Source organism: Gobio gobio, assembly GCF_949357685.1.
Source record: "Gobio gobio genome assembly, chromosome: 6".
Lineage (NCBI taxonomy): Eukaryota > Metazoa > Chordata > Actinopteri > Cypriniformes > Gobionidae > Gobio > Gobio gobio.
This window is the reverse complement of record NC_137102.1, coordinates 35196418-35340596: the sequence shown is the minus strand read 5'-3', so window position 1 is coordinate 35340596 and position 144179 is coordinate 35196418. Positions and strand designations below refer to the sequence as shown.

The 144179-nt window shown below is 40.0% G+C and overlaps 4 protein-coding genes across 10 annotated transcripts; 2 read left to right on the top strand and 2 right to left on the bottom strand.

The window, feature by feature from the left end:
• Positions 1-48423: 48423 nt before the first annotated feature.
• On the bottom strand, positions 48424-85294 carry LOC307127978 (uncharacterized protein). 7 transcript variants are annotated; one of them, XM_079819479.1, is made up of 3 exons: positions 85191-85294; positions 84763-84902; positions 48424-50339 (listed from the first exon to the last, which is right to left on the bottom strand). In XM_079819479.1, the coding sequence occupies exons 2-3, from the start codon at positions 84845-84847 to the stop codon at positions 48700-48702; spliced, it is 1725 nt and encodes a 574-aa protein (XP_079675605.1). In that variant the 5' UTR covers positions 84848-84902; positions 85191-85294; the 3' UTR covers positions 48424-48699. The 7 variants fall into 7 exon arrangements, 2 of the variants coding, with proteins under 2 accessions (XP_079675605.1, XP_079675606.1); XM_079819480.1 differs by having other exon boundaries at positions 85204-85264; XR_013816705.1 differs by lacking the exon at positions 48424-50339 and adding an exon at positions 59858-61749 and having other exon boundaries at positions 85204-85264.
• A 9963-nt stretch (positions 85295-95257) lies between these two features.
• On the bottom strand, positions 95258-109500 carry LOC307127975 (uncharacterized protein). Its single transcript, XM_079819475.1, has 4 exons — positions 109056-109500; positions 108212-108360; positions 98010-100983; positions 95258-96342 (listed from the first exon to the last, which is right to left on the bottom strand). Exons 2-3 carry the CDS (start codon positions 108297-108299, stop codon positions 99179-99181), a joined length of 1893 nt encoding a protein of 630 aa, XP_079675601.1. The 5' UTR covers positions 108300-108360; positions 109056-109500; the 3' UTR covers positions 95258-96342; positions 98010-99178.
• sharpin (SHANK-associated RH domain interacting protein) lies at positions 109057-130107 on the top strand. The gene is made up of 9 exons (XM_079819486.1): positions 109057-109322; positions 110186-110360; positions 110747-110833; positions 111993-112134; positions 114955-115045; positions 115148-115457; positions 125536-125636; positions 127538-127648; positions 127738-130107. Exons 1-9 carry the CDS (start codon positions 109152-109154, stop codon positions 127762-127764), a joined length of 1215 nt encoding a protein of 404 aa, XP_079675612.1. The 5' UTR covers positions 109057-109151; the 3' UTR covers positions 127765-130107.
• A 652-nt stretch (positions 130108-130759) lies between these two features.
• Positions 130760-141176, top strand: LOC307128231 (alanine aminotransferase 2; the record flags this gene model as incomplete). The annotated part of the gene is made up of 11 exons (XM_079819933.1): positions 130760-130864; positions 131191-131280; positions 131397-131505; positions 132659-132792; positions 132943-133186; positions 133294-133373; positions 134525-134661; positions 134834-135008; positions 137545-137700; positions 140713-140825; positions 141086-141176. 11 exons carry the CDS (start codon positions 130760-130762, stop codon positions 141174-141176), a joined length of 1434 nt encoding a protein of 477 aa, XP_079676059.1.
• Positions 141177-144179: the final 3003 nt, after the last annotated feature.

Sequence of the window (144179 nt, the reverse complement as noted above, 5' to 3'; positions counted from 1 at the left end):
CATGGCGAAACATCCAAATTTGTGAGGCCGCCACGGACACGCCCTTCAGCGAAAACCCAAGATCTTCGCAATTTAACTTTGCAAAGGCCTTTGGATTAGCCTGTGCAAATGTGACGTTGATCTGATTAAATCTCTAGGAGGAATTTGTTAAAGTACAATGTCTGACAATGGCAAAAAACTGCACCAATTTAGGAAAGAAAATTCAAAATATCTCACTTCCTGTTGGTTTTTCAGATTTGACGCCCAGGGACTTTTTTGTAGGTTTCGGGCTGTTGAATGCGTCTATCGAATTTTCATACTCATATATGAAACGTAGCATGAATGGCGCTTAGTTGAAATTTTGTAGGTGGCGCTATAGAGCCATTTTGCCACACCTAATTCTGAAACCCATATCAGATGTTTTTTGTAAATTTTCACCACTTCTGATGTGTGTGCAAAGTTTCATGGGTTTTCGAGCATGTTTAGGCCCTCAAAAATGCAATTCACTTGGGATAAGAAGAATGATGGGCTGAGCAATTACAATACGGTCCTCACACCTCAGGCCCTAAATATCTGATTTCCTGTTGTTCGGAGCTAATGACTGTAAATTAGAAAGTTGTTCAGCGCAAAGAGAACAATATATATACCAAATTTGGTGACTGTAGGTACAACTAACACCCCCCCCCCCCTTTTTGTCAAAAGATTGCGCTACTTTTATCTAAAGATGGTGCTACTGAGCCCCTGAACCACGCCCGTTTTTAAGTCTTTGCCCATATCTACTGGATAGCATGTCTGATGTGTGTGTCATGTAAGCATTGTAAGAGTCTCAAAAGCATCGAAAAAAGAAAATTATAGGATGATGTTTTGCCATGGCAACAATATTTAGATTATCAAGAAGTGCTTACCAGGTTTACATCTGCTATGTTTTGACATCATACTGATGAAGTTTGAAGTAAATTGGGTAAAAATAAGATGATGATTATAAAGCATTTTGAAAATGACACACTTTCTGCTGCCAGTTGGTGGCGCTATAACTTTGACTCACAATAGTGAGACCCATGTGATCGGCCTCTTAAAACGAACACACAGCTGAAGTTTCATTCAAATCAGTCAAAATGTAAAGATGTAGTCAACAAAAAGTAATAATATCAGTTGTACATGTGAATATTAACATTTGCACACAAAAAAATTGAGAAGGGGGACTGTGTACAGAGGGCCTATAAGGGTCTTCCCTAAGGGTCCTGGTCCTGGAATTTGATCCGTCACCCTGGAATTCGCAAAACTGCAATGACCATTAAAGGGAGCCCAGTTTACCTCGAAACACCATTCATTGTCAATAATACAGTGGATAATCAGTGATTGCATCTGTTAGGTCCCAGTACTTTTCACAGTTAATTGTTAATAATCAAAGTTGTCCCAGATAATTGTTTCAAGTCATTAACAGACTGCTTAAAGGTAACTGTTTCTCCAATAAACCCATTGCAGCTAATCTCTGTGATGGGTTTCTTGACTTTTTCAGCTCTAAGATTGTTAAGGCACGTAGTTGTATTAGTGTCTCTACCATCCCAGCTCACTTTTCCCACCTCTAATTTCTCCACACTTGATTTGATCTCTATGAGCAAAGAAGTCTCTCTAATGAAGGCTACCACCTCCTTAGTTGATCCGATACCTACTGGTTTGTTTAAATCATGCTTTGCCTCTGTTAGCTCTGCTGTTTTGAGTATTTTAAATGATTCGCTTTGCTCTGGTGTGGTGCCAGCAGCTTTTAAAATTGCTGCTGTTACACCTGTACCTAAAAAGACCAATGTGGATTTGGACAATTTCAATAATTACCGTCCAATCTCTAATCTCCCCTTCTTAGCCAAAATTCTTGGGCGAACTGTCACATCGCAGTTGGTTTCTCATTTTACAATTAACAATCGGTTTGAGCCCCTTCAGTCTGGCTTTCGCAAATATCACAGCACCGAAACAGCATTAGTGAAGGTTACTAATGATCTGTTAATTGCTGCAGACTCTGGTTGTCTATCAATTTTGATTCTTCTTGACCTCAGTGCTGCTTTTGACACCGTTGATCATTCACTGTTACTTGCTCGTATGGAATCTGTGTTTGGCATCACGGAGACTGCATTAAACTGGTTTAAATCTTACCTATCAGATCGTAGGCAGTTCGTTGGCATGGGTGGACACAAGTCCAAAATTGGCTCAGTCCGATTTGGCGTTCCCCAGGGATCTACTCTTAGTCCCTTACTCTTTAGTATGTATATTTCCCCCCTTGGTCAACTTCTGAGAACTCTTGGACTCAAGTTTAATTTGTATGCAGACGACACCCAGATCTACATTCACTTAAAACCCGGTGATCATGCGGCTGTTGCTTTTCTCTAACACTGCATTTCTGAGATAAAAACATGGATGTCTCACATTTCCTACAGCGATAAGACAGAGGTTATGCTCATTGGTTCAACCCATCAGGTGCGTAAAGCCAGATCCTTAACACTTAATGTAGATGGCGCTGTCTTGGAGTTCCAAACTAAAGTTAAAAACTTGGGGGTGATTTTTGATGCTCACTTAACATTTGACCCTTATGTTCAGAACACGGTTAAAACATAATTTTTTCATCTCAGAAATATTGCAAGACTGTGCCCCATGTTGTCATTTTCTGTGGCAGAAAAACTGATCAATACTTTTGTCTTCTCTTTTATTGATTACTGCAATGCTTTGCAAGCAGGGGTATCGAAAACTACCCGAAATAAATTGCAGTTTGTCCAAAATTCACCAGCTAGAATCTTGACTGGGACCAGGTCGAGAGAGCACATCACACCTATTTTGGAATCTCTACACTGGCTTCCTGTCAGGTTTCGTATAGATTTTAAAATTTGAATGCTTACTTATAAGGCTTTGCATGGTCTGGCACCAGATTATTTATCAGAACTTTTAATTGTTTACAGTCCAATGCGTGATCTCTGTTCCTCTGACTCTGGCCTTCTAACTGTTGCCTCAACTCGCTTGAGGTCTATGGGTGACCAGGCTTTTTTTCTTTCCTTGCTCCAAAACTCTGGAACTCTCTTCCGTATGAGATTAGACATGGGGAATCTGTTAGTGTTTTTAAATCTCAGTCTTAAAACTCACTTTTTTACACTTGCTTATATGTGATTTCATAGTTTTTTATTAGTATATTGTATTTTTGTACATCTGGTTTATGTTTGTAGTATGTTTAAGTATTTTGTCTTTTACACTGTGTCCATTTTGTAAAGCGCTTTGAGAAGTTGCATTTAAAGGCGCTATATAAAATAATTTAAAGTTTATTATTATTATTATTATCCTTTTTTATACACTAAACAGGCAACGTGTAGGCTACTGAGAGATACATACTTTTCAAAATGTGGTAAATAACAGCATATAACTTTAATTTTCTTTTTCAACATCTTAAAACAATGTTCACAATTAATATTAGCAGTTGTTTTCATAAAAAGATTAATATATATTTACTTATCACAAAATCTGAATGTCCTGCACCAATTGCGCCCATGTTGGATTTAGGACAGGCTGACGAATTGATCACAGAACACTTGAAACAAATCATGTGACCAGCACACTCAAGACAGACCAGGTTATGATAAATGATAAAAGGATTTGATGAAAAAAATCTTTCTTATAAGACACTAAAGAGTATGTAACTTGTGGTAAACTGTTTTGGGGTTAACAGCATAAAACAAAACTGCTTAATGTTACTGAATAAAACCCAGGATGAGCTACAGGATTGTGCAAGATGAACTTGACTACGTTGATGAACTCAATCTACTCCATCTGTTTTGATCATCGTTCTGAATCTGATCTGGATGTAGTCTTTGACAAAAACATGATTTCCTCAGCTTTTTTCTCAAAATGTTGCTTTTTTATGAAACTTACCCACATTCAAGTATTGATAAAAAAGAATGCATGAAGCTAGAATAAAATGTTTTGTTGTTTTTGTTTAAAAGTAGAGGGGCTGTTCTGTCTTTTGATATATTGCATGTTCAGATATTCATACAACAACATTTTCTGGGGGCATGACATTTTGTGAAAATGGTAAAAAATGCTGGCAGCTGCTGGCAACTGTTTTAATGGTGAAGAAGTTACAAATAATGAATGATAATCATTAAAGTATGCTTTCTTTGGAAGTATAAGTGAGTAGGTTCACCTTTATTCATTTCTGTGGGTGGGAAAATTACAATGTTGTAGCAGCAAAACAACTCACAAAAAGAAGACGTCAAACATGTTTTGCTAGCCTGACGTCGTCATACTCAATTCTAGTCAGAATATGAGCCTGAAACTGCTCCGTTGCACAGACGAATATATATATATATATATACACCCTTACGAAACAAAAATATATTGCAATATACTAGAATTTATATTGCAATACATTAGAAAATATATTTCAATGTAACAGAAACTTCCTCATATATTTGAAAATATATAGCAATATATGGATGGACAACCTATTGCTATGTATTGATTTTAGTTAGGCAAGCTCATGCATAGGTTTACAGAGAGGTTGATTTACAATAGTCCAAATCAAATTTTGCATGACATTCATTATATTTTACATTATATTGCCATATGGATGGACCATATATGGCTATGTATTGATTCATATATTGTAAAATGGAGATGAGAGTATTATAAATTAAATTATCATTAACAGCAGCAATTACATTTTTTTTTTAGTCCACTTTTTATTCCCCCACATGACATTTCATCCTCTACATTTTATTCCTCCACGTGACATTTCATCATCAACATGACATTTCAGTCCTCCACACTGTTCTCAGGTCACTGTCCCTTCAGTGTCACGGTTCATGAATACATCGTCTCACCTTCTGTGTGGTTGTGTTGGAGGTGTGGTTTCTGATTGCTGAACACTTTGATCCCTTCCACCTGCTGCACTCATCACCTGGGCTATTTATACGTGGGTCTCACTTAGCCTTGTTGTCAGATTGTTGCAGTTTGTCTGGAGGTTCTTGTCTGTTTCATGTGTTCCTGGTCGTCGTCGTCGTCGTCGTCGTCGTCGTCGTCGTTGTTCAGCCTGCCTTTGCCTGCTTCAGTCCTGCTTCAGTCCTGCTTCATTCGTCTGTGCTTTGTCCAGCGATCTGTCCTAACTCTACTGTGAACCTGAGTATAATAAATACCTGTTGTTGAACTCGCTATTGGATCTTCTGCCTTTTTCCTGTCACCAGACGTAACATTCAGCTGCTGCTTTTGAAATAAACCTCATTCAGTAACTGTGAACTATATTGTTGTCTTATTCAATCTATTATTTTAAAAATATATGACAGACATTGTACATTAGATTATTTCATATTTACCATGTATACAATATGTAATATGATAATTATATATAATATATTATGTAATATAAATCAATATATTAAAGACATATGTTCCCATATAAATCTGATTATATTATCTTGTACATTGAGGTATATATTATCACATATAATTTTACATATATATTTACAAATATATACAATGGCTCTTCCAATATATAATTTCATATAATGAGGGATATATTTCAATATACATAATATATTAAATAGTATAATAATATGTATTTATTCAATATATGAAAATGGCAATAATTGCAGTATTGTCCCATATATTGCAATATATAACTTACATATATAATATATTATATAATTTATCATATATTATTGTCCAATATATTGCAATATATAACTTACATATATAATATATTATTATATAATATATCATATGATATTTTACTATGTAAATCTCACAATATATGGAGACACATGAAATATATTGTTACGTAATATATTGAGAAATATATTTTTGTTGTGTAAGGGTATATATATATATATATATATATTTTAGTACAGTTATATAAATTATCATTATTTACTGCCAATTAGTAGTCAACTAATTTTTTTTCCCGTCATGCATTCAATACTAATTGGCTATGAGTAATTAATTACATTTGTAATTCCATGCAAAAGTTGGATGTTATTGAAGAAATTTAATCTGCTATGCTTTAAGCTATTTACCGCATTCAAAGCCATTTCCTTAATGTTTCAAAACTTGCTTGGCATCCTGTTTGCATGTCCCTGCAAATGTTGCTCAGCTCAGTCTTGTCTGAGCCAAACAGTCTACAGAAACAAGTGCTATATATATACTTGCTCTCTTGGCCATTTCTCTTACAGGACATGTTATATGTGTCTGTGTGATGTAAGTGGTTCAGAGGGTGGGGTCAATCCTTGTTCAATTATGGTAAATAATCCTATAGAAAAATATAAGGAAAACATGTTTGAAAATCACCCGCTATTCTGTTGTCAATGTCAACGATGGTTACAACCCTGTCTGAAACTAAATTTAATAAAAAAATGTAGTAACTTTTTTCTTTATCTGAGACAAAAAAAGTGGAGAAATATACAAGACATTTTCAAGGTGTAAGATGTTTGAAAAGGAGAGTAGTGTGAATGACATAGTAGAGTACATTCAGGCCTGAAGTTCAATGCTCACAGTCTACTGTAATGAACTGTGTATGAAAGTACTGTCAGTAATTTGGTAAAACATATTCGAGAAGTATGCAGTCAGGCAGCTTGGCTTCATAGACTAATAACATTTAAAATGCGTTAAGATGAGAGGTTGACAGCTTTACACCTGGTGTGTTTTTTACTGCAATGGAATTGCTCTCATTGTGTAAATAGTCTGAGTTCAGCAGCTCATCAAGAATTCTCTACAGCAATAATTGATAGCCACAAACCTGCCAACAACTATCAAGCTTCTCACAGCCCTAAATACCTTCAGGGGATATAGTATTTAGCTCAGAAATAAACAGCTAAAGCAGAACATGATTTAGGCATATACTGTGTTTTGAGTTCTAAAATATACGTTACTTTTTTTTTTTTTTTCAAAAAAAATGCACTAAATGTTTTAACATGATAAATGTCAAAACTCATGGAACCGCACTCACTTAGAGTTTATAAATATAAATAATTTTGCTTTGTTATTTCAATTTTTTTAATCAAAGTTAACATTTTAAATGATCATCCACAAACTGAATAATTGCATAAGGTTGCAGTAGAAAGAACAATCTTTTCAATCTACATTTTCTTTAAGCCTTAAAGGTTTGATTATTTTGTTTATCATGTTTGAATGAAAAGGGTTTAAAAAAATTTTATCAACACAGTCATCAAGACATCCAGAGTTTGCTTTATTGGTTGCGTCCCATACATTTCCTGAATTATGATACTTGGGTGCAATGACCCCAATCAAATGACTCCTGTCCTGACATGTGAAAAGCGTCTGAACCGGACACCCACATTCCCCTATCTTGTTTCAGCTGTCAAAGCTACATTTATTTCTGACCATGCCAACTGCTAACATGGACCATAAGAAGTTTAAACAAACTAATTACGTGGCATAATTCAGTTAATTGCAGTCCTGAGCTTTGCATATTAAATAATGTATTTAAAATAACATGTGTTATGACAAATTAGGTCTGAGGCCCTTCACAAATTAAATTTCTTGATAACCAACCTAAAGGTAACGTGTAGTTTAATTTAATGGTAGCTTCTTTTTGTGTGTATTGAACTAATCAGAATAATTTGTTGCAGAATTGCTTTAGAGTAAACCTCTCCAGTGGAGGAGTTCAAAGATGACTCTTCTCATAGTTTCTAGACTGCTGCAGTGTAAAAGAGATTCACTTATAATGACTCATTGATCATTTGATATTTTATAGTTTGGTAATTTAATTGTGTATGAATTCATAACAAATGTCAGTCTATATTTTAGACTATTAATGAATATTTTATTTTAAATATTCTATATTTTGAATGTAATAATTTTTATTTGATCACTTTAACATTAAAATTAAAGTTTAATGTTATCACAAGCACGCCAGGCTCCACCCTCTCCCAGACACAACGTTCACCTTCACCAGAATACTGATTACACGCACCTGCACGTCATCATCACAGCAATCACCTTAAGCCCCACGCATTCACTCAGTCACTGTCCGGTCTCGTTTGGACATGCTCATGCTATTAATTGCTTCTACGGACTCACATGTGTTTACCTACCTGTTCTCCCTGTTTCCTGAGTGTCTCATCTCCTGGCTCCTGGTCTCCATCGCTCCATCGTCCTGTTCACCCAGTCACCTGAAATCAGACGTACAGTTTTACCCATTGACTTTACCATTCCGCTGGACTACCTCTTCTGTTACTCACCTCATCTGCTCACATCTTGGTTCTGTTAATAAACTCTGTTTATCCCTGCCATCAGTTCTCCGTGTCACCTTTAACAGAAGACCAGACCAACACCGCACAGCACCAGGATGAGCACCCCGGATCCCTTCAAGGAGCTCGTCGACGCTGTTCAGCGAGCTCTTCCCTCCAGCACACCTGCACCTTCACCAGCGAACACTTCCGGAAACAACACCACCACTTCTTCGCCCCCCGAGTGCACCAGTCCCATGGCCAGACCGGCGCCCTTCTCTGGTTCGGTGGAGGATTGCAACGGATTTCTGCTTCAATGTTCACTGGTCCTGGAGATGCAGCCGCACCTGTACCCACACGAGGATTGCAACGGATTTCTGCTTCAATGTTCACTGGTCCTGGAGATGCAGCCGCACCTGTACCCACACGATCGTGCCAAGGTGGCGTTCATCACTTCGCAGCTATCTGGTAAAGGGCTCCGTTGGGTGGAATCTCTGTGGTCCAATGACAGTCCTGTGATTCAGACACTCTCCGGTTTCATCGCACACTTCAAAGAAGTTTTTCGTCGATCGGTGAGCAACTCTATCACTTGAAACAAGGTTCACTGTCTGTAAATGAGTATGCCCTCCAGTTTCGAACCCTCGCTGCTGCCAGTGGTTGGAACGAGCAATCCCTGATAACGACTTACCGACAGGGTCTGGATCCTCGGGTGCGGCTGCATCTTGCTTCATACGAGGATACCATTGGACTTGAACGATTCATCCAACTCTCCATCCGCTTCGCCACTCGTATGCAGTCGTGTATCGAAGAACACAGGGCCAGCCGTCATTCTCTCCCTTCCTCCGCCGACCAGATGGTGTCAGCCCTCCAGAACCAGCCCACGAGGCTATGCAGCTGGAGAATTCCCGACTGACAGCGGCTGAGCGGCAGAGGCAGCTGACCCAGAGTCTGTGTTCATATTGTGGTCTCCCCGGGCATTACATCTCCGAATGCCCCGTCCGTCCTCCACGTCCCATGGTGAGTGCTATCATTCCTTAAGTAAAATGCAACCACTTACCACTACTGTAAACCTTACTGCTGGCGGTATCTCCCTTCCAGTTACTGCCCTCCTTGACTCTGGGTCAGCCGGCAACTTCATCTCGGGCACCCTCTGCCGCCAGCTCAAGCTCCACATGACTGCTACTCCGACCATCTACCAGATACAATCGATAACTGGAAAGCCCCTCAGTGAGAAACGGGTCAGACGCTCCGTGGGCCCCATCGGCATTCAAGTGGGAATCCTCCATATGGAACGTCAACATCTGCTCGTTCTGGAGGAATCCACCGCTGACATCATCTTAGGGCGCCCATGGTTAGAGCAGCACAACCCAGTCATCTCCTGGAAGACAGAAGAAGTCCTGAAGTGGGGCGACAGCTGTTTCCCGGACTGCTTCCCATCTCCACCGGTTCTCCTCGTCCCCAAGATCTCCCAGTCTGCGCCACGTCCATCGAGAGTCCAGTAGAGAGACGTTTGGTGGATGTCCCTTCCTGCTACGCCCACTTCAGCGACGTCTTCTGTCCCCAACGGGCTTCAAAGCTGCCTCGCCATCGGCCATGGGACTGTGCCATTGATCTGCTGCCAGGTGAGCCAGTGCCCAGAGGAAAAATATACCGCCTCTCACTCCCGGAGGAGAAGGCCATGGAGGACTACATCAAGGAAGCGCTGGAGCAAGGTTACATCCATCCATCCACTTCCCCTGCTGCTTCAAGTTTTTTCTTTGTGGCAAAGAAGGATGGAGGCTTGCGGCCCTGTATAGATTACAGAGCACTCAACAATATAACCGCCAAGTTCCGTTATCCCCTTCCTCTCGTCCCAGCTGCCCTGGAACATCTCCACTGTGTTCACGAAGTTGGACCTCCGCAGCGCGTACAACCTCATCCGAATACGTGAGGGGGACGAGTGGAAGACCGTCTTCGTCACGCCCAACGGCCACTACGAGTACCTTGTGATGCCTTATGGACTCCGTATTCCAGGATTTCATCCATGAGGTGCTCCGAGAGTGTCTCCACAAGTTCGTACTGGTCTATATCGACGATATCCTGATTTACTCCCGGAGCCTGGCCGAACATCGCCACCACGTTGCGGAGGTCCTCCAACACCTGAGGAGCTTCCAGCTATTCCTCAAAGCCGAAAAATGCTTGTTCCATCAGCCCTCACTGCAGTTCCTCTATGTTACAACATCGACCGCAGTGGCATCCGGATGGACGAGGGGAAGGTGGAAGCCATCCGGTCCTGGCCAACCTCCTCCACAGTCAAAGAACTCCAGAGATTCCTCGGTTTCGCCAATTTCTATCGTCGTTTCATCCAACACGACAGTTCCATCTCCAGTCCACTCACCAGTCTTCTACGAAACAAGCCCAAGTCTCTGTCCTGGACCCCATCTGCCACTGAAGCCTTCCAGACCCTCAAGACCGCCTTCACCACCACTACCCTCCTCGTCCACCCCGATCCAGAGCTGCCCTTCGTCGTGGAGGTGGACGCCTTGACCACCGGAGTGGGACCCTTTCTCAGCAGCAGGGGAACCCCAGTCGTCTCCACCCATGTGCCTTCTTCTCCCGCAAACTCAACCCGGCGGAGATCAACTACGACATCAGCAACCGCAAACTCCTCGCCATCAAACTAGCGCTGGAGGAGTGGAGGCACTGGCTAGAGGGCGCTAAACACCCCTTCCTTGTACTAACCGACCATAAGAACCTGGGTTACCTTCGAGAGGCCAAACGCCTAAACCCCCGCCAAGCTAGATGGGCTTTATTCTTCACACGATTCCATTTCAACATCTCCTATCGACCTGACGCCAAGAACATCCGCCTTCTCCCACTACGAGGATTATCCACTGCCGTGGAAACTGCAGAGTTAATGTTCAATCACATCTTCTGCTACTATGGTATCCCTGAAGACATCGTATCGGACAGGGGTCCCCAGTTCATATCCAGGGTATGGAAGGCCTTTTTCTCCCTCCTAGGTGTGACCGTCAGTCTCTCGTCAGGATACCATCCTCAAATGAATGGGCAGATGGAACACAAGATTCAGGAGATTGGCCGTTTCCTCTGTACATTCTGTCACGGCCACCAGGACTCCTGGAACCAGTTCCTTGGATGGGCCGAGTACGCACATAATTCACTCCGCCAGCCTACCACCAGGACACGCACCTGCACGTCATCATCACAGCAATCACCACCTGCACTTAAGCCCAACGCATTCACTCAGTCACTGTCCGGTCTCGTTTGCACATGCTCACGCTATTGCTTGCTTCTACGGACTCACCTGTGTTTACCTACCTGTTCTCCCTGTTTCCTGAGTATCTCCTCGTCTCATCTCCTGGTCTCCATCGCTCCATCGTTCTGTTCACCCAGTCACCTGAAATCAGATGTACAGTATTACCTATTGACTTTACCATTCCGCTGGACTACCTCTTCTGCTACTCACCTCATCTGCTCACATCCTGGTTCTGTTAATAAACTCTGTTTATCCCTGCCATCAGTTCTCCGTGTCACCTCTGTTGTAACAAATGTAGGCTCCAAGGGGAAACAAAAAACAGCCATCCTGTTGACTGATACATTTAAACCACATTTTAGAATAATAGTAAAGACAAAAAAGAAGAATGGATATTATGAAGTGTATTAAAACCACAAAACTAGTTTCTTTAAAGTGATGGGTTCGTTATAATTTAATTATAATTTGTTACATTTATATAGCGCTTTTCTAGGCACTCAAAGCGCTTTACATATAGAAGGGGGATTCTCCTCAACCACCACCAATGTGCAGCATCCACCTGGATGATGTGACGGCAGCCATATTACGCCAGAACGCCCACCACACACCAGCTGATTGGTGGAGAGGAGAGAGAGTGATGAAGCCAATCTGTATATGGGGATGATTAGGAGGCCATGATGGAGAGGGGCCAATGGGCAAATTTGGCCAGGATGCCAGGGTTAAACCCCTACTCTTTATCGAAGGACATCCTGGGATTTTTAATGACCACAGAGAGTCAGAACCTCGGTTTAACGTCTCATCCGAAGGACAAAGGTTTCCTTCACTCTTGTACAATTAATTATTTAATAATTTCTAAAATTATTAAATTAATTTTATATTTGTAATACGTGTAAATAAATACATTCAGTCAAGTGTATCAGAACTTTTGGCTGGAACTGTAAAAAGAAATCCAAATATAACATTTTGTTATTTAGAAATCGTCTCGGTTACGCATGTAACCCTCATTCCCTGAAGGAGGGAACGGAGACGTACGTCAGAATGTGAACCGACGAATTGGGATATTGCATGAGAGTCCCTCCAGACATAGGAGGGAGACAACATCTGTCAGGGACAACAGAGCAAACCCTGTCCAGGGAAAGATACAGGCTCACCGAGGGGAGCCTTACCGTGGGAGAATACACAAATGAGGCTGCCGTAGGGGCCGCAACATATGGCACCCAGCCAACACAGCAATATTTAGTGCTGGCCTAGCGACAGACACTCCGCAATGTCTGAAGTTGCAGGAGGTGGTGGAGGAGCTTAACAGAGTTCACCAGTAGGGAACTTACTGAAGCAAAATAGCGCACTTATTCACTCCGAAGAGGGGAATGGTGCAGCAAGCCGACACAAGAAACGGGGCTCCAGAAACAGAAACAAAAGAGAACACAAGATTCTCCACCCGGCCTTCACCGTCTCCCAAAGAGCAGTGTGGAGGGAATAGGGGCCCACAGAGGTTGGCTCGGCGGGGAAGCCCTAAACGTGATCTTCAGGTCCGCCGGTCTATTGGCGAAGTAGCACTCTCCCGGTTTCCACTGGAGGGAGCGTTAGATTGGGGCATATGAGAACCAACGTAAACAAGCCTGGACCGTAACACTGCGATAGTCATGTTCCCGCAGTGAGAACATGAACTATCCACAAACGCTGTTTTAGCACGCTGAACGCCCAAACACGTGACGCAGCGATTGTGACCATCAGCCGGCGATAGGGAACGACCGCATCCAGAAACGCACAGGCGGAATGACATCTTGTTGTGAAAGCAATAAGATAGAGAAAACATTTAAAATGAAACAATTTAATGAATATTGTATTCTTTGATATTGAAAAGGCTTATGACTCCATGTGGAGGGAAGGTTGGATCAGAAGTGTCTGAGGAATTTGAAATTATTACTAATGGAATTCCACAAGTAAGCGTTATAAGTTCAGTTTTATTTAATGTTATGATTAATTATATTTTTATGAATCTGTACAGAAGGATTCAGTCAGCTCTGTATGCAGATGATGGTGCCATCCATAGGTGTGATAAGTAAAATCAAGGAAGCAATACGAAAAGTAAAACAATGGTCATACAATTGGGGCTTTAAGCTTTCTCCAAGTAAATCTTGTCACAGGAAGAAAGGGATAGACAAACAGAACTTGAAATTATATGGCCACAATTTGGAAACATTAATTTTAAAGGTGCCCTGCCACACAAAACCGTTTTTACTTGTATTTTTTAAAATATGTTTACATTTACATTTAGTCATTTAGCAGACACTTTTATCCAAAGCGACTTACAAATGAGGGCAATAGAAGCAACTAGAACAGTCAAGGGCAACAATATGCAAGTGCTGTAACAAGGATGCCAGGGTTAAACCCCTACTCTTTATCGAAGGACATCCTGGGATTTTTAATGACCACAGAGAGTCAGAACCTCGGTTTAACGTCTCATCCGAAGGACAAAGGTTTCCTTCACTCTTGTACAATTAATTATTTAATAATTTCTAAAATTATTAAATTAATTTTATATTTGTAATACGTGTAAATAAATACATTCAGTCAAGTGTATCAGAACTTTTGGCTGGAACTGTAAAAAGAAATCCAAATATAACATTTTGTTATTTAGAAATCGTCTCGGTTACGCATGTAACCCTCATTCCCTGAAGGAGGGAACGGAGACGTACGTCAGAATGTGAACCGACGAATTGGGATATCGCATGAGAGTCCCTCCAGACATAGGAGGGAGACAACATCTGTCAGGGACAACAGAGCAAACCCTGTCCAGGGAAAGATACAGGCTCACCGAGGGGAGCCTTACCGTGGGAGAATACACAAATGAGGCTGCCGTAGGGGCCGCAACATATGGCACCCAGCCAACACAGCAATATTTAGTGCTGGCCTAGCGACAGACACTCCGCAATGTCTGAAGTTGCAGGAGGTGGTGGAGGAGCTTAACAGAGTTCACCAGTAGGGAACTTACTGAAGCAAAATAGCGCACTTATCCACTCCGAAGAGGGGAATGGTGCAGCAAGCCGACACAAGAAACGGGGCTCCAGAAACAGAAACAAAAGAGAACACAAGATTCTCCACCCGGCCTTCACCGTCTCCCAAAGAGCAGTTCTCCGATCCTCCGGGTCGCCCGTTAGCATCCGGCTTCCTGCTGTCTGCTGGGTGGAGGCTGCTGCTTTGCAGACTTGGCAGGGGCGGAGGACGAGGTGGGCGAGCGGGCACCCTCGATGACCAGCAGGCGGAGGAGTTGCGACCGGCGGCTGGGTGGGGGCAGCAGCAGACCGCCAGGGCAGGATGTGCCAGAATGCCTCCGTCTGCTTGTGTGCAGCCAAAAAGTCCAGGGGGAGTCCAGGAACCAATGCTTGTCAGTTACCCTCATGTTGACCAGGTTGAGCCATAGGTGGCGCTCCTGGACCACAAGTGTGGCCATCGCCTGACCAACCGCTGTCACCTTGGTCAGTGGCGGTACGCAGCTCATCCATGAGTGGTTGGTCAGGACCACCCTGGGCCATGTCCATGAGTGCCTTGGCCTGGTAGATCTGCAGCAACACCATGGCATGGAGAGTGGAGGCGGCCTGTACACAGGCTCTGTAAGCCTTGTCCGTTAAGTTGAACTTACACAATTAATCGGGGAAATGCCTGAGTACCCCTTGGCCTCCCCGCCATCCAGGGTGGTGAAGGCAAAGGAGGGACCGCGGTTACCAAATCATGCACCTCTGGGAAGAAAGGAACCGGGACGGAACGCTGAGAACCCGGGGAAAGCATAGCTGCCAATTCGGGATCTGGCTCGGGCAACGCCACTCTCCCAGGAGGCGGCAGCGCATTCGATTCATCATCTCCCGATGACAGCTCACCTTCCGATGCCGCGATATCGACATCTTCTGACATCACCACAGGGTGCAGTGTGGAGGGAATAGGGGCCCACAGAGGTTGGCTCGGCGGGGAAGCCCTAAACGTGATCTTCAGGTCCGCCGGTCTATTGGCGAAGTAGCACTCTCCCGGTTTCCACTGGAGGGAGCGTTAGATTGGGGCATATGAGAACCAACGTAAACAAGCCTGGACCGTAACACTGCGATAGTCATGTTCCCGCAGTGAGAACATGAACTATCCACAAACGCTGTTTTAGCACGCTGAACGCCCAAACACGTGACGCAGCGATTGTGACCATCAGCCGGCGATAGGGAACGACCGCATCCAGAAACGCACAGGCGGAATGACATCTTGTTGTGAAAGCAATAAGATAGAGAAAACATTTAAAATGAAACAATTTAATGAATATTGTATTCTTTGATATTGAAAAGGCTTATGACTCCATGTGGAGGGAAGGTTGGATCAGAAGTGTCTGAGGAATTTGAAATTATTACTAATGGAATTCCACAAGTAAGCGTTATAAGTTCAGTTTTATTTAATGTTATGATTAATTATATTTTTATGAATCTGTACAGAAGGATTCAGTCAGCTCTGTATGCAGATGATGGTGCCATCCATAAGTGTGATAAGTAAAATCAAGGAAGCAATACGAAAAGTAAAACAATGGTCATACAATTGGGGCTTTAAGCTTTCTCCAAGTAAATCTTGTCACAGGAAGAAAGGGATAGACAAACAGAACTTGAAATTATATGGCCACAATTTGGAAACATTAATTTTAAAGGTGCCCTGCCACACAAAACCGTTTTTACTTGTATTTTTTAAAATATGTTTACATTTACATTTACATTTAGTCATTTAGCAGACACTTTTATCCAAAGCGACTTACAAATGAGGGCAATAGAAGCAACTAGAACAGTCAAGGGCAACAATATGCAAGTGCTGTAACAAGTCTCAGTTAAAGCTACACTGTGTAACTTTTTTAGTTTATTCTTGGCTAAAAACACTTAGTTCTTTCAAAAATATATGTGCTCATTAATGTATATTTACTTCTTTCAAGTAATAAAGTATTCTCGTAAGTTTATAATATGCCATTTAAAATACATACGGGTAAGGGGTTCGAATGCAGGTCGCCATGTTGCCCCTCCATCTTAAGTACATTAGCCAAAGAGGGACATACCCGTAAATTCAAGCTTCGCCTTTCGCGTTTTAACACTCGATGGCACTGTACAAAATTCCCTGCCTCACGCATGTGCGCGTCAACTTGTTCAGAATTGTCTGGTGCATGCGCAGAGAGTTTTCATCTCAGCAGTGTCCAGAGTTATACGGAGTTTTCCTGGCTTGTTTATTCCTCAAAAGTCTGTTTTTCCTTGTGTGGTATTTCTGTGCATTTATAACTCCGTAAGTAATAATAGTTATTGTCATTGTAGATGTGTTTCAGAGTGTGTCATCGCGTAATTCAGTTGATGTCACCTCAGAAGTATTTTTGTGTCAATATACAATAGCGTAATGCTCACCTATTTGAATAATCATTCAGTTATTTTGTTATCAACAATGTTTATTTGTTTATAGAAATATTTGCTTGTAATGTATGTTGATGGAAATATGTATCAGGTCTGATCGGCATATTAACAATTGTTATACAGAGCGCACTGCAGTGCTAAAGCTGGGCACACACTTTTGTAATCCGACACCGCTTGTTAGCAGCAGCAGCAGCGGCAGCTCCGCTCCTTTTAATGCAGCTGCATTTAGCGCCAATATATGGTACAATAAGCTCTGGCTTGCGGTTACATTATACAAATGAGGGCTTGAGACGAAGAACCATATAAGTCCATATTTGCAAATTTTGAATAATAAATTTTTTTTATTTGGATTCTGAATATTATATGTATTTTTTTTTTTTTTTACTTGAAGATAGACAACAAAAGCTTCCCAATTCTAATGAGATAATATTTTTTAGTATCAATATTAAAAATAAAAAGTTAGAGTAATTTACATTTCTGGAATGTGGAAGAACAGTATATGTCCAGTTAATGTGGAATAACAGTATAAGTCCAATTCATCCTATCATTTTAAGCCACTGGAGATTTGATTGCTTTATCTTAGTTTTAATACAGTAACAGAACCTTAAAGAAAATATTAAGCATTTCTTTCTTTCAATTTCTTTTATTTTTTTGCCAACGTAAATCACAGAACAAAAACACGGACAATACGGTACGAACAATGAACAATACATAGGCCTACTTATAGTACAAAAAATAAACATCAGTACAAACAATAAACCGTACATACAATAAACAATACATACAAACAATAAACAACAGTAATAACAGTAAACAATACATATTTACAATACATACATCATCATCATTCCATGCTATAGTTCCATATGCTAGTTATCATATACATCTTCTTTTTTGTTCCTTTAACTTTTATTATACATTTCATAAATAATCACCCCATTCATTCATTTACTAAATAAATAAATACCTATATATTCCTATTATACAACATAAGATAAGGCATACAAGATAAGCTACAACTACTTTTATGATTACTTTTACACAATATACACAATATACCCCACCTTACCCTGCACATGACCTACCAGGCTACTCTTCACATTCTAATGTCCCATAAAATGCTTGGGCCTCCGCTGGCATGTAGGCTAGCATTTTCATAAGGTCACGGTGCTTCTCCTTCTTGACGGGCAGAGGGTCCTCGTAAGCACGAGCATACGTGGTGGAGAACAAGGGAGCTGGAGGTGGTTGATTCTTCCTCTGTTTGGTGATCAGCCAGGTCTTCCATCCCTCGTAAAGGCTGTGGCTCCCTTTTGTGTGGACACACCATGGATCAGCAGCTGAAATCATGATTCAACAAGAAATTCAATAAAGATTCTTCCTTCACGCACATATCCCTAACACTGTTAATCTCAGAAAACCAGTTTAGTTTTAGTTTAGTTCTTCGGTTTTTTACCTGTCACTTTCAACCACATCATGGATGTGATTAGGAGGCCAGGTGGACACTTTAATGTTGCATCAGGAAGCTGCCTGAAGTCCGCACATTTCATCTCAGTTACTTTAAATGGATGCTGCTGCCTGGCTCCACGGATCATCTCGGCAACATCGCTGGGGGTGTGGAGTGTGGACACCTTACGCCTCTTGTCCAGCGTGGCAAATGAACGGTCACAGTGAAGGAAGGAGTGACCAGACACCATGAACTTCTGCTCTATCTGACTGAAGTACCTTCTAGATACGAGCAGGGCCATGAGGTTTAGGACTCGCCAGTTGTTGTTCTGCCCACAGCATCGGTCACTATAGATGATGAGCTTCCGTTCCTTTGCCTGGACTAGGGGAGCGAAAGATGTTTCTGCCCACTTCAAAAGACAGCTTGCCACCTCGATGGAACCTCTGTGAGCGATGCCCTCATGCCAGAGGCACATTGTAGGAGGATCGTCAGTGCCCATCTCCTGGATACAGAGGTTGTAGTTGGCCAGCTGCCGTTGATAGTACACGTTGGAGTGTGTCAGGTTTGGCGTGAACACTACCCCCTGCATGTCGATACAAATGACATGGCAGTCATCATTGGCTTTGGCCCAATCTGTGTCAGCCTGCAACTGGGTGTACGCTTTTTCAGCTTTCCGGTGGTGAAGCTCACTCTCGGCTGCGATCTTCAACCTTTCTCCATCTGTTGTAGCAGCTGTTAATTTTGAGAACAGGGCGTCACATTTCGCACAAGTGTCACTTCTTGGCTGCCCAAAACTGAGGTTCTGCTGCTTGAAGATGTCCCTATAGAGCCAGAACTTTGCAGTGGATGCTGGATTGTTTTCCTTGTACAGGCGGAACATGCGGAGCAGGTTTAAATCAGGGCTCAGGTACTCCCTCTCCACATCTCCCTTCAACCGTGAGTAGTGGTTCGGTTGGCGTGGGAAGCTCAGGATATGCTCTCTTATCCCCTCTCTCACTGCAGGATGAATGCTATGAGGCCTAAAAAATAAACAACACAACTCATGAACACGGGAAATATAATAAACTATGCTGGTCTGTTTTGCAAAATTGCATTGTTTCTTTGACATTAAATTATAGGATTTTGTTTTTCACATACAGTCATTAAAGGGATACTTCAGGATTTAGCATTAAGCTTTGTATCAGTAGAAAACCTGTAGTATTTTCGAATTACCGTGCTTTCCTCCCTCATGTCCCCCTGAGACGAGACATTTATGTATTTTTTGTCTGGAAAAAATCCTGCGATGACGCAAAAATCGTCATTGTTTACATGCACATCTTTTGTTCAAATCTAACTGAATTTATTACGATTTGTGAATCTGAATGTAGTGTTTACATGAACGCTAACCAAGTGATCAGTTGATGTGCATTCTCCTCCGTGAGAGATAGCCTACGAGACCAGTGCGTCTCTGTGTCCCAGTGCATTCTGGGAGTTGTTGTCTTTCATCCCCATAAATCAAAAATTAATTTTCTGACTTTTCTCAGTCTAGAAGGCTCCAAATTAAAAAATAATTTTACATTTCTACTACATAAATGACCCATTTTAAATACACATTAATCTTTCCTGAGGTGAAGTTTTTGTTGTTTTTTTTTACTTACCTGTTCTTATTTTTTCCTCTGAAGTCCTCTAATGGAGACCTGACTTTAGCTACCTGCTCTGTTCCCTCAGACTGACTGCCTAACTTTTCTTGAATAACCTTTTCAAAGATATGTAACTTTAAATAAATATGTTATGGACAATGTATCTAATTAAAATCATGCATGTAATGAAAAGTTAAACGGAAAACGCTAGGCTATAGAAAACTTGCCTGTAGGCGACTGTTGGTCAGTTGAAAGACGGACATAAATGTAAGCTTACAAACAGCAAGTCTTTGGCCTCCTTGTTGCACATTGTACTTGAAGGTGTACTTCCTCTTAGTATTCTCAGTGTCAGGCCCACGTGGTCGTCTGCGACTCACCTTGTGCTAGAAGTAAAAAGAAAAAAAAATACATTTACCATAGCGTAGCAGGCTAGCCGTCGTATGCTGTCAAGTTAAGGTCATTAAGTATGTGAGTAGGCTTTGGTTAGGAGAATGAATAAGCCATGTGTGTGCCTTTTAGGGCATCAAAGCGCTGTGGTCTTTAATGCACTTGGTGGCCTACTTGATGCTGGTCATCCTTCATCCATCCTCACAAAATGTAACATTTACAGTGATCAAGCACATGTGCAGTCTTAGTGAATTGAAGGCATACAGTAGTATTCAATTCACTGGTTATTTCATGGGCCTACATTGTAATGCATTGCATACTGTTGACATGATATGGTCATGAATTGCTTAAGTTAGCCTACCTGCTCCAAACCAGAGAGAATGATAGCCTGCTGCCTCTCATAAGAGACAGCATAAAACTCTGTGAAGAGCTGGAGTTTTCGTTCATCTGTTAGGCTTGAACACTGCCTGGGACACGTCTCCTTGCACACCTTGCCCTTAACAGAAACAAAGTCACATTAGCGTTTTTTTTTTTTTTTTTTAGCTATAAAAACTAGAGCTATTAGCAGCTATTAAGGTTACTTGCTAGAATATCAGCTTACAAAATCAATGCATTTTTTTATTATTATTACCTTTTTTTAATTAATTTTTATTATTTATTAAATAACAAGTAACAAACATAACATAGCATACAATATTACAAAACAACGTGTTGCATTAAATGGTAACGTTAACGGGATACAAAAATTAGCCTATATCAAAATATTTTAAACACGTCAATGACTTTTTATTTTATTTTTTTTACCAATTTCAGTGAAGACATAAAGCAATCAAATTCTACTCTAAACATCTTAAAGATTGGGGATGAATTTACATAATAATATTTACATATTATGTTTGTTTATGTATACAATTCTGCCAGCAGTAACGTTACGTATAACACAATCTATGAATGACGCAGCTGAGCTGGTGTTAGAGACGCACCTAAAGCGTTTCGATTCATTTCTTCGTGGTTATAAGGAGTACAGACATGTTTAAAACGTCGCCTGAATCCTAATTTTCTCAGCTTTCATTTCGACCCATTCATGAAATGATCCTTTAAACAGAGTGAGCTATATGAACTGTAGTAGACAGAGCCTACACGCCCCTCTGACTGTAACCGCTAACTTTAGGTAACGTTAGATACTTTGTATACGGGTTTTCACTCACCTCTTTTGGTGGACTTTTTCCTTGTTTTTGCTCTCCTCTCCGGTTCACATAGGGTTTCCCAGCATTCCTCAAATACTTCCTTGCTCTGTCCTTCCATTCATTCACGTTCGCTCTCCTTTTTTTGCCGAGGTTTTGCCTATTAATGTCCGCAGCGGACATGAAAGCAGCCGGCGTCTCCATTTTTCGTTAGTGGACATAAACGGTTTTTCCGTGTGAGACTATTTTAAATTTTAAAATACAGAGTTTTGGTCGCGCGAACACCCCCCAGAGTGATTCTGTATACAAAGTGGCACACATACATTCAAGTCACATGGTTATCTCAATTTTTGTTTTTTTGGACTAATACGGTTGTTCGTCGCATGAACACAATTCGTGAATACTCTGATTCAGAATCAGACCAGGGGCTAATCGCTGCTGTGGATCTCAGGCAAGGTCGACTTGAAACCCCACTGACTTTACAGCCAAACGTTTCCATCAGTCATGACAACCTCATGTCAAGACAGACCATCCCGGATGTCTGCACCCTAGTCAACGAACAGGGAACGGTGATACCAGCATACACCAAAGGGGTCACTGTTCGGCTCAACATGCGATGTGGCCAAAAACTTAAACCACACGCTGGGTTTCTTCAAACCCTCACCTGAATGTGTGGAACTCTGACTCACACTTGAAGCCACACCCCTCACTGAAGTGTCATCTCGTGTAGTCTACATCCTCTTCAACAACTGCACAGCAACTGACATCAACATTCCCAAGGCCTACCGGCTGGGATGGCTAGTGAGCCATGACTTTCATGACTTTGAAGTTGTACTACCCATCATTGGGCCCATTCCACCTGCACTGATACCCGAAGGGAGTACAGATAACACGCTGTTCACTGCACCCTTCAAATTCATTGCCATCACGTCTGTCATGCCGATGACCAAAGACCAGGTGTGCCGAACGGAGCTGACTGAGGACAGTCACCTCGCAGTATACACAGTCTCCCACCAGCCTGTCGGTGAGACTGATGAACCTGCTACACCTCTCAAGACCAACCTGATCTATGTAGACGACGTTCTCATGAAGAGCATAACGGTGGCTGACCACCTGAAAGAAAGAGACTATGTTTTGAACCAACTCTCCGCAGCCGGTGCCAAGATTGCCCTCCACAAAGGACAGTGGTGCCAGACCAAGGTCAACTACGTGGGCCTGCTAATCGGATCCCAAGGCATTGAACCTCAGTCAAACCGTATTCATGCCATTCAAAACATCAAGCCTCCTACTAACGTCTCTGACCTGCGCAGTTTTCTAGGGGTATGCAATTACTCCTGACAGTTCATTGAAAACTACTCAGACATGGCCAGACCTCTAACAGCCCTGCTGCTCAAGAACACCCCATGACGGCACTAAAAAGACATTTATGCACAGCTCCATGCCTTGCTTACCCCGATCCACAGAAGGAATTCTACCTGGAAGCCGGGTTTTCCGACCAATGTCTCAGCGCTGGCCTATATCAACGACATGACCAAGACAAGAAGGTGGTCATATATGCCAGCAAGACGCTTCTCCCACCAGAGTGCAAGTTCTCAGACTGTGAAAAAGCTCTGTTCTGCACGGTGTGGGCCATTCAGCGATTCTCCAACTACATTGGGGCACAGAAAGTTATCATTGAGACTTGCCACCATCCCGTAATGTTCCTCAACAGCCAAAGCATCCGAGATGGCGTTGTCACTAATTCACGTTCAGCCACGTGGTTAATGGCCCTCCAGGGACGCAACGTTGAGGCATGATATGCACAGAATCACAAGTCTGCACTGGGCAATGGCCTGGCTGCATGACAAAACTGCTCTGATAACACGCCTGCTGCTGCAGCGGATGCACAAGAACCCCAACAACAACAACAACAACTGACCTGTCACAGATACTTTTAACCGAATGCGTGCCAGGGCATGCCCACGGCCTACGTCGATGGGTGCTCCTACAACCACGACGGCATCCTCAAGGCAGGTGCATGAGTGCTGTGGGTGAACGATCAGCCATGCCCACCACAACACTTCAAGTTGGGTCCTCAGTCATCGCAATATGCAGAGATAGCAGCTATTCTCAAAGCCCTACAGATTGCATCATCTGCTCAGACTCTAACTATGCCAGACTCAGTTTCATGTGCCACCTTCCAAGCTGGAAACAGAATGGTTTCAAGACCGCTAACAACAAGCCAGTCAAACACCAACACCTGTTCCAGGAATGTGACAACATCACAAGAACACATGACCTGACAGTGTACTGGAAGAAGGTAAAAGCACACTCAAAGCTACCAGGTCTCGACAAAGACTTAAACGACCAAACCGACGCCCTCGCCAAGACGGGCGCACTACAGGGCGACATGTGGGTACCCCCAAACCCCACATCCAGCCCCAACGTTGCAGTGCTAACCCGCAGCAAGCGACCGGCCCCGGCTACAATGCCCGCCTTGCAGCCGCTATCGCTAACTCCGGAGATGTCCAACAACGACATTGCGGATATGCAAGCCTCTGACACTGCAATAAAGACAATTCTTGACCACCTCTCTGACCCCTCCAGCCACCCTATCACTGACTCTGAGCTCACTGATGACTCAGGCCTCAGACACCTACATAACTCCAGACACATGTTGCGTATACAGGACAACATTCTGTGGTTTGCGCCCGATGACAGCACAGCGCCAAGGCTTGTGGTGCCACGGTCGCAAAGGGGGGTGATGCTAATGTATGTCCACGACACACCATGTGTTGGACACCACGGCACCAGGGCCACGTATGACACACTGAAACTGAGACTCTCACACTGAGACTCTCTCCTCCATGCAGAGGCCGGTGTCAAGCACATGCTCAACCAACTGGAGAAGATGACAGTCCCCCAAGCGGAGATAGGTGGACACAACCGCCGCTCCAAACGGTTCCTGGGAGCGTTGCTCGGAGCCGCCGCCGCCGTTGGAACTCTGTTTAACATTGGCATGTCCAGTGTCAACGCCGTAAACATAGCCACGATAAGACGGCATGTGGCTGAAATTCAGACTGAACTTCCACAGCTAAAAGAGCAACTCATCACACAGAGTGCAGCTTTACAAACTGTCGGCAAAACATTGAGAGGAACGGTGGTAATTCTAAACAGCCACAGTGTCCTGTTGAACCAGACCGTGAACTCCATGAAACAGCTGTTTACAGTCTTCCAGAATGACTTTGCTCAAACGCAGCTGGTCACAGCCTTAATGACTGACATGCTACGGGAAGTAAGCTCCTCCATCGACGGCTTAGCCATGGGTAGAATCCCACCATACCTTATACCCTTAAGCCTGGGGCAAAGTGTGCTGGCGTCCGCTATCAACACACCCACCGACCCTCTGCAAGTACACCTTGCCTACTCTCTGGGTAGCGCCATTCACCTTTATGTGGACCCCGAGCAGAAGGAGATGGGCTTCCTTCTTAACTTACCCATCATCGAGTCGAGCTGAATCTACCGACTCAAAGACATTATCAATGTGGGCTTTTGGAAGGGTAACACACACCTTGAGGTCCGCACTTCCGAGGTGGTCGCCTACCACGACAGCGATACACAGCTGTACTTAGCCCCGAACCTGCACATGTGTACCCTGACTAAAGACATTCACTACCTCTGCCCTAGCAAGCCCTTCCTCAGAGACAACACCGAAGGAATCTGCAGACTGCAACCGATGATCAGCGACACCCGCTGCCCTACCGACGCCATGCCTCGTACCCAAGTCACCGAGACGCAGGCAGAGATCGTAGGTGACAGGTGGCTCATCAACACTCCGGTGCGTACCGCTACGCTGATCTACGACCAGCATGACACCACCACCCGTATCAACTTGCTTGACCAGAGCATGTGGATCCAAGTACCGTGAGGGGCCATCCTCCACCTGGACGATTTGGCTTTGTACCATCTTCCGAGTGAAGAATATCAGTCAGAGCTAGAAATCCCAGCCTTTTTTAAGGACCACAACTTCACCCTAGATCCAGAACTAGAACGGTGGATTGAAAAAGGGGGGCCTCAGCTCATTGACATTGCTCCCCTCGACCCAGCCCTCCAAGCAGTGTCCCCATTGCCTATCCTGAATACCTCGCATGTTGTCCAAACCTGGACCGCAGCTGACACTGCGCTATGTATCTCCATGATGGTCGGCAATACCCTAACCCTGGGCATAGCCTCCATTCTGTACAGGAAATTCAACGAGATGAGAACCTCTACAGCCAAACTCACGACAGCTGTGGCTGGAGGTCTCCGATGGAAACCCCGGAGGGAGGGTACCACGCCAGAAGCAGATGCGAACCTCATCGAGCTGGCTCCTCAGCCATAACGAACACCTGCTATCCAACAGTCCCGATTCACCTGCCATCCGACTGTAGCAATAATGCTCTGATTCAATCAGTCATGTGGCAGGATGGTCAAAGTCTGAACTCCTCACAGCCCTTGTGACTTTTCTAATCAAATCATACTTAAACAAAGGGCCTGTGTGTTGATGTAATCATCTACGCTGATTAGATCCGAGGCGTCATCGTGTAGCCACAAGAGATTGGAGCGTTGAACTCTTTGGGCGTCGGCCATCCCCTCTATAAGAACAGGAACGACCATCAACTCTTTGCATTTTCGCCACCACAAGGAAAGGACCTCTTGGCATTTCACCATGGAGGGGAAGAGAAGGCATCCCCGCCACTGAGAGACAGACCGGCAGCTTCCGCTGATCCTTAGCGAACTCGGATCAAGGTCTTATTAGGCATACTAGAAACTTCCAGACAGGTGTTGAGGCAAGTATAGAGCAAAACTCTGCAGGACAGTGGCCCTCCAGGACCGAGTTTGGACACCTAGCCTATCCAGCTCCTCTTTTATTAATTTAGCTACTTGATTATTAATTTACTTGTTTCACTTCCACACTTTATTTGTTTATTTACTATTAAATACAGTATTAATATTAGATAAAACCAGATAGATATTTGAAGATATTTTCACCTTGCTTTTTCATTCATTCCTCCTGTGTGTCTGCAGGTGCTTTAAAGGGGAAAGTCAAATTCATGAAATAGTCTTGAATTTAAATTCAGCGTGTTTTAACTGGAATGTAGAGATCACATTTCAAGTTTCACTTCATTTTGTAGTACATTTGTGATGTATAATCAGAGCCGATCAGCCCTATACGTTCACTACGCAAGCTGCGTAGGCCCCGCAAATTACTCAAGGCCCCGCCTCCTCCCGTGTCATAGCGCGTCACGTCACCGTCAATTAATGTTTACAACATCCATGATAAAATGAAGCGAAACTATCCTTCTGGTCATGAAAAGAGGAAAAAAAAAACCCATGAAAGTGAACTGCGGGAACAACAATCAGGTATACTTGTCTTCTCTCTAAGTTTGATGTCAGCAAAGTAAAGTTTATGTGCATTTCTGTTGTGTTTTTTCGGTCTTGCTAACCTAGCTGTACAGGCAGGCAGTGCATCTCTTGCATCACTTTGTGCCTGACAAAAGTGAGAGTAAAATACAATTATTTATTACGTTTGTTTTTGATAAACGACAAAGTGCAACGGTGTTTGTTTACTGCAGCTCGGAAAAGATAACCGCGTCGCGTGTGTTATCATGCGTTCATTCATATGCACGAAATGAAATGCACATTTTTCAAGCAGAAATATATGTGGAGACCAGACAGACTGTACAATATATGGGCGTGAATGATAGCACTCCTCATCAAAAGTGCACATTATACATACATACTTTTAAAACAAGACACTGATTATCTAGTCTCAGTCAATGTGTAGTTAAAAACTCTATACAACTGCACTGCACTAATTATGCAAGATGGAAAGCAATGTATTGATAATTTGACAGTGATTGACTTGATTTATAGGCTATATTGAATTTAAAATGTTGATTAGCTGGACATACTGGTCAATGTGTGGATGCACATCCCTCAGTTAATAATAACCATAAATCAAGAATTGCTTCACCATATGTATTACAAAAATTTAAAAAAAAACTTTAACATGCTATGGCAAGCCATTTTAGCTTTTATTCATTCACAGTTTATGCATTTTTGATATCAAGCATTACATTTTTTTACTATTTGCAATGTGAATTCTTGATTATTTTTACTAATAGTTAGTCAATAATAGCTAATACTAATAATATTAAATAAAATAGACTGGTGTTGCCCATACTGATGCCGAAAATGCCCAGGCTGTAGAGAGAACCTAAGTTAATCCCAAAAGCCAAAGCTTAGAGTTATAATTTATTATTTTCTTCTTATTTATGTTTACGTTAATATTCACTTACTTAATAATATTCACTTGTTATCTTAATATTCTATAGGAAATACTCTATTCAATAAATATTGTTTGTTTGAACCTCATTCTGTATTGCGACTGTTTTGTTTAAAGGAGGGAGGATTGTATTGGGATCACTGAAGTGTCAGGTGTGACTGTGTGGCAATGGCAAATGGTTTACATAGCTCACGGCGTCACGGGTCAGTTAGAGGGCCCCTTAGCAGAATTTTGCTTAGGGCCCCAGGGAGGTCAGGATCGGCACTGTGTATAATTAGTCACATTTCCAAATATTTACTAACATCTTGTTGTTTTAGGTGCATTACAGGTGAATGCTGATAAAAAGGAGGCATCAGAGTTCATCTTTGCTGGGATGGTGTAAAAATGGCTCCGTTACGCCCCTGAAAGGCTTGGGGGCACTGCTCGTGGTGGAAACCCCTGAGTTTAGAGTATTCAGAGTATTTAATTCTTTCTTCTACCTTTTTTCTTTCAGTACTACTGTCCCATTTCTGTCTTTATTGGCGAGTTTCCATTTGTATTTACTTCCATTTTGCAGGTGCAGGTTGTCATGTTTTTCACTTGTGTTATAAATTCTGATGTAAGTCAATGTGAGATTTCCTGTTGAAACTGTGGGGGCTTAAATAAATACATTTGCATGTAAACTGAAGGATGTTGTTTACTTTGAGTGACACTTTGATACAAAATCATATAAATTGCAGCCTAACATAAAAATTAACTGGCATAGAATCCTGCTGTACATAAAGCAAGATTGGTGTGATCTATGTTGTTTCAGTGTTAAATAAGTGATTTAATTAAAGTTGAAAAAATATAGATTTTATGGCCATCTTGATCTATTTTTCATCGTTGAAATAACATTATTTCAAGGTGCAAACCTGATGAAAAATCAATGTTAAATTTCAACATTGTTTCAATGATAATTTGATTAATGCATTAACATTGATTCAACGATGATTCAGTGTTGGCCTGCTATCTGGGATCGGTAGAGAATATAAAAACAAACCAAAGGCAGAAATAAACGTGCAGGTAAAGTTCCCGGTGAACATGGTAAAAGAGTTTAGACAGAGGGTAAGTTAGTAGCTAAAACTAACTTAGTTCTAAAAAAAGTTCCTGGATGCGGTGTATTAGCTTTTACACATGCATTTTGTTATCTAAAGTAAAATTTTGCGAAATTCAACACGACAGCAATCAACTTGAGCTAAGCATATTGAGTATTTATCATCTCTACTAATGGCTCGCTAAGTGTATAACATTGTAACTTTATGCTAAGTAATGTTATGTTAGCTATATTAGGCAGCTAATTTACGTGTGCTAGTGATACATGCTTCATGAAAACAAACCAAAAAAATGTATAATCAAAATGAAAGATTACCTGTCCAGCAGAAATACAGCCATCAAGGAGTCGCTTTTCAGCCCCTTGAGATCCCTCAGTTCTCACCATCGTTGGAAAGCCACACCGATATTTACTCGCGTTTGGTTTTTTTGTTTATCCAAAGACTTTTTGTGCATTGCCTTTCCTTGTACCGTCTTCCTTTTTTTGCATTGTTTGCCTTCGCTAACTGCAAAACCCGGCACTGTGAATTTTGAATGATCTTTCTCTGACATTATTTTGCTCTTCCTAGGTTTCTTGAACTCCTCAAATCAAATGGGTGCGTGCATGTGGGCAGATCCTGTAGCAAAAGGGGTGCTAGCCATGGTAGCGAGAGAGAGTGACAGTCGCCCAAGCCAATCACTTGTTTCGTCCCGAACGAAAATAATATGCGGTGTTTATTGCAGATTAAAAAGTCTAGAGTCTCTCGATTTTTATACTCTCTTTTTCAGAGTACTTACATTTTAATTATGTATTGACATATAAAGAAAGTTTAAACAAATTTGGACAAAAGTGTTTTAGATCAATCTTACCTACCCTACCTTTTACTGTTCAAGAGGGAAATAGCCTGTGTGAAGAAACTGTTCCTGTGCATACATGAATACATGTCTTGCTAGATTGTTACCATCCATATTTAGGCATAGACAGCATTTCCAGGTGGACAGACACTCGGGGTATTATAATGAAACTACCAATAACGACCTCCAGCAAGTAGATGACACCAGGAAAACTGCCATCATCGACCGCGAGCTAGCCAAGCGGAAAATAGACATTGCCGCCCTCCAGGAGACACGCCTCGCTTCCAGTGGCAGTCTCAAGGAGAAGGACTACACGTTCTTCTGGCAAGGTCTGGAGTCAGACGAGCGCCGACTCTATGGGGTTGGCTTCGCAGTTCGCAACTCCCTCCTGTTATCAGTCGAACCTCCTTCACAGGGAACCGAGCGCATCCTCTCACTCCGCCTCACTACCTCCTCAGGGCCTACACACATCTTTAGTGTCTACGCCCCCACACTCTGCTCCACAGCCGAGGCCAAAGATGCATTCTACGAGGTGCTCGAGACAAGGATTAGAGAGATCCCAGCGAAGGAAAACCTGTTCCTGCTCGGAGACTTTAACGCCCTGGTAGGCGCAGCCCACACCTCTTGGCCACGTTGCATCGGACACTTCGGCGTTGGCAAGCTCAACGAGAACGGACAGCGGCTACTTGAGCTCTGCCTTCTATTCCACCAAGCCCCACCACAGAGTGTCTTGGCAACATCCCAGGTCGAAGCACTGGCACCAGCTGGACTTTGTCATCACTAGAAGACCCATGCTGAACCACGTGCTCCTCACGCGCAGTTACCACAGTGCCGACTGTGACACCGATCACTCCCTGGTCGGCAGCATGGTGCGTCTCCGACCCAAAAGGACCCACCAATCCAAGCAGAAGGGCCGGCCTCGCATCGACGCGGCCAGAACCTCAAAGCTTGAGCTGCGTGAACGCTTTGCCGAGGTCATTGATAAGACCCTGGAAGACTGCCCCACAGACAGCGCCACAGCACGCTGGGACTTTATCCGTGATGCCATATACCAGGCCGCCTCAGACACCTTCGGAAAGAGAGCCAGGAAGAACGAGGACTGGTTCGAGGCTGGGATAGAAGAGATGGAGCCTGCCTTAGCTGCCAAGGGTGCTGCACTTCTCAAGTACAAGAGGAAGCCCTGCGAGAAAACACTGGCTTCGGACCGATCAAGATCGCACCCCTTAAGTCCACCTCCGGCGACATCATCAAGGACCGTGGCGAGCAGATGAAGAGATGGGTTGAGCACTATGGGGAGCTGTACTCTAGAGAGAATGTCGTCACTGACATAGCCATGGAGAACACCACCCCACTGCCCACTATAGAAGAACTTGACTCGCCACCCACCATCGAGGAGCTCAGTAAGGCCATTGACTCGCTGTCCTGCGGGAAAGCACCAGGCAGTGACGAAATCCCACCAGAGATTGTGAAGGCCACAAAAGAGAGCTCCCTCCTTGGACATCTCTATGAGCTTTTGCTGCAGTGCTGGGAAGAGGGAATGATACCCCAAGACATGCGGGATGCGAAGATCGTCACGCTCTACAAGAACAAGGGCGACCGCAGCGACTGTAACAACTATCGTGGGATCTCTCTCCTCAGCATCGTGGGAAAGGCCTTCGCCAGGGTTGTCCTCAACCGCCTGCAGGTACTTGCTGACCGTGTGTATCCCGAGTCACAGTGTGGGTTCCGGGCCAAGCGATCAACCATCGACATGGTGTTCTCTCTCAGGCAGCTGCAGGAAAAGTGCCGCGAACAGCGACGTCCCCTGTACCTCGCCTTCATCGACCTGACCAAAGCGTTTGACTTGGTCAGTCGGTCTGGCCTCTTCGCCCTCCTCCACAAGATTGGATGCCCCCCCAAGCTTCTGAAGATTGTTGAGTCATTCCACGACAACATGTCTGGTATTGTTCAGTACGACGGAGCATCATCGGACCCTTTCCCAATCAAGAGCGGCGTGAAACAGGGGTGTGTCTTGGCCCCGACACTTTTCGGCATATTCTTCTCCCTGCTCCTGCGCCACGCATTCAGCGAGTCCGAAAATGGCATCTTCTTTCACACACGGAGCGACGGGAACCTATTCAACCTTGCCCGCCTCAGAGCGAAGACCAAGGTGCGCAAGGTCCTCATCCGGGAGATGCTCTTTGCCGATGACGCCGCCCTCACTGCTCACACGGAAGCCGACCTCCAGCGACTCATCACCCTCTTCGCGGAGGCATGCACAGAGTTTGGCCTCACCATCAGCCTTAAGAAGACCAACATCATGGGTCAAGATGTCAGCACCACTCCCATAATTACCATCGGAGATCACACCCTGGAGGTGGTGGATAAGTTCACATACCTCGGCTCTACAATCTCCAGCAACCTATCCCTGGATGCCGAGCTTAACGTGAGGATAGGCAAAGCAGCAACCGCCATGGCCCGCCTAGCGAAGCGTGTGTGGGACAACCCCATGCTGACCCTCAACACAAAGATGAAAGTGTACCAAGCGTGCGTGCTGAGCACCCTTCTGTACGGCAGTGAGGCTTGGACCCTATACACGCACCAAGAGCGAAGACTGAACGCCTTCCACATGCGCAACCTCAGACGGCTCCTCTGCATCACCTGGCAGGATCGTGTCTCCAACGCAGATGTTTTGGCCCAGGCAGGCTTGTTAAGCATTTTCGCCACCCTCTCTCAGAGGCGCCTGCGCTGGCTCGGACACGTATGCAGGATGGATGATGGCCGTATCCCGAAGGACATCCTCTATGGCGAGCTCGCCATCGGTACACGGCCAACCGGTCGACCAGCCCTGCGCTACAAGGATGTCTGCAAGAGGGATCTGAAGTCATGTAACATCAACCCAGCAGATCTCGAAACAGCAACTTCCGACCGCTCTAGCTGGCGTGCAAATGTCATAACCGGCGTCAAGCAGGCTGAGGAGAAGAGAGAGATCCAGCGCGAGGAAAGGAAGAGCCGCAAACAGCAGAGAACCCAGCCTACCACTGCTCCCCCCATAGTACCCACCACGGACTACACTTGCAGCAAGTGCGGCAGGAGCTGCAACTCCCGCATCGGCTTATTCAGCCACAACCGGCGCTGCTGCCCCACAATTAAATAAATACTCAGGTGCAGACTCCATTGTCTCTAGAGACAGAAGGATGCCATAATGATAATGAATGAATAAACCATAAGCTTAAACAATAACACTAGACAGCCTACAAGTAATCTTTAACATGAACTGAAGCGCACTGAAATGGCGCTTCGGTGATGACATCATCGTACGTCATCGTACAGGTTTGTCATCACAGGAGGCGTTACGACCAAATTAATGAAAATTTGGCAACATAAAATCAAGGGAGCCCAGAGTGGTTTGAGTTCAGATTGCGATCAGTGTTTGCTTTAGTCGTGTAGTTTTGACTCTTGACTGTTAATTTGCCTCTGCCTGCTGTAACTTTGTTTGTTATGGCAAGAACAGCGAGAGACAATGTGATCAGATTATGTTGGCTGCTTTTAAGCTGTTTAGCATGTGTAGGATGATGATGCATCAACGAATGTGTTATTAGATTAAATAATTAAGAACATTTGCTAATTTAGTTGTTATAGCACAAAATTTAAAATAAAAAAGGGTCAATCTTAAAGAATGTATAAATTACTATTGATATGATTCTATTAATATTTATGTACTTTTATGTCCTTTTTTGAGTGATAATAAATACTAAATGGACCTAATGATTGGGCACCGATTGTTAAACAAAGCGTCTACCACTGTGCACAATCTGGGAAAAGGAGCTATCGGTAGATCAAATTGATTGGGAGACTGTATGGCGTAATATATTCTGTGCATTAAATCTGAACCACAAATTAATTAATTTCAAATTGTGCCACAGGTTATACGGACACCAAAGAAGCATTTCCTCGTTAAAGTTAAGGTTTAAAGCAACACTGTATGTGCAGTGGATGGATGTCACTATATGAGACCCCATTGTGATAATCCCCTAGCATACATGAATAGGAAAGTTTTATTCTGTAAATTTAACTAGGTTTTGTGACAGTCAGTCAGTGACACTTCTGTCACATCAGAGGTTGATTGTGTTCTTGATGAAGATCCTCATTCCCTTGTTCCACAGGGAATGCACATAATTGGAGATTCTGACTACCCTCTGTTGCCTCAGCTTATGAGGCCTTATAGAGACAATGGCCACTTGTCTGCTAGGCAAAGACGCTTTAACAAAAAGCTTTAGGAGGCTCCAGTGCCTGCAAATGAGAAGCATTTTGAATATCAGTTCAGCAGTCTCAGCATGCTGCATTTGCATAATCTTGTTTGGAGGTACCTAGCACTGTAGTCCGGTACTAAAGGGTGGAGCTAGACTCACTGCAGAACATTGATTGGTTGACGCCATTTTTAAAACACAATACCTTTGCAACACAATGTTGGGGCGAGTTTGGGAAGAGAAGAAGGCATCAATACGGCCACCTATCTGCTAGAGTCGATGATGGAGTCTGGCAGTAAGTGAAATAAAGTATACAAAGATAACAGGAAAGCTCAGTTTCAATGTACATCTTTAGATCAATCCTGTTGATTTGTTTGTTGTTTGCTAGCTAATGAGGTAGCACCCAATTATTTGCAATGCCAGATGCTATTTTATTAGCCTGTGGTGGACGAAGTGCAAATCCAATACTTGAGAAAAATACAGATACCCTAATGAAATATTACTCCAGTAAAAATATCTTCCTATATTTTATATTTACATATAAAAATTATGAAATATCAGAGAGAGAGAGAGAGAGAGAGAGAGAGAGAGAGAGAGAGAGAGAGAGAGAGAGAGAGAGAATAGGGTTGCCAAAGGGTTGTATATATATATATATACACCAATCAGGCATAATTAACATTATGACCTAATATATCCTAATATTGTGTTGATCCCCCTTTTGCTGGAAAAACAGCCCTGACCCGGCGAGGCATGACTGGTATCTGGCACCAATATGTTACAGTCCTGTAAGTTGCGAGGTGGTGCCTCCATGGATCAGAATTGTTTGATTTGCACATCACACAGATGCTAGACTGGATTGAGATCTGGGGAATTTGGAGGCCATTTGGGGAATTTGGAGGCCTCAAACACGTTGTTGTGCTCCTCAAATCATTCCTGAACCATTTTTGCTTTGTGGCAGGCTGCATTATCCTGCTGAAAGAGGCCACAGCCACCAGGGAAAACCGTTTCCATGAAAGGGTGTACGTTGTGTAATGATGTTTGTTGTTATGGGAAGGAGGCGGGAACCAGCGAACATTCAAACAAGACTTTAAATAAATAAACAAACTGAAAGTAAAAGACATAACAAACATCACACACACATAACAAAACGTAAATAAAACACAACGTAAACTCCAGGCCTGGTCCTCTCTTGTCCTTCACTGTCATCGCTCCTCCTTTAATGCGTCCGAGCTCCTCCTTGAGAGATCCGAGACAGGTGTGACGCGCAGCTGGCGCTCATCATCCAATTACTCACCGGCCTCGCGTCGCTCTCTCATGGCTCTCGCTTGTCCTGCTCATCACACATTGTCTGCAACAATGCTTAGGTAGGTGGTACGTGTCAAAGTAACATCCACATGTATGGCAGCACCCAAGGTTTCCCAGAAGAACATTGCCCAAAGTATCACACTGCCTCCACCGGCTTGCCTTCTTCCCATAGTGCATCCTGGTGACATGTGTTCCCCAGGTAAGCAACGCACATACCTGGCCATCCACGTGATGTAAAAGAAAATGTGACTCATCAGACCAGGCCACCTTCTTCCATTGCTCCATGGTCCAGTTCTGATGCTCACGTGCCCACTGCTGCTGCTTTCAGCAATGGACAGGAGTCAGCATGGGCACCCTGACTGGTCTACAGCTATGCAGCCCCATACGCAACAAACTGTGATTCACTGTGTATCCTGAGACCTTTTTATTAGAATCAGCATTATCTTCTTGAGCAATTTGTGCTACAGTAGCTTGTCTTTTTGATTGGACCACACGGGCCAGCCTTCGCTCCACACATGCATCAATGTGCCCATGACCCTGTCGCCGGTTCACCACTGTTCTTTCCTTGGATCACTTTTGATAGATACTGACCACTGCAGACAGCGCCGCCGTTCCTACCACACGCTGCGTGTAGAGCACCAAGTGCTTAGGGGGCACCAAAAGAAGACCCATCCTCCCTTGTTCACTTGCTACCTAATATCAGATCAGATCAGTTTTCGGATCAGCAAAAAAAAGGGGAGCAGACAAATCTAATTTGCTTTCTATTTATTGCAAGAACAGTTAGCTACAGCAAGGAATTTTTGGTTTTAAGAAAAAATTACCAATGAAACCTATGGTTTTAACAAAAATAAAATAAAATAACCAGCAGAAAAAAATAAAATATTCAATACTCAGTTAAAGTGCAACTATTTTTTTTTAAAAAGATGATGAAAGAGAGAGAGTAGACCTTTTAGCAGTCGCTATGTCACCTGCTGTGGAGAACACCCTCTCACTAAGAATTTAAGTGACAGGCACAGCAAGGTAGCATCTTGCCATCTTTCTTTGCAATGTGAGGGTATTTATACTCATTACATTTCCACCATGCCAGTGGATCACCACCATCTATTGGCATACTGCTTGCTGCCCTGTAGCACGCCACCTCCTCTTTGATGGTGTTGGCAAAAGTCTTATCTGTGTCGGACTCCTTCAAAAAGGTATCCCCAAAAAGCTCCTCCAAGGCCAACTTCTTTTGTGGAGGAGATGCCTCTGGCTCTGTGTCTGCTACAGTGGGTGTTGGCTCTGTGGCTTGACCCTGCAGAATATTTATTTAACTATATTTCTTATTATATTTCATAGGCAATCAATGATATATACCAACATTCAAAATAAAAATAAATTATTTACACTATTCACTATTATAAGTATAAAGTAATTTTTTTTTTGTCATTATTATTATTATTACTACTACTACTGTTTTACCTCTTCGGTAGCCCCAATCTCAATGCTGAGATCACTGTATATCCTCTCGCGTAAAAAAAAAAGAAGTGATTTCTAAATTTACTTTGACTTGTATTGCATTGCAGACAATATGAACACATATTTCATGTTTTGTCTGGTCAACTTCATGTCATTTGAAAATATGCATCCTTTCCTGTCATTCAGACCTGCAACACATTTCAAAAAAAGTTGGGACAGTAAAGCATTTACCACTTTGTAATGTTGCCATTCCTTTTCACAACACTTAAAAGACGTTTAGGGACTGAAGACACCAAGTGATTAAGTGTTTCAGGTGTAATTTTGTCCCATTCTTCCTGCAAACAAGTCTTAAGGTGGGCAACAGTACGGGGTCTTCATTGTCGCATTTTGCGCTTCAAAATGCGCCACACATTCTCTATTGGAGACAGGTCGGTACTGCAGGCAGGCCAGTCAAGTACCCGTACCCTCTTCCTCCGCAGCCAGGACTTTGTAATGTGTGCAGAATGTGGTTTTGCATTGTCTTGTTGAAATATGCATGGACGTCCCTGGAAAAGATGTCTTCTTGAAGGCAGCATATTATGCTCCAAAATCTCTATGTACTTTTCAGCATTAATGGTGCCTTCACAGAAGTGCAAGTTACCTTTGCCAAGGGCACTGACACAACCCCATACCATGACAGACCCTGGCTTTTGGACTTGTTGCTGGTAACATTCTGGATGATCCTTTTCTTCTTTGGTCCAGAGCACACGGCGTCCATTCCTCCCAAAAAATACCTCAAATACTGATTAATCTGACCACAGTACACGTTTCCACTGTGTGATGGTCCATCCCAGATGCCTCCGAGCCCAGAGAAGTCGACGGCGCTTCTGGACACTGTTAACATAGGGCTTCCTTTTGGCACAGTACAGTTTTAACTGGCATTTGTGGATGTAACTACGTATTGTGGTACTTGACAAAGGTTTGCCAAAGTAGTCCTGAGCCCATGTGGTGATATCGCTTATAGATGAATGACGATTCTTGATGCAGTGCCGTCTGAGGGATCGGAGATCACGGTTGTTCAGCTTAGGCTTGCACCCTTGTCCTTTACGCACTGAAATTCCTCCAGATTCCTTGAATCTTTTAATTATGTTATGCACTGTTGAATGTGAAATATCCAAATCTCTTCCTATCTTTCTTTGAGGAACATTGTTTTTAAACATTTCAATAATTTTCTCACGTATTTGTTGGCAAACTGGCGATCCTCGGCCCATCTTTACTCCTAAAGGATTAGACCTTTCTTGGATGCTGCTTTTGTACCAAATCATAATACCAATCACCTGTTTACATCACCTGTTTCAAATCACATCATTATTTAACCATGTTACCTCATTACTAGCCCTAAATTGCTCCTGTCCCAACTTTTTTTTAAATGTGTTGCAGGTCTGAATGACAGGAAAGGATGCATATTTACAAATGACATGAAGTTGACCAGACAAAACATGAAATATTTTGTGTTTTTATTTGCGTTTTCCATACTGTCCCAACTTTTTCTGATTTGGGGTTGTAACTACACAATATATATTAAAGAATGACAGACCAATGGATATGTTTAAAGTGCTTTATTTATGAACACAAAGTAAACATTACTTACACATTTTCATTTGCTACAACGTGTTTTAGCTTAATGTTGGGGGACAGAGTGAAAGAAACACTCTGACTCACTCGCTAGCTGACCTAGCTGACTCACTCGCGCGCTTTTGTTTCAGTGATTTGTCGTGCTACGAAACGTCGTTTTTCACTCCATGACCAACACTGAAATTACAACGACAAATTTTGCAGAAGGCATAATTTGGACCTACATGGCTGCTTGTCAGTTAGTGAAAGGTGATCTCCCATTTAGCCAAATATCGGCATAATTTCCTCGGTTTTGTTTGGTGGTTAATTCTGTGATTTTTGGCCGTCGGCGTCCTGATCCATCATCGCACGTCACACTCATCTACTCTACTCTCCTTGAAGTTCACTTCCCGCTACTTTTTCCCTCTTCCTCCCGCCCGCCGCTGCAACTGTCTTCCTCTTCTTCGATAGTAGCCTAAGCTACTGTCTGTATACTGCCACCTGCTTGACTGGAGGTCTAGCAACCCAAGTGCAAGCCACTTCACAGACACAGATAGTTGCGTGTTCTGAGTTGACACAATCAGAGCGTAAAAATACGGGATATTTAATGGCAAAATACTAAAACGGGAAGACAGCGGGAAAAGAGCTCAAATACGACAGAAACCCGCAAAAAATGGGAGGGTTGACAGCTATGTACATGTCAGTCAAACGTCCTCTTGGGTGGTCCTTGACCAATGAAAGCTGCAAGAGATTCCAGACCTGCCGTCAGTCTGAAGGTCTGGTTACGCGAGAATACTCTGCTAGCAATGCTGACTGATTAACATGAAGAAATGACTGCTCTGTATAGTTTCACTGCAACTCACTATCGAGTTTTAAGAAACTAAATGACTTAAAAAACAATATTGTCTTTCACTCTGTGATCGTTAAACAATTACGATTAATCCGCAAGTTTAAAAAAATGCAGTTAATCCATGGGTCATGTGCGTGCCGAACTGGATAAGATACAATCCGTTGCACCCCTAGTGTGAATATATATGTGTATGGAAAATGGAATATGGAAAATGCTGCCTTCAGAAGAAACATTTCAAGGTAGGAAGGTATCAAGGCCCGTCCGAATCCAAAGTTAGCTTCACTTCCCGCCTCCTGAGATACCTTGATCAGGTCATTTTTGAAGGCAGCATACCAGCTGCATCCTTCACTGACTTTGATATCCCACAATCCTATGCGTTCAATTCGGAGACAGTTGAGCTAGAAAAAGAAAGATGTCGTCTGAAAGTCTCAATTGCTGGTCAGTTTGTGTGTAAATGTACTTTTTTGACCAACGTTTTCCATTTGTCATTTCTAGTGAGAAATTACTACTGTAGTAATTTAATATTTGTTTAGTTACCACCATTTGTTTAGTAATTTTTTTGCTTTGTAAAAGTTTTAGCTGGCACTGATCAGTGAATTGAGTATTGTGTATGACTATGAGTATTGAAGGAAGAACCCTAACAAGACAGAGTACGAATAAGCCCACTTGTTTTTACCCACAATACAAATACATACAATAACAAAAATTACACAATTACAGTTGTTGGCGGCATTATTGCGCCTGTGCCTATGACGTCACCTAAATATACCAACCGTGTTACAACGTCAACTACATATTTGATCAAACAAATACGTCATCACGCTACAGGCTGCAGTGAGGACAACTTGGACTTTCCAGAAAGGTTTGCAATAAGTGGTGCTCACTGCTGAGCCAAATGATGTCCAGCTCCACCTCTCTGAACATCATGGGTGAAGTTATGGGTAGGGTTATATATTCTAGCTACACCCATCACGGCCAAATTACATTCAGAGACTTCACACTCTGCTGCAGTGAGCAGTAGTGTGTCAAAAGTACCGACCGCAATACCAAGTTGATACTGGAATGTAAAAATGTGACGCTTTGAGCACTGTTGAGCTGGAATCATAAACACCTCTGACTGGCCATTGTGCTCAAGCGCTCATCGGATGTGTCTGTGATTGGCTACAATGATCACCGCACAGGAGCGTTTGAAAGCAGGCGTAAGTGTTTGAAAATGATTTGAAAGCGAGAGCGGGAGAGTTTGAAAGCACAAGCAGGCGTTGACCAGCGGACCGGTAGGCTGATAGGTGCCTGCATTCAAACGCTCCCGTGTGTATCTGTGCAAGTGCTCTGTGAAAAGCATCATTGATGAATATTTATAACATGTTTTGGAAGCGCTGGTCATTGTAGCCAATCACAGACATATTTGATGAGCATGTGAGCACAATGGGCAATCAACAGCACTCAAAGCGTCACATTTTTTACATTTCAGCAGCGACTTTGTTTTGCGGCCGGTACTTTTGACAAAACTAGTGAGCAGCCAATCACCGTTGTACTACCATTGGTCCATGCCGATTACATAATAGGTGGGTGTGTGCGGAGGCTCCGCCTTCTTTTACACTGAAATATTTTCCAGTTAATTTCTTCTGTTCAGTCGGTCCAGGTCAGACGTACAGTCTATAGCTGGTCACGTATTTCGAAATTCGTTTTAACCCTAAGTGAAGAACAAAAAACTTCACTGTGAGGATATTAGGGTCTTTAATATTATAGTCAATAAACTGTCTAGCAATAGGAGAAGTAACATCACGTCTATGAATGGCCAATTTATGTTCACTCACTCTAAAGGCCTGTTCACACCAAGAACGATAACTATAAAGATAACTATAACGATTAGCGTCCACATCAACGAACAAGAACTCGCACAACAACATTGTTACCTGCTAGGATTACTTTGTTCCCTCCCCATTTGTTATTGGTTGCTGTGTTTTCTCCCCTCTAATTTTGGTTTCTGCCCGTTTTCCTGCTCACTGCTATCTCTTAATGTGTAGGTTCTGTGATTGCTCGATCGACTGTGGTTCAGGATATAAGACACTCTGGAGAACAGCAGAGGTTTTCCCAACATGAATTAATGGTCATGGACATTGGAGTAAATAAATCACATTCTTGGTGGAACATTTTTTTTTTGTAGAGAAACATGACATTTTTTGCATCGTAATACAAAGGTACACAATGTACAGCTGCGACATGGAAAACACCCATGTACATGTTTTTTGTCACGCACATCTCGGCAACATATTCGTCAAATGTATATATCTCTTGTCAGGAGACAACAGGAGGAATTTTAAAAACGTATTTTAAAGCTACACTATGTAACTTTTCCGTCCACTAGAGGTCGCCTGTTCAAAACAAAGGCGTAGTTTGATGATGGCACGTTTGAGCGCAGAATCTCGGGACATGTGGTCTTCACCTCACAGCCAGTGGAAAACAGTCAGGATAGGACTCGGGCAGAAATCATGTTCATAGATGCTATTATTAACATTACTGTAGTGAAGCAGAGCAGGACCGAGTGTTGTGGAGCGGAGCAAGGCCGCAGGAGCGATTGAAGAGCGGGACTGTTATTATGGCATAGTCGCTGGCGGGACTTTTATTATGACACGGTTGCCGGCGCAACTTCCTCTTTTCCAGTCATGAGTTTGAGGTAACGCAACTCTGTTTATCGTATTAGATATATCTGAGTGTGTTGAAAAGGAAGTTATGACGTTCGCTCGGCGGCTGCTATGACACTTGTTCACAATGCAGTGAGAGTAAAGTGTTTCACTGAATAAAACCGGAGACAGAGGGTGACGCAGATATGACGCAATCGACAGGCGACTCCCTCACACGCATAGCTCACACGTCCCGGTTCCTTGGTTAAAATAGCAATTTTCTCACGATTTACAAATAGTTGAAAACATTTGGGATATTCTAAGTACTCAACTGAACAAAATATATAACACAGGCCTAGTGGTTTCTGGATATTTTACTGCAAAAATCCTACATAGTTCACCTTTAATGAAGGAACTGGTGCTAAAATAAACCAATATTTATTCACAGTATATTTGACCTGGCAACTGTTCTTAATATAAGTTAATAAATTATCAAATGGCAACAGCCATTTTTATGAGTTGACCTATATCTGCTGAACACAATGTCCAAGCATAACGAAACTTGACACAGCGACATGACATTCTGAGGACACACGCCAAGTTTTGTAAAATTCCACCAATAGGGGTGATAAAACTGAAAAAACACTATAACTCTGCAACCATATGAGCCATGAAGTTGAAAATTGGTATGCATCTTCTTTGGTAGAGTTGCTGACATATCCTCTAATATAATTAAACTTCAAAAGACATGGCTGCTGGCAGCCAATCAATTTTCAGCAGCTAATAACATAAAATATGAATGGCCTACCATTACAAAAATTGATATATTCATACATTGAGTAAAAACGGTTAAGCGTGCTGAATTTTGTGAAAATAGACTACAAGGTGATGCTATAATGAACAAGTTTACATTTTAGCTTATAACTTCGCAACCATGTGTAATAAAAATGCTTGTTTCATCTTAATCCTCATGACAGACCCTTATGATAAAAAGTTATAGATTCATAAAAGCATTGCAAAGATACAAGTTAATTTAAGGGTCTGGCGATGCCCTTTTGCACAGATGGATCCATATTCCAAAATATTTACAAAACTTGATACAAGTAGAAAGCCAGACAATCTGCGGAGGCTCACCAAGTTTCATCAAATTCCGCCCATAGGCTACAACTTAAAAACTACTAATATTCAGCCAATGTTTGTTCCATGAAGTTGGAATTTGGCATGATATCATCAAATTTCAACATTTTATCAATGTGAATGACAGATGAGGGCTATAATACTAATGTTGACCGCTAGAGAGAGCAACTGGATAAGATAAAAATCTTTTAAGTTGAATGCCTGAATTTTTCTTTTTTTCCTTCAGTTGTTGCTTTTCTAACTATCAAGTATTTTACAAACTGTTTCATCAAACCCTATCATATCACAGTATCAATGGGGATTCCAGACGGTTGACTTTGCAGTCCAAACACAATATCTGGAAAGATAAATGGCAATTGTATCACCTACATGGACTATTGATGCTTGGAGCCTGCTTGCGGCTGTGTAGTTGTGTAATAATTATCTATGTAATATGTAATAATTCATGATATTTTTTATAAAAAAGTCCTTAATATATATTTTTAAATGCTTTTTAAAGATAATGAATGATGTTTTCCAAGTGTACGGATGTTATTAGTTTTTATTGGTTACATCATTTGACATTTTTAGAGTCAATCAATTCAAACTTTGTTAAAAAGGTATAAAAGTTTGTCAAAATCATTCTAATATCTAGAAATCTATGAATTTCAGACATAAGACACAAAGAAACAGACATAACATTTTACTCAAGACATTTAAGTCATTTATGTTTATTTGTACAGTTGACACTGGTAAAAAAAGATGAAATTCATAAATTATATTTAAATTATTTAACATTATTACAGATTTACATAATATTCAGTGGTTCTATTTCACTGACTGTGCATGTTTAATCATTTTGAGGTATACTGAATCGAATGAAGGGCATCTGTTACAAAAATGTATCCATATAAATCAAGGCTTTTTTATATATAAATTATTTTAAAATATTTATTTTTATCATATAAAAACAAAGCATGTCACATACAGTAAATACACACACTAGAACAGACCTGTTAGTTTGGTTGCATTATTCAAAAAAAATTAAGATCCACAAATAAATGTAGATGTGGCGAGGTGGGCGTGGTCCCGCGAGGTCTGTAGCGGGAGAGAGAGGGCGGAGCCGAGCGGTCGGTGTGTAGGTCAAGTGCAAATGACGAACACCGGTCTCTGATTGCAGTAATTGGCGTGGAGAGACCGCATATAAGCGGCTGCCGGGAGAGAGATGGGAGAGAGATGGGAGAGAGAGTTGGACTGGGACTTGCTGCAGTCTGTGAGGCTGAGAGAGACCTGGACTCGGACTGCACACACCTATGGGAAGGAGAAAGTGATCCTGCAAAGTTATGAGTGAAGAGACAAGCCGTCTGATAGAGAATTGTTCCTGAGAGTTTATTGAGAAATTGAAACGCCCACGTGCGTCCTTTTGTTTTGAGTTTACCAAATAAAGATTGCAAGTCCCAGTCTCGCCGACCCTGTCTTCTTCCTTCCTGCCCACGAATACAACGAACCGCGTTACACTGGTGCCGAAACCCGGGAAGGAAGAAGTTCGCCGCCGCCATGCAAACTCCGCCAAGAACGCCACTTGCGGACATCGTCCAATCGCTCGCCGGTCTTCATCAGGAACACCATCAAGACCTGCTGGTCGTGAGGGAGGTGCAAGAGAAACGCTTCGAGGCTCTCCTTCGCGCCCAGCATGAAGACCGCGAGCTGTTCCGGAGCTGGATGGACCGGGAGGTTCGGGCCGTCCCCACCCCCACTACGGACTCAACCGCCGCCGTGCCTCTCAGCAAGATGGGTCCACACGATGACCCAGAGGCCTTCATCGACCTTTTTGAGAGGTCCACCGAGGTCCGGGGATGGCCCCAGACGGACTGGTCAATGCGGCTACTGCCGCTGTTGTCCGGAGAGGCGCAGATAGCCGCACACCAACTACCAGTCCAGAACCTCCTGGTCTACAAGGACCTGAAGAATGCCATCCTTCAGCGGGTCAGCCGGACCCCCGAACAACATCGCCAACGCTTCCGGACCCTGGCACTCGACGAGTCCGGCCGGCCCTTTGCGTTCGCGCAACAGCTCCGGGACTCCTGGCGTAAGTGGCTGATGGCCGACGGAGGCGACGTCGAGGGAGTCATCAACCGGGTGGTGCTGGAACAATTCGTTGTGCGGCTCCCGAGGAAGACCGCGCAGTGGGTCCAGTGCCACCGCCCGACGTCGGCGAGCCCCTTCCTTCGGCTTCTCTCTCTCTCTCTCTTCTCCCCCCCCCCCCTGTTCTCTCCAAGCCTGTCCCTCTTCCCAGGTCTCGCAGCGGGCTCCTGCCCAGGCCGGCACCGAGGTGGAGAACAGGGCTGCCCGCGGAGGTTCCGGCAGCCCCCAGACCAGCAGCTAGGGGAGGCGGAGCGACCAGCGACCCGTTCCCCACCACATCCGCATCGGCGCTCTCTCCGCGCCAATTTGGGGACCTGCTGCCAGCCACTAGAGTGGCGGGGAAGTCTGGGCCGGCTTGTTGGCGTTGTGGGGACCCCGGGCATTTTATCGATCGGTGTCCGGTGATGGAGGTGGGGACATTGATCCGGGTCCCCGACGCGCCACAAGCTGCCCCCGATCAAGCTGGCCTGTACCAGATACCCGTGAGTATCAAGGGGGGTACTTATCAAGCTTTGGTGGATTCAGGTTGTAACCAGACCTCCATCCATCAAAGTTTGATTCAACCTAAGGCGTTGGTTAATGGCCGCATGGTTAAGGTACGGTGTGTGCACGGGGAAGTGGTGAACTATCCGTTGTTGCCCGTGGATATTCAATTTCGGGGTAAAACGCATAGTGTGGAGGTTGCAGTTAACCCGCACCTCCGGCATCCACTAATTTTGGGTACCAATTGGCCAGCATTTTATAAACTATTGGGGCACTTGTGTGTGGATGCCTCTTGGGGAAAGTGTAAAAAAAGGAAAGAGACGGTTGCTCAGTTGGGAGAGGTGGATTCGGGACCTCTGGGTGCTCTTCCGGGGGAACAGAGTGGTCTGGAGCTACCCACGCTCACAGACCGCGATGATTTTCCCCTGGAGCAGTCCCAGGATGAGTCGCTTAAACATGCGTTTAGTCAGGTCCGTTCCATCGACGGCCACCTCCTCCACCCTGACCAGCCGCTCTCTTATCCTTATTTTTCTGTTATAAAAGATAGGTTGTATCGGGTGACCCAAGAAGCCCAGACAAAACAAGATATAACCCAGTTATTAGTGCCTAAAAGCCGCCGGGAAATGCTTTTCCAGGCGGCTCACGCGAATCCAATGGCCGGGCATTTAGGACCAGCGGCTACACTTAACCGTCTAATGGCCCGGTTCTTCTGGCCGGGCATTCACGAGAATGTACGCAGGTGGTGTGCATCTTGTCGTGAATGTCAGTTGGTGAATCCACCGGCCACCCCAAAAGCACCATTGTGCCCGCTCCCTTTGATGCAGGTCCCCTTCGAACGAATTGGCATGGACCTCATCGGGCCATTAGAACGGTCAGCACGTGGGCATCGCTTTGCATTGGTTCTGGTGTACTATGCAACACGATACCCGGAGGCAGTTCCGCTCCGCACTATTTCGGCGAAAAGTGTAGCGAGCGCACTGTTTTCATTAATCTCATTAATTTTGCCCTCTCCTTGTCCTGGTTTCAAGTCACCAAATGCAGATATATCAGTGATGATGTATTTTGTAAATCTATTGTTTTATCCCTTTCATGTTTGATGTCTTTTTAAAGGTCTCAGTGCGAATGGTAAAATGGTCTCGGTTTCACTGCAGTCACTGGTAGTATTAGAAAGATTGGAAAACTAATGAGAATTCAGTTCTCCTTTGAGTAGTCTCTTCAAAGATATCTGATCCACTCCCCCAAAACCAGGTGGGGGTGTTGCAAATATTTACAGCCCTTTTGTTCTAGTTGGAGTATTTAAGGTTGGATGTTCTAACTCTCTGGGGGAATATTCTGTAGTCAGACCCCCCGTGCAAACTGCATGTAGATGTGCCAGACATGATGACTCTTTTAAATTATTTTCATATTGCTTTGCAATTGTGTTTTATGTTTTTACGCTGATCAGTTGTGTACCATGGATTCTTGTTTACTTATTTACTTCTCCGGTCTGGCCAAAATAAATGTTAATCTTGATTTATTCTGTATCTTTCTGAAATCATTATTTTATTCATGTCCATGCGGGGTGTGTAGGGGTTACCGCAGATCTCTCTGCCAGGGCAGGCCATACTGGGAACTCCATAGCGGGAGCATTGAGCCATGCATGAGGGAAAACCTGATTTCTGACCTGCCACTGTTATTATAAGTTGCAGTTTCCGTGACTATCACTAAAATTACATGTTTTATTATGAGTGCACATGTGTGACTCACTTAGAGGTAAGATAGTTCACCCTGCAATCCTCTGTAATATCAGAACTGACTAATCTGTGACCGTTAGAGCAAGCGAAATCCGGACGCTTAGCCTATTTCAGACTCCGGGTCCCATGGAGGATATTAATATTTGAAAATAAGTGATACTACGAAAAATCAACGATCTAAATTAAATCGCAACTAATCGTAAAATCAGCTGATAAACTCTAAATGTAGCACACTTTATGGAGTCACTTAGAATTGGAGTCAGATAAAATTATTAAGGGAGTCAGATTTAAAATGAGATATCAATAAATTAAGAGAACTTCACCGAAAGGCTGAAAAGGCTTACGCAGAATTCCTTTTGACCAAGTCATTAGTTTTCGGTTTTTGGGCTAATGGATGGAAATTTACAGAAGTGATTGGAACACCTGAATTCAATGATTTGGAGGGTGTCCCAATACTTTTGGCATTTTAGTATGTCATATGTCACACAATTCTGTATGTGCTGGCATTCATTTGTGGATGGCTTTCTGTGCATTTGTGGGTTTTGAAACATTTTAGCGCCTAGGCAAACACAAATCCAATCAGATAAAGTCCATATTGCGCTGACCAATCATAGCACGCTCTCGCTCCAACCAATTGTGTTTTGCTTTGTAAACAGGGCTATCTCGCCCTGAAATAACTTTGCTCTTTCATCTGCATTGATTGTCGTTAGATAGGAAGTATAATGTCTATAAAATTGGTACAGTAAAATGTTTTAAATTTGGATTTCGTTAGACAATTAGACCGTGTGTCACAAGCCTCTGTATTATATTTTACAAACCCTTATAAAATGCCAGAGAAACGGCGCTTTACATCTGTTATGGTAACAACACTGTACTGGATACAGATGCACTGTAGAAGCATCACATAATTCAAGATAGAACAGAAAAGCATCAATAAGTACTAGCTGACTAATGAATAACTAGATTCAATCTCAATTCTCATTCTTGTGTAATAGGTGAAATTACTGTCACACAACAGCAAAAAGCGTTTCCCAGGTCTTCAGTCAGTCTTAATGATGGATGAGGAGCTCTGTGGATCTAACAATCTAACATTTGAAACATTAAATAAATGTTATTTAATAATGATTACCATTGTTTGTAGAGAATACATTTGCATATTTTTTATCGATTAAAACACTTGATCACACAAATAATATTTAATATGAATCAAACGTAAACGTTAGTTACATCATCCAAAATAAATGCAAAGACATTTTTCAGATTTTTATTTGCATGATCCACTAACAAAACCCAAACGACCCACTGCAGTCATGCGGAGGCTCATACTTTTACATCACTGATGGTAAAAAAAATAATAACTCTGGTGTGAGTGCTTATGTGATTCTTAAGGTGTCCTTTGTGTTTGTAACTCTTTCCACATTGAGGATACGTGTTAGGTTTCTCTCCGGTAGTGAATTCTTAAGGTCTCTTTATGAAATTCTTCCCACTCTGATGGCATGTGGAAAGACCATCTTCAGTGTGAGTTCTTATATGCCACGTCAGGTTTCCTTTATGTCTGAAATTCTGTCCACAATGAGGACATGTATATGGCTTCTCTCCGGTGTGAATTCTCATGTGTTCATTAAGATGTCCTCTATGAATGAAGTGCTTTCCACACTGATGGCATGCAAATGGCTTGTTTACAGAATTACTTGTTTTGCAACTCTTAAGCTTTATTTCATTTGTAAAATTCTTCCCACTTTGATTGCATGCGGAAAGTCCATCTTCCGTGTGAGTTCTTATATGCCACGTCAGGCTTCCTTTATGTCTGAAATTCTGTCCACAATGAGGACATGTATATGGCTTCTCTTTGGTGTGAATTCTCATGTGTTCATTAAGATGTCCTCTATGAATGAAGTGCTTTCCACACTGATGGCATGCAAATGGCTTGTTTACAGAGTTACTTGTTTTGCAACTCTTAAGCTTTATTTCATTTGTAAAATTCTTCCCACTTTGATGGCATGCGGAAAGTCCATCTTCCGTGCGAGTTCTTATATGCCACGTCAGGCTTCCTTTATGTGTGAAACCCTGTCCACACTGAGGGCATGTGTAAGGCTTCTCTCCAGTGTGAATTCTCATGTGTTCTTTAAGGTGTCCTTTATGAATGAAACTCTTTCCACACTCAAGGCATGCATGCAGCTTGTCTACAGAGTGAATTTTTAGGTGAACTTTCAAGTATCCTTTATAACTAAAACTCTTCCCACACAGGTGGCATGTGAACGGCTTCTCTCCAGTGTGAATTCTTAAATGATCATTAAGGTGTCCTTTATGAATGAAACTCTTTCCACACTGATGACATGAATGTGGCTTCTCTCCAGTGTGAATTCTTAGGTGAACATTCAAGTATCCTTTATGATTGAAACTCTTTCCACACAGATGGCATGTGAACGGCTTCTCTCCAGTGTGAATTCTTAAATGATCATTAAGGTGTCCTCTATGAATGAAACTCTTACCACATTCATTACAAGTGCAAGGTTTCTTTTTAGTGTGGATTCTCATGTGACACTTAAGTTCTTCTTGATGTGTGAAACTTTTTCCACACTGGGGGCAAGTTAAAGGGCTCTCTTCGGTGTGAATTCTTGTGTGAACCTCAAGTATTTTTGCATTTGGGAACCTCTCCCCACACTGTTTGCATGTGGAAACACCTTCGTCTGTGTGACAATTCATGTGCCATGAGAGGCTTGCTTTATGTGTGAAACTCTTTCCACACTGAGGGCATGTGAACGGCTTCTCTCCAGTGTGAATTCTTATGTGTTCGTTAAGGTGTCCTTTATGAATAAATCTCTTTCCACACTGAGGGCATGTGAACGGCTTCTCTCCAGTGTGAATTCTAATGTGAATATTAAGGTGGCCTGTTTGCTTGAAACTCTTTCCACACTGATGGCATGTTATAGACTTCTTTCTAGTATGATTTTTTTGTGAGACTTTTTGTGATACATTTTCAGACTGCAAGTTACTAAAAGGTTTTTCTTCAGTTATGAAATTTTCAGGTGTCTGGAATTTGCGATTGTCCTCCACTTCATTCAGTTCTTGACTTTCCGCTTTCACTTCCATCAGACCTACAATTAACATTCAATGGTTAAAAATCAGTTCAAGAAAGGTGAAACAAGAAATACCAAAAAAAGAGAAGCCTAATTAAAGTTACATTGGCAGAAGACCTCAAGTAACTAGTTTTTTTTAGTTGTTATTTTGTCATTCTGAAAAAGCTGAAATCATATGCACTGTAATGGGTATTTTAGACATGTATATAGTAGGTATGTTCTTGGTCAGAGTCAGTTTATTTGTTATTTTACTGCTATTATGATTTTAAGCCAGTGGTTCTCAAAAGGTTTAGGTCGGGCACCATCTCCAATTAAATCCGAGTGCTCAAGTGCCACCTAGTCGCCAAGTCTATTAGAGCGTCTATCTAAATACCATTGAAATTAAACAATTCGACAATTTCAATATCAATATTAAATATAGAACAACTAACACTAGCCTAACATAAGTAAAAAAATCTTAATGACAAGTAAACTAATAAAATAAAAAACACTAATAAACTAATACAAGAACAAAGAAACTAATTATGAGTAATAAGACAAATTAACAAACTGTTCAAAAACCGCAAAAACTCTGCAGTGAGGCAATGACGTAAGGGCAGAGCAAGTATCCTTTCTAGTCTGTACTTCCATCTTGTAATGCCGCTGTTTTGGGGTGTTTTTTTATATATAAATTAATTGTAATAGAGCAGACACTTTGAGTTTTTAATGTGTTGTTATAGCCCAGCTTGTTTTTATGAAATATATGTACGACTGCATGATCATTTCACCGTATTATGTACAGCCATGCGAGCCGCAGATTAAGCTGGTGCGGGCCGCATGAGGCTCGCGAGCCGCGCAATGAGTGACACTGATCTAGAGCAATAGAGTCCTCAACAGTGCCATGACTTCAGTTGATGCGGTCTTTAGCTTCTTTAGAGCTCCTTGGATTCAAGTTATTTTCCTCATCCATTTAATAATTGCACATTAATAAACTGTATACAAAATTATATAATTTACACAATTTATTTAGTGTCATGCTTGTGGTTTTATGACATCAATTACTGCTTTATTTATTCAGAAACAGAAGTAACTTCTACTGGATGGCCACTTGGACCTGGAGGAGGCTTCTGCTGCTGTGGAGGCTGCTGCAAGCGCTAAAGAGTGACTGTTGAAGGGTATCGCACAATGGACGTGTCCTTCTGTTCACATTCACAACATTTACATTTTGCAGGCGCTTTTATCCAAAGCGAATTACAGTGCACTTATTCACTCATTCACAAATTCAAGGCAGCAATCCAAAACTGTGAATATAATCACCATACATGCAAAAGTTAACTTCAAGAATGACCACACTGCTGACATGATCTAATTGCTAGCACTCCTTGCACACGCGAGTTACTGCAGGCGGATATCGACACGTAATATCGGCATAATTTTTTCATATCAGCCGGTGTGATTTTTATATTTAAAGCCTTTATCGGCTGATTCCGATGCTGCGTTGATAATATCATGCATCCCTATTAAAAATGACCAGATGGGTCTATCAGAAATGCTTAATATGAAACACTGAATAGTCTTTATTTAACTGTATGAAAAAAAAATATACACTGATTTTTATTGAAGTTACAAAAGGCATTCGGTCAAGAGTGATTTACTCAAGACACAGATAGCAACAGTTATAATCTGCTCAATATAATGCCAAAGATCAGATTTTCTCACAACTGTTTGTTCACTTAAGACATAAGAGAGTTTACAAGAATACTTGCCAAGGCAGGCATTTTGACTTAACTTTGTGTATTTGACCATTTAAGCACAATATGCAGCAAACAAGAACTTTATATTATGCTGCCTTCACGTGCTCTCGGAATTATCGTAAATACGAGTTTCCTAGGTAAACATTGAACATGAACGCCCTCACATATTGAAACTTGAATGCAATGAGCTCGTAATCACGACTTCAGAAGTCGGAATTATCAAACTTCCGATAGCACGTGAAGGCAGCATTAATACTTAATGCGACTTTATATTAATGCTTCAGATATGTGCACACAGAAACCATAGCTTGACAGTAAGATGTAGCTGTCAAGTCAGCTTTATAAAAGGCTTTATTTATACACTCACCAACCACTTTAATAAGCACACCTGTTCAACTATTTGTTGATGCAAATATCTAATCAGCCAATTGCATGGCAGCAACTCAATGCATTTAGGCAATCAAATATAATTGATCAAGACCATCTGCAGAATGGGGAAGAAAGGTGATTTAAAGGGCATATTGCAGGTTAATTTTTTTTCATAATGAATATATAACCTTGTATGAAAATACCATATGAAAAGTTAATGCAGGATTTAATGTTTTAAAAGACACAAGGACACAAATTTAGTAGATAAAGTGATTTTTTATATATTGCGTCATTTTACGTCACAAGAGGGAGTTGTTTGCCAGGCTCTGCGTTGGCTCTGTACATAGTAGGTTGGTATACAGTAGTAGTCAGTGTGTTTTCTGTAGTTTTTGTATTTCAATTTATCATCTTCATGGTAAATTATTGTGTATGTGGTGGTTGCACAAACCCCAGGCTGTCAGGACATCAAGTCCACGGGTTTTCTAACAAGAAAAAGGACAGCGGTTCTTCAGAGGTGCTATATAGCACCTTATTTAAAGAACCCCTGAAGAACCGCTGAAGAACCGCTGAAGAACCACTGAAGCACCAAAATTGGTGCTATATAGCACTAAAAAAGGTTCCCCTATGATTACGAGCCAAGAACCATTTTTGGCGCCATATATAACCTTTTTTTTTTTTTTAGAGTGTAGCCTGGATGCCAGTCGAACTTAGCCCCGCCCACAACATTTGAGTTTGGAAAGTTCGGTCTGGACTTGATCCATTGTGGAGCAACTATGCCCGAACAGAAGCTGTTCGGACCAATCAAATTGTCAGGGCGGGCTTAAGACGATGATGGACAGATGATAAACAGTATCGTAATCATCCATGCCAGACGCTTGGGTTGAATTTGTTCTAATCCTAAACGGAGAACTTGTGCGTATATGCATTCACCTTTACTATTTCTCTCAGAAATGATGATCGTGTTGGGTAAGTACTTCAACCTGCGGACATGGCAACACTGTGTGCAGTTGAGTTCTGTTGACATTTGACAACTAACGTTATGCGTTGCTCTGTTGCTCTGATTGGTTGTAGGTCTATCCAATTGACCTATCGGTATGCCCCTCCCCTCGAACGCAGATGAGCCAATAGCAGTTGAGTATCAGTTGCGCTGGGACCGGAACTCGGACATCTTTAGGTGTCAGCGCCATAGAGATGCATTGGAAAATCCAAAGCTCTCATCAGTTTGATGGTGTTTATGCAACAAAAATGCTAAAACGTCGTGCCTGAGGTACTGTAACACTGATTCCAGGTATCCTGAGAGGATTTTCTGTTTGTTATACTCTCGTTAAGTTACGATTAAAGTCCCTGCTAACATACAAACCTACTAACTAACTGTTCTCACGTCATGTAATACTGTAGGTCAAAAACACGAAGGTCTACATTTCAGTGCCTCTCCATATTAAACTGGTTATATGTAAATTAATTTCATTTTGGATACGTTTAATGTCTACATTATCTGTCCTACTAAGGAGGACTCCTATTTTGATGGGTATTATAGTCTCCGGGTAACGAAAGAAAGAGCTTGCACGCAGTTTATTGGAGTTGTTTTGCAGATACAAAGTTTACCAGTTATTAACTGCACCCTCGAAAAGGCATACGGTCTGTGTATATGTTTGTTTACTGTTAGTTGTATGAGTGTTTTTGTGTAATTTGCTGTGTATGTTAATGGTAATGCAACGGAGAGAGATAGTTTGTGAATGAGACGTTAATGCGCACTTCTTATGCTTTGTTTGTTCAGCTCTTACGATGATTTTTTGGAGTGAATAACGATGCAATAAACTTGATAAACCATCAGTTAAGTTTGGCCATCATTCGGACGGGATATACGCTACAATCTGTGTCCAAAAACATCTTGGGATAAGGTTTTCACACTGACTGCTGTACATTGTAAGATATAGCAACTCCGTTTGTTTGTCTGAGTTAGCAACAGTAACTAAGGTGGGCGGGGCTTACCGATAGGTCAATTGAGGTCCTTGCTGATTCGGGTGAAACACGCCCCATAATCACCGCCCAACGGAGCAGTATGCGACTTATATTCTGACTAGAATTGAGTATGCAGGGTTCCCACTCTTTCATGCACACCAGATTCAAGTGAAAATGCAATTTCACTCTTTGACAGTAGATGGCGCTTATGGAACAGCAGAAATATATTGGTTTCCCCAGTAACCTCTGTAAACAAAGGAGCGCTGCGCTGATAAACACCACTTTATTAAGCGTTATACGTTGGAACTTTGATAAACCAATTTTTATGTAGATCAACACTGAGCCAAGCATCACTGAATTTGCACTTCCCTGGCACTAAGCTAGTTAAAAAGCTCCACGTTATGTGCTCATTATGAAGAGCTGACTGCACGTGATCACAATCCATTTTTTCAGGTTTTTCCCACTTTTTTCTGGCTTTGGCAGCGCATAAAGGCCAATTTTTGTAATAGCACCATGCTACTCTAACAAAATGTAGTTCACATTTAATTCAAGCACTTTCAAGGACCTATGTTTGTTTTCAAGAACTTTCCAGACCTTGAATCCATGTGTCTGAAATTCAAGGACTTACAAGTACTTTCAAGAAGCATGGGAACCCTGGTATGACAACGTCAGGCTAATATCTTCCGTTTCTGGGTGGTGTTTTGTGCAGGTGAAGAGACGGAACTTCACTTCTGCATCTGTTTCTAAAAAAACACGGTGGCGTGTATAGCGCTCACTTTAGACCAGATGATTATCACCCAGGGCTCCAGAGTGCGACTAAATGGTCGCATTTTGCGACTAAAATTTGACAGTGTGCGACTGAATTTTACATCCAGTCACACATGTGCGACCAGTAAATTTGCCTGCTGTCGGTACTGGAGAAATTAAGAAAATACACTTACTAATTATAATTGATAGACGTTATGTCTGGCAAATTCTATCTTTGCCAGCCGTTTCTATATGAGATAATATTAAACCATTTGTCCGTGATGCATTTTTGCCATTCGCAATCCAGAAGAGAGAAAAAGCGAGCTCTCTCACGTGGAGCTCCAGCGAACACAACACCACAGTCAGCTTTAATGAGTGACGATGGCAAAGAGAACTAAACAAAAGTTTAGTCTGCTTAAACTTTAGGGATGTGCTGTGATATTAATCAAATTTTTTTTTCCGATTTTGGCTTCCAAGAATTATAAAAAGATGGTATGAGGTAAAACTATTCCTATAGCCGTGTTCGTGGAGCTCATGCCATGTATGTACATTCAAGTTCACTCAACTACATACTCATGACGTCATATACATCCTCACACTATCGGTGAATCGGCAATAAAACATAAAACGGAAATAAACTCATAACACAGAATTAATGAATAAAGGATAACATGAAACACATACAATAACACTATAGTGTCTGTGGTTTGGCTGCCGGCCGGAGACGTGATGGTCACGAATCCATCAGAGATGCAGCTCGATTGTGAACTGTGGACCGTAAGTCTTGTTTTTTAAACAATTGCTAACTACCAAATCAGTCGTGATGAGAAAACGCTACCGTTATATCACGTAATGTTATTGTGGACAGATATTAACGAGTGTGACATACGCCTGATCAAAGCTTATTAGTTTCTGTTATTGGTAAGTATCAATACTCCTAGATGACCAATACTAGCTTTGCTATTGCCTGATACATGATAATCTGTACAGTATTGTGATCTGACCACAGTGGTACATATTGTTAGATAATGTGTATATATATATAAGCTAACACTGGTCTCTCACACCACAACTCAAGTTGTCTCTGACCGTTGTTCTGTCTAATCCTGGCCTGGACTGCTCTTTTGGCCACATAGCAGGCTCATAATTATATGCCTCTGGTCCATCATATGAGTTACAATTTCCTCACTGTCTGAACTGTCATTGCGATCCATTGTTTTCTATTGTTGAAACTGCTTATCTACTGGGATTTTCACATACAACCATGTCTAGGGTTTACAGAGAGTGGTCAAAAAAATAAAAAAAATAAATAAAATGCCTTGTTGATGTCCGAGGAGAAAGGACAGACTGGTTCAAGCTGATTGAAAGGCAACAGTAATTAAAAAAAAAAAAAAAACACTCTTTACAACCAAGGTTATTTTCGTAAACGAAAACTGAAACTAAGACTAAAACTATTGGTCTCTCTCTTACAGAGAGAGAGAGAGAGAGAGAGAGAGAGAGAGAGAGAGTCATATTTTGTCGTATAGGTCATAGTTTGACTCTTAAAGGTGAAGACCCAATTGTATGCATGTTTTTAAGATTCCCCTCTCTGTTAAACTTATTGTGTTGGACAGTCCTGGGTTAAAACAAGAATGCTCTTTAATCAAGTTATTTCCCTTAAGAACTTATTTTGTAAGATTACGGTATGCATGAAAAGGATTTTTTTTTATCATAAATTGATTTTAAAAATCTTGTATATGACTGGTGGTGTTTGTTTGCTTGGTTTTATTGTATTTACCGTATATGATATTTGTATTTTTGTATATAGTCTTAGATGCTGACATGGCATTAAATACAACAATCTGTATTCCATTATTTTATTTTATTATTAAGATGTCTACATAAGAGTAAACTCTAATCTGTGCAAACATTAAACTTTGCTGAAATGAATACTCTTCACTTCGTTCTGGTAACTCTGCTAAACTATAATTACTAAAACGAAATATAAAAACTAAACTAAAACTAGCAAAATAATTGATAAAACTAACTAAAACTAAACTGAAATTTGTAGCAAAATTGAAAACGATAAAATAAAAACTAATTTAAAAATGCAAAACTATAATAACCTTGGTTACAACCCAGGTATGCAGAGGAGCATCTTTAAAATACAAAACACATGCAAAACGCACTGTCCCAAATCATCTCAGACTGGTTTCTTGAACATCACAATGGGTTCACTATACTCAAATGTCCCCCACAGTCACCAGATCTCAATCCAATAGGGCAACTTTGGGATGTGGTGAAACGGGAGATTTGCATCATAGATGTGCAGCCGACAATTCTGCACCAACTGTGAGATGCCATTATGTAAATTTGGACCAAAATCTCTGACGAATGTTTCCAGCACCTTGTTAAATCTATGCCAAAGAATTAAGACTGTTCAGAAGGAAAAAGGGGTCCAAGCCGGCCCAGTACTTGAAAGGTCTACCTAATAAAGTGGCAAGGGAGTTTATATCGATAACAATGTGCATTACAGAAAATATTGCAGTAACAATATCTTTAATTGCAGGTCATCATTTGGCAGTTCCATTTAAAGGGCATATTGCAGGTTAAAAAAAAATCCAAATGTTGTTATACTCATGTAAGGCCGGCTAAACACTGGCTGTGTGGAGTGAGCGTGGCGTTTTCTGTCATTACACACCAGAAGCGTGTCTGACGCGGCGCTGCTGCTGCTAGGTGATGTACAGGGAGGGCTATACCTCATGTTAAAAATAAATATATAGCCTCCTATTGACGGCAAAATAGGCTACAGAATATAGAATACAGAATATTCGTTCTGTATTGACAGGTGCAATATTTGAAAAATCGAGAATATTTTTTTTTTCTTAATTAGGGGCCAAGCACCGAAGGTGCGGAGGCACCTATTGTAATCGTTAGATTTATTCTTATTATTATTATTCCGCCATGGAAGTCTATGGCAGCCCATAGAACCGTTTGCGGGAAAATTATGAAATTTGGTACACTGATAGAGGTCATTACCAATAGTACCCACACCAATTTTGGAGTCTCTAAATCAATCTCTCTAGCGCCACCACCTGTCCAAAATTTGACTCATGTTTTTGCTAATAACTTTTGAACCACAAGGGCTAGAAACAAAATCTTTTTTTCTTTCGATTCATTGGTTCAAGCCGATTCAATCGCACATTGCGACATTGTCATTTCCGTCATTACAATGTTCCCGCCATTTTGAATTAACCGAAACCCAACTTTTTCGAACTCCTCCTAGGCCGTTGGTCCGATTTTCACGAAAATTGAACCAGATCATCTCCAGACAGGGTTGACAAAAAAAACATGGAATTCAAGTTGATTCGTTAAATCGTTTTTGATTAACACGCAAACAAATTTTACGTAACGCTTGAAAAAACACACTTAAGACAATATCTCCGCAACGCTTTATTGTATTCAAACCAAACTTGGTACAAGTCATCACAAGCATGACCTGAGGCAACATGCAGCGTTTCGGCGCAGCGCCACCTACTGGTTCAGAGATACGAAAAATGGCTATTTTTGCTTATAACTTCTGAACTGTTTGTCCAAAAATCATAAAAGTGGTCTCGTTAGATTCAGGACGGCATGCCGAGTTGTCTGATATTCAATTTTACAATATCAGCCATTTTGACTGTTGGCCATTTTGAATTATGTACTAAAATGCTGTATTTTATGAACGCATGAACGGATTGTTACGAAACTCGGTATGGGTCATCAGCACGAGAACCGGAAGTAGCCTGGCAAGTTTCGAAACAGCGCCACCTAGTGGATAATTTTTTTTCCCCAAACGCTTATAACTTTGGGTGGGGTTGACTTATTTTCATGGGACTAACTTTTTTTGTCTCCTGAATCCTTGCCGAGTCCAACGATACCAGATTTGCCAGGTTTTGGCATATGGTAATTTAGCGCTTAAAAAATGTTAGCTGATATCTTCGAAACCGCTAGTCCGATCGAGACGAAACCAGCGCCAGAAAATCGGAAACATAGGTCGATAGCTATATGTTAAAGCCCAAATGTCAAAATATTGATAGTAAGGGGTAGTAAAATCCAATCAAAGTCAAGTGTCAGTCATTTTTTTTTCATATAAATGTCTATAACTCCAAAACGAAATGAGATATTTTCACCAAAATTGACACACATGTATGGGCTCACTCCGATGACACATAAAAAAAATAGTAGGATTGTGCCTCTTGGTGGCGCTATAATAGAACAAAACATGACATTGGCATTATACAACTCAATGTTTTAATGTGGTGTTTTAACGGTTTTGCTTCAAATGTCTTTACTCATTTTTTCAGTTGGTCTGCTGCTATCTTCCTTGTTTGCTTCTGTTGCGCTTGGCCCCGTTAATGGCTGCTTGCAGCTATATTTACAATTATATCCGCATTTATGTCAACCTAGAGACTTTCAAACATCAAAATGTCATGTATTAATATGTACAAACAGCTTTTCCTATTCTATTTTGTCTGGAAACGCTTCCAACACGCTTGCGTGTCGTGAAAAAAATTTATCGGTTCTATTTCTAATTTCTAGCATGTGCTTTTGGCGTGGCAGTATGTAGCTTACCTAAAGGATGATATTAAATGAATAAACATCCACACGTGATGCTTCTTTGCCGTCGTGTTTACATTGATGAATACAAAGTATGTACAAATGAATACAGTCTCACACTTTATCGAAAAAAGTTTGGAATTATGTGCTGGTAATGTAAATATTTTATTCATGCCATGCATGTACATTCAAGTTCACTCAAATACATACCCATAACGTCATATACATCCTCACACTATCGGTGAATCGGCACGAAATAAACCCATAATACAGAATTAATGAATAAAGGATAAACACAATAACACTATACTGTCTGTGGTTCGGCCGCTGGCGGGAGATGTGACTGTCACGGATCAGTCTTGTTTTTTTAAACATTTGCCAATTACCAAATCAGTCGTGATGAGAAACCGCTAACGTTATAAATCACATATACTGTGATTGTGTGGACGGATATTAACGAGTGTGACTTTTCCTGATGGTCAAAGCATATTAGTTTCTGTTATTGGTAAGTATCAATCCTAGATGACAGCTATTGCCTGATACATGATAATAATCAGTACAGTATTGTAATCTGAGCACAGTGTCCATATCGTTAGCTAGCGTATATATATCTATAAGCAAACACTGGTCTCTCACCGAGACACCTGCCCTGTTCTCCACTGTCTCTCCTCACACAACAACTCAATTTGTCTCCTCTGATCGTTGTTCTGTCTAATCCTGGCCTGTCCCTAATTGTGTGTCATAATTGTATGGCTTTGGTCTGCCATATGAGTATTAATAAACATTTATAATTTCCTCAGCGTCCGAACTGTCATTGCGATCCATTGTTTTCCTATCGCTGAAATTCACCGCACTCCCTCTCGTTACGTCACGTCCGGTTTTGGCCTTTTTAGATGCGGAAGTATAATTCTCTCACAAAAAGGGCTCCAAAAGCCTTAATAGCATAAAATCTAGTTCCTACATTATTTTTCTATACATTGACTCACTGGCGTCTCTAACCTGCAATATGCCCTTTAAAGAAATATAATTATGAAAAATATGCCTTAATATGTTTATCATTACAGCTCCAGTGAGCAAGAAACAAAAACCTTCATAAGGTGGTAATAATACAGAAGAAGAAAAAAAACTTAGGAGACCCTTAGGAGAACTGCTTAGGTTTCATTTAGTAGTAATTTGAGCCATTTCCAGTGCATAAGCGCCACAAAATACTCTGATATTAGGCTCAAGGCTTCTCTCTAGTGTTAGTTTTTACATGATTCTTAAGGTGTCCTTTGTGTTTGAAACTCTTTCCACATTGATTGCATGTCCATCTTCAGTGTGATTTTTTTTCATGTGCAACTTCAGGCTTACTTTATGTGTGAAACTCTGTCCACAATGAGGACATGTATATGGCTTCTCTCCGGTGTGAATTCTCATGTGTTCATTAAGATGTCCTCTATGAATGAAACACTTTCCACACTGATGGCATGCGTATGGCTTGTCTACAGAGTGAATTCTTTGGTGAACATTAAAGTATGCTTTATAACTAAAACTCTTTCCACAATGCTGGCATGTATACGGCTTCTCTCCATTGTGACTTCTTAGGTGAACATTGAAGCATCCTTTATGACCGAAACTCTTTCCACACAGATGGCATGTGAACGGCTTCTCTCCCGTGTGAATTCGTATGTGTTCGTTAAGGTGTCCTTTATGAATAAATCTCTTTCCACACTGAGGGCATGTGAACGGCTTCTCTCCAGTGTGACCTCTCACGTGAATATTAAGGTGTCCTTTATTGCTGAAACTCTTTCCACATTCTTGGCACTGGAAAGGCATCTCTCCAGAGTGGGTTTTCATATGTTTCTGAAGAGTTTGTTTACGAGCAAAGCTCTTTCCACACTGATAACATGAAAAAAGCTCTCCAGTGTGGATTTTCATGTGACGCTTAAGGCTTGCTTTATTTGTGAAACTCTTTCCACACTCAAGGCAAGGTGTCTGAAAATGGAAGTTGTCGTCAAATTCATTCAGTTCTTGATTTTCTTCTTTTACATCCTTCAGGCCTACAATTAACATTCAATTGTTAAAAATCGGTTTAAGAAAGGTGAAACAAAAAAATGCAAACGATAGAAGCCCGATAACCAAAAATATGAAGTAACTTGTATTTCTTTTTATGATTTTTAGTATGCTAAAAGTTCATTCTGACATTATCAACACCATCAAATCTGCCAGCTCAGTGATTTTCAATCCTGGTTCAGGGGGAAAGTCCATAGATACTGCTGTCAGATTGTGCTGCTGTTAACACTTTCTCTGACAAGCGGATGCAATGAGACCTGCTTTTGTGTTTGTTCATGTGACGATCGGCATAAAGTCTACTCTCCACATTTTGTATTTATCCATTATTTAACACACCTCATTCAGCTCAGAGCTCCATTAACTGAAATGTTTGCAGAGCATTGGGTGCCCAGGACCGGGATAGAAAACCACTGTGCTAGACTACCGATATATGTTGTCATTTTAGATGCATTTTGGTGTGTACGCTGTTAAAGAGTCAGTTAATCATCAGTTTGTGTCTCTTTCAACGCTTATTGCACTTGAACAGTTTAAAGTAGCTTGAATGTTTAAACCGATAAGGCATTAAAATGAATAGACATGGTTTTGATAATAATGGCTGCTAATGGTCCGGAGCCAGCATGAAAAATGCCTCGGGAAAGTTCTCACTGGCCCAATTAGTTCAGTCATGCATCATCATGAAGGTTTATCATTTGCACCCGTTTTTAAGTCCTGCCAATAAAACATTCAAGTTATTTCAAATCATTCAACTGCAAGAAGATGCGAAAGTACTAAATTGGAGTACTTGAGCGCTGTCTTAGGCTGTGTTCTGTGAAAAAGTTGACAAGAGCGCTCTTTTAGTAAAAAAAAAAGAAAAGCTGCCAGCGTTTGGTCCAAATAGCAGACGAGGGCGTCTTTTGTTGCTATAACAACAGCTGCAACAAGAGTGCTGTGTGGTGTAGAGATACAAAATGTTGAGAAAGAGAAAGTTGGCTCTTGCGTTGGCTTTTGAAGTTAACGATGAGGAGAATGTCGGTTCACAACAACGTTTGTGGGTACATGACATTATACAGGGAAGAAAATGGTATGGCACTTATAATAATTTAGTTCAGGAGCTCCGGTTGGATGATGCGCGGTTCGTGGCATATTTTAGACTTAACAAAAATCAGTTTGAAGACCTGCTAATGCTGTTAAGTCGATCTACCAGCACAGTCTCCCTTTTTCTTGTTATGGTAACGAGTCAGGTCTCGCTACTCACTTATCATTGGTCAGCTGTCAAAAAGGCGCTTGACGTAGGGCATTTTTATAGGAAAAGATTAACTTCTTTCAACTTGAAAAGACGCTCTGAGCTGCAGAAAAAGACGTCTGCGTTTAAAAAAGCGTTTTTTTTTTTTTTTAACGTGGTTTACTCCATAGGATTATTTTCTGTATGCACACACCCAAAACATGCACACAAAAAGCCAACTCTCAGAAAGTGCAAATACTGAATTGAGTTCTCTTTTGCATCATCTTGTGTAAAATACACACAAAATTGTCAAAATGCCCATCTTGGTGATTATCCTCGTAAAGACAAATGGTTATTTCTTAAGTGAATGTAAAACAGTTGAGAAAGAAAACGCATATAAGTATACTGGATCCATGCATTAGGTCTTAAAGTGACAGCAACCTAATATACCTACTGTTGTCTGTGTCCATAATGTTAAACAACAAAAGAGAGAATTACTAATGCTTAATGAGTAACTTTTGTAACTTTAATAGAGGTAGTACCCACTAACTTTTTCAGCTGCCTTGGTTCCAACAAGTATTTTTTTCTATTCATTTTCCCCACAGGGTTTTAAAAAAGTATATGTTAAAGTGTTATAAACCATGAACCAAGCCAACCAGCCACGAAAAAAGCATTTGAAAAGTGGACAAAAAGACAAACGGTACAAGACTTAAATGGGTTAGTGAGGGAAAGAACTACAATCCCATGCAAAAGACAATCAAGGGTGGAGATGGAGAAAAGAAAAAGGATGAAAAAGGATGGAGAAATATAAAATTATTAATTTAGGGCTCTACCAAAGATTATATTCATAATTGATTAATCTGTAAAAAAAAATTGATTAATCAGTTAATTGGAAGATTTTTTTTTTATAAATGTATTCTAATCCATTATGATGACATCAGTTAGACGGCTTAGGCTGAATATCCTTAGCCACTCCCCTCCAACCGTCAGTCTGATATGAGCGAGCGATGGAGAGGAGGTGCGCTAAAGTAAAACTACAGTGTTGTTGCGTATTTTCAAGTGAAACAGAATATTGAATAGAATAGAATATTGAATTTCACTTGAAAATACGTCAAAATACTGCAATATAATGATTTGCATCCGTTTTCTTAGTCAATTGTTTACAACACATAGGCTAACCAACTGCAAGGATCCTCGCTGAGACGTGCACTTTGACCTAATTTTACATGCATGTCGTTCAAGCTCAAAAACGAGAAAGAGACCTGAATTTGGTGTTCACATGGTGTCTGCGGACAGGACTTAAAAGCACACGCAAATGATAAAGTTTCACTCTATGATGGTTAAACTTTGCAATTAATTCATGAATCCCATTCTACTACACAGTCATTCATTTAAGTCTGAGAAGTTTAACGGAGTCTCGTCTGTTGTCAGAATATGCTAAATGGAAATACTTGCAGGACTTTACATTTATAGGTAAGGATACAACCATAAAATGCAAGATTGCACTGAGGAAAACACGTTTCAGAGGCATTAGGTTCACACGCATCTGTCAAAAAAGTGAGAGGGCATGATGCAGTAAACACGTATGCTTTTGTTTTAAGCATTCTCGGGTTTCAGACTACTTGGATCATGCATTAGCTCACTGTGTCCTTCACTATTTTCAATATGTGTTTTATCCATAGAAATGGCTTATTTACTTTTGTAAGGCGACACGACTGGCTGATGGTTTCCGAGCACAGCGCACAGACGTGAATCGATAATTAAATTGATTGTTATTTTCATTATCGATAATAATTTATTTTATCGATTAGTTGTTGCAGCCCTATAGTCATTTAAAGTTGTTGATTTATATCTATAGAAAAAAATATATTTTGACAGCATAGTGATACATTACATAATTTGTGGTACTTCACTGGAGTGGGTGTTCCTTGCAAGCTCTTTTGGCACAATTTGCTCACTCCAGCTCTCTGATTGGTGGAATTTTTGTTACAGCATCATGGGTAATGTAGTTATTCACCACAAATTTAGCTGTTAAACATGATTGTTTCAAAATAATGCTGGCTAATGGCTTCAGCAAAAGCAAATACCATTGATTAATCATCTCTGAGGTAAGAACAGGTTTGTCTTTAAAGACGTAGAAGTTATTGTTAAAAATCAGTTTTTGTTTCCACAACCCAACTGTTGCACTCTATGATGATTCATTTACATTTAATTTATACAGTGATTTCAATAGTTGTATTTTTTGCTCACTTTCTTATATATATATACAATTTTCCTGCCGCCAACTTCACATTGTCTCTGGATTGACAACAGTATTTAAATGCGCAATTGATTCTGATTGACACTGATAACTAGGGGTAGGCGATATGATAATTTTTTTTTTCCACGATAATGATCTATATCACTATACAGTTAGGGTTTGAAATTAACACCCGCCAACCCACCTAATGCGGGTAAAAATCAACTGTGGCGCGTAATGCTGTCAAATCACTAGCAAATTTGGCGGGTTCATGTTAACTAATAACCTTACTGTAAAGTTTTACCTTTTTTTTTTTGACTAGTAGAAGTTCTGAATGGCAGGTAACTTAAATTTAGAAGCCAAATTGGCTTCTAAAAAAAGATTTCAAACCCTGTAAAGTTCTTTTGTATCATTTTCTCTAATTTCTGTTATTTAAAATAGAAGAAAAGAAGCAAATTACAAACAGCGACAATATAACAAAAATATGAATTAAAATAAGTTTTTCAGGTACAATAGGTTTATTTAACATGTAGTTAGAATTAATACAGAAATGTAATAAAATAAAATCTGAAACTGTATGTCAAATGATCTGTGCAAAATTGGAAAACAATAGAATTGCAACTTTTTCTGTGTGCATGCATTACTTTGTTAATTTTGTTACTAACTTTTCAAATCAGTCACTCAATAACTTTTTAGATATAAATTTAAAGATTAAGTATAAAATAGTCTTAACGGACTGTTTTATGATCTGTCCTGACAGTGATTTTTTTATATATATATATATATATATATATATATATATTTATATATATATATATATATATATATATATATATATATATATATATATATATATATATATATATATATATATATATATATATATATATATTTATTAGGGGTGTAACGGTACACAAAACTGACGGTTCGGTACGTACCTCGGTTTTGAAGTCACGGTTCGGTACGGATTCGGTACAGCAGTTTTACAAAATTGCTTTTTATTAATTTTTATTCAACAGTGGTTTAATGAAAAAAAATTGTGTCTGTCCTTAAATTAATTCAGTTATAACTAAAAGTTTCTTAAAGATAATGCTGTAAACTATATAGGGAGCCCTTACTTACATATTGCTATTAAAGATTAACAACAGAGCCCAAACTATTAGCCTAAATTCAGTTGCTATTTATTTTTAGATATAATAATCAACACTCATAAGCTTCACATAAGGCAGTTTTTGCAGTAACTTCTAAATTGAATTATTATAATTTTTTCTCCAATTTTTTGTTGAAATATAATCATTTAGTGGCTGTAATTTTAATGACAGGTTTATTTAAACATACATTAAATAAACAAGACATCACTAACAGGCTAAGTAGTATATAATGAATATATATAGGCTAATATAATGAATATATAGGCTAATATAGTGCATGTATTCAGTGAAAGAGTTAATCTCTCTAACGTTAGTGAGCTAACAGCTGTGGACACTGACTTCTGAGGTAAACGTGATTCTACACGACATTGTTTACCAGCTGTTTTATTGTCTTTCCGCGGTTGAATCACCGATGGAGCGATTACACAACATATGATACGTTTCAGTAAGTTGTAATGTATCCTCAACAAGATATTAATTTATATTTATTCTCTTCCTGATCGCGACGCGTTCACTCGCGCGGCGCGCGCTGCCGCTTGAAGTTGAACTGATACGCGTCTATCAGTCACGTAACATTAAAGAGCATTAAAATGCATTTATCATTTGAATTTCGTGATAAAATGGACTGAATACTCAATATGTTCGTGTGGGAACTAGGATTGAAGTGTGTTCCGCGCTTTAAACAAGCCGACTGTTAACTGTTAAAGATTACACGTGCACCGAACCGAGAGCCTTGTACCGAAACGGTTCAATACGAATACGTGTACCGTTACACCCCTAATATATATATATATATATATATATATATATATATATATATATATATATATATATATATATATATATATATATATATATATATATATATATATATTGAATAAATGGGATAAGTTATTATAAACTGAACCTTTGCATTTATTTTGGATATATTGTCAGTAGATTGAATTAAAATCCCATACTCTGTAAAACGAGTCCGTATGAATAAAGTAATAATACAATTATAAATGGATATTCTAAATAAAATGTTTATGAAATTTAATGCGCAGCCATTACCTCTGGTGGTACGTTTTGCAGTTTGAGAACCACTTTCCTAAAATGCCAAATGCGATTGTTTTTCCTAATGCTTAAATGCAGTACAGGTTACTTTAGATAAAAGCCTCTCTCAAATGCATCAAAGTAATGTACTGTAATGTTCCTGACAAAGTTACTGGCAAATCAAGAATGGACACCAACCACTTAGGTAAAGTTGGTTTTATATTCGCACATTCGATATTCGGCGTTCAATAACTTCAGTAATATGCATTTAAAAAGGCTAACTTCGGTTAATTATCATTATCGACTATCATGAGCACATACTACAACACATTTTTCTGTAGAACTCGGCGTCTTTCTAAAGCTGATAAACACGCTTACCTCTATGGAGTGGTGTGACGTCATCGGTTTTTTTAGGGACCATCTACAAATTACATGTTTCGATTGTGACAGCCTGCTAACGATTCACTGTAAATGGTACTAGTCATCAGAGAACATGGCATAATAAAGGAGGTTTATTTGGACAAACTCTTAAATACATTTGAAATATTTCAAAATACTTTAAATGCATTTACATCAATAATAAATGTAAATGTATTTTGTAATTTTCTAAATTATAATTTTTCAATTATCAATTCTAACTGTAGTGGTGTTTCAGGAGTGTTTATCATGTTGATCTTGTATGTTACAATGAGATATTTATTAATTTGACAACTTACTTACTTCAAAATGCCCCATAATTTATAAGTGTGTATTTATGTAAGTAATTATGTAGCTACACTTTAAAAAATGATGGTTATTTGAAGGTTCTTTTCAGTTAATATCTGTTATTTAGAACATGTTTTCAGTTAAGCTTGAGGCTTATGGATCTTGGTTTTGACGTGATCGATGCAGGTTCAAATCCGCCTTTTGCAGAGCTTGCTCCATTTTCCCATCACATATCACATTGGAAAGAAAATGTTATAAAAATGGAAATAAACATTTGCCTAAAGAAATTTTTAAAGGGTTACTTCAGCGATTAGCATTAAGCTTTGTATCAGTTGAAACCCAGTAGTATATTCAAATGATCAGGCTTTTCTACTACATAAATAAGGGGTTTTCAAACTTTCTGATGCCAAGGACCCCAAATATGATGAACCTTTTATGAGGGACCCTTTCCTAAAACCCATCTATATATTTTATTGTATGAAAAAAACATTTACACTGTTAGATAAATAGTGTGACATTATAAATACAACATAGCGTTTCTAAACTTAAAGGGGTGAGCAAGATAAAGGGGACTATAGTGAGAAAAACTCACTAGAAAGATATAAAACAAACATATACGATTAGTATGTATACAGCAAGAAAGGAGAGAAACATTTAGAAATTAAATGCTTAGAATGTTCGGTAGACTTCAGCCATTTTTGCTTTGTCTTTTTATTCTCTGAAATCTTCTAGGGACCCCTTCGAATCTTCTGGATGACCCCTGGGGGTCCCCGGACCCCAGTTTGAAAACCCCTGATGAACCAATTTAAAATACACATTCCTATTTCCAGCACTGAAGTACCCCTTTAATAATTATAAAAGCATTTATTGGGTGGGGTTAGGGGTAGGTGTAGGGAGAGCTTTTATTGTCCCATTAAGGTGGCATCCATTTAATAACTTTAATAAATATAATCATTTACACTGTTATTATTGCATCCTCTTAAGAACATACTACAAGTCTTTAATGTAGTAGTATTTACTCTAGATCTTTGTTTTAGGGGAGAGTGGGGCACAACCTAACGCTTTTTGACTTTCTCAGTTAGTGTAAATCCACTTGGGATTCAGAGTATTTATTGTTTCCCACATTAATTGCACACATGTCTCGTACAATTATGTGGTTTTGTTTCATTAATACAGTGTATACTTTTTTCTTGATTTACCCCGAAAGAATGGAAGTGAAATGTGACAACATGCCCCATAGGTGGGGTACATTGTAACATGTGGTGGGGCACAATGTAACATGACCAAATAACCGCTTAAAATGTTACCTGATATAATCAAAAAAAATATACAAGACAAACTAAAATAGTTTGTCAACAAAATACAATTATTAACTTTTTAAAATAAAATAATGTAATTTTTTAATCATTAAAAATATAAGCATTTTGACTACAAACACATCACTAAATACAGCTAAACCGCATAGTTCAAAACATAATAATAATTAATAATTTCTGAACATTAACTCTCAGACATTATTCACCCTTTTCTCATGGTTTCTCAAAAGAATTCATAGAAGTATAGAATATAATGACACATTTCTAATAGGGGCTCATTGTAACGCAGTGTTAACACACACCCCATCTGCACAACTGGGATTTAAATCCCAGCTCGTGTCTTCTGCTGTTAGATCAGCATTAAAGAACCATCTCAACAGATATAAGATTAAAATAATATTGGATTTGTCTTATTTTAAATAAACACAAAAAACAGAGATGAAAACTAAGCTTAAGTAAGAAATGTACTTTTGATATGGTTAAATACATGTTCAGTAATTTTGGCGCTATGTTTTCTCTAAATAATGTTGATATGGCAACTAGTAAATACACTAAGTTTTGTCATTCTGGCATGTGTGGAAAGGGTTAAAACCCTTTTGTGGGTTGTGAAAGGGTTGTGGCCCACGCTCCCCCTATACCATCACTGTGTTCTATAGGGTTCTTCATTGACACATCTTCCAGTTCAATAGCTTTTGAAAGGAGGCTCACGCCGCTTTAAAACAAGTTGTAAAATATTTATTTGACCCTAAATAACACTACAAGTCTTTAATGTAGTAGTATTTACTCTAGATGTTTGATTTATACCATCACTGTGTTCTATAGGGTTCTTCATTGACAACTCTTCCAGTTCAATAGCTTTTGAAAGGAGGCTCACGACGCTTTAAAACAAGTTGTAAAATATTTGTTTCACCCCAAAGAACATACTTCAAGTTTTTAATGTTGTAGTATTTACTCTAGATGTTGAATTTGTACTATAAGTGTATTTCATGGGGTTCTTCATTGCAAAATATTTATCCGACCCTAAAGGAAATACTATAGAGCTCCGGAGGTTGACGTCACGCAGCCTAAACTCTGCCATGCGGCTGTAGCACTGGTATCTATTAAATAATTTAAAACCAGACTGTTTAAACCTCACTATTTCAACATGATGGACAGCTGATGTGATGCCAGAACAGGCGGGGGAAAGCAAATGGGAAATCACAATAAGTTGTTGAAATGCCGTGAATTTGAGTTTATTCTTTACTACTTTTGCCTCGCATAACTAATGATAAAAATAAGTTCCCATTAAATACGATACTTAATCGTGAATAACAGAAGTGCTTTTATATATAAATAACATCAAGAAAGGCTATTTGAAACGAAATTAAGGATCAATAAATAAATACTGAAACAAAAAATAATAAATGACATTTATTGATTATGACATGCATGATTATGATTTTTATTTGACATGCACAAGACGGACATATGGAACAAATGCACACAGCGCCGGGTTTGTGTTAACCGCATATAACGTTAATCTATTCACATGTTTTGTCTCTTAAAATGTAAGCGCATGTAGTCCTATATGTCAGCATTATCATATACGTGTAAAGAATTGAAGTCTGTCATGTAAAACAAGAGCGTATTGATGCAGTTCAGTCTGCCTGCTGCTATTCTATCAGTTAATGTTACTCCTGATCGGAGGTTTCCGTAAATATTTATTTTTTACGTAGATTTTAGCTTCAACTAAGTTTAGTGGTGCAACGCAAAAATATTTAGGAGTGCATAAGTTGTAACTTAGTGCCCGTTTACGTCAAAACTAGGCTAGTTGTAACTTGCGCACAGCTGGTGCAACATCCGTTCCTTTATCCATACACATGAAAAGCACCCCGGGGGCATTAAAGGGATCCGTTATGTTTAATATCTTAAGTTTTGCTATGTACAAGTCTATGTCTTTTGAATTAAAGTGCACAGTGAACTCCGTTGCCTTGAAACTCATGCTGGCGTCGGCTGTTCTTGCCTGCCAAAATGGCGTCGTAAACAGAATGGGTCACGTGACCTCAGGAGCTCTATACCTTGGCATTTTCCCTTTTTGGAGTGGCTTGCTGTTGGGAGACCTGACTAGGTATGAATCTCATAAACAAGACTTGGTGGCAACAAAGAAACTACCAAAAACAAGAGATACCAACTGCCACACAGAAAAGTGGTTTGGAATTGTCAAACATTCCACTAACGAATCAAAAGTCAAACCAGGAACCTTCATAAGAAAAATGCATCCATCTCTGCAAGCAAGATATACGAAGAATATCATTCAGCATAACCTTCCTCAAAAGCTAGTGCTCCAACCTACGCCACATATGAACCTTGATCAGTTTAAGAAACTTGGATGAAGAAGAAGAGAGAACGTTTCCCATCCACCAAATCCAAATAATTTTTTTGTTTCACAACAAAAACCAGCTCCCCCCAAAAAAGGATCCACAAGAATGTGACACAGAGCAAGGAAAGTTTGAGTTTTGATGCATGTCAGCTTCCTGGAAAGGTACTCCATGTAGAGGAAGAGGTAATAAAGTCAGTTGTACAAAACTGAAAACTATTAATTGCATATATTAATGTACGCTATTATTTACTGGATGAACTTCATATCATTACAGGTCAACATGCTATGGATGAAGCCACCTACGGAGCTGGTTGTAGCCATTGTGAACTCTCCTAGCCAGAATCTGGAGTACCTCAAGGAATTCAAAATGCTGAGGCCACATGAATGGTTATTTGATGAGGTACATATATCAAAACACAAATCTAAAGGCATAATTGTACAATTATATTTGTATTTCACAGTATGATAAGTAATGAATCTTAATATGAAGGGTGCAAATCTCTACCAGCTAAGCCACAGGTGTCATTTTAAATGGCACAAGAGAGCAGATGGCATGGCAAGGATTGCGAAAAGTGAAAAGTAAATTTTGACATGTACAGTACACAGACATGATCGTTTGCATTTCTGATAAACAGGTCTTTGAGGAATATGATGGACTCATCACTTTTGTAAATATCAGCACAATACACTGGAGATTTGTGGTAAGTAAAAATACTGCAAATACAAATGTTAAGTTAGTACATATAAACATGGATGTGCCTATATAGAGATGTTTGATCTTTTCAGTGACCTTTAATTGAGAATTTATTTATTTTCTTTTTCTCCAATTTAGTTTCTACATGCTCACACTGACACCATTTTCAAGCTTGCCCCTCAAATGAAATGCTATGATAGTTTGTGTATGGGTATGATAGTTTGATTAAAAAAGTTAATTAGCATGTTTAGCTCCAAAGCATGGTAATGGTATTAGCATAGTTGGTGTTGCTTAAGACCTTAATAAACACACACACACACACACACACACACACACACACACACACACACACACACACACACACACACACACACACACACACACACACACACACACACTCACACACACACACACACACACACACACACACACACACACACACACACACACACACACACACACACACACACACACTCACTCTCTGCATTTTTCCAAAAGCAGAGATTTTTTCCAAATGAGAAGAAATAAGTATGGAAGAGACGACTGGGTGGACACCAAGTTGAATCCTGGCACAATCCAACATTCATTTCAGGAGGGTGGTTTTGTGATACTGGTAAATTAAGGGGGAAAGTGGTTTACATAAACACTGTCCTTGCCTTTTCCCATATGAGACTAATTTTCACTGATGTCCTTCTAGGTGGAAGAGTTCCCAAAAATTTCTGACAGCATAAATATAACACCCAGCAAGGAGATGATGTGCCACTACAGGTAAAATGTAGCCAAAGAAAGTTTGCTGGCATCAGGTATAAAGTACAAAGTATAAAGAACAGTTTATGTCTACGTTGGAGACAAAGAGACTAATTATAATCCTATCTACATTTATATGATTACAGTGTCATAAGAGGAGTACTGCTCTGTGTGTGGACAAAAAGAAAGAGCCCAAACAAAGGAGCAATGCATCTGGGTATTGACTATGCCTGTTGAATATTTCTTTTAAGTTAAAATGTGTTTTCACAACTACATTTAATAATACCAAGGCATATTTTTCTTCCAGAATCAATGGGAATTATGCTTGAGGTGGTTTCATGTTCAGTGCCTCAACATTAATCTGCCACCAGAAGAAAACCATGGATGTGATTTGTGTTTGTAAGCTGTACAGTTAGAGAAGATTATGCTAAAAGTGGGTTTAAATTGTAAGAAATATGTATGGATATGTTATCCACAACATCTTAAAAATTGTTGTGGTGTTTGTTGTCTTCTGCTGGTCTTTTATGTGAATGCAATAAAAATAAAATAAAATAAAAAACTTGCATTTGTGAGGGAGAAATAATTGTGACATTTGATCAATCCACAATCCACTTTTTAGGATTAAAATAAAACAATTTCATGATTATTATAATTTTTTTTAACATGACTTTTATTGACTTTTACCCCCAGGATATATCACCAGTTATATGGTAAACAAGGTGTAATAGCAAGAGTGCACTTTGAAAAGTTTTGGAGTTGTTTGTTCCACCATATAAGATTTTTTTTACCTGTTCATACAGCTGCATTTCACAGTCAACTAAACGCAATAAATTTGTCAATTCCCATGGTGTAGTGTGTTCTTTGGAGGGTGTTTAATAACATTCAAGTGGTTTGGGGTTTATTTGGTAACCACTAAAAAAGTTATTGAAACGAAGGTGCAGTTAGGATCATGTAAGACCTTCAGCACCACATATGTGGACAGCATGTCACATCATGTCAAATTTGCCAAGTTTGTTTATGGTTCAATGCTTAGTAGTAGTAGTAGTATATTCAGTAAGGTTAGAGAAAGACATTACAGACAGTTTTAAACAACCTGTTCCCCCATGTAAAATTATTGCGCTCTACATGTTGCAGTGATTTTTACCCAATTCATCTATGACGTAGTGATTTCTAGATCTTAACAATATAAGAACACTCCTGGGTGTCCAATAATTCAGAATTAATGTAAATTAGAGGGAGTTGGTCAGCTGATTTATCTGAAGGATTTTACAGTCTGGACAACTAGTAGAGTCTTCCATCATCAACACAATGAAGACAAAGTGTAATAAAATTAATTACAGCTATTAATAGATATGCAAGAGTAAATACTTCAACGATTGATAATGTTAGTAATGGATATGCACTTCTAAAGGACAGTAAAATAATAACCAAAAATAAAAGTACTAAATGAAACAATAAAACCAACAAATGATTTGAACACAGAATGGATAAATGCAGTGCTGTTGAACAGAATGGAGCAATGGAAGAGAATTGAATGCTTCTACCTAATGTTTCGGGCAAATGGTGATAAATAAATGCTTATTTACCATTAAACAAATAATAAACCTATTAATTGTAATAAGCCTAAGGTAACTGTTATCTAAGCAGGTTAGAAAAACATATGCTGTATGTATAAACTAATACCAAGGTCTGTAGAAAGAGGTTTGGTAAGTTTATATTTGCGTTCCGCACAGTCAGGTTGTAAGTCTGGCAGTACATTAACATTTACATTTATGCATTTGGCAGATGCTTTTATCCAAAGCGACTTACAGGGACCTTAATACAGGGACAATACCTCTGGAGCAACATGGAGTAAAGTGCCTTGCTCAAGGACACACTGGTGGTGACCGCTGGGATCGAACCAGCAACCTTCTGCGTATCAGTTCAGTGGTTTAACCCACTGGACCACCATCGCAGTAGAGATATCTTCCACTGGTCATGCAGGTAGCGTGCAGTGAGAAGAGTGCAGAGTTGCGATCCAGTAGATAACAACATTGTGTCTGACCAGATCCGGCCCACAGCTGGCACATGTGGAATGCTGATCTAGCCCACATGCTGCGTGGAATGACCGGTCCTTGGGTGGACCGGTCCTGTTTGCCAGATCTAGGCCACAAGGTGGCCATAGCAATGCCACATGTCAGCTAAGAGCAATGAGATAAACCAGAACTGGACCTTAACTGAGCCACAAAATCGGTGTATATTAAATATATCATATCAGCCTTAATGAGCCTGTTAACAAGCAGAATCACTGAAAGAAAGAAGATAACAGAAAAGGACACAAGCACTACAACTGACTTCAGCCACAGCCTTAGATTAAATCAACTGAAGATTAAAGATGTTATTAAGAATTAACAGGGGTTTAACTGTAATGTGTTTCATTTGAAGTCACCATAACGGTGACTCGTATTATGTGTTTGTGTCTTTTGGCTTCTGTGAATGTGCATTTGCAAAATGAGATGGTGGTCCAGTGGGTTAAACCATGGAACTGATATGCAGAAGGTTGTTGGTTCGATCCCAGCAGTCACCACCAGTGTGTCCTTGAGCAAGGCACTTTACTCCATGTTGCTCCAGGGGGATTGTCCCTGTAATAAGGGCACTGTAAGTCGCTTTGGATAAAAGTGTCAGCCAAATGCATAAATGTAAATGTAAAATAAATTTGAGGTAGCAAAGGAAGGAAAATGACATCCGGTGATGATGATAATGGTTAGGAGTGGATTGGGCCACCCAAGGGCCGTCATTCCACACAGCATGTGGGCCAGATCAGCATTCCACATGTGTCAGATGTGTAGAGGGAGCAACCAAAAAAAAGTGGACCAGGCAGCTGGGTCAGTCAAATCTTCACAGGGTCCATTGCAAGCTGGCTGTGTCACTGAGGAAAATTTTCTTCGTCAGGTCAGAAGCACAGGACGTGGTAGTGTCTCCTTCCCCATTGAGTTGGAAACGCAGAACAAGGGTTGTCTACCCGGGGGACATATTTATTCCTTTCTGATGAGGAGGAGATTGAAATCTGGCGCCTTTCCGATCCTGGAGTGTGATTGGCCACTGGTATCTAAAGTAGCCACGATGTTGCCCACCCTAGTGTGGAACTCATTTGCATAGCATAAAGTGGCGTGTTAAAACAATGTCTTTAATGTTTTACCCATGCATTATTTCTTTACCAAACCTCTTTTAAAATATAAAAGGCATCGTATGGAACAGATAGAGACCAAACATGATAAGAAACGGTTACCATGCATTCATTTATCTGTTAATGGATTTGTCCTGTGAACTGTTGTGTTAACAGTCAATAACCATTAACATAAACTGTGCTTTGTAAGAAGATGAAGTAGATGTGTTGCAGTCTATATTTTATATTTTATGGCTCTTGCCTTAACTTTAGGAATTGGTTTGGTGGGTAAAGTAAACTTTTAGACCGATGAGAAATCCTCTCCTTGGGTGGTGGGGGCAGATGTAAGAGGTGCCCTGCCCTGTAAGAGGTGTCTGGTAATAGTCTGGTAGTGTAATACTAGTAGTATTACAATGTCAAGTGAACTCTTTACAGTTGACCATGTTTTATAGGGTGTGCTTTGTAACTTAAAAAAATATGTAATAATCATTACAGACACATTGAAGGTATAAGGTGAAAATACTACTACATTAAATTACTACTACATTATTACTACATTAATTAAGTTATTTTAGGTCACATAAATATTTTGAAAATACTAATACATTAAAGACTTGTAGTATGTTCTTTAAGGTCAAATAAATATTTTACAACTTGTTTTAAAGCGTCGTGAGCCTCCTTTCAAAAGCTATTGAACTAGAAGTGTTGTCAATGAAGAACCCTATAGAACACAGTGATGGTATAAATCAAAGATCTAGAGTAAATACTACTACATTAAAGACTTGTAGTGTGTTATTTAGGGTCAAATAAATATTTTACAACTTGTTTTAAAGCGGCGTGAGCCTCCTTTCAAAAGTTATTGAACTGGAAGTGTTGTCAATGAAGAACCCTATAGAACACAGTGATGGTATAAATCAAAGATCTACAGTAAATACTAAGACTTGTAGTATGTTCTTTAGGGTCAAATAAATATTTTACAGCTTGTTTTAAAGACAAAAACAATTGAAGTGCAATGTGTGTGAATGAAGCACCTAACAGAAGACAGTGATGGTATAAGTTGTACTGTACATTTAGCATATTCACAGATTCGAATTTTCCGGATCAATTAACGGCCCCCCTGATCTGAACCCGAGCGGTGTTCTGTTATTGGATTTCTGTGCTAGCCACGGTTTGTCCATAACGAACACCATGTTCAAGCATAAGGGTGTCCATCAGTGCACGTGGCACCAGGACACCCTAGGCCGGAGGTCGATGATCGACTTTGTGGTTGTGTCATCAGACCTTCGGCCATATGTCTTGGACACTCGGGTGAAGAGAGGGGCGGAGCTGTCAACTGATCACCACCTGGTGGTGAGTTGGATCCGATGGCGGGGGAGGAAGCTGGACAGACCCGGCGGACCCAAACGTACTGTGAGGGTCTGTTGGGAACGTTTGGCCGAGCCCCCTGTCAGAGAGATCTTCAACTCCCACCTCCGGCAGAACTTCGACCGGATCCCGAGGGAGTCTGGAGATATTGAGTCCGAGTGGACCATGTTCTCCACCTCCATTGTCGCTGCGGCCGCTCGGGGGCTGTGGCCGTAAGGTGTCTAGTGCCTGTCGAGGCGGCAATCCCCGAACCCGGTGGTGGACACCGGAAGTAAGGGATGCCGTCAAGCTGAAGAAGGAGTCCTATCGGGCCTGGATGGCTTGTGGGACTCCGGAGGCAGCTGACCGGTACCAGCAGGCTAAGCAGACTGCAGCCCGGGTAGTCGTGGAGGCAAAAAATCGGGCCTGGGAGGAGTTTGGTGAGGCCATGGAGAAAGACTATTGGTCGGCCTCGAAGAGATTCTGGCAAACCGTTCGACGCCTCAGGAGGGGGAAGCAGTGCCCTACCAACACTGTTTACAGTGGAGATGGGCACCTGTTGACCTCAACTGGGGATATCGTCGGGCGGTGGAAGGAATACTTCGAGGATCTCCTCAATCCCACCGACATGTCTTCCGTTGAGGAAGCAGTGGCTGGGGATTCAGAGGTGGACTCGTCCATCACCGGGCTGAAGTCATCGAGGTGGTTAAAAAGCTCCTCGGTGGCAAGGCACCGGGGTTGGATGAGATCCGCCCTGAGTACCTCAAGTCTCTGGATGTTGTGGGGCTGTCTTGGCTGACACGCCTCTGCAGCATCGCGTGGCGGTCGGGGACAGTACCTCTGGACTGGCAGACCGGGGTGGTGGTCCCTCTTTTCAAGAAGGGGGACCGGAGAGTGTGTTCCAGTTATAGGGGGATCAACCTTCTCAGCTTCCCCGGGAAAGTCTATGCCAGGGTACTGGAGAGGAGAATTCGGCCGATGGTGGAACCTCGGATTCAGGACCAGTGTGGTCTTTCCAGGGTGCCCAACCAGTCCACATGTGTTTTGTGGATTTGGAGAAGGCATTCGACTGTGTTCCACGTGGCATTCTGTGGAGGGTGCTCTGGGAGTATGGGGTCGGCGGCCCCCTGCTTAGGGCTGTTCAGTCCCTGTACGACCAGAGCAGGAGCTTGGTCCGCATTACCGGCAGTAAGTCAGACTTGTTCCCGGTGCATGTTGGACTCCGGCAGGGCTGCCCTTTGTCACCGGTTCTGTTCATAATTTTTATGGACAGAATTTCTAGGTGCAATCAGGGGCCGGAGAGTGTCCGGTTTGGGGACCACACGATTTCGTCACTGCTTTTTGCGGATGATGTTGTCGTGTTGGCTTCCTCGAGCCAGGACCTTCAGCGTGCACTAGGACGGTTTGCGGCCGAGTGTGAAGCGGCTGGGATGAGAATCAGCACCTCCAAGTCCGAGGCCATGGTTCTCAGTCGGAAAAGGGTGGCTTGCCCGCTTCAGGTGGGTGGAGAGTTCCTGTTTCAAGTGGAGGAGTTCAGGTATCTTGGGGTCTTGTTCACGAGTGAGGGAAGGATGGAACGGGAGATTGACAGACGGATCGGTGCAGCTTCTGCAGTAATGCGGTCGATGTACCGGTCTGTCGTGGTAAAGAAGGAGCTGAGCTGCAAGGCAAAGCTCTCGATTTACCGGTCAATCTACGTTCCTACTCTCACCTATGGTCATGAGCTTTGGGTCATGACCGAAAGGACAAGATCCCGGATACAGGCGGCCGAAATGAGCTTTCTCCGTAGGGTGGCTGGGCGCTCCCTTAGAGATAGGGTGAGGAGCTCGGTCACTCGGGAGGAACTCGGAGTAGAGCCGCTGCTCCTCCACATCGAGAGGAGCCAGCTGAGGTGGCTCGGGCATCTATTTCGGATGCCTCCTGGACGCCTTCCCAGGGAGGTGTTCTGGGCACGTCCCACCGGGAGGAGGCCCCGGGGAAGACCTAGGACACGCTGGAGGGACTATGTCTCCCGGCTGGCCTGGGAACGCCTCGGGGTTCCCCCGGAAGAGCTGGAGGAAGTGGCTAGAGAGAGGGAAGTCTGGGTGTCTCTGCTTAGACTGTTGCCCCCGCGACCCGGCCCCGGATAAGCGGAAGATGATGGATGGATGGATGGATGGATGGAATTAACTTGTGAGCTAAACGCTTTTACTACACAAACAACACCTCTTTTCAACCGTAGTAACGTAGACAAGCAGCTAGAACTTTATTTTCCTCAAAATAAGCTTTCCACCGCAGTGGAAAAAAATACACTGATGTCTATGCGCAGACGGCTGAGAAGCGGATTCGAAGGGACTGTCTGCAAAGTGCAAAACCCCAAAAGCTTTACTACAAAAAGAGCTTATAACACATTTACAAATGTGTTTTTGCACATTTTTATGAACAAAATTCAATAACTTCACTGTACTCCACTGTACCGTCACCAAACTCAGTTGGCACGTCACCGCTGGCCAGATGGTTATAGTACAGCAGTTGTTTTTGAAAAAGAATATGAATTAATATTTTTTATGATTATTCATAATGAACAATATTCAATAAATTCACTGTACTTCACTGTACCGTCACCAAACTCAGTTGGCATGTCCCCGATGACCAGATTGTTCTAGTACAGCACTTGATTTTGAAAAAGGATATGAATTAATATTTTTTATGATTTTTCCAAATGAACAATATTCAAAATATTCACTGTACTCTACTGTACCATCACCAAACTCAGTTGGCATGTCCCCGCTGACCAGATTGTTATAGTACAGAACTTGTTTTTGAAAAAGAATAGGACTGAATATTTTTTATGATTTTTCCAAATGAACAATATTCAAAATATTCACTGTACTCTACTGTACCATCACCAAACTCAGTTGGCATGTCCCCGCTGACCAGATTGTTATAGTACAGCAGTTGTTTGTGGAAAAGAATTTGAATTAATATTTTTTATGATTTTTCACAATGAAGAATATGCAATAAATTCACTGTACTTCACTGTACCGTCACCAAACTCAGTAGGCACGTCGCCGCTGGCCAGATGGTTATGGCACAGCAGTTGTTTTTGAAAAAGAATATGAATTCATATTTTTTATGATTTTTCACAATGAAGAATATTCAATAAGTTTACTGTACTTCACTGTACCGTCACCAAACTCAGTTGACACGTCGCCGCTGGCCAGATGGTTATAGTACAGCAGTTGTTTTTGAAAAAGAATATGAATTCATATTTTTTATGATTATTCATAATGAAGAATATGCAATAAATTCACTGTACTTCACTGTACCGTCACCAAACTCAGTAGGCACATCGCCGCTGGACAGATGGTTATATTACAGCAGTTGTTTTTGGAAAAGAATATGAATTCATATTTTTTATGATTTTTCACAATGAAGAATATTCAATAAGTTTACTGTACTTCACTGTACCGTCACCAAACTCAGTTGACACGTCGCCGCTGGCCAGATGGTTATAGTACAGCAGTTGTTTTTGGAAAAGAATATGAATTCATATTTTTTATGATTATTCATAATGAAGAATATGCAATAAATTCACTGTACTTCCCTGTACCGTCACCAAACTCAGTTGGCACGTCGCCGCTGGCCAGATGGTTATAGCACAGCAGTTGTTTTTGAAAAAGAATATGAATTTATATTTTTTATGATTATTCATGAAGAATATTCAATAAATTCACTGTACTTCACTGTACCGTCACCAAACTCAGTTGGCACGTCGCCGCTGGCCAGATGGTTATAGTACAGCAGTTGTTTTTGGAAAAGAATATGAATTCATATTTTTTATGATTATTCATGAAGAATATTCAATAAATTCACTGTACTTCACTGTACCGTCACCAAACTCAGTTGGCATGTCGCCGCTGGCCAGATGGTTATAGTACAGCAGTTGTTTTTGAAAAAGAATATGAATTCATATTTTTTATGATTATTCATAATGAAGAATATGCAATAAATTCACTGTACTTCACTGTACCGTCACCAAACTCAGTAGGCACGTCGCCGCTGGCCAGATGGTTATGGCACAGCAGTTGTTTTTGAAAAAGAATATGAATTCATATTTTTTATGATTTTTCACAATGAAGAATATTCAATAAGTTTACTGTACTTCACTGTACCGTCACCAAACTCAGTTGACACGTCGCCGCTGGCCAGATGGTTATAGTACAGCAGTTGTTTTTGAAAAAGAATATGAATTCATATTTTTTATGATTATTCATAATGAAGAATATGCAATAAATTCACTGTACTTCACTGTACCGTCACCAAACTCAGTTGGCACGTCGCCGCTGGCCAGATGGTTATAGCACAGCAGTTGTTTTTGAAAAAGAATATGAATTTATATTTTTTATGATTATTCATGAAGAATATTCAATAAATTCACTGTACTTCACTGTACCGTCACCAAACTCAGTTGGCATGTCGCCGCTGGCCAGATGGTTATAGTACAGCAGTTGTTTTTGGAAAAGAATATGAATTCATATTTTTTATGATTTTTCACAATGAAGAATATTCAATAAGTTTACTGTACTTCACTGTACCGCCACCAAACTCAGTTGACACGTCGCCGCTGGCCAGATGGTTATAGTACAGCAGTTGTTTTTGGAAAAGAATATGAATTCATATTTTTTATGATTATTCATAATGAAGAATATGCAATAAATTCACTGTACTTCCCTGTACCGTCACCAAACTCAGTTGGCACGTCGCCGCTGGCCAGATGGTTATAGCACAGCAGTTGTTTTTGAAAAAGAATATGAATTTATATTTTTTATGATTATTCATGAAGAATATGCAATAAATTCACTGTACTTCACTGTACCGTCACCAAACTCAGTTGGCATGTCGCCGCTGGCCAGATGGTTATAGTACAGCAGTTGTTTTTGAAAAAGAATATGAATTCATATTTTTTATGATTATTCATAATGAAGAATATGCAATAAATTCACTGTACTTCACTGTACCGTCACCAAACTCAGTAGGCACGTCGCCGCTGGCCAGATGGTTATGGCACAGCAGTTGTTTTTGAAAAATAATATGAATTCATATTTTTTATGATTTTTCACAATGAAGAATATTCAATAAGTTTACTGTACTTCACTGTACCGTCACCAAACTCAGTTGGCATGTCGCCGCTGGCCAGATGGTTATAGTACAGCAGTTGTTTTTTAAAAAGAATATGAATTCATATTTTTTATGATTATTCATAATGAAGAATATGCAATAAATTCACTGTACTTCCCTGTACCGTCACCAAGCTCAGTAGGCACATCGCCGCTGGCCAGATGGTTATAGTACAGCAGTTATTATTGGAAAAGAATATGAATTCATATTTTTTATGATTTTTCACAATGAAGAATATTCAATAAGTTTACTGTACTTCACTGTACCGTCACCAAACTCAGTTGACACGTTGCCGCTGGCCAGATGGTTATAGTACAGCAGTTGTTTTTGAAAAGAATATGAATTCATATTTTTTATGATTTTTCATAATGAAGAATATGCAATAAATTCACTGTACTTCACTGTACCGTCACCAAACTCAGTTGGCACGTCGCCGCTGGCCAGATGGTTATAGTACAGCAGTTGTTTTTGAAAAAGAATATGAATTCATATTTTTTATGATTATTCATAATGAAGAATATGCAATAAATTCACTGTACTTCACTGTACCGTCACCAAACTCAGTTGGCACGTCGCCGCCGGCCAGATGGTTATAGCACAGCAGTTGTTTTTGGAAAAGAATAATACATAAAGCAACGCTCTCCATTGACTTTGCATTGCCTGAAGCGCCTCCTTGTCATTTCTGACTTATAACAAAAAACAGAACAATATCTAAAAGCTGATATGTCACAAAATGTACAGCAAACAAACTAAACAAAACCCACAACCAAAAACACAGAAGTCCACGTGTGGGCGTGGCCTAAATGCACTCTGTCTCTATTGGACTGGATGGTGTGTCATTGAACAGCATAGTGATGGTATACATGTGAGGCACAAATTGTTTATAAACCATCTTGAACAGAGATTTTCCAGTAGTTTTTTAATTGTTCACCAAAAATACACATCATGTTTGTTGTCATGCTTTCTGAGTATTTGTCAATAATCTGATGGATTCAGTTCCATGGACTGTGATATTTCTGATTGACTGTAAACAGCAAAAAATGCACATGAACTGTGATATTAGGAGACTTTTGGTTTAAACAAAGATATGATACAACAGGAAAACATCAACGATAATTTAGCCATTCTTTAAATTTTTTTATTCAACACCAAGACAACACGGTTACGTTGTTCTTCTTTACTGCAAGTCTATATATCACTGAAAATCAGAGGTGAATAAAACAGCAAGACATGGGCTGCAGTATGATCTGTAGGGTCCAAGAAGATCCGAGATGTTCCAACTTTCTTTGCCGCAGTCGGCCCATGTTTTCAAAACCTATTGAAATAAATCAAATGTCATTGTTAAAACCAACATACCAATAGAGTTCTTGCTCATTTTAAGGCAAATAAACAAATGTAAAATGTAAAATGAAGCGATTAACTATGTTCAGGAGATTACACATGAATTTGCACATGACAGGATATCAAATTACAGCTCATGTACATGTTTTTCATTTCCTAAACATCTTTTTAAACACCATCATTATAATGCATTTTTAATTGTTTCTAAAGTAAAATATATAGCATTATAATGTGAGTCATATTTGCTGGTAGCTACATCTATAGCTGGCTAAAATGCAGTTATCTGTTTGCACACAATAAAAAAAAAATCACTTTTTATACGGTCCCTAACTGGTTTTCCACACTACATTGGACATTCGGTGGACATTCGCAAGTAAGAATGCCGTTAAAATAATAATTGGCCATTTTTTTCAATTGTAAAAACGGTTGTAGCTTGACAATCATTGCTTCACAATATCATGTCGCTGTTTACAATTTGCAAACATGCACTTATTGCAGTTATATTGAGATCGCGGAAGTCCGAATGTGCGAATATAAAACCAACTTTACCGGAGTACACCAACCTAATAGCTCCTCAGTTTCCTCTTCTTTCACTATGCATGGTTCTGGATCACCGATGTCCTGCATCTCTTCTTTAATAAACTCCATGTTTATCTATGCCACGTGGATCTCAGTTGTTTCACCTGGAGTTTTTCCTGCGTGTCTGGAAGAGTTTGATAAGAATTAACAGTAGAAAGAAAGAAAAAGGAAATTAAATCAGTGTTCCTCATGCGTGGATGCGCTTTGCACAGAAAACGTGTAACACATGAACAACAACAGAATATCAACACAGTTTTGGCGCCATTTACGAGAGACCAACTATCAGCAAACAAATCATTACCATGTTACGTTCAATACATTATTTTGAGTTGGCGATAATAAATAAATAATGCCATGTTTTTGAAATACATGCGCTAAAAACCATGTTGAATCATGCTGTTGTACTACAGACCTTAAATCCTTACTGGCTCAAACAACCTTTCCCTCGGTCGAACCAGGCGGCGTAATCCCGGATCCGACGTAATGGCGTAATGACGTCACAGCGGGCCGAAGAGGCTAAATAAAAGATCATAAATAAGCCTTTTCAGAGGCTTCAGGCTTAAAGCTAAACATTCCTAAGTGTGAAATTCTTTGTTTATTTGATAACATTGAAACCTCTGTTTGTAATATACCCATTAAAGATAGCGTGAAATATCTTGGCATCTATATATCTAAGAAAATCACCTTTAGGCAAGAAATGAATTTTCTTCCTAAAGTTAAAAAAACAAAACTAACATTTAACAATTGGCTTCAAAGAGATTTATCACTTCTTGGTCGAGTTCTTTTAATAAAGGCTGAAGGTCTATCTCGCTTTATATACCCATCCTTTTCATTATTTGTCCATAATAATACCTGTAAACAAATCAATAGTTTACTGTTCAACTTTTTTTTGGAAAAACAAACATCAACATTTGAAAAAACAGGTTTTATGTGGTAAAAAAGCTGACGGAGGCTTTGACATGCTTGATTTTTTTTACATTAATAATACTTTCAAAGTGAATTGGGCAAAGAATTGTGTTAATTCATCAGACTCTGTATTTTATCCCACACAATATCTTTAAAAAAGTGGGAGGGCTTAAATTTCTGTTAACTTGTAACTTCTCCCATTCTAAACTCCCTATAAAGCTTTCTAAATTTCATGAACAAGCTCTTCTGGCATGGAAACTTTGTTTTGTTCACAATTTCTCTCCCCATAAAGTGAAGCTATGGAATAATAGAACATTTTGGTAAAGAACAAGTCGATTTTCCTTAATAACTGGCATGAAAAAGGTATTGATTATCTCTGCGATATTCTAGATCCACAAGGGAATGCTTATTCTTATTATGATTTCATGTCTAAATACAATTTCCCTGTTGTACACAAGGAATTTCTCACAGTGGTAAAAGCTATACCAAAAGGACTTGTTCATTTAATGAGATGTCATCTATCTTTTGATGTGATAGCTAAAATTGAACAGAATTTCCTGATTGAAGACAAGAGTATTTATGACCCAAAATGTAGTAATAAATCTATAAGAAACATGCTTCAGTTAAGGAAACGAATCACCCCAAGGGGAATTTTTTTTGGGAATTCTCGAATAGATAAGATCAATTGGAAAAAAAAGCATGGTTACTACCTTATAAATTTTGTATACCAAATAAAGTTAAAGAATTACATTTTAAAAATTTGCATAATATTTACCCAACCAATGAGATTACATCTAAATTTGGTAATGTTAATTTGAATTGTAATTTTTGTAATTCCAATATTGAGTCAATTGATCATCTTTTCTACATGTGCCCCCTTATCAAAGAATTCTGGCTGATTTGTCAAAATTCATTGCTTCAAAGTCCAGTTTTGTTATTGATTTAACCATGTGTGATATAATTTGTTATTTTTCTCATTGTAATCATAACATAGATTATATAGGAAATGTATGCATCTTACTGGCAAAATACTATATTCATAAATGCAAGTTTTGATCATCAACACCTACATTTAATAATTTCCTTTGTGACTTGAACTATTTAATCAGGACACTAAAAAAAGTTAACAACAAATAAAGTGTCAAACTTGTGGAATTATACAACGATTTGTTAAAAATTGTGTAATTCGATTCCTTGCCTTTTTTTTTCTTTTTTTCTTTTTTTACTTTCCTTCCCACTGTTCTTATAACTTTATACTGTCATCCATTTTGCTTGTAACGCTTATTGTAATGTAATGTTTATACAGTATGTTAATGTTTATCTGCAATAAAAAATAAATTAAAAAAAAGATCATAAATTTTTTTTTTTATTATATTAATAATTATATGTCTTAATTATATAAGCCATAAACTAAACCAACATGCTATGAGGTCAATCACAGAATTCCAAACTATGATTTGATGCAAAAAAAGTATTAATGGCTTTATAATGAGGTAAAGAACAACTGTGAAGTATTGCAAACAACATATCAAATAAATATAAAACTATTGATTTAAAGATGTTGAATATATAAATAAAGACAACATATTTTTATGTTTATTGCAAAATATGCATATAAAATATATAGGCACAATATGTAAGATTGTTGGATTAAATATTAATTTAAACTTAATTTCCAGTTTTATTTTGTAGAAACCATATAACACCAAATACGCTTTATATATTATTCGTTTGATTAGACAGGTGAGCAACTGTTAGGATACATTCATCCACAGAAAACTAATCACTGTTCTAAAGCTCAACACAGTAATCTCGTTTTCTTGATTTACCGCGATAGGCTACCATATGTTTTACCATGCCTAATAACGATCTAGCTTACTGCAGTGTGCAACAATTGTGTCATAGTAGTCGCCAAGCGAACGCACAGAGTAGCATTATAACAACTTTCAACACACTCAAATGTAAGGTGACCAGATTTCTGAAATGGAAACCGGGTAGTGGTTCCTATTTCAGTGGTCAAATTATCACTAAAATCTCATTTGTTTTTAGCTTTTAATTAAAAAACAGGGACAATAATTTTTTTTAATGGTTTTGTTGTTATTGTTGTTGTGGGCTCCCTATATTATTTTTAACATTAATAATTATTATGATTTAGTTTGATTATAAAGATTTTTTTCTAGATATAATACAATTCAACGCACCCGCAAAAAAAAAAAGAAAGAAACCAGTTAATAGTAACAAATAACAAGCAGTTCAAAACAATATTAAAACATGACTTAACAAAAACACATTACAAAAATAAAACAACATATGATAAATAATCATTTTATAATTGTATTTAATATTTTTATTTTCACAAGTTTATACTATTTAGATTACTTTTTTTACTGTTTTGTTATGTTTGTGCTTGAAAATAACTCTTACTATCCAATTGGTCTTAATATTTTGCATTTTAGGCTTATTTTAAACAGAAAGTATGTGTATTCTGCACATGTATTTGTTACAAGTGTAATTGTTTAGGCTTTTTTATAGTTCAGATAATGTGGTAAGTTAATCCCTGCTTTGTGACTGCGGAGTCCCGCACCCTGTTGAGGCTCTGTTATAAAGCACATACAAACAGTATTCCTTTAATTTAACATGAATAGTTAGTATGTTACTACCTTGAAAGCGATAATGATGTTTCTTTTGATATTTGGCGATAATGGCGCTCTGCTCTCGGTTACGTTCTTCATGAAGTAACATTAGTAGCAGCGCGTGCGCGTCCAAGAAGCATCAGCGTATAGCTCACAGCGCCATCTGCTGGTGAAAATAATCACTACACGATTGCTCCTATAATCAGCAGCTGCTGTATGGTGATTGGGCGCTTTTTTGCAATATATCTGAGGGTTGTTTTGAACAAGCTGTAAAACGGGGACATTTCCGGGGACAGCTCCAGTCGGGGACAGAACACCAAAAACCGGGACTGTCCCCGGAAAACGGGGACGTCTGGTCACCTTACTCAAATGTATCTAATATGATAAAACAGCGCTGCGTTACCCCACATACGCATGAGCGGAAGAAGCGGAAGCGCTCATCTGTGACATAATAAAAGCTCCGCGAGATCAAGGCATCATCAAGCTACACCTTTGTTTTGAATAAACGACCTCCAGCAGCGAAAAATTACATATTGTGGCTTTAAGTAATTAAGAGCATCATTCGCAGCTGCTTCATGGGAGTAGGCAGGATTTGCTTGTCGTGATTCTCTGAGTAGTGAAGATTTCTCTGCACAATCATGGGTAATGTAGTTTTTCACCAGGATTTTTGTTGACAAGAATTAAAAAAAGTGTAATCATGCTGCCTTCACGTGCTATCGGAAATTTCCTAATTCCCATTTTAGAAGTCGTGATTACGAGCTTGTTGCATTCAAGTGCTTTGTTGTCGGAATGAACAGGAATCATGGTGGACAAGGTTTATTCTTGCCTATTTATTGGGAAAATCTTATTAAAACCAACATCATATGTAGTGTCCCATGCACTGACAACCATATAAACATTCCAGATAGTCCGCTTTCTGCCGATTCTGTAATTTCAGTCAAATGCTGAATGGCTGAGGGCTGATGGCTTCAACAAAGCCACAAACTGAAGTTTTGAAGTAGGAGCAAGGGGTTTTCAAAACTAGGGTCAGAATGTTCTAAGCCTAAGGGGTCCCCAGAAAATTTCAGAGAATAAAAAGACAAAGCAAAATCAGCTCCAGAGCTCGTGATTCAGTATATCACAAATTCGGGCACTGGTAAGGACAGTAAAGAACGTCGGCTACTAGTGATTTGTAGTTCGACACTATCACGTGAGGGAACAACGCAGTTATTTAACAACTGTGCGTTTATTGAACATACTGCATGAGCTGCACACTTTCAGTGAACTGCATAAATCCACCTTGCACAATTGCCCGGTGCAAACAGACTGAATCACACTGTTAATGCAGGACTGAATGTAACTATTAAATAACCATTTAACAAGTGATATAATAATGTATCTTTATGTATAAAAAATGGAAGTTGAAAATTCAAAGGTACCACAAATCAGTGAATTGTATTTTATTGTGAAATTGGAAAGTGATGTGACGTGTAGTCAAGTGTCCATACTCGGAATTTTGGCTCTGCATTTCACACATCCACGAGCACACACAGCAGTATATTGAGTATATTGAACACACAATTTGTAATAATAAAATAAAAAATATCAGCCACTTATATCAATGTGATTTAGAGATGAATGCCATAATACTAATGTTGTCCAGTAGAGGGAGCCACATGACAGCAAATCCTTTAAGATCTCAGTTTAAAGACCCTGCATCCCAATGTCCATAGGCTACTATCCATCCTAAATAGTATGTAAGATTAAAATCTCTGGATGTTTTACTATTTCCGGTAGATTTTCGAAATGTGGATCCTTGCTCACTATAACGGTATTGCCCACAACCCATTGTGCTTTCGAGAAGGGTTTATTTCAGAACCACAAACACGAGTTAAAAGTGTTTTAAAAAAAAAAAACTACACAACATGGTGGACGTGTGCGACCGATGGTTAGAGAGGTTAAGGGGTTTGAATGAATAATAATCAGCATTTAATATTTTCCATGTTATATTTCATTTGCAACAACGTGAACTTTTACAAAGATACGTTTGGCAATTAACTTTTAAATGCATTACCGTATTTTCCGGACTTTAAGACTTTATATCACACTTTTTTTCATAGTTTGTCATGGTACTGCAAATTCATACTGACTGACAAGAGAAAACATTTACGTCTACAGCCGCGAGAGGGCGCTCTATGCTGCTCCTGTAGCCTACCCCTGAAAAAATTAACTGAAAACAACTGAAAATTGAAAAACTGTTAACTGAAATATTAATTTAAAGACAACTGAGAAAGTCTGAACACAAACAAAAATAGCTTGGTGAACTTGCTTACTGGTAACTTTCTTGTTGGACTCGCTGGCTGGCTTATGTTAATTTAGCCTATTCAGCCTCCCAGGTATGTTCTTTATGCTATTGTGTAGCCAAATAACTGTTAATGTGTTACGTTAACATTCCGGACACTATTCAGCCTGCGGAATAACTTGCTTTCCAGATTAAATGTCTGTTCTTTGTCTTTGATTTTGTTAAATACATTTCTACATAAATGTGACTTATAGTCCAGTGCGACTTATAGTCCGGAAAATACGGTAATTTGAAGAGTCTCCACATGAAAGACCTGTGACTGGCAGATCAATGTGCTACTACATTTCTCTCTGATAAAGTAGGAAATTAAATCAAATCAAATGTGGAGGATTTTAACTCTGACAAAATGACAGGATGCGTGCAACTACGTGACAGAGAGCAACCATTAAAGGCGCAATTTTATGATGTGATAGTATGTCCCAAAGCTTGTCCACTCTTCTGCTACACAGTCAAAAGTATGTACTTTTTCTTCACAAAAAGAGTACTTATAGGGCATCGTATAAGTAGGGGAAATTGGGGCACAGCAAGTGAAAACTGTTCAATAAATTTGGTGGCAGGACTTTTAATAAAAGACATGACTTACATTACATCCAGATCTCACATCCAGCTCTGTACAATCCATGATCCTTTTTTTTTTTCTTCAGTTGAATGCCTTGTGAAATTATTTATTTGTAAAGATAAAACCGAATTTACTTTAATCTCTGAAGAGATATTGCGCCTACTTGAAAGTCAAGAATGGCCCAATCACATAAGGCAAAAATATATAAAACAATATTGATTTGCTAAAATGTGAGGATCTGGGGCGCAGTGCTCTGCACACTGAGGACAATCTGGCATCAAGGCACGCTTGAATCCAAAGTTAGCTTCAGTTCCTGTCTCCAGAGATGCCTTCACCTGGTACATTTTTTAAGGCAGCATAGATGTATCCTTCGGTCCCTTTGATGTCCCACAATCCTGTGCTTTCCATTCGGTTGAGCTAGAAAAATAAAGATGGCGTCTGAAAGTTCCAGCAAGAAATTACTACTGTAGCAATTAAATATTTGTTAAGTTCTCACCAAAGCTCGCTCTATTTTGCTGTTGATCATTCATTTTGCAGCAGAAATCTTTCTTGAGGTAGGCTAGCTTTATGCACGAACGCTGCCTGCAGAGTCATTGCCTATAAGGCAGCGAGGCAACAAGTCACTGCCTAAGTTTTCGGATGCAGCCATTGACAACCAATTTTTGATTTTTAATAAGTGTTAACATAAATACCAGTCGAATAGTATGACTAAATAATGTTATTTTGTAATTATTTTGCAATATATTTTTAACATGTTGAAGTAACCCCCCTCTCTGATAATGTTCATAACCAAGCAGATAGAGCAACTATTGACTACCATAGTATTTTTTCCCCTACTATGGTAGTCAATAGTTGCTCTATCCACTTGATTACAAACATTCTTCAAAATATCTTCCTTTGTGTTCAGCAGAACAAAGAAACTCATACATGTTTGGAACAACTTGAGGGTGAGTAAATGATGACAGAATTTTCATTTTTGGGTGAACTATCCCTTTAAAGGGAGCGGCGCCTCTGCGCCCCCTATTGACCACCCACCAATGCTTGTGGCTGACTGGTTCTTCCTCATGGTGGAGGAGGTGCAGGGGGATGTGTGCTCCACTCACTCCCTGCTCATTCCATCCATTCCAGTCCTTAATCCACCAGAAAGCACCACAGCCCCAGAGCCAGTTACCACGCCTGCAACGGACCCTCAACCAGAGGCCATGTTCTTCCCTGGAGCTAGAGCCTGCTGAAACATCTGTCCCTGAGCTGGCAATCATTGAGCTGGATACCCTAGAGTTCCACCCGGCTTGCTAGACACTTTTCGTTGTGTCCACTTCCCTGGCCCTTCGACCTCCGCTGATTTCGTCCAACCTCTTGGCTCCACCTCCTCCGCTGGTTCAGTCTCTCCTGGCTCTTCCTCCTTCACTGGTTCCTGGTTCCATTCAGGTCTCTGGCTCTGGTTCCGTGTTGTATATATACACTCCTGTCTGTTGTCAGTCATCGTTTTCACATGTTATTGTATTTCTGTGCTACATTTGGTGAAGTAACCCTTCGATGTTGGATTATCTTTTTTTTTGTAGTTACCGGTTTGACAATGACATGATAAAAATTCCAGAAAGTTAGTATTACCATTTCATATTTAAATCATCACTAAACCCGCATTTGATTATTGCGATTTGAAAAACTTGAGGTAAATACTGTACAGCATTATGCAAAGTTAGTCTCACACAGAGGGAACCAACTGTCTTCAGAAAAGTTTTGATGGAATTTTTTTCCCATCTTCCCTCCGTGTATCTTCCCTCATCTTCCCTTCCCTAATCATGTAATACTCAGCAGTTTCGCATTTTGACACAGCAGGATCAGTGAACATGGAGTTTACTTTAGCACTATTTGAATGAATGATACATTTAAGATGTACTCACCATCCACATTTCCCAATGTGTGCCCACAAACATTTTGAGGACAGATAGTACAGTTTGGTGATACATGCTCAATTTAAGATGGATCCTAATTATTGTGAAATGATTCTTCATCATATCAACTTGACACTCTGGAGGAACAGATGTCATCAGCAGGTAATTTGTGACCCTGACCATTCATCTGAGTTCTTCCATTCCACACAATAATCCCTTTTCAGAAAGTGTGATGATGGGAATATGAGTGTCTTCAATGCATCCAACCACTGGAAATCCTAAAGGAAATTCTAATTATAAGGTTACTTTTAGGTATATCAAGTGAACGTCGGGATCCTTCCTGTATAAAAGGACATGCCATTTTTGTCACTTTGACAGTGGCCTCATGATGAAAATATGAGCAATGAATGAATGTTCCTGCACTGCAAAAAAATGCTTTTCTTACAATGTATTTTTGTCAAGTGGCAGATAATTTAACTTGTTTTAAGTAAACTTTTCTTACTTTAGATTTATATTTTTTTTATATTTGTACTTGAAATACTCCCATTCTGAAACAGAAAACTCACAAGTTTCCCTCATTTCAGGGTTAACATACCCGGAGGTTTTCACTTAACCTCCTTTCTGAAACGGGCCCCAGAGGTGTTAAAAAGTTAAAAGTACCATTTACAAAATGCTCTGGGTGGGTTCATAGGAACAGCCAGGTGCCAGAACTATGGGGGCCATAGTAAATGGGGACCATTATAGAGGAAGTGGCATGGCTATGAGATTAATCGTAGAGATAGAGGAAGAATGGAATCGGTCCAATGGTACTGGTCATGGATTGGGCGAAGTATGTGAGAGAGATCATCTGGCAATTACAGGACAAAGAATTATATAGACATTTGGATAAACCTATTTTTAGGAATCTATAAAGGTGATTAGAACAGAAATGAAAGCACTATGCAAACAGGTGTCTCATGGAAAGATATGCAGAGTATATAAGGGGCGGGGCATGCCAAGGGGTAGAAGGTTTTATATACTGCCAAAGATCCACAAGGATAGAGCATCATGGCCTTTCCTGGATGCTCCCCCCAGGGCTACCAGAGTATCAGATTGTGGTAGTGAGAGTTATAGGGTGTGTCAGAGTTCATTTATTTTTATATTAATCCGCTCTCTACAAAACACGGGAGCTATTTGAAGTTGGGGCAAGGTGTTAATGTTTTTTTTTTTTCAATGGACATGTGGACATGTGGATTACAATGGATTGTAACATGTATAATCAGTTTTGGTTTTGTGTCCAGTCCAGTTCTTGTTTGCCAGTGATTCCTTTGCTAATTTGTCTCCATGGTCATTGATTGAGTTATGCCAGTGTTCCTTGTTACGTTAATTATCTCTGTGTGTATATTAGCCCTCTGTTCATTAAATCTTTTGTTCTGTGTCATCGTATACTTATGGTTGTGCTTGCTTAATCTCCTGAGTTCTCCTGTGATTTCCATAGAGAGATATTAAAGATGGATTGTATAGTATTTCCTTCGTTGTGCATATCTTAATACCAGCCACGTCTGAAACTGATTGCCTGTACACTGTCTGGCGGCAGTAGCAAAATGGTTTAAAAATTACCCAGATACAGAGAGACCAGTGGGGGTGATTTTTAGACTACTGAAGTTAAGACTCAATAAGAACAATTTAATGTACAATATTATTTACAGGCATATGGGATGGCGATGGACAAGAGGTTTGCTCCCACATATAAGGGTATAAGTCGAAGTTACGCCAAAGATTTAGCACGAGATGTGAAAAACATGCAAGCGCAAAAGAAATGGAGTACCACAAGTAGTGCAATGGAATGGACAAAAGCATTCTGTGTGAATTGTCACTTACAAGTTTCAAATCCACTCATCCTGTTATCGGTGGAGCAAGCATGCTTAGTGCATCAGAAAAAGAATGTGGCAATTGGTTGATGCAACCAATAAATATAATTTCTATTCAGATGGCTTTTTGGTCCTTAACCCATAAGAAATCGGACCAATTTCTCCTTATAGAAAAATTATGGGGCATATAAAACAGATTAAATGGACCACTTGTAACATGTTTCTGTTGATTTTGAAATACCACCCCTCCTTGTGAAAGAGCTGTGATCTTACATATATGTGACATTGGGCATTTACGATACATTTTTAATGTTACATATATGTTACACTGGGCATTTACGATACATTTTTAATGTTACATATATGTTACACTGGGCATTTATTTCTCAGTTAAAAAAACAAAAACATTTGATCAGTTTTTTTGCTAAATAACAGTTTTTCTATTTATTTTCTTTTCCACAACATATATCAAAATTATATTTTTAAAAATTCATAAAAAATCATATCCAACTGACAGAAAAATCATGTGTTAAATGCAGAACTTCACAAGAGGTTTTATCATCCAGAAAGGGCGAAAAGTTATGATCACATAGTGACATGAAAATAGCAATATTTCTCTGAATGTGCACACTTTTGGACTAAATGCCCTATGTTGTTAAAGGGTTAGTTCACCCAAAAATTTAAATTCTGTCATTAATTACTTACCCTCGTGTCATTCGACACCCATAAGACCTCCGTTCATCTTCAGAACACAAATTAAGATATTTTAGTTGAAATCTGATGGCTCTGAAAGGCCTCCATTGGCACAATGCACGGTTCACTCTCAAGACCCTTAAAAGGTACTAAAGACGTTACAAGTCCATCTCACTACAGTGGTTCTACAATAACTTTATGGAGTGATGAGAATAGTTTTTGTGCGCAAAAAAACCTAAATAACGACTTATATAGTGATGATGATTTCAAAACACGGCATCATGAAGCTTCGAAGCGTTTTGAATCAGTGAGTCGATTCAGCAGTTTGGATCGCCAAATTTCAGCATTTTGGCGGTTTGACACGCGATCCGAATCATGATTCGACTCACTGATTCATAACGCTTCAAAAAGTAAGAGTAAACTTAAGTAGATTTTAATACATGACTGATTTTGCATGTTAATTTGGCACTTTTTAGGGGTCAAAAACACCCAATACTGATTGCATTCATCATGAATGTAACATGGTCTAATTAAAAGTAAATGTAAAATGCAGGAAATCACTTAATATCAAGTATTGAATGAGATTAGCTACTAATGTAAACAAGGTGCAGAATGCCAATGATATGTCAAGATTAACTTTATTGTCATTCAGCAATCATGATATACGAAAGACAGGGTACAACGGGGCTAAAGGCAAACCCAAATATGTTCTAGCTCAAGGTAAGAGCTAGTTAGAAAGACGCGTGCCAGTATCACACGCTTAGACAGCTCGCCAGAATGGAGTTCTCCTCTTTCGCTCTTGAACAAACATAATACACAGAATTATGCCAAAATGACCGTTTTCTCGAGTATTCTCATAAAAACAGTCCTAAATTAGTTCAATAACGTCTTAAATGAACTTAAAGAGTTGTGAGAAAACGAGAAGCGTGTGACAGCGCGTCAGATCCACATCATGTTCAACAGTGGCAGATCTTAAAGTGACAGCAGCCTAATAAACCAGTTGCTGTGATGTCTGTCATTAATGTTAATCAAAGAACAAAGGTAACAGGGAAAATTTTAGCTTTATTAAGGATTAATCTATATTTATTTATAATTTATGCAGTTAAGAGAGGTGTTTGATAACTTTATTCGATTTCTGTATATGTCTAACAGGTAGGAAGACCACATGTAAATATGACATTTATTATAATGGGTTTATGTGAAGATTGTTTTAAGTTCGCTTAAATTAAAATTAGGTATGTTTTTAAAGCCTAATAAATGCTGAAATTGATCGCTTTCAATTATACTGTAATGTTGTCTATCATTAATGTTTTTAAAAAATCTATTTCATAGAGACATCAGTAGCAGTATTATTATCAGTGATACTGGCCTTCATTCATAAAAAATATGCTTTTACAACAAACTTAAAATATATGGTCTTTAAATTGTTTCTACATAAATTTGGAGAGTAACTGTGAAATTATTACAATATAAAAATATTAAAAACTCCAATGTATTTAATAGCGATTAAGTACAGAAAAAAAATATGAGATTAATTAGTTATTCGTTTTTTTATCGATTGACCGCACTATTTTTTAATAATGTCTAGGTTGTTCAAAACCATTACTTTAGCAAATTTTGCACTATTTTCGGATTATTTTGATAAATAAAAAAATATTTTTGTTCAATAAATATACCGTAAATAAAATATGTTCATTTTAAAAACACAGAAACAAAAATATTTTAAAAAGTAAAAATTCTGAAAGCATTGAAGGAGATCCCATTATAATTTAATACAGTTCTAGAGTAGTAACAAATAAATTATATTTTATAATATGACTAATATATTTCTAAATATGATGGTTTCATTATAAATATGGTGATTATCTCTAAGGTGGAAACTAAATTTAATATACAACATTTACCATCTGAATCTAACCATGTCATGTCAAAAAATGGAAAAGTCAGCCAACCATTTATTATCATGTTATTATTGTGCCTTTTGCCCCAACAGCATGGGTGCCTTTTACCCCAATTACCATACTTTAAAATATTCTTCCATTATTGAATAACTGGTGCTTTATTTACCTTGAACAAAACTGAAAACCATAAACAAGACCTTTGTCTCAAAATATAGACATTCATTTTATAGATTCTCTTTTGCTACATTAATCTACAATTAAAAAAAAAAAAAAAAAAAAAAACGTTAAATATTAGATTGCATCAAGGATCAGCCAAATTTCTACATGCATCATCTGAGCTGTTCTGAGCTGAATTTATGTGCCATCTAATTATTAAAATTTTTATAAAAAGTCAAACGCACTTTTTACCCCGGTTTGCCTTTAGCCCCATTGTATCCTATATATTATTTTTACTAAAGGAGTAAGACATGCAATATAAAAATATTTACAGAGGGAATAAATAACTGAAGAGTTCAGATGCAAAAGCCTCTAAAAACCACCTCCGTCAAAAATGAGAATCATATTGAGCGAATGCTCTCTGCACATAATATACACTTATCAAATAGTTTCATTTAAAATCCGCTAAATCCCAGCGTCAGCCCATTCAGAAATACCAGTTTGCCACTTCCCTTTGTCAGCAAAATCCTCTAAGTCCACAGAAACCATGGATCGGGTCATATGATTTCAAGATGAATGACGCTGTGCGAAAGAGCCATCTTTCATTTGCCGAGCTTCCATCGTTAAAGTTGCAATGACAGGAATTTGCGAGTAGCAAGTAAACACAAGTGTTCCTTGTGCTTCTGTAAAACTCTTGACAGAAACGGATGTGGCAGTCACTTTGCATCACAGCTCCCTCTACTGTGTACGGAGTTCCTTCATTTTTACATTTTGAATTCTGCTTTCACCATTTGCAATGTTTCCAGTTGCATCTTTAGTGAGTTTGCAACTGTTTACTATTTCTTTTCTGTTTTTCAAACAGGTGGACTTATGGACTTAAGCACACATGGACTGAACGGCCTGGACAAGACACATTTGTTAAATACCCATGAATTGACTAAAGTGACTTTTTTTTTAATAACCGACTAATAAGCTTTTAATTGCCATTAAAGTGAAATCACTGAACCTAAAAATAGGAGCCTGATAAGATGTCAGATGGACTTAGAGGTTTTTGCATCTGAACTCTTCAACTGCAGCCAGCATTTAGAATGTATTACTGTAAGTAGCTATGGCAATGTGAATACAAAGAGAACTTACTGGGTTTATATATAGAACTGAGCTTACAGTATATATATCAACTCTATTATGAACACCTTTAATGAGTAGCATGCTTTTTTAATTTGCAGCAACACATGGGCAAAACATTAAATTTTGCAAATATCAAGCATTGCTTACTAGGTTTTGTACTCTTGAACATGAGAGCTAGTCTTTCAATGTGACTTTATGCTTTTTTGTTCTTTTTTAGAAGCGGCAACCATGGAATGTTTAATATTTATCAAAATCACAATATGACTTATCTTGACTTCCCTTATATTTTCCTTTGTTGGAAGAGGACAAACATCACCACTAGGTCACCTAATATCACACTATTTACTAATTACCGAAGACAAATTTTGCTCTTTGTGGACAAGGTTTTTGTCTAGGGTTTCTCCAGTGTGGGTCCGTTGGTGCCGTTTCAAATAGCTTGCTCTGGTAAAAGCTTTACCACACTCCGGGCACACATGAGATTTCTCACTGGCATGTATTTTCTGGTGTGATTTTAAACTGCCAGGCAGTTTAAAACTCTCTCCACACAAAGAACATAAATAGGGTCTCTCATCTGTATGAAGTTTCAGATGTGCCTTTAAGCGTGCTGCCAAAATAAACTTTTTGCCACACTTATCGCAACTAAATGGTCTTTCTTCAGAGTGAATGAGCAAATGAGTCTTGAATGTGTTGCTCTCTGCAAACCTCTTGCCACACTCAGAACACTCGTGTAATTTCTCTCCAGAATGATATTTCATGTGCATGTGTAGGCTTCTTTGAACTGTGAAGCTCTTCCCACACTCAAGGCATGTGAACGGCTTCTCTCCAGTGTGAGTTCTTATGTGTGTCTTGAGGTGTCCTTTACATTTGAAACTCTTTCCACACTGAGGGCATGTGTAGGGCTTCTCCCCGGTGTGAATTCTCATGTGATCTTTAAGCTGTCCTTTATGTGTGAAACTCTTTCCACACTGAGGACACTTGGAAGGCTTCTCTCCGGTGTGAATTCTTATGTGAATTTTAAGGTTTCCTTTATGTGTAAAACTCTTTCCACACTGTGGGCATATGAAAGGCTTCTCTCCAGTGTGACTTCTCATGTGACGCTTTATGTATCCTTTATCTGTGAAACTCTTTCCACACTGATGGCATGTGTAAGGCTTTTCTCCAGAGTGCGTTTTTATGTGATTCTGAAGGATTACTTTACGAGCGAAGGTCTTTCCACACTGATTACATGTGAAAGGCCTCTCTCCAGAGTGAATTCTCATGTGACACTTAAGGTTTTCTTTATGTGTGAAACACTTTCCACACTGAAGGCAAGTTAAAGGGCTCTCTTCAGTGTGAATTCTTGCATGAATCTTTAGGTTTCCTTTATTTGTGAAACTCTTTCCACACTGAAGGCACGTGAAAGGCTTCTCTCCAGTGTGAATTCTCATGTGACACTTGAGGCTTCCTTTACATGTTAAACCTTTTCCACACAGATGGCATGTGAAAGGCTTCCCCCCAGTGTGAATTCGTATATGATTCTTAAGGTATTCTTTCTGTGTGAAACTCTTTCCACACTGATGGCAAGTGAAAGGCCCCTCTTCGATGTGAATTCTCATGTGACACTTAAGGCTTCCTTTGTGTGAGAAACTCTTGTCACACTGAGGGCAAGTGAAAGGCTTCTCTCCAGTGTGAACTCTCACATGACATGTAAGAGTGCCTTTACACGTAAAACTCTTTCCACACAGGTGGCATGTGAAAGGCCTCTCCCCAGTGTGAATTCTCATGTGACCATTAAGGCTTCCTTTACAGGTGAAGCGCTTTCCACACAGATGACATGCATAAGGCTTCTCTCCAGTGTGAATTCTAATGTGATCATTAAGGTGTCCTTTGTGAATAAAACTCTTCTTACACAGATGGCATGTGTAAGGCTTCTCTCCGATGTGAATTTTTATGTGATCCCTAAGGTTTCCCTTATGTGTGAACGTCTTCTCACACTGAGGGCAGGAGAAAGAATTTTTGGCTTCTGTTGTTTGTGAGAAATTATTTTCAGTTACCGAGGAACTGATCGATTTTTCTCCAACTATAAAATCTTCAGGTTTCTCGAAATAGTGGTTCTTCTTGACGTCACTCATTTCTTGACTTTCCTCTTTCACTTCCATCTGGTCTAAAATTAACATATTACATTGTCAAAAATCAGTTAAAGAAAGTGTGAAATAAGAAACACTAAAGTTAAGTTCAGCTTAAATGGTTAGTTCACCCAAAAAATGAAATTATCCCATAATTTACTCATCCTCAAACCATAGGTGTATATGACTTTCTTCTTTCAGCCAAACACAACCAGAATTATATAAAAAAAATAACCTGGCTCTTCCAAGCTTTAAAATGGGAGTCAGGGCCGTAGACACACATTTTGAGGGGCAAAATTTATGTTGTTGTAATTATGTTGTTGATTCTGCACTAATTTGATCTCATATTTAATGTTTTTTTAAATGTTGTACATTGATGTAGCAAATGAGAATCGCTAAAATTATAGAATTGTTATATATATACACACACTCAAGAATTACTAAAGAATTATTAGGAACACCTGTTCAATCACATGGCAGTTGCTTCAATGCATTTAGGGGTGTGGTCCTGGTCAAGACAATCTCCTGAACTCCAAACTGAATGTCAGAATGGGAAAGAAAGGTGATTTAAGCAATTTTGAGCGTGGCATGGTTGTTGGTGCCAGACGGGCCGGTCTGAGTATTTCACAATCTGCTCAGTTACTGGGATTTTCACGCACAACCTTTTCTAGGGTTTACAAAGAATGGTGTGAAAAGGGAAAAACATCCAGTATGCGGCAGTCCTGTGGGCGAAAATGCCTTGTTGATGCTAGAGGTCAGAGGAGAATGGGCTCACCAAAATTAGACAGTTGAAGACTGGAAAAATGTTGCCTGGTCTGATGAGTCTCGATTTCTGTTGAGACATTCAGATGGTAGTCAGAATTTCAAGAATTTGGTGTAAACAGAATGAGAACATGGATCCATCATGCCTTGTTACCACTGTGCAGGCTGGTGGTGGTGGTGTAATGGTGTGGGGGATGTTTTCTTGGCACACTTTAGGCCCCCTAGTGCCAATTGGGCATCGTTTAATTGCCACGGCCTACCTGAGCATTGTTTTTGACCATGTCCACCCCTTTATGACCACCATGTACCCATCCTCGGATGGCTACTTCCAGCAGGATAATGCACCATGGCACAAAGCTCGAATCATTTCAAATTGGTTTCTTGAACATGACAATGAGTTCACTGTACTAAAATGGCCCCCACAGTCACCAGATCTCAACCCAATAGAGCATCTTTGGGATGTGGTGGAACGGGAGCTTCATGCCCTGGATGTGCATCCCACAAATCTTCATCAACTTCAAGATGCTATCCTATCAATATGGGCCAACATTTCAAAAGAATGCTTTCAGCACCTTGTTGAATCAATGCCATGTAGTATTAAGGCAGTTCTGAAGGCGAAAGGGGGTCAAACACAGTATTAGTATGGTGTTCCTAATAATCCTTTAGGGGAGTGTGTATATATATGCATAAGTTCGCTGACTTTCATTTGTTGACATGACATGGTCAGATTCAGATGGTAAATATATATTAAGTTGGTTGTCCACCTTAGAGATGATCATCATATTTATAATGAAACCATCAGATTTAAAAATATGATAATAATCATATCATATAATCATTTTATTTGTTACTACTGTAAAGCTTTATTAAATTATTATGGGATCTCATTCAATGCTTTCAGAATCTTTACTTAAAGGTCCCATGGCATGGCATTTTTCTATTATTTTATAATGTTTCCTGAGGTGTACTTATATTGTTAGTATGATTTTTACATCATAAAATGTCATAATTTAGAAATAAAAGGCATTTTGTCTATACTGCTGTTTGCCCTGTGGCTAAATGCCCTGTTTCAAGAGGCGTGTCTGCTGTGAGACTTCAGTAAAAACGGCCACTGTTGTGATTGGCTGACATCTTTGCATTTGAAATGAGCGGAGGGGGCGTGGTTTAACGAGGTCTACGACGCACGAGCTGCTGCCAGAGAGACGGATGGACCTGAGTTCACTTCACATCAGTTCTCAGCATGTCTCAGTTCAGTGAACTGTTGTAGTTACTAGAATATACTTCAGGTTATTAGTTTATTTCTAGTCGGAGGGGCTGTCACTCATGTCAGAAAGTTAGTAATTTTAGTAAATTATGGATCAGCGCTGACTCGAGACGCGCACCGTTTAGAACGATTCAGTCCGATTTTGTGAACTGGTTCGGTTCACTAAAAAGAACCGATTCAAAAGAATGATTCGTTCGCGAACCGGACATCACGGAGACGGAGCGATTGCAAACAAAGTTATTTATAGTAACTACTGAGTTGTGAGAGCGCTGTCTGTCAGCGCGAGTTTATTGTGTTTGTATCTGAGAGTTCTGAATAAGTACGAGTCCCAGTCACGCCGAGTCCGTCTTCATCACTATTCTACCAACTTTGTAACACATGCAATGTACCATTGTACCACATGTACCATTACAGCGAGATGAATGAGTTAGTAAGTGTTGATTATAGCATTATTTTTAGATATGTTCCAATCATATGAAAAGCATCAGTGATGCGCATTGAGTACACAGCGCAAACAAAGACACAACAGCAGTAATCGAATGTAATCCAGTTTATTGTGGGGATAGCTGGCTAGCCTAGCCGAATACCCTAACGCTTACCCCCATTCTGCATAATCTCGCGCCGCATTTGGTGCCTCTGCTGTGGGCCAGTCCAGATGCAGTACTGGGGGTCGGGGATGTTGAAGGCCGACCGGTCAGTGCAGCCCGAGCCTCGGCGTGTGTGAGGTTTATCTCTAAAGAGATGTGAGTCTGCCGATGTTGAGCAGAAACTCATGACTGTATGCACATTGTAGAACAGATGTACAAAAGGACGTACAAAAACACTGACTCACAAGATAGAAAACACGAAAACACCGTTCTGTCGGGAGAGAGAGAAGCCACAGTGTGTGCACGAATAATAAATAATTAGCTACACATAAGAAATCACTGATCACAGATCAGAAGGAACTGAAAAAAGACTTCTGTTTTCATTTGTACATCCAAACACTGAGAAACTGCCAGCATTCACTCGTTCACAAGCCATAATCTCTCGAGCGTTTGCATGGGCGTGCCAGATTCTCTGGGTGGAGGAAAGGGAGGTAACAGTTCCTGTGTGGACGTCAAAACAGGAGACTTCAGGATTGGCTAGTCTGGCCTGTCATTTTCTCAAAGGCAGAGAAAGACAGCCAGAACTCGGTTTTACACCGATCAACATTTCTATCCACTTGGGGACAATATTCAGGCTAGGGGAACTCATATTAATGTTGAAATACCTCATAAAATGAAAATTTCATGCCATGCAACCTTTAAAAAACTGACATGTAAAAAATGTTTTTCTTTATTTTTGACATTTATTTTTATATTAACCAGCACATTTGTAATAGAACCAACTTTAAAAGAGATTTTTTTTGAACAAGTATTAACTTAGACATGATTAAAGAGCACATTTTCTTAGGGTGTGCCTTTAGCCCCATGATACAACTCATTTAGATAGTATATCACCTTTTTTAATTGTGTATACTATTTACATGGTCCTAATAAAATATCATAAATATGATGTATGTTATAGTTACTAGTATTAACTCAGACAATTGGTTATAATGGGAAACATACTTTATAGGAGTTAAAGTGTGACGAACTGTCTGTTAAATGATTTACCCGCTGGTTGGCTGGAGCTTTGAATCCATATTTGCAATATTGAATGGGCTTAAGCCTCCCTTTTCGAGTCCATTAGTCTTCTTTTTTGTGGAGTCGTTGTTTTTAGTCTACAAAGTGTGCTGATAGCAGCAAATTTGGTGTTATGTATTTTAGATCAGATCAGGTACAATCAATTGATTAGACAATTAATTATCTTCCAAGAATGTGGATAAGTTGTAAGCACTATTAGAAGGCCAGGAGCAAAACATTACCGACAGAAATACAAAAACAAACTACCAGATTACTAATTCTACCGATCAACCACTGTCTGTAATATGGATTTTAGTTTATAATCTACCCGTTAAGGACGACTTTCTGGAACTGTCGTCTCCACAAAGAGCTGACTGTGAGCGATGCTGCGGAGTGAGTGGGAAAACACAGAGCGAATTAACGGATCTTTAGCAGAACAGAACGCTTTTATGGGAATCCTCTGGGGATGAGGGGCACAAAGAGGGGCACCTCAGCCGATGAGGGCAGAGGGGAAGTGGCTCTAGCCACCGGGCCACCCCCCTGTGCATGGCCCTGGTGGGAGTGAATGGTACCCTAGATTTTGAAGCGCAAAAAAGTGCATCCATCCATCATAAAAGTAATCCATACGGCTCCAGTGGGTTAATAAAGGCATTCTGCACAAGCAATGCATTTTTGTAAGAAGAATATCCATAATTTTAATTTGATAAACTATTGTCACTGGCTTCGGGTAACAGCCGTATGCAAATCTAGTTCAGGCCAAAGAGTGACCTCTGACCCGACACATGAGGTAGGATGTAGGAGTAGCATAAGCTTAGGTGAGAGTTGACACCTCTCACAGTTCAAACAAATACGGCTGGGAAACAAACGTTCCCTTGGTTCTCTGAGATAACGGGAACAAGCATTGTATCAGAGTTATCCTTACACAATGGGGAAATTTACGCTATGTTTTCACCAAAATACTGAAGCCTGATTGGTTCACACCTGTGCACCAGCACAGACAAATGGCTTTTTAGCAAGCCAAACGGGCGGAGCTGACTGCCTATTTAAGTCAGGCTGAAAGCCATTTCAAGTCAGAATTGTTTTACTTGAGTAACAGAAGCATTGACTTGTGCATATGCGCAGTAGCACGGCAAGCTACGCAATGCTCCCACCAGGTTATGTTTCTCAACCGACTGGCCAGCTATAGGAGCATGGTACGCCACGATAGCTGGCATGTATAATTTGAGTGTAGAAGGGGTGCGCCCGCTGTCCAACAGCTCCTGGAGAAATGAGAGAATGGAAGCGACCTCACAAGACATGGGGTCTATAATCGGGTTGAGGATGACAGATTGAACCCTCCTTTAGGAAAGTAGGTCCCTCCACATCGGGATTGGCCATGGTGCTGCTGACAGCAGCTGAACTATTCCTGAGGGAGCAATGCTACCAGAGGGAAAGCATAAAGACGCAGAGAAAGCCACCTGTGGCTAACATGTCCTCTCCTTCTAAAAGAATATCGGGCAGTGGGTGATCTCTTTTGATGCAAAGAGATCCACCTGGCAGAAAATGCTCCAAATCATGCGGACCGTCTGGGGGTGGAGTCTCCACTCCATGTGAGGTGATCTGATCTGGGGCAGAATATCTGCTCCCTTTTTCATGGAGCCCGGCACATGTATTGCTCTTACTGAGCGGAGATTATCCTGTGCTCACAGGAGGAGGCGGCCTTCTGGAAACTGAGCCCAGTTCCACTCCCATCTGATACAGATGGGGCGATTTCCAGGGAACCATGGCTCTGGTGCAGCTGTGGATCACCCTGAGAATAATGTGGTCCTTGCGCCACGCTTGAGGTGAGACATGCGCCTTTAACCAGTGTTGTAATGGCCACATTTTAAACAGGCCCAACAGAACTACTGAGGAGGCGTCTGACATGAGGCCCTGTAGCTTCTGAAACATTATCAAGGGGAGGATGCCTACAGATCTGAATGCCGTTATTAACTTCTGAATTTTAAAGAAAATCCTATTCGAGCAAATTGGAGCAAGTTACCCCTCTTTAATGTCTCTAAAACCCAATTGACACGCCAGGAATGGCTTCCCATATCTGGCTCCGGGCAGTGAGGGGTACGAGAGCTGCAGAGGGCAGCTCGCTGCATCGTGGTGATGGGCTGACGCTTGCAGCAGAATTTGTGAAGGTGTTTGTTGTATTTGACTGGCTTTAACAGTGGAAGGAGGTCTGGGCACGCATACGACTGGTGGGGCATCAAGCGGCAACCTCCCCCAGTATCTCTTGAAGCCAAAACAGTAGTGACTTAAACTGCAATTAATTTAAACTGCAGGCTCCAGAAGGGAGCAGAGTCCCATGTTAAAATGCCCAACTTTACAGCACAAAAAACATGTTTACAGCCTGGCACAAATTGTGGTTTTGGTCTATAATTTTGCCCTTCATGACAACTGTGAGGGGGGTGATTTTGTACATTGTATTGTATTTTGACATTTTGATTTTGATTCATTTATATAATGTCATAATTAAGGTTGTGGCCATTTTGAGTGACAGGTGGATTGCCGTTTATCTGCTGTCTGTTAGTCATCACGTCACCTCAGCTCCAGCCACATCCCTCCTCTTTGCCCATTGTCAGTTCTCCGGGAGTGACTCTCTGTCAGGATGACAGCGGCTGACCTTACGCTTCAAAAACTCTCTTCAGAAACCTATGGGTGACGTCACAGATACTAAGTCCATATTTTTTTTACAGTCTATGGTCCAGTCCTTCTGCTGTCAGTCTGAGGGTCTGGCTACGAGAGACTAGGAAAACTCTGGCGCAATGCGAGTGAACCATATCGAAAGGGAACTCAAGCTCCTCTTTTCTTATACCAAAATCCTTCAACATTTGCCTTTAAAATTTCTCATTTTAGACTTCTAATTTGTGACTGGTGTTTTGTTTTGCTGCATCCTCTACGCTTCTGCATTTGTCAATACGTCATGCGTCAGATCAGAAGTCACTCTTCCGTTAGATCAAGACTTGCGTAAATCCGTTACCGGAAGCCAGTAATTATAGTTTATAAAGATATATTAATCTTTTTTTCTTACAAAAACGCATCGCTTCGCTTCAGAAGGCCTTTATTAACCCCCTGGAGCCGTATGGATTACTTTTATGATGGATGGGTGTGCTTTTTTGGGTGTCAACATCTAGGAAACCAAAATTTGGAAGAGCCAGGATATTTTTTAAATATATATAATTCCGATTGTGTTTAACTGAAAGAAGAAAGTCATACACCTAGGATGGCTTGAGGGTAAGTACATTATGGGATACTTTTCATTTTTGGGCGAACTAACCCTTTAAGTTAAGTGATCTTTAGTGTGCTAAAAGTTAATTCTGACATACTCATGCAATATGAAACAATATGAAATCTGCAAGATTACTACTGATATAAAATGTTTGAATGATTTACAGAATCAGAATGAATTTTAATTGTTATTTTACCTCCTTTATAAAATTCAAGACTGGTGAATTTTCTAAAGCTTTACCTCTATTACTTTCTTAACAATGAATACCACATCGCTTTAGAACTGGAAATGTAACAAATGTACATTAACAGTCCTTAATCAGGAATCAAGAAACAAACCTCTTTGTTCCTCGGCATCTTCTTCATCTTTCACTCCGCAGGGTTCTGGATCATTCATGTCCACAATCTCCACTTTAATAAACTCCATCTTTCCAGCAGTATGTCAAGCCAGATCTCAGCTGTTTAATCCTGCTGGCCTGGAAACTTTTCTTTGTTACATTTAATTGGGAATAATCAATAGAGAAAAGGGACAAGTCAATCAGCCTGTTCATCGTGTGGATGCGCTTTGCACAGAAAAATAAGTCATAAATGTTGGTGCTATTTACGAGAGCCAAATATCAGCACTTCAGACAAAGCCATCCATGACTGCAATATAGGTTCAAAATTTCCAACGCAAAATGCTTTCAGTAATATAATTAACATGTTTTAAAAACTAATTTGTTAAAAACAACTTTAAACATCTATGAAACGGTATATATATATATTTTATTTATTTATTTTTTAAAGCTAAAGACACAAACCTTTCTTCAGTCAAAAAACAGCGCGGCGCAGACCTTATGATGTCAGCGGTACGGAGTGGCAAAATAAAAGACAGTTTAAACAGTCTAAAATAATACTAGACAAATACTAAAATATATACATTTAAAATGTATACAATTAAACGTCAGTTTTGTGTATGTTGTCAAGATACATTCATGTAAATCCTACGAAACAGTATTTACTAGATCAAGCAAATTAATAACATAAAAATACCTAATAAAATAGAGGGTTTTATTAAATTAAATGATTATTAAAGTTGTTTAGGTGTACAATATCGATTATTACCGCCGCTTGCTGCACATCCACTCTCGGAACTGCATGTTAACGTCATTGAAAAAAAGGGGGCAGTAAATATCAGACGGACCTGCTTCCTGTTTTGAAACTGGTTGCCTGTTACTCATGAAGATGATGGTGATGAAGATGATGTCAATTCGTGCTGTATAGATCTTCGTGCTGAGACATGATGGCTGTGAGCTCGGGCTGCAGTACGGTGTTGATGTCGGTGCGGGTGTCGGTTCGGCCGCTCTCCGTGGGCTCGGACTCTCTGCGGCTACAGCTCAGCATGAACGCGAACTGCGCGGGACTCTTCACGCTCACGCTCAGACACACCGACCGCGGAGGACGCAGCGTGGTACTAACTCTCTCTCTCTCTCTCTCTCTCTCTCTCTCTCTCTCTCTCTCTCTCTCTCTCTCTCTCTCTCTCTCTCTCTCTCTCACACACACTCACACACACACTCACACTCTTTCTCTCTCTCTCTCTCTCACACACACTCACACACACACTCACACTCTTTCACTCTCTCTCTCTCTCTCTCTCTCACACACACACTCACACTCTTTCACTCACTCTCTCTCTCTCTCTCTCTCACACACACACACACACTCACACTCTTTCACTCACTCTCTCTCTCTCTCACACACACACACTCACACTCTTTCACTCACTCTCTCTCTCACTCACACACACACAGACTAACTCACACTCTCTTTCTCATACTCTCTCTCCCTCTCACACACACTTATTCTCTCTCACACAGACTCAGACTAACACTCTCTCTCTCTCTCTCTCTCTCTCTCTCTCTCTCTCTCTCTCTCTCTCTCTCTCTCTCTCTCTCTCTCTCTCTCACACACACACACACACACTCACTCACTCACTCACTGTCTCACACAGACTCACTCACTCTCTTACACACAGTTGTCATCTGTAATGTTTAGCTGTCAACCTTAGAAAAATATCCTCACGTTCATACCGTCTGATAAGTGCTGTCTGTCCCTGTCTGTCATTCAACCCTGTTTGAACACTGTTTACTTTCTTGTAAACACCTCGCTTCTCTTAGACTTATTGTGTTGTCACACTTATGAGTGGAACTAAAACATTTTGGTTTGCTAAATGCAATTAGCTTCGTGGCAAAGGAAGGAACATGTATTATGTATCATAACATGTATGGTGATAATAAGTGAAGGGTTTATGATGAACTGTTCTCTCTCTCTCAGTCTCTTGCAGAGTTTGATCTGCGCTCAGTGAAGTATGAGATCACGTCGACTCGATGTCACGAAATGCGTCTTACCAAGCCGCCCCACGACTGTCTCACGTTTACCTTCCGCAGCGAGCAGGAGGCCCAAGAATGGGCAACTGTCATGATGTCATCACTGAGGGAGTCACACAGAGGTCAGAGGTCACAGCAAAATTTCACACCATACTATGGGGTTCAGCGCACATGCATATAGCTCATCAAATATAGTAAGTGGGGAAGCTCACGTGTGCTTGCCTGATGCGTGAGACGTGATCTCTAAAGATAGATCCCACATATTATTACTCATATATCTCAACACAAGATCAGAGAGTTCATGAAATCCACCTTTTGGACTTCAGACCCTTTTAAACTCTTATATCTTAAATGCATTGCAAGCTAAATGAAAATATTGTGAAAAAACACACAAAACTTGCCAGATGTGCTTAACCTTTCTCCTTGATAAATGATCTTCTAAACCTTTTTTTTTTTAAGATGTACTCTGCTCTTGCTCATTGTTCATTCACTCTTTCTTCTGCCTCAGTTGCCAACATTTCGCACTCCTCCCATGATGGACTGCCGTATATGAAGTGTGAAGAGAAAAACTCGGTCTTGTCGCTGTCAATGAAAGGTTTGTTTTCTAATGGGAGAGTTTAAAGGGATAGTTCACCCAAAAATGAAAATTAGCCCATAATTTACTCACCCTCAAGTCATCCTAGGTGTATATGACATTCTTCTTTCAGACGAATAAAATTGGAGTTCTATTTAAAAAGTCCTGGCTAATCCAAACTTTATAATAGCAGGAATTGTTGCTATGTTTTTGAAGTTCATAAAAAATGCATCTGTCCGTCAAATAACGTGCTCCAAACGGCTCTGGGGTATATATCAGATATCTGTTCTTTTTTAATCATAAACTCACTAAATTTGTATCAGTTTCGCAGAAAACAAGACTTCTTATCTTCTATCTTTTTTGCTTATCATATAAATGTACCTTGATTTTAAGAATCTTTATTTGCACTTGAAAATCCAGACAAAAATATTGAGAAAATAGTTTTTTTTTAATGTGTGATCAGCAGATACAGTAAACTTTGTCCATATTAGGAGGTATTTCAAGTCTTAAGCTTTTTATTTTGTAAAATTATTTACAAAAAGTATACGAAATCTAGGAAGTTGTATTTTGAAATTCTAACGTGTTGCTAATACGACTCATTGTGTTTCTCCCTAGACATTTACATATTGTGTTCCCTTCACTTTATTCCTTACATTTCTTAAATTTCCTTTTTTAACTAATTGTAATTATTATTTTTTTAACATGTTTTTTTTTTAGTTGTGCCTAAAAGCACCCCTTAGCTCTTCTAAAATCACCACATCTTCATGGGACTTGTTGCTTTATTAAACTAATTTAAAATGAATTATTACATGTATGCAGAATTGCTTTACCCCTTAATTAATTTTTATTGTTCTCTATTTGAAAACATCAGACTCTTAGTTTATTTTGCCTATTGTTATAATATTGTCACCAATGCTTTTGACATTTATTTTTAAATTGTGATATGAAGATAGAAATTGACAAAAACAGTAAAGTAAAACAATCAATAATGGTTCTGCATAGGAGTTATCAGACATATACATCTATATAAAAAATATATGTAATACATCTTATATATCTATAAATATATATATATATCTTATATATAAATCTTATATATATATATATATAATACTCTAATACCAATCTTATTATTCATCTCCTAAGCGTTGTCATTTTGCTTCTCTTTCTCCTGCTGTAGAGGAGCTGTGTGTAGAGCTTTCTCGAGCAATAGAGGCTGGAGATACTCATGCAGCTGTGCACTACGCCACAGATCTGGCCCGGCAGCAGATCGCACTGACTGTTCAACCAGCGCTGCGGGACGCTGAGGACAGCGAGATAAGGTATGTGTGTCCTCGTCATGCTTCAATTACAGTAGATCTGTCTCTTACCTCATGCTTGTTATGGTATACAGAGTATTTAACACAGATTCTTATCTGTGTTGTCACATCTAAAAGTACGTTAATCACTTCTTTGTAATTATTTTAAGGGCTATCAGTTAAATGTTAAAGCTACACTATGTAACTTTTCCGTCCATTTCTCACGATTTACAAATAGTTGGAAACATTTGGGATATTCTAAGTACTCAACTGAACAAAATATATAACACTGGCCTAGTGGTTTTTGGATATTTTACTGCAAAAATCTTACATAGTTCACCTTTAATTTAATATTTTTAATAATAATAATTATTAAGGCTGTAGATTTAACATGTCAACTTAATTAGTTAATTACGTGTTACATTTTTTAACGCACCTGCTCCGCCCCAGACCTACGTAGTTCATTTTACATTTCATACAGTTGATGGTGATGAACATGAAGCAGAGCAACAACTCGCTGTGTGATGGAGCCTATAGAATACAGCTAGAATGACCCTAAAATTCAAGATATCAGGGCAAAAATGCCCCAGTATTAGTTTTTGTCATATTTATATCATACATGATATAGTAAAGCAATATAGCATGAGTAAAGAGTGCAATGTGACACGAGTGCTGTTTTTGTCACGAGTGCAAATGTGATACTGATTTTGTACACAGTTCAGTAAATGAGAAGTTAATATTGTTATATTTTAGACACAATATGATCTGTTTTTGTTGCTTGTAAAGCCATAGAAGAACGACTGGGCTGTGTTTCTGAATAAATTCATGATTTGAACAAATTGGGTGAAACAATAATTCAATGACCCATTCATAAAGAGAGCCATTTACTTAATCACTGAATGAATCAGCCATTTGAACGAATCGTTTAGGGGTAATTTCTCATCCAAATTTGATGTGATTAATTCGCGATTAGTTGTGTAACATTGTGTAATTAATTAGATTCAAAATGTTAATCGCTTGACAGCCCTAATTATTATTATTATTATTATTATTATTATTAATTGAAGTGTCTCACCAGTGAAGTGTCTCACCAGTGAAGCCCAGTTGAAAGGCTTTAATTGAATGACGAAAGTGACAATGACCCCTGTCCATCATCGTGTGCACACTGACCAGGACATCTGCAAGTTTTAAACCGCAGACTGCGCTGTACTCATCCCCCACAGCTGCTGAATCAACGATTATTCAGTTTTGACTGATCAATGCATGACGCATTTTGGCAGTGGTGTGTGAATTAACGTGTGTGAAACAGTGGCTTAGCAATAATTTTATTTTTGAAGGGTCCCATCTTAAAAATAGGGGACCGCTATATATTATATAGGCTATATATATATATAATTCAATAATTTAGCCTACTTAATTTTGTTATCACGGGAAATGATGCGCTCGAAATGTGAATCATTGTCTGTCCATCATTTTGCGTGACCATAAAGAAAAATGCCACGTCAATATTGAAAATGTTTGCATCTTAAACCATGAGGGCAGGCCAGTGGATATCATATAGCAATGTGCAAACTTTGCGCGAGAGTTTTGCCGATGAGGGTCTTAAACGCCAGTCAATTATTCAAAGTGAAAGTAAAAAACGAATCGGGCGCATATTCTATTAGAGATGACGAGAGGTTAATCAAAGTTATTTTTACAAAGGGCGACGACTATTTTTGTGAATCGAGAAGTATTTTGTGTTAAAGTTGTTTTTGAAATGAGTAGCAGACGCAGAGTAGCAGGATGTCGGTTGCGTTGATGCGCTGTGAAATATTGTGGGGCTTATGAATTGTAGCAGGCCTAGCTAATATTAATTTAATAATAAAAGTAGCCTAATCATAATAATAATTTAATATGCTTCCGTGCATGTCCGCTGCTCCTCTGTGAAGGGCTAAACGGCTTCGGCACGGCATCAAAGCAATTAATGTTTAAAATATCCGACTGAACTTCAAACTTCCAGCGACATCTGTGAAAAAGGGATGTGTGCTAAGCTTGACAAGCTCACACCTCTGTTTGCCGCTGTGCGCTCAATCCATTATTTTTTTTTCAGCAATCAGTAATCTGGGGGGCCAGACATGTAAATGAAGGGGCCTAGTGGCTATGTCCCTGGTGTGAAATGCCTGCGAATTACATTGTTTTTTCCGATCTCTTATATTTGTACTTTTTGCACATAAATTGGCTTATTCTTACTGTTGACATTGAAAATTATGTTTTTCTGAGGGTTTAGTCAATTCATTTCTTGATTGCCGTTTTGACAGTTTCCACCTGGGCATTTTAGTCATATTTGCTAATTCTCTTTAATGTATTTGCCCTGTTTTGATCAATTTCCTGAGATTTTTTTTGTTTTTGTCATCAACATTTTTTGGCGCTCTCCAACACACAACGAGCTTCCCCTGGACCCCGTAGACAGATGTCCACCCAACATAGCTTTACAAAATCCTGTGGGAAAAACTGATCATGATCATTGTGAACTTTACTCCAGTCTAGTACAACAATGTTCCTCAAAGTCAGTAAAGGTGATAAAGCCAAATTAAAATGTCATTAACCAAACTAGATTTGGGCTAAGCCCCGAATCTTTAAAATGTCTGGCTCCGCCCCTGGCAGATACATTATTATGCAGTTGTTTTTTCTTTTGTTTGCCAAATAACGTATTTGTCCATTCACCCAGCCCCCAACCCCACTGAAAATTTTTTTTCAGGCGCAGGATTTTTTTTTGCTTTAAGCCCTGCATATAGATACATTTATAATTTATATCTTAAAATCCTGATAGTGGCAAAAAGTTCATGGATATGCTTTCATTTTCAGCTTAGCTGTGGTAGTAGAAGATGCATCATCTTCCTGTTGCGTCACAGTAAAAGTCCATCCGCAGGTGACTGTCGCATCTCTGAAGCAGCAGGTAGGAAATATCAAAATATATCTTGACCAAATCTTTCAAGTTTTTCCTGATTTGCTGAATTGTCATTGATCATCCAAAAATGTTCTGACGTGTCTCTTCCAGATGTTTGTTGAGTATGGTTTTCACCCCAGGGTGCAGCGCTGGGTGATCGCTCAGTGCCTGTGCTCCGATGGCCGTTCTTTAGCATCATACGGCATCTATAGGGACGGTGACACAGCATTTCTCTACCTCTTGTCTGCCCGCCATGCCTGCCTCGATCACCAGCAGGATCAGGAGAATGGCCTCCCGATGCTGACAGCAGCGCCACCACTAAACGCAGGGCTGGCCCACACGCCGGCCAGCGGCGGCCCCGGCAGCCATGACTGGAGAGGCTACAGCACATTACCACCCCGGTTTAGCCACAGCAGCACAGGTGAGCACAGTTCACGCAAATTTGTGTGGCTGTGTCCAAAATTAGGTTTTTGCAATACACGGCAACAATTGACAATGTTTACTGATAATTCCACTATAATTAGATTAAAAAGAAAATGCATAAAAACATTTAAATTAGTTTTTTTAAATATAGATTTTTTTTTTATCTAATGACTGTGGAATTATTTAAGTGTATTTCCTGACATATTAGTGACAAACAGGACAGGTCTGTGTTATTGCAGTGCATCTTATGCTTGGTTTGAGGACAATTCCAAGTGTCACATGGAGTTGAGGAGGGAAAAAGTATCCTTTATTCATAGTAAATATAAGTTGAGGATCATCTTTAGTAGATTTTTAATCGCTTACATAAGTGATGGTCAGACTAGGGACAAAGGGACAGGCTTCTTTTTATACAACCCCAAATCAGAAAAAGTTGGGACAGTATGGAAAACGCAAAAAAAAAGAAAAAAAGAAGTGATTTCTAAATTTACTTTGACTTGTATTTCATTGCAGACAATATGAAAACAAAATATTTCATGTTTTGTCTGGTCAACTTCATGTCATTTGTAAATATGCATCCTTTCCTGTCATTCAGACCTGCAACACATTTCAAAAAAAGTTGGGACAGGAGCAATTTAGGGCTAGTAATGAGGTAAAATGGTTAAATAATGATGTGCTTTGAAACAGGTGATGTCAACAGGTGATTGTAATTATGATTTGGTACAAAAGCAGAATCTAAGAAAGGTCTAATCCTTTAGGAGCAAAGATGGGCCGAGGATCGCCAGTTTGCCAACAAATACGTGAGGAAATTATTGAAATGTTTAAAAACAATGTTCCTCAAAGAAAGATAGGAAGAGATTTGGATATTTCACATTCAACAGTGCATAACATAATTAAAAGATTCAAGGAATCTGGAGGAATTTCAGTGCGTAAAGGACAAGGGCGCAAGCCTTAGCTGAACAACCGTGATCTCCGATCCCTTAGGCGGCACTGCATCAAGAATCGTCATTCATCTATAAGCGATATCACCACATGGGCTCAGGACTACTTTGGCAAACTTTTGTCAAGTACCACAATACGTAGTTACATCCACAAATGCCAGTTAAAACTGTACTGTGCCAAAAGGAAGCCCTATGTTAACAGTGTCCAGAAGCGCCGTCGACTTCTCTGGGCTCGGAGGCATCTGGGATGGATCATCACACAGTGGAAACGTGTACTGTGGTCAGATGAATCAGTATTTGAGGTATTTTTTGGGAGGAATGGACGCTGTGTGCTCCGGACCAAAGAAGAAAAGGATCATCCAGACTGTTACCAGCAACAAGTCCAAAAGCCAGGGTCTGTCATGGTATGGGGTTGTGTCAGTGCCCTTGGCAAAGGTAACTTGCACTTCTGTGAAGGCACCATTAATGCTGAAAAGTACATAGAGATTTTGGAGCATAATATGCTGCCTTCAAGAAGACATCTTTTCCAGGGACGTCCATGCATATTTCAACAAGACAATGCAAAACCACATTCTGCACACATTACAAAGTCCTGGCTGCGGAGGAAGAGGGTACGGGTACTTGACTGGCCTGCCTGCAGTCCCGACCGGTCTCCAATAGAGAATGTGTGGCGCATTTTGAAGCGCAAAATGCGACAACGAAGACCCCGTACTGTTGCCCCCCTTAAGACTTGTTTGCAGGAACAATGGGACAAAATTACACCTGAAACACTTCATCACTTGGTGTCTTTAGTCCCTAAACGTCTTTTAAGTGTTGTGAAAAGGAATGGCAACATTACAAAGTGGTAAATGCTTTACTGTCCCAACTTTTTTTGAAATGTGTTGCAGGTCTGAATGACAGGATGCATTTTTACAAATGACATGAAGTTGACCAGACAAAACATGAAATATTTTTGTTCATATTGTCTGCAATGAAATACAAGTCAAAGTAAATTTAGAAATCACTTCTTTTTTTTTTTTTGCGTTTTCCATACTGTCACAACTTTTTCTGATTTGGGGTTGTACTACCGTTCAAACGTTTGTGGTCGGTAAGATTTGTTGTTTTTTCTGTGAAAAAATCTATGCTCACCAAGGCTTCCAGGTTCCTATTACTTATAAGAAACATCAAACGGCTGAGGAAACGAAAGTGGAGCGAAACCACGCTACTCAGTTGAGACCGTTTTACTCGCGGGCCGATCTTGATCATGCAACACTGTTACTACACAGCGTTGGGAGATGCAATGAGGAACCGTTTGAATTCACTGCAGAATGAACAACATATCAGCAAGATTTATTGTGAAGCATTCAAATTCGGCACATAATTATGTTATAAACCAAACAGAACTGACGTAGAAACCAGGAGAAACATTGTGCCATGAATGAACAAATTATAGAAGGCTTTTCAGTTCACACGTCACCCATATTCACTATGAATTTAATGTAGCAAAGCTAACTGTAACCATGGTATCGTGGCAGAAATAGTCAAAAAAAAAATTATTTTTTATTTTTACTACATTATTCATCTCAGGGTTCAGACAACCTTTTGAGTGAAATTCAAGCACTTTTCAAGGGCTTTCATGTGCTTTACACTTTTCCCAGCACTTCAAAGCTGAAAGCTTAAATATTATCAAATTTTAATGCAATGATTTGTAAAACTAAAAGTTTAAAGATGTAGGAAAACTAACATTTTGTGGCAAACAAACACTTTTATTTAAAAAAAGACATGAAATTACCACTATAACCAGGAGATTTTTTGCACCCAAGATGGCGGCGCGAGTAGTTCGCGAGGCTCTGGGTCTCTCCAGATTCTGCAATTTTGCTGTATTTTTCTTGCTCATCTCGGGTCTGTTCGTTCAGAATAGTTGTGCCTTAACATCGTACACCCGTGGTGAGATTTTGGATATTGGTTTGCGAATTTCCGACAGTTTTATGGACAATCTTCGACTCCTTCCTGAGATCGCTAGGACACCCGAGGCTATGCACTCTACCCGGCCGGGCGGAAGTGCTCGCAGGCGGCGCCGAGATCGTAAACAAAGGCGGGGAATACGCGGAGGACTGAGAGCTAAGCTAAGGCTAAAGCTAAGGCTAACTCCACATCGGCTCTCTTTACCCAGTATTTTCCTTGCCAATGTACGGTCGCTAGTGAACAAAATGGAGGAGATTCGACTCAGCATCACACACAGCAAGAAACTTTTGAACTGTAACGTCCTAATCTTCACGGAAACTTGGCTAAACGGCGGAATACCGGACACCGCTATTGAGCTAGCGGGATGCCACACGCTCCGGGCGGATAGAACATTAGATGGCTCCGGTAAGACCAGAGGTGGTGGATTGTGCATTTACATTAACAAAGCCTGGTGCACAAACTCTGCTATTGTTGGGAGTCATTGTTCAGCTAACCTCGAGTTTCTCATGGTTAAATGTAGACCGTTTTATATACCGCGGGAGTTCACTTCCACCATTATAACTGCAGCCTATATTCCCCCGGATGCTGATGCCAAGCTTGCTATGAAAGAACTTCATGCAGCCATCAGTAAACAACAGACTGATCACCCGGAAGCTGCTTTTATTGTTGCAGGTGACTTTAATCATTCAAACTTAAAGTCAGTGCTTCCCAAGTTTCACCAGCATGTTTCCTGCCACACCAGAGGAAACAACCTTAGACCATGTTTACACAAACATGGCTGGCGCTTACGTTGCGACACCCCTCCCCCACCCGGGACAGTCAGATCACCTTTCTTTGTTCCTCATCCCCAAATATGCACCCCTCATCAACCGTGTGAAGCCATCAGTGAAGACCATCAAGGTGTGGCCTGCGGGGGTTGATTCCACACTCCAGGAAAGGTTTCTACACACAGACTGGAGTGTGTTTGCTTCTCAAGCCACCAGTGGCGCTCACACAGACATTGACTCCTACACCTCCTCTGTATTGGATCATATCAATACCACCATTGACAGTGTTACAACCCAGAAACAGATCACCACATACCCAAATCAGAAGCCATGGATGAACAGGGAAGTGCGACTCCTGCTGAAGTCACGCAATACTGCCTTCAGATCAGGAGATGCACAAGCCTACAGTACGTCCAGGGCAAACCTGAAGAGGGGGATCAAACAGGCCAAGCACTGCTACAAGCTAAAGATAGAGGGTCACTTTTCCAACTCTGACCCTCGACGCATGTGGCAGGGCATTCAGGCCATCAGTGACTACAAACCCCCCCACTCCACCCCCGCAGCCACTGATGTCAACTTCCTGAACGAGCTAAATTACTTTTATGCTCGCTTTGAAAGAGACAACAGAGAAACTGCCACCAAGCTCAAACCCTCAGCTGACCCACCATCACACTCTCCACCACAGATGTCTGCAAGGCACTGAGCCGGATCAGCGCGCACAAGGCTGCTGGACCAGACAACATCCCTGGTCGTGTTCTCAGGGCATGTGCGGAGCAGCTCGCTGAGGTTTTTACAGACATTTTCAACCTGTCTCTGGCCCAAGCAGCTGTACCTTCATGCTTTAAACGCACTTCCATTGTGCCAGTGCCAAAACACTCTAACCCGAGGTGCCCTAATGACTACCGCCCTGTAGCACTCACACCCATCGTCATGAAGTGCTTTGAGCGGCTGGTCCTGGAACACCTAAAAGACTCTCTACCATCCACATTGGACTCACACCAGTTTGCCTACCGCAGCAATAGGAGCACAGAGGATGCCGTTTCCATGGCACTGCACTCTGTGCTCACTCACCTGGACAATAAAAACACTTACGCACGCATGCTGTTTGTTGACTTCAGCTCAGCATTCAACACCGTCATCCCAACCAAGTTAATAACCAAACTTGGAGACCTGGGCATCAACACTTCAATGTGCAACTGGATTTTGGACTTCCTAACTGACAGACCCCAGAATGTTCGTTCAGGATTCACCTGCTCCACATCCATCACTCTTAACACTGGTGTACCACAGGGCTGTGTGCTAAGCCCGTTTCTCTACTCCCTCTTCACCGCCGACTGCAAGCCTGTGTATGGATCTAATTCTATCGTCAAGTTTGCGGACGACACAACAGTGATTGGTCTCATCAGCAACAACGATGAGACTGCCTATAGGGAGGAGATCCAGCACCTGGCCACATGGTGCACAGAAAATAACCTGCTCCTCAACACCACCAAAACGAAGGAGCTCATCGTGGACTTCAGGAAGGAGTCAAGAGGCACACACGACACCATCCACATCAATGGAATGGCTGTTGAACGTGTCTCCAGTTTCAAGTTTCTGGGGATCCACATCTCGGCGGACATGTCGTGGACGACCGACACCTCCAGCCTGGTCAAGAAGGCTCACCAGTGCCTCTTCTTCCTGAGGACACTGAGGAAGAATCAGCTCTCCTCGGCTATCCTGGTGAACTTCTATCGCTGCGCAATAGAAAGCATCCTGACCAACTGTGTGGCAGTGTGGTATGGGAGCTGCTCTGTTGCGGAGCGCAAGGCACTGCAGCGGGTGGTGAAAACTGCCCAGCGCATCACAGGGACTCCACTACCTGCCATCGAGCACATCCAGAGGAAACGCTGTCTGCATCGAGCTCGCAGCATCCTCAAGGACTCCTCTCACCCAGCACACAGACTGTTTTCTCTCCTGCCCTCCGGCAGGCGTTTCAGGATCCACCGGACCAGGACCAGCAGACTAAAGAACAGTTTTTTCCCCAGAGCTGTCTCTTTACTGAACTCAAACCCCCGCTGATCCACTCCCCTCATATATTGATAACTCTCCTACCTCACATCCGCCTTCACTTTGTTATTTGCACTACCGACTGTTTATTACAGTAACAACTGTTTACTTATTCATTTTGCACTACCATACCTTAACTGTATTATGCTCATTTGCACTGCCGACTGTTATTTACAGTACCTACTGTTTACATTTGCATTTTGCACCGTACTTCTAACTGTAATATGCAATCACTTTCCACTGCACTATTACCCTTTTTTTTTTTTTCTCGGATAGCTACTGTCCATAATTTATTGCACTACCTTAATCCACTGCCATATTCCTCTTTTTAGCCTAACATATCATTGTATACCTCTATCTGTAAAATTCTGTTTATAGTAATAGCCATCTGTATATTATATTACATATCCACCTGTAAATTCTGTTTATAGTAATAACCATCTGTATATTATTCACTGTACATATTCACCTGTAAATTCTGTTTATAGTAATAACCATCTCTCTATTTATATATATATATTTATATATACTCAGTACATATCCATGTCCTGCACTTATGCAAACGTTGTATATCCTGCACTTGCTGCTATTGCACTTCTGGTTAGACCTAAACTGCATTTCGTTGCCTTGTACTTGTACTTGTGTAATGACCATTAAGTTGAATCTAATCTAATCTAAAGATGGCGGCAGAGGAGCACTTATTGACTTATTGACATTTTTACTCCTAATATATTAAAAAAGTAGGAAGTCACAAGTCTCATGAAAAACAAAAACTTTACTTCAGATTGTGACTGAATTATAAAGAAAGCAAGTAAAGAGCGCTTCTTCTATAGAAGAATATTGGTACATTAAATAAGAGTAGAATATTAAATATTTCCCTATAAAAATAAAGTTGTTGCATGTCACTGTTAATTTCATCTGCATATAAATTGAAGCTTAGTGTTTTACTGTGAAATTTTCAATAAACAAACATAATATTAATAGTAACTGCACTTATTAATGTAAAAACAATACTAATTTTATGAATAAATTAAAAATCGCCCTAGCGCTACCAATTCAGGTGCTGGCGCCACCATCTGTAGAACTTAGTGGCACTGGTGCTGCTGCTCTCAAATGTTAGCCTGGAGCCCTGGATTCAATTTTTTTGAATAAAAATACAGCAAAAAGAGTTTTATGTTTGGATATATTTTAAGGTGTAAATTACACTCCACTGCCACTTTATTATGTAGACCTTGCTAGTACCTGCTTGGACCCCTTTTGCCTTCAGAACTGCCTTAATTCTTTGTGACATTGATTCAACAAGATGCTGGAAACATTCCTCAGATATTCTGGTCCATATTGACATGATCGCATCACACAGTTGTTACAGAATTGTCAGCTGTACATCTATGATGCAAATCTCCCTTTCCACCACATCCCAAAGCTGCTCTATTGGATAGAGATCTGGTGACACTGCGGGGCATTTAACATGTCATGTTTAAAATGTAAAAAAAATTATTCAAGCTTTGTGACATGGTGTGTTATCCTGCTGGAAGTAGCTGTCAGAAGAGTCATTGTGGTCATAAAGGGAAGGACATGGTATGCAACAATACTCAGGCAGGCTGTGGTGTTTAGAGGGTTACTTCAGTGATTTAGCATTAAGCTTTGTATCAGTAGAAACCCGGTAGTATACTCAAATTATGGTACTTTCCCCCCTGTGGTACAAAAATCCTCAGATGACGCAAATATCGTCATTTTGCGTCATCGAAGGATTTTTTTAGCCAGAGCCTAAAGACTACAGCCAGTAGAGGGAGCTGTTCCGCATGTTTTCAACCTGCTTATAGGGGAGGGATCTCATCTCACTCACAGAATGTAAATGCGCACGGCTCGGCCTCTGGCATTCATAACGGAGCTGTGCAGAGAAAGTGAGTGTTTCAACTTTTCAGTTAATTCCTTTGAAAGTTTAGCTTCCATATGCTATCTGAGAACGCGCCAGACTGGATATGCCCTGTAAAGGACTGCCGCGCTTACCTCAGCTCTGTGTTCTCGTGATGAATGAAACTCCTGCTCCTGCTGCATTTGTCTCGTGACTTTCGTTCGGCTTACTCGCACATTATTGAAAAGACACATTCAGATTTTCAGTTTATTCTCTAGCTGAACGAAATGATTGTATTACTATAAAAATGAAACCGACGTTGGGGTGGAGCCGTGGTGGGTAGCGAAGCAAGTGCATTCTTAGAATTGTTGTCTTTCATCCTCATGAGACAAAAATAAATTTTCTGTCTTTTCGCAGTCTAGAAGGCACCAAATTCAAAAAATAATTTCACACTCTATATAAATGAACCAGTTTAAATACAAAGCTTAATGCTAAATCACTGAAGTAACCCTTTAAACAATGTTCAATTGGAACTAAGAGGTCCAAAGTGTGCCAAGAAAATATCCCTCACACCATTACACCACCAGCAGCCCGAACTGCTGAAACAAGGCCGGATGGATCCATTCTATCATGTTACTTACGCCAAATTCTGACCCTACCATCTGACTGTCGCAGCAGAAATCGAGACTCGTCAGACCAGGCAACGTTTTAACCCTCTGGTGTTCTTCGGTCATTTCTGACTGGGAAATGTTCTGTTTTGAAATGTTAAAAATCACAGCTTCATCGGAATGATATGAAACTTGGTGACTTTTCTTGCATTATGTATGTAAACACACAAAAAAATTGAGGGCATGATTCGAGTATGCTAAGTGGTCGTAAAAAAATACTCCCACTTGTGCTCTTCGGTCAAAAATGACACCATAGGAAAGGAATGGGAAATCTGCAAAAACACAAATTCACACAAAAAAAAGCTATATTTCTAACAAACAAAAAAATATCTAAAACTTTATAATAAATAGTCTTTGAGATTTTTTTAAAGTCCCTGTAAAGTCAAAACTAAACATGTGTTCTGAGTTTCTCACACCACAGATAAATGTGTTATTAACCACCCAGCCAAATTTGAATCATTAAAAAATCCGCCAAGTACATAAAATAGCTTATCAAAAACTTGAAAAATTAGCGGATTATCAGTGAATCCCAGTTGTCTCCGGTGAAAGTTTGTAAAACGATCCGGTGTATTGTCACTGCAGGCGTCGGTGGTGATCCTCAGCTCTCCATCAAGGTGGCTGTTCACAAAATTAATCCACCTCTTCTTGATCGTTTTTGTTCTGTAAGTTGTAGGCTATAGTAACTAACAGTAGTGACAGTAACTCGCGATCGAGCGGGCAAACTGATGCGAATGTGCTCTAGTTATGATCGTGTTAGGGAGAAGCCAGGCTTGGTGGCTCCAGTGCGTCATCGAGCCACCGTTTTAGCCCCGCCCAGAAAATCCTGAACACAGCAACGGTGAAAAACTGTTTAACGGTCTAACTTCTGAATTCAGTACTACATAGTTCACAGTCTTTGTAATTTGTTTCAGCAATACATTTATAACATTTATAATGTGTTTAGAATAAAATCTCAGAATTGCCTTTACAGGGACTTTAAATATATATTCAAATCCATCAAAAAAAAATCCTTAAATGTGTTCAAAAGAGAACTAGGGAATTCTCAAGCCTCTCCATAGAGACCTCTAGTGATTACACCCATGGTTGCATGATTTCTTAAATAATTCCAATTGAGGGCGCTAATCTGCCTTCAAAAAAATAATTTTGAAGGCCTAGTCTCTATTTTAACCTGAAATACTGCAATAATAAAAATAAAATTTGTATAATTTTCAATGGCAAAAATAGACCATAATTATTGCATAAATATAAAAAAAATACCATAAAATCATCTCAAAATACAAAATTAAAAAATATATATATTATTGAAGAAAAATAAATTGCATTGGTGGAGAAAGTTAAATTTTTAGGTATCCGGTCACTTATGACTTGGAAGACAACCAATGCAACCCCTAAACGAAGAGCACCAGAGGGTTAAGCTTCGATATGCTGTGTGTACAGAGATGCTCTTCTGCATACCCTGGTTGAGACCAGTGGTTATTTGAGCTACTGTTGCCTTTCTATCAGCTCAAACAGGTCTGTCCGTTCTCCTCTGACCTCTGGCATCAACAAGGCATTTTTACCCACAGAACTGCCAATCAGTGATATGTTCTCTTTTTCGGATCCTTCTCTGTAAACCCTAGTGATGGTTGTGCCAGTAGATCAGTAGTTTCTGAGATACTCAGACCAGCCCGTCTGGCACCAACAATGTTTTCTCAGCATTGTCAGTGGTGAAAACTTAATATTTTTGTGAAAACCATGAAGCACTCTTTCCTTTTTCCTTTCCTCCAAACTTCTGAACGGTAGTGTATGTAGGTTTCAGGGATCTGAAGTCAATCGTTATCACGGCATTCAGTGTGTTTTTCTCATTGTTGAATAGGCAGTAGTGGGTGTGGCCCGGAGAGACCTAGCGTCAGTGACATCATTAACCTTGAGATGTTGCAACTTGGACGGTCCAAACTGAAATCAAGTAACACGCAGGTAATAATTACATACATTCACATTTACCATTTCTTGAAACAAACAAATGCAGCCAGATTGTAAATAAGTCACAGCCACATAATCATGAACCACGAAAACACACTCCCACAGACAGTGCCGTTGTACAGCTTAAAGGGTTAGTTCACCCAAAAATGAAAATTCTGTCATTAATTACTCACCCTCATGTCGTTCGACACCCGTAAGACCTCCGTTCATTTTCGGAACACAAATGAAGATATTTTTGTTGAAAGCTGATGGCTGAGAAAGGCTTCAGATAGGCCTCCATTGGCATTCAGTACATTTACACTCGCAAGACCCATAAAAGGCACTTAAAACATCTTAGTTACATAGTTACAAAGTCCATCTCACCACAGTGGCTCTACAATCATTTTACGAAGCGACGACAATAGTTTTTGTGCGCAAAAAAAAATCTAAATAACGCCTTTATCCAACTTGTTCTTGTCTTCCGTGTGTGCCTACACGACGCATGCGCGAGAATATGACGCAGATCCGCCGCTCGGACACATGACCCAGAAGCGATTTGTTTACAAGCAGAGGAAGACGCGCGAATCTAAGCTGTTGAATTCTACATTGATCGTGCTTTAGGTCTCGGCGTAATGCTCAAAATCGGGCTAAAGTGTGCATTCCATGGATTCACGAACGCCGGCGCTACGTCATATTCTCGCGCATGCGTCGTGGAGGCACACACGGAAGACAAGAAGAGGTTAAATAGTCGTTATTTTGATTTTTTTTTTGCGCACAAAAACTAGTCATCGCTTCTTAAAATTATTGTAGAGCCACTGTGGTGAGATGGACTAGGTAACGACGTTTTAAGTGCCTTTTTATGGGTCTTGTGAGTGTAAATGTACTGAATGCCAATGGAGGCCTATCTGAAGCCATCAGCTTTCAACAAAAATATCTTCATTTGTCTTACGAAGATGAACGGAGGTCTTACGGGTGTCGAACGACATGAGGGTGAGTAATTAATGACAGAATTTTCATTTTTGGGTGAACTAATCCTTTAAAGCTACACTATGTAACTTTTCCGTCCACTAGAGGTCGCCTGTTCAAAACAAAGGCGTAGTTTGATGACGCCACGTTTGAGCGCAGAATCTTGGGACATGTGGCCTTCACCTCACAGCCGGTGGAAAAGAGTCAGAATAGGACTCGGGCAGAAATCATGTTCATGGATGCGATTATTAACATTACTGTAGTCTGAAGCAGAGCAGGACCGAGTGTTGTGGAGCTGAGCAAGGCCGCAGGAGCGATTGAAGAGCGGGACTGTTATTATGGCATAGTCGCCGGCGGGACTTTTATTATGACACGGTTGCCGGCGCCACTTCCTCTTTTCCAGTCATGAGTATATGAGGTAACGCAACTCTGTTTATCGTATTAGATATATCTGAGTGTGTTGAAAAGGAAGTTATGACGTTCGCTCGGCGGCTGCTATGACACTTGTTCACACTGCAGTGAGAGTAAAGTGTTTCACTGAATAAAACCGGAAACCGAGGGTGACGCAGATATGACGCAATCGACAGGTGACACCCTCACACGCATAGCTCACACGTCCTGGTTCCTCGGTTAAAATAGCAATTTCTCACGATTTACAAAAAGTTGGAAACATTTGGGATATTCTAAGTACTCAACTGAACAAAATATATAACACTGGCCTAGTGGTTTCTGGATATTTTACTGCAAAAATCCTACATAGTTCACCTTTAAGGACAACTTAAAATGTTATGAAACCTTTCGAAAAAAGTGAAATGGTTCCATGAAAAACACAACATACATTAGTATCCCCTGATTGATGTGAATCAGTCTTCCAGTTTCATGCACAACAAATGCAAATATTTGTATTATATATAATGAACAGTTGTATTTTCGTCGCTTTCTCTCTCCAGCCAGGCTGGTCCTGCCCTTCCTGTACATACATAAATAAGTCTACGAGACCAGGCTGTGAAATCTGCAGCACAGATCGACCAAACCCTCCCAATCCCAGTAGTGTTCAACAGGTGACTTCACCAAACAACTACACCTGTTAAACAACATTGAATGTGCTGGAACAGTGCGGGCTAATATGCATTTCTTTTCTCTATTACAGGAAAAAGCAAGAAGATCTAACCAATGAAACTAAAAACCCTAAAATAATCTCCCATTCATTCACGTTTGAGCGACATGTGGGGAAGTACAACCAGACTCCAGTTCTCTCCCTCCATCCTGAGGTTTGACATCCTAGTCCTCCGCTTGTATTTTTAATAGGAGTTGGCTTGCAGCAAAGCTTCAAACTCCCATTGTGGCTATGCTGCGGTAATGTCAGTTGGTTTTCCTGGCCGTGTCACAGTGCAGTTGTCAGTAACTAGTAACTGCCCAGTTGATTTGTTGCTTGGTTTCTCTTAATTGAATACTGTTGTAACAGTATTCATGGATTGGCTTCAGAAGTTATTTCGGTTCTTTTTATCAGCTACCAATAAACAAAAAAACGGAAGCCTTGTTATCTGTGGCACTTGATTGTACAAACTCGGTTTATTTAGGACAATGGCACAGAAGTTCTTGTTTCAAATGAGACATTAATAAGAATCTTTTATCTTCGGTTGTAGATTCAGATTTGTAATCTGAAGTACAAAAAGAACTCTTCAAAACTTCAGTGTAAAATTCAATGCTGATTAAACATGCAGCATTTCAAGCTTTGTTTTTAACGTCTTTGCTGGAAAGGAGATTATGCACATGTCGGAATTGCATTGTACCCATTTGCAGATGCAGACTACTTCTTTTGCTCTTTATTCACAAACTCGTTTGCTGTGTATTGTCATTTCTGCTTGTGCAACAGTTTAGGAATCTTCTTCACTCACTACACGGTAGAGCTGCACGATTCTGGATAAATTGAAAAACATGATTTTTTGGTGTAAAATGGAGATTGCGACTCTCCCACGATTCTGAGGGGAAAATAAACATTAGATAACTAAACAAAATAACGTGCTAAATGGTCATTGCTTTAATTTAGCTTAATCACATTAGTTTAGTCAAAGTATTGTGTTTACATGAGGTAAAGTTTAACCACAATATTGCCAAAATCCCATTATAATCGCATTATGATTCAAAAAGACTTGTTTAGTTATTGGATGAATCAGCTTTTGTGAATAAATCTTTTAAATTAATGATTCAATGGCAAACACTTTTTTAAACACTCGTCGCCACCTCATGGTGTAACGATAAGTAATACAATACAATACATAATTGTCAAAATACTTTCAAAACATGATTTACTTTGCATTTATTTTGTGTTTATACCCAAACTATACACTTTTATCCCCTGTTAATTCAATGTTTGTAACGCATAAATAACGATAATGTGTGGTTGAAAACTGTTTGACGCTGCTTCATACTGTACTTTTACATGGCAGCTGCTCTTTCCGGATCAGCGAGAGCAGACAACAGATTTTAATGTTGCAGTGCGATGATCGTTCTTCCAAATATTAACCAACGTACCTAAAGTCTTTGGTTTAAACAGTTTCACATCACAAGCGTCAGCGGAGCATGAGAAGCACGTGTTTTGTTGCCACCCATAACAATGAATGAGATTGTTCACATCGGAAGCGTGATGACCGATCCTCTCATTCATTAACATGGTCAGCGACAAAATGCACACTCTTTACACTCTGCTGACGCTTGTGATGTGAAGACCCTGATAGCACACGTACATCACAGAGACTTATTTTTGATGTCTGCATTTACATCTGCAAGATGTATTTTTTAAAGTGTTTGCTCAAGATGTTTCCTGTCATTTAGTTTTATGTTAGTGTATGTAAAACTGCTTTTTCTAAGATGGTTATCAGATGTTTGTACACAACAGATGTTTTCCAGATCTTTAACATCATCCCAGAGACGGACCTGTGCTAGACATAGCGGAATCAGTGTCATTTAGGAATAAGATTGCGTGGGTGTTTGAATCGAGATCGCCATCTTTTAACAATTAATCGTGCAGCTCTACTTCATGGCGTGCAAGTCAGTGTTAATGTCAGTTCCACAGGTGTATTGGAACAGGACAAATATCAGTTTACTATTTATGTTCACCAAGCTCTATTGTAGGGGCTTAAAGTTTTAAATGTGACTGTCATTATGTGACGAGGCCAGTATACAGTGAGAAAAACAATCGTTTTATCAGCTGAAGGAGACTTTCATAAATGCATGTTGTGTAAATTTGAAATATTCCTTACCTAACTGACTGGGAATTCTCATTGAAGACGTTTGGGACAAATAAAACTTAAAATTATGACAGGGTTATTAAGTGCATTTATTTTATTTTTATATATAGCATATTTAATGAAATGTCTATTGGGTTGAATTGTAATTGTATTGATTATGTGTGTATTGTAAATGATTGTGTTGTAAATGTCTTGCCAAAAAAAATGTCTACTTGCATTTCACTATGGCTTTGATGTGAATAAACATAATGGATTAAGAAGCTTAAGATAAGACTCTTTAAGTGTGCAATATTTTACTGTTTAGTAATATAATGTAGTCTATCTTGTTGCATATTTCTTTATTTTTTTACCTAAAATGTTCAATAGTTAACTGACATGAATTAAAACTTATCTAGTTACTGCACCTCAATCGTTGAACTTTCTGTAAATGTTCGAAGAATTCTAGGAGACACATGGTTTTAGTTTCATTAATTTTAGGTAGATGGAAAAAATTGGGCCATTGCATAATTTGTATTTTAATTTATGTATACATGTAAAGAGACATTTGTGAAGTATCAAAATGGTTTGGCATGTATTCAACTGTGTTGGCAGCCACCAAAATGATTTCACTTACTGTTGGACATATTAAACTTGCCTTATACTATGTCTAGAATTTCAGAAACATGACTAATTTTAGTCACACTTTACACACACAATTTCAAATGAGATGTTAATACTGTAGATGATTGATGTTCCTCTCCTGTGGTGAGAAGTTGAGCAGGGAATAGTTATTTATTTATCTTGCAATGTCTTTGTTAATGTCTCAAAATCCTGAACTTTGCTCCTATGTTTAAGCAAAATCCTTTAAATTCAACTGGTCCAGCCATTGAACCAGGCATTTGAAATACACACATTTCAAAATCTTCATGCTGAGAAACAACAATGTCCTTCATGAGAGGGATCAGCCCATTGGTGAAGAACATGTTTCTCTCAGAGAGGGATGTTTTATCCATACGTGCGGCACAGATTGCAGCTGAAATACAACAGGTGATTTATTACTTTGACGATAATGTAATCTTTTATTCTTGTATAATATTAATAACGTATTTTGGAAAAAAATTATCTGATGCTAAGTAGAAATTTGGCAGATTGTAACATGGATGGGTTGTGTGACATGCCCTTATTTGTGGGAGAAACCTTTTTACTTTTTTTCTACATTTTGCATCATATTGGAACTTGATTATAACCAGTTTCACTGATTTACTGAACTGACTGACTGTATCCTGTATCCCATTTTTAAAGCAATACTCTAATTTTATGGTTACACAGGGCAACATCTGGTTCCTTTTATGACAATAATTATTTTTTTTTAGGGTGAGAGAAAAAACTATAATGAGGTGCTTGATTTGTCTTCTGGAGATCTCCACAGAGGAGGAATAAAGCCCATCACCTTTGTTCGCCAAGTAGGTAGCTGCGTTCTACCAGTCACTCAGTTGTATGGAGAACAGGGAAAAATATGATTTTTCTTAACCCATGCATTTAAGAGAAATGGGAACTGTTTTTGTGTGCTATTTCTCAGGTCCTTGCTGCTTGCTTCTATCCAGCACTTTTGGAGGATGACAGTCTGCCATTAGATGTTAAACAAAGGGCAGATGTTCTCCTTGGACAATGTGATGGTGGAAGCATAGGTGAGCTTTTGTCCCTGCAGTGGCAAACTTGCTGTTTTACATTTAAGTGACTTGCACTGTAAAAAATGTTTTCATGTTAAAGTTGTAAGAGTTGAGGGTTAAAGTGATAAGAAATGTGCAAATGTCACTGCACCTCTTCAAATGTTCATTGTCAAATGTTTGGACTTCAAGGGATCAGCTAAATTTAAGCTTACCATTTCAGTGGGTCGAATTTTTATTTTTATTTTTTTATTTATTTATTTATTTATTTATTTTTTGAGTGGACAGACAGGTCTGATCAAATGTTAATTGACTTTTCGGTAAGCCCCTCCCCTCGATGCAGATGAGCCAATGGCAGTTGAGTATCAGTTGCAGAACTCGGACATCTTTAGGTTTCAGCGCAATAGAGAAACATTGGAAGATCCGAAGCTCTCATTGGTTTGATGGTGTTTATGCTACAAAAACGGTAAAGCGATGTGCCTGGAGTACTGTAACACTGATTTCAGGTATCCTAAGAGGATGGGCAATGAAATGTATTTTATTCACATGGTGTATTAATCCAATGAAGTGGGTGTAGTAACCTGGTTCCTTAAGGATTCAACCCCAATCCCAATGAAGACGAAAACATTTATAAAGAAAGATTATTCAGTGCCTATTATTATTATTATTATTTTTATTATTATTAATCATTTCAGTGCATCTCCATATTAAACTGGTTAAATGTAAATTAAGTAATCTTACCCTGCGGTACATGAACAGTGTTGATCCTGGATGTTGTCATCTGCGATCGTGACTACCGTAACATGAGGCTTCTCCTGCTTGCATTGCGATCTGTAAACCCTCGCTTCCAAATTAATCTTGTTACCCACCATATTTATTTTATATTATTTTATATATCCCTCCATGGCATGTTTAGGTCCTACTTGAATGCTCCTCGACGAGAGGTGGTCTTTTCTGTGTCCAAAATGTATCAAAAACATTTTGGGAGAAGGTTTTGACACTGACTGCTGTCATCGTAAGACAGTTAGCAACTCCGTTTGTTTGTCCGAGGTAGCAACAGTAACTAAGGGGGGCAGGGCTTACCAATCGGTCAATTGAAGTATATGAATGGCAGGAGTGCAGTGTTGAATCTTTTCATGTTTACGTGCTTATCATGTGGTGCCAATCTCTTCAGGCTCATATACAGATTCGTGTGGAATCGCCCAAATCAAACACTGCGTGTCTAACTTCATTACCAGGAGAGACGGAGGAGTTCCTTCCTCCCCCGACAACATATTCATCACGTCTGGGTCACAGATGGCTCTCATGGTGTTTAGTCAACAAAAATAATTTATCATCACTTTTTATATATTAATTAAAAGAAAATGCATAAACATACATGCACTTTTCTTTGAAAATTTTAAATTGGACATGTTAAGTTTCACTTCATTCCAGACTGAGTAAAAGTTTTCATTGCAGCTTATCCTGAAGCTGCTGGTTCAGAGCGAGGGCTCGTGTCGGACTGGTGTGCTCATACCTGTGCCCACCTACGGTTCATTTATCCTGGCTCTGGTGGACCAGGGAGCTGCCATCATACCTTACCATTTGTGTGAGGAGCAGGGCTGGACACTGCAGATGGAGGAGCTTCGCAGAGCACTTCATGCAGGTAGAAGGACCTGCAATCCAGTAGCGCTTTATATCTGCAACCCAGGGAATCCTACAGGTATAGTAATTATTGTGAGAAATCTGTGCCATCTGGAAACCAAAAGTTGAGAAAAGGAAAATGGCTTCTTGCAATTATGAATGGATGAATGTTGCTTTGATTATCAGGTCACATGCAGAGTAGGAAGTCCATAGAAGAAGTGATTCGGTTCGCTGCAGAAGAAAGGCTCTTCCTTCTGGCTGATGAGGTGAGTTTTTCTCAAGTAATGTAAGCGCTCTGTCATTAAAACCAAAGTCCATTTCAAGGAAAGTCTGTTCATTCTGCAGCCATGTTTGCAATGCCTCCAGACAACTATTTTGGGCATCCAAGACCATGTCCTATCTACTTGAATGGGGGAATCCTGAAATCTAAAAAACAGCTTGGCGAACTCACAGTTAAATAACATATTTCAAATCAGCAACAAAATCTGTCATTATTTTTCAAGCTAGATCAATGCACCATATTGTGTGTTGCACTCTCACATTCATTAGGAATACGAGTGCACCGTCTTTGGTAAAACACAATCCTGTTCCTGCAGGGCCACCTTCCATCATAATTTAGCTCTAGCCTCAAATAAACACACCTGAACCAGCTAATCAAGGTCTTCAATATCACTAGAAACTTCCAGGCTGGTGTGTTAAGCCTGGGACACACTAAGTCGATGTCAAAGATCTAACGGCAAAGAAAGCTGACTGTGTTGTTGGCTGCGTCTCGGCTTTAGCTGCGCTTGAACACACCAAAAGGACTAAAGGCAACTGTCAACTAGCACGTGCCATCTGCGCATAGGCATATCTGCCTATATCAACAGGTATCAATATTTATTAAAATTGAATGTTCATTCAAAAAGGGAAACCGAAACTATGACTGCGGATATACAAACCATAAACAAAGCAGCGCTTGCTTACCATTTTGAATATCAATCACGCTAATCACTTTCTTCATTCCAGTCAGCTCGTTATTATGAAAATATTTGTGCATTCAAATGCTCCGGTAAGATGACGTGAAATTATAACAGCCTTCTGTCTGTACCGTCTTGACTTCTTTGCTCGCTTTCATCACTTTCGCTTTTATTTTCTTGCACTGACTGTTCTCTCTCTTACTGAAGGGCTGATGCCAATTCAACATGTGGAATCGGCCCAAAAAGAGCCATCAGTGAAGAAGAACCAACAGTACAGAACACACCAAAAACACTTAGCTAACCGACCTTCAAAAATGGCCTGACATTGCCCAATGCCCGACCGTCGGCTTGGTGTATCCCGGCCTTTTTTTGCATAAAAGTGGTGCTGCAGGAGCAAGATTGGACCCCTCTGCTCTTGAATCCTCCATTGACATGATCGTGAGCTGTATCTTTTTCTTCAGGTTTATCAGAGCTGTGTGTATGGAGAAGATACTGAGTTTGCATCCTATAAGAAGGTGTTATCAGAAATGGGCTCTACTATTTCCAGCACTGTGGAACTGGCTTCCTTCAATTCTGCTTCCAAGGGCTTCATGGGAGAGTAAGTAGAATGTTGTGCTCTTGAGTATATTCTTCCTTAATTTCTCTGTAAATACAATTACAATGTATTGATCCATATATTAATATTACTTGGGATACAACTAATAATAATAATGGGAGTGGGCCAGTGAGTCTGACAGTGTTAGTCTACTTTTCTGACTATTCGTGTCCAGGTGTGGGCTTCGTGGTGGCTACGTGGAGCTGGTGAATCTTGACCCTGCAGTGAAGGAATACAGCCGTACACTTTTGTCCACTAGGTCCAGCCCACCTGTTGTTGGACAAATTGCACTTGACCTCATGACTGATCTTCCAAAACCTGGGCATCCTTCATTCCCCACCTTCTCTGAGGTTGGTATGCTCCATTTGAATACTTAACCTATACAGAAAAATTTCAGGCACAATTGTTTTACTTGAGAAAAAAGAGTCTAACACCAAATCAATGCCTAATCATACTTGATAAACATAGAAGAGCACATTACTCAGTCTTGACCCAAAACAAAAAGCTGTAATAATAATGACATTAAAACATTTGGTCTAAAGCGAAAAGAAAAAAACAACAACAACTGTTGATTGCCCCGAATACCTACAGTTAGTTTTAATTTGGCAAATATTTAGTTTGATTTGAGGTGCTAGGTTAATATTTTAGAGTTGTGAGACCAACTGACAAGAGGTACCACCGGGAGGTATGAAAACCCAGGCGGAATCAGATGGACAAACAGACCAGGCAACACTGGAGGACCAAGAGGCCAAGGCGAATCCGCGGTGATGAGTGGCTGAGGTGAAGTTAGGGTGCAAGAGGACTGAGGCGAAGCTGGTGGGAGCGAGGACTGAAGTGGAGCTGGAGGGAAGGAGTCCGATGGAGCCAAAAATGTGGAGGCCCAAAGTGAAGCCAGTGATCATCTCACCAAGGCGGAGCTGAGGACCGGGAGGCCCCGAGGCATTGCCATATAGCTAGGTTGAACTGGCGAAGTAGAAGACGAAGAAGAATTAGGGCTCCGCAGAACCAGCAGAGACAAGGAGACTTGGGTGCTGGATGGAACCAGCAGAGGAGGAAGGGCTTGGGCGCACAAAATCATCAGGCAAGTTATCACTCCAGACTGAATTCCGTTTCTGGAGGATGGGGGTGACCAGCCGCTACTTCATCCAGCTCCACCAAAACTCCCACTGAGACAGATGTACAAACTGGCTCACACAGCTGATCAGACTGGGCGGCAGGGTCGAGCTCCTGGACAGATGTGGCCTCTGGTGTGGGGTAGGGGTGTAACGGATCGCAGTTGATCCGTGATCCGTACGGATCACGACCCACGGTTCGGCACGCACGTGACCCGCGGATTTATTGCGCATTTTTTTTTAACTTGTGGATTAATCTGAATTGTTTAGCGATCGCAGACTAAAAGACAGTTTTTCTGCCGATATTGCTTTTTAAGTGTTCTCGTTCCTTTAAACTCGATGCTGAGTTTCAGAGAAACACATGTGTTCACGTGAACAGGGCATGTTAATCAGTCAGCAGTGGCTAGCGGAGAAGTAGAAGAACTTGAAAAGCCTCCCGCATCATTCAAATCGCATGTATGGGAGCATTTTGGCTTCCCCGTAAAATATAATGATGATGGAAGAAGGGTGGTGGACAAAACTGTAACAGTATGTAGGCACTGTGGCACGAGAAAGCCGTATGAAAGTGGCGCATACATCGAGCATGGCACCTGCTGACGGCCATTTCACACTCCGTTTGCAGTGCGTATGCGGTGCGTATTTTTTCCGTACCCTTGTTAACGGATACAGCTTTCACACTGCACTTGGCTTCGGTCCGTCAGTGCGTTCCAGGAGCGCCTAGCCATAGCCATACAGCTGTGCTGCGATCGTTTCCGCACAGTCTATTTTTTGATGTGCTGGCGCTGAATTAAAGTGACAGCGCATCCGCATTAAAACAAACATGTATCAATGCGAAAATCTAGTAATTCCACCACAGATGCATATAATGTAAAGTTTACTCTGTTTCAAAGTCATCACATGGCTTTTTGACTCGAGTAAAGCAAGGAAAACGGCCTTTAAGTAAACAAGGAGAAATAATGGAGAGCACCTGTCCTTTCTTGGAGGTTCTTTATGACCTGCAGGATTTCTTGTAAAAAGATTTAAAAACGAAAGAAAAGACGACAGTCGGTTTTTGTCTATCGTAAGTTTTAATTTAAAATGTTTATTTTAACATAGTCTATTGTCTGTTTTGCAACTTGCATGAGCAACGTAATATATACATCTAAAGTAGGTACTAGGCTATATAAATATAAAGTAATGAATTCAATAAAACGTTTAAGTGTAGTGCGTTTAAACATGATATCTATAAAATGGTGTATAGGCCTACAAAGAGAATTGCAATGCTGACAAGTGTGAGAGGTCTACTCTCTCCCCTGAGAATGTTGACATCCTAATCTTAATTTTAAAAAAATTACAAAAAAAGCTCAGGCCCATTTTCACATCTCAGGTTGTTTTTAGTCAAATTTGATTTATTCAGATGGTTATTTATTTATTTTATTTTTGTTAACACCAAAAGTTCCTTGTTAACCTATAAATCATATAGGTTATGTTAACACCAAAAGTTTTCATGTAATAAATGGAAAGCAAATAAAAATAGTCTCCTCCCCCTTTTATTCTGATCCGAAAAACGATCCGATCCATGACTCATGATCTGTAGTGTGATCCGAACCGTGTGTTTTGTGATCCGTTGCACCACTAGTGTGGGGTGTCCTTTGCGGGCATAGGCTCTGTGTCTGCGGTGGGCTTAGGCTCAAGATCCATGGTGATATATATATATTAGTCAAACCAATTATGAGACTATCACAAGTTCTTGATTTTGAATTTGACTAAATCATTTTTTTTTTTTTCTTGTCAGGAGGTCCAGTCCATTAAAAATGTGATATGTAAAAATGCTTGTCGGATTCAGGAGGTCTTTGCTGAGCTACCGGGGATCAGCTGCCAGCCACTGAAGGCGGGATTTTTTGTCTTCCCCTGTCTACAATTACCTCCAAGGGCAATAAAATGGGCCAAGGTGAGAATCTGTGTATTACACCAATTTGTAAATGACGCTGAATTAAAAGTACTACTGTTATTGAATAATAGTAACATCAGAGGACATATATATATCACCACCAATCCGTATAATAGCCATTTAAAATCCTGGAAACAACTCACCATTCAGTCTAAAATTCTGTAGCATCCCTACAAAATCATCCCTCTTGATTTGTAAAATATCAGATTTACAGAAATAATTTAATTTGATTGCTCATAAATGTTTTACAAACAAATTTTATCTACTTCTAAATCACAATTGTAAGCAAAACACAATCTGACTGAACTATTAACACACAAACAGTTTAGTACTTTTCAATGAGACAATGAAAACAATTAGTAATCATTCACAGTGAAAAAGTGAACCTCTGTTTTAACAAGTTCTTCAAAAGCTTATTGAGGTCAGGTTTCATCAACAAAAGCTGAACATTTTGCCAAAATTGCACTGCACACCAACACCAAAGCCTCATCTCAACTGTGAAGCATTAAGGGAGTATCGTCAGCACAGCACCGAAGAGGAGGTGTCTGAAGTAATGAAACAATCACGTATTTATCAGTCATAAACAAACCTGTCATTACTACAACTATGAAACTAAGCTGTCAAGCATTTTACAGATGGCAGAGCATTGAATATTACAAACTAAATTTGCCTAGTTCAACGTATTGAAAAAACCATCTCAATATTCATCATATAAACAAGTTTGTAAGTTAAAACAGCCTGAACTGTAAACAGTCACAAACAATAATAATACAGCTAAAAAAAACAACTACCCTAAATAATCAACTAGCCACGATCAATTATCTAGCCCTCTAAACATAAAATCCTACTCAGTAGTGCTGCATTCTTCATGTCCCCGGAAGTTCAATGTAACGTAAATTAATGTGCCAATTAAAATGTGACTGTGAAACACTGTCCTTAACTAAAATGTTGCTGTCATAACCTAATATTAATGCTAGAAAGCCAATGCACTTGGCAATTGTATTATTTTTTTTATGAAATAGTCTATTCTAGAATAGTTCGGTTGGGGGTTTGACACCCCCTCACCATACCCCAAACCCCCACCAAAGCCAGCCGTATAATGGTCTGGTGCTGCTTTGCTGAACACATTGCAATCATTGAAATGAATTCAAAAATGTATCAAGACAATGAGGACAATGCTTAAGAGAGGTTGGATGATGTAACAAGACAATGAGCCAAGGTTCCAAAAGAGGGGGGGTTCGTACACTCAAAAAGCAAAAATGCTGGGTTGTTTCAACCCATGTTTGGTCAAATATGGACGTTGGGTTTAAAAATTAATTTAAAATGTACTATAGTGATGCAGCAAAACCATTTTGGTTAAACAGAACATTTCTGAGAACAGTTCTTAAAAGAACCAACAACCAAGGATGTTATGTAGACGCTTCACATCAGGGTCCTGATCACTCTGTTGGGGTTTAATAACAAAGGGGAGAGGGCAGTTTCTAGTGTGGCAAGTTCAAACTAGACGGACATTTAAGGGATACTGTACATCCATACCACATATTATGCAATATTTCACCACATAAATAATTATGGGCATAAGAGATATTGATTTGAGATTAAACTGTTTTAAAATCTTACCTGTTTTTAATCTTATAATCCATTACAGTGTACAAAACAATCGTTGCAAAATAGCAACGCGTTTATGGGAAACGAGAGAGCAAGCCCGCAATACCGGATGCATAATTAAATAATTGCACAAAATATTAATATTTTTAACTCTCCAAACGCAAAACTTCCACAAAGAAAAAAAAACGTTCCTAGCAAGCATATAGCACTGACATTAGTTACCCGGATTAGCCTGTGTTATCAGTTTTTAATAATAATAAAATAAAAATGGCAATAAAGAACCTTCATTTTAAGAGTGTAAAGCACTCAAGTAAACCAACTAAAGGATGGCTGGAAAATAAGTTTTTTAAATCAGGTCAGAAACTTATTTTTCAGGTCATGCCATTTCAACTCGAGTGTGTAAGTGTTATAAGAAGCTAAAGGAAACATTTGGTGGAGGTTGTTGCTGCTAAAAAAGGCATCTACTACACTTTTTAGAAAAAAATTGTAATTGCAAAAATTTTACCTTTAGGGGTACAACAGATGGCAGTACCCTTAAAGGGTCATCTTTTTACCTTATTTCCCCTTTAAGTTCAAAACTGTATGATTGAATATTACTACTCTAAAATGTACCTTTTAGAAGTAGATGAGGTACAAAGTTTTTCTTTTAAGGGTACTGCCCAAGTGACGCACCATTGTACCCCTAAAGGTACCATTTTTACAGTTTTTTTCTGACAGTGCAGGGTTGCCTTTCCCATTCCTTGAGATCTACCTTCTTGCGGGCTTCAGTTCCAACCCTGCTCTACATGATAATCATTTCAAGGGTTACTACTTCGATGACGCAATTGTTTGTGTGTTATTAGTTTATTCATCATAGGATTACCCCAAACTATAGGAATAATCGGCACAGAAATTCCAAAGTGTTCGCACTTTTCTTTCAACTTAACTTTCATGTCACTGAAATAATATATTTAAACATATGTGCCATCAAATTTCTGCCATCAGCCAGTTAGCATTTGAATTATTTATTTACATCTATTCATTTAGCAGATGCTTTTATCCGAAATGACTAAGAAATTAGAAAAATCATAAATTAGAATGCTATCTTCCTCCATTCCCAAAGTGATCAGTAAATAAACTGCTTACAAATAAAAATGCAAGGACCTTCAGATTTCTGATTGTGTCTGTTTGTCTCTACCTATGGCGTAATGCAATACTGATACTGAAGTGAGACTAGTATAACAGTGTTGGAAGATGTCTCGATACACATGATGTGAGTTGTGGCCCATTATCAATTAGAGACCCATAAACTCTGAATAACTCATTAACACAGCTGTGAAGAAATCTCTTTAGTCAATACTAAAATGTAGTAACCTGACTGTTTTTATTATGTTTTCTACAAGTAAAGTTGTTTTCTTTTTGTAGAAAAAACAGATTGAACCAGACATGCTGTACTGTTTGCATTTGCTGGAGGAAACAGGTCTGCATGTGAGGCCGGGCTGTGAATTTGGACAAAGAAAGGACAGTCATCACTTTAGGTTTTTGCACTGCCACTGTTGCATCAGTGAATTGATAATTCATACAAAATAACTTAAATCCTACTGTGAATTTTTCACTTTTTAATCTGACAGATTGTATTGTTGTTTTCAGTTGCCAAATTCTGAGAAAATTACAGCTAGCTATGCTAACCATAATAGACATACAAATAAACTGTAAACGTTAGCCCATCTTAATTGTAAGCATCTTTTGAGTTTCCCATAGATTCTCTGTGAAAACCAAATTCTTAATTGTTTCTCAGGCTTTTTGTGGCAACTCAAGAGGACACCATGGAAGATGCTCTACAAAGACTGAAGACATTCCACACTCGATTCCTGAAGGAGTTTTCTTAGTGTCATCTTATCTGCTTTTGTCATATTATTTATGAGATTTGTTTAAAAAAGTAAACTGAAAATAGTTCCTATTAAGCTCTTTATCTGCCTCAAAATTATAGTTTGAGAGGTTGCATGAATATTGATCGATTGATGAATATTGAAATTATTCAGACATTTGAATATTGTAATTGCATACTTCGTCTCGCACCAGCCATGTATGCGGATCTCACGGTCACCCTCGTCAGTCGTGGTCATTAGGAGGTAATTGACTATATATATATATATATATATATATATATATATATATATATATATATATATATATATATATATATATATATATATATATATATATATATATATATATATATATATATATATATATATATATATATATATATATATATATATATATATATATATATATATATAGTACCATGCTAGTTCTTTTATAAAAGTACTTAATTTACTACCCACGGATCTATACACAATTAAAGCAAGATTATTTCTAGCCAGGAATCATGACCATTATTACCAGTAGAAATATCTAGTTGAAAAACACATACAACGTGCAAAATGGTGGGTTTCCAGGATTAAAAACCACTGAACGAAGTGAAGAGAAAAACTAAGGCTATGTTCGTCAGCGCAGAATAAAGCTGCACATACTAGCCTCTTACATTCCTGCCTCTGCCTCATAAGACGCAGTAGTCCAGGACAGCAACTTCACATTGTCATCTGTATTCCAAACCCCTCTATGTTGCAGTTGTTGGCGTATACCTACCAATGCAAGGTCATTGCCATAGAAACCAATGCAGATATTCCAGAAAAAAGAGCGCCATGGGACACACAAATCAGATCTGAACAGTTGCGATACTCGATGTGGACAGTCAATAATTTTAGATACGATTCCAATCTGATACACAAATAATCGGATTTGGACTGACAGTGTGAACGCAAATAAACTAAATACAAAGAACTAAACTAAGCAGACTAAACATGACATAATACCCCCACTCCCAGTAGGCACCTTCTGGCTTCAAAAACTACACCTAGGTGGCTGGAGAGTTGATGACAATAGGGAGGCGGGAAGGAGGGCTAGGACCCTCAAGAGGAAGAGTCCATGGGGGAACCGGTGGAGAAAGAGCCACGAGGGAGCCGGCAGAGGAGGCCATGACGGAACTGGTAGAGTGGGATGTCTTATCGGAGCCAGAGGGATGAAGGCCCACGGCAGAGCCTTCAGAGGCGCGGTCTAGGGTGGAGCCAGTGGGGATGGAAGAGCAAGGTGGAGTCAGAGAGCCTGGGGACTAAGGCAGAGCGGGAGGCTGAGACTGCCGAAGTGGAGTCGGAGGGGGTGAAGCTGAAGCAAAGGAGGAGCCCAGTGGAGCCGAAAGAGTGGAGGGACCAGGTGCAGCCACATGCACAGAATTTGGCAGCTGAGATGAGCTAGGAGGCTGGACAGAACCAGCATAGCGAAGCCAATGAACTAGACGGAAACAACAGAGGAAGAACCAGGGACCGAAATGTTGTGTCCCGGTGGGGAAGGAGAGACTTGGGTGGGAGTGCACTCCAGGGTATCCAGATCGATAAGAGGCCACTTGGGACCACTGGACTGGGGAGCTCAGGGACCACTGAATCCTCCTCAACTTCACCCACTGTAAAAGGGGATCCATTTTAGATGAAGGGCAACTAAACTCAGATATTGTCCTAAGAGGACCATCAAGGTGGAGTTGTACCCTGAGGCTGTCATTGAGTCTGGCTCTAAAAAAAAAAAAGCTATTAATGAACATTCAGGTTAGTCTGATGTCTGAGTCTGATGTGCAATGTCCAAAAAATCTTGGGTATGGTCCTCAAGGGAGCGATCACCTTGGGTGAGGAGGAGGACACATACTGCTGGAAAATCCATCTTAATCTGGGTCCATTCTTCTGTCAGGGTTTGGTTCAATGAACAAGAGGCGAGATAAGGATCTTGTTCAAGTGGTACATTTATTCCAGGAAAACCAAACACAACAGACAACAAGAACCAAGATATGTAGGAACACTGGAGCACAGGAGTACAAAAAAACCAGACCAACTATAGATGACAAGAAGAATGGACAATAAATAACTCAATCTCAGGGCTATAATAATAATTTATTACATTTATATAGGGGGGTAATCTCCTCAAACACCTGGATGATGCAATGGCAGCCATAGTGTGCCAGAATGCCTACCACACACCAGCTTATTGTTGGAGAGAAATGATGAAGCCAATCAATCTACACTGCTAAAAAAAATAATTGTAGTAGTAGTAATTATCACAGTATAACATCAAGTCAATTAAACATCAGGGATTTCAATCTGTCTAATTAGGAAGTATACAGGGAGTGCAGAATTATTAGGCACGTTGATTTTCTGATCATATTTTTTTTCCAGGCACATTTGACCAATTCCAAACCACAGTAATCCTAATAACTACTATTGATTTAGTATTTAATAATGTATAAGTGATATATAATTGTTCATGAAGGCTGGAAATGAAAATCACCTTATATTCAGGTGTGCAGAATTATTAGGCATGTTTTCTTTTACAGATAAATTGAGCCAAAAAAGAGATTTAACTCAGACTGAAAAGTCAAAAAGTATTAAATGCCCATGAGAAGGATGCAATACTAATGCAATACTAGACATTGCAGTTAAGGCATGACCATTGGACAGTGAAATGCTCGTTGGGTCAGCAGGATCTGACAAAAACAGGTGGTGAAGAAAAGACACCTGTTAACTGCAAAAGAATTAAGAATTAAGGTGAAGAATTAAGGGTGAAACCATCAGGAAGCCTTTAGTCTCCAGCGCCACCATTTTCCAGAGCTGCAACCTACCTGGAGTCTCCAGAAGTGCAAGGTGCCAGGATCTCAGAGACTTCAGTTAGGTAAAGAATCCTAAAAAATGACCCTCACTAGATAAGAATCACAAGCTGAAGTGTTGTAAAATACATGAAGAAGGTTTTTTTATAGGCTTTATGGACAGATAGGTTGAGAGTGACTC

Bases quoted from the DNA above. Each gene is read 5' to 3' on its own strand.
- LOC307127978 (XM_079819479.1), bottom strand. From the start codon at position 84,847: ATGGAGTTTATTAAAGAAGAGATGCAGGACATCGGTGATCCAGAACCA. The intron at 50,340-84,762 runs GTTGGTGTACTC...TGTTAATTGTAG, and splicing joins GGAAACTGAGGAGCTATTAG to GTCTGATGGAAGTGAAAGCG.
- LOC307127975 (XM_079819475.1), bottom strand. From the start codon at position 108,299: ATGGAGTTTATTAAAGTGGAGATTGTGGACATGAATGATCCAGAACCC. The intron at 100,984-108,211 runs GTTTGTTTCTTG...TGTTAATTTTAG, and splicing joins AGATGCCGAGGAACAAAGAG to ACCAGATGGAAGTGAAAGAG.
- sharpin (XM_079819486.1), top strand. From the start codon at position 109,152: ATGATGGCTGTGAGCTCGGGCTGCAGTACGGTGTTGATGTCGGTGCGG. The intron at 110,361-110,746 runs GTCAGAGGTCAC...CTTCTGCCTCAG, and splicing joins ACTGAGGGAGTCACACAGAG to TTGCCAACATTTCGCACTCC. The intron at 125,637-127,537 runs GTAATAATTACA...TTCTCTCTCCAG, and splicing joins TGAAATCAAGTAACACGCAG to CCAGGCTGGTCCTGCCCTTC.